This window comes from Pseudopodoces humilis, chromosome 16, assembly GCF_049639895.1.
Source record: "Pseudopodoces humilis isolate 2021_Gansu_Grassland_sample_001 chromosome 16, ASM4963989v1, whole genome shotgun sequence".
NCBI classification, from domain to species: Eukaryota; Metazoa; Chordata; class Aves; order Passeriformes; family Paridae; genus Pseudopodoces; species Pseudopodoces humilis.
The window spans coordinates 1,113,131-1,229,849 of record NC_142215.1 but is presented as its reverse complement, the minus strand read 5'-3'; the positions used below and the strand labels follow the sequence as shown (position 1 = coordinate 1,229,849).

The following is a 116,719-nucleotide window of genomic DNA, read 5'->3' as shown; positions in this document are numbered from 1 at the left end:
CAGGGAGAGCTGGGAATGTTCACCTGGAGAAGGGAAGGATCCAGGGAGAGCTGGGAATGTTCACCTGGAGAAGGGAAGGATCCAGGGAGAGCTGGGAATGTTCCCCTGGAGAAGGGAAGGATCCAGGGAGAGCTGGGAATGTTCCCCTGGAGAAGGGAAGGATCCAGGGAGAGCTCAGAGCCCTTCCCAGGGCCTAAAGGAGCTCCAGGAGAGCTGGAGAGGGATTTGGGATAAGGGATGGAGGGACAGGACACAGGGAATGGCTCCCAGTGCCAGAGGGATAAATGGGATTTTGGGAATAATCCTTCCCTGGGAGGGTGGGGAGGCCCTGGCACTGCTGGGTCAAGCACAGGCTCCAGGATTTTGCTGTTCCAGGAAAAAAGGAATGACTGCAATGTCTCTGCTGGGCATTTCCACAACAGACCCGACACAGATTGAATCAGTCCTTGGGTTAAAACGCTTATTGAAAGGAAAATAAAAACAAAAACACCACGGATGTGAGAGGCGGGTTTGGGGTGAGCGAGTCGGGTGGGAGGAGGTTGGGGTTTGTTTGCTTGTATTTGCATTAAAAATAAACTTTTGCTAAAAAAAAATAAAAATAAATAAATAAATGAAAGAACTCAGGTAGTTTATTTTCCACCCAATTCAGTGAAATATTCCTCCCGAACCACTGCAAATCCTAAACGTTAATTCTGGAAGCAGCCTGGAAAAGACTCGCTTTCCTTCCTTGGAGGGATCGTTTGTCTTCTTTTGAAGTGTAGAGGTTGCAGGCGTGAACTTAGAGACTAAAGTTTGTCTTAATTGCTCTGATGTCACAACCTCGCTGGCAGAAAACAGCGCAATGAATGAGCCAACAGCCCCCGTTCCTCCAGGTCCTTTTGCTAAAGTGAGACAAATTCCCTCCCTGTGAGCCAGCCGGGGCATCGCCAGCGCTGCCATTTATTTATCCCTAACAGTTTGCAGCAGCTTTCCCTGGATAAAAGGTCTCTCCCTCCCTCTTTTTCTCTATCTCGGATTTAGTTTAAAACTCAGCAGCCCCCGGGTTTTTCCTGCAGGAGGGGAAGGCTCACCCTGCAAATCCGTGTGGGATGGAGCTGGGGAAAACCTCCTGGCTGAAGTGGTGGCAGCTTTAGAATTCCATCGGTGACATCAATCCATGGATTGATTGATTGATCTGCATTGGAATTTTGGATGGGATTTTGGGGCTCTGTCGCCTTTCCTCTCCCAAATCCTTGGGGTCAGCGCAGCCAGGGCGCGTCTGCCCCGCTCGCGGCGGAATTTGGGGGGAATGGGGCTGGATGAGAGAGCAGAGGAGGGAAATTTGGGATTACCCGGAGTCTCTCAGCCTTGTTGGCGTTCCCAGCTGAGCAGCAGAGGGGTTGGACCTTCCCCAGGCACCCCCTCCTGCTCGGTTCTGGGGTCTGGGGCTGCTCTGTCCCCACAGGGACCCCAATTCCTGCCACCACCCTCGGCACCGCGGACAAGGGGCAGGACAAGGCCGGGATTTATCTCCTCTGGCTGCCCCCTCCCACATCCAGAAGGTTCTAACCCAGCCCAGGCTCCTCTCCCTGCACCAGGAACCTCCCAGTCCGTGTCCGTGCCTTGTGGGACGCAGTGCAGGAACCCCCAAAGCCTCCCGGAGGGATCCCCCGGGATTCAGCACCCCCGGGCTGCTCTGGGGCTCAGCAAATCCTGCCCCAGTGCGCTCAAAAATGACTTTGGAAGCGGCCAGGACGTGAAACATGCCCCACAATAAGGGAACAATCCTCCTCCCAGAATTTCCAGGGATGGGAATGAAGCCCAGGGAGATTTTCCCGGGAGCGCTGGGTGCTGCTCTCCACGCAGGCAGGAGCTGACCCCGACCTGGGGCTGCCTGGGGATGGTTTTTACCCCCTTCTCTCCTCTTTTCCTGCTGCAATTTTTTTAATTTGAATTTGAATGGTGGCATTTCTGGTCGGGATAGGCTGCAGGACATGCAGCAGAGTCCCTGCTCAGGGGATGGCATCAGGGGTGTGCAATGAGCACGTTCGTGCAGCAGAGGATCCCAGGGGTGCGGAGTGACCCCCCCCAACCCCACTCCCCATCCCGGCAGCTCTTTTAGGGCTCCCCCAGCAGTCCCACGCCAGTGTCACCCCTCTGTGTCCCCTCCTGTAACCTCAGCGATGATGATTCCCATGGGAGTGTGGGAAAAACGGGATATGTCCCGTTCTGTGCCAAAACTTCCAGTATTTCCCTCATTTCCCTTTCCCATTGCCAGGCAAAGCTCCCACGAGAAGAGCCCGTGGAAGTTCGCCTTTAAATCAGCCCAGAATTAGAAAATATTTTGTTTCTCGCATCCCGTGGCCGAACCCAGCCCGCTGTCAGCGTTCCAAAGGCAAAGCGTCCGTCTTTGTTTTCCAAAGAGGAGCCTGGAAAGCCGGGAGGGGAGGCGGGGCTGCCGGGGCTCCTTTACCTGTGGCTGTCCCTCGGCTGAGCTCCGGCAATGCGATCGCGTTAATAACCGAGCAATCAGCAGAAACAGCTCCTGGCAGCTCCATCTGATCCCTCGGACACCCGAGAGCCGGAGCGAACCGGAGGATTGGAGCTGGGAGTGGCGGGTGTTGTTTCCCTGCCTCCCGGAGCCGCAGGGAAAGTTCACCTGGAGGCATCCCTAGGGAAAGGATGGACCGCGGGAGTGCGCGGGCAAAACTTGGGGATTTGGGGTTTTGCTGGGAAAAACCAAGCTCGTGCAGGGAGCCAAAGGCGCTGGTGGAGAGCGAGAGCTGCGGGAGGAGCGGCTCGGCGGGGGCAGAGGGGTGAGGAGGGGGCGATGCCACCGCAGCGGGCGCTGGTCCTGAGGCTCCCGCTGCTCCCAGCGCTGTCCCGGGCGGGACAAATCCCTCGGGAGCCGCTCCTGGGAACCCCCGGGAGCTGCTCCTGGGCTGGAGAGGGACACAAGGGAGCAGAGACCGTCCCAGGTGAAGCTCCGCTCTGCGGGGACCGCACACAAAACCCCTTCGGCCTCTTTGGGCGGACAAGGGGAGCAGCAAATCCCATCCCCGGGATGCTCGGACACATCTCCGTGCAGGGGAGCCAGACACAAACCCAGAGAGAAACTCGGGGACACCCCCGGGGACCCAACACCCTGCAGCTCCCCGAGAGCCGAGCAGGATCCAGCTGTGGCTCCTCAGCCCCCAGAACAGGGGGTTTATGGTGACTCTACCCCGGGGAGCCCGGTGAGGAGCAGCCCGAGGTGGGAGCGATGTCCCTGCGGTGACAGCCAGGCCTGGGGGACACAGGGGCTCTCCAGGGAGCGGCTGGAGCTCTCTGAGGGATGGGAAATCCTGAGCTGTACCCGGGATTTTAGGAGAACTCATCTTCAGCATCACCGGGGGGGGCTCACAGCCACCAGCAATCTGCAGGGATCAGGGAGCCCGTCCCCTAAACTTTCTGGCCTTCTCCTGCTCCCGCAGCTCACCAGCGCTGACCAGCCTGGACCGGGAAAAACCTAACGGGGAGAAAGGGAAATTTTAAAATCTCCAATTGTAGGATTTGGTCACACCGAATAAAAAAAAAAAAAAAAGGTTGTGCAAGCTGCTCTAGTGGAAGGTGTCCCTGCCCATGGAGGTGGGGTTGGAACGAGAGGAGCTTTAAGGTCTCTCCTAACTCAAAGCAGCCACAGCGAGCCTGTGATCCTGAGCCTTTCCCGTCGGGAGAGCGCTGCGGCGAGGCTGCCGAGGAGCTTCGCTGACCCGGGGCTGCGTTACCTTCAGCAGAGGCTCTGTCCATAAAGCACCCGTGTGCGCCCAGGACAGGATTTATGGATTGAGCCTTCCCGGTTCCTGGAGCGGTTGCTGCCTCCCGGTCGCCGCTGCGGCTGCTGCCGGCGCCGGGCCCGCGGTGCAAGTTCAAGGTTTGTCAGAGCCGGAGGAGGTGTTTAATGGCAAATGGATGTCTGGGGCTTTTATGGGCGGCAGGAGCAGGAAAACTTCCCCGCGGCCGAGGCAGAGCTGCCGGGTCCCCCCGCAGGTGAGTGCGGCTCCATCCCGGAGCGTGCCCGGCACGGCGCGGGCGGAGGGGATGGAATCGCTGCCCGAGCCTCGTCCCGCTCCGTCCCTGCCGAGGTGTTCGCTCTCACCCCATCAATAAAATCGTGTCCATCCATCCCGCACGCCGCGTTCCTCCTCAGCCGCTCCGGCCCGGGGAGATCGGCAAGATTTAGAGGCGCGGGGAGGGTTTGGGTGGCCGGAGGGGACAAGGGACAGCAGCTGCGGGGCTGGGACGCGAGGCTCTCTGGGGAGAGCCGGGGGTTGTGTTGGGATGGAGGGCAGGGGGGGAGGAAAGGGGGCTCCAGGGGTGGGAACGGTGGGAGAGGGGGGGGACACAGAAAAGGGGGTGCAGGGGATGCACAAAGAAGATGCGCCCAGCCCTGGGCTCCCCGGAGCGGCTCCCGCTGCTCCCCCCGGCCCGCGGGGTCAGCAGGAGGGTGCCCGGCCTGCAGAGAGCCGCCGCCCGCTCCCTTTGTCAATGTCCAGTAATTAAAATGTCACCGTTTAATTTTCAGGCCTCTCGGAGCAATCTTTTCCTAATAAAGAGCCTAATCGAAACGCTCCTTCCCCCGCCTCGGCGGGAAGGGCCGCGGAAGAGGCTGCGGAGGTTCAGAGCCGCCGCGGATCGATGGAGAGAAGCCCGGATTGATCGGCCTCTAAAATTAAATTTATTGGGGTCATGGTTTTATATGGTGCTGATACAACTGTTAAATGGGGAACATTCATTTCCAATAGGAGGCGTTTATTAAACTTCCACTGAATTAGACCGCCGTGATTTATGTGGCAATCTCGGCTCAGCCCTCCAGGAGCGCGGGGCCTTCCGCGCCCGCCACGCGTGATTATTTATTTATACACCCGTGACACGGCTCCCTAAGTTTTAACCTAAATTATCCACCGGCTTCGTCTGCCAGCGGCACCGGCCCCGCTAACGGGGAAGGATGGGGGGTCCCGTCGGGGCGCAGCGCCCTCCCCGCCGGCCGCGGCCCCTCCGCGCCCCCCGGCCCCGGGGGGGTCCCCGGGGGGGTCCCCGGTTTGGGGGGCGGCGGCGCCCGCAAACGGCCCGGCTCTCGGTGCGGCGATCGTTGAGCGTTAATTAGAAATTCATTACAATTAAAAGCCGCGCGCACACGCCTTAATTACATCTGATTTTTAATTCCGAATCCGTGTTTACACAGTAAGCGAGACGTACCTCCTGATTATCCCCAATACTCTTTATACTGTACTAATTATGTAAATTAAACCTAATTAACTGACAAAAACTGCAGTCAATTCAACTGTTAAAAGATCCGGCGGTTGCGAGGAGCGGGGAGCGCGGCCGGGCCGGGGTCGGGCCCGGAGCCGCTCCCCAGCCCGGGGCTCCGCGCCGCCGTCGGGGCGAGCCGGGGGTCGCCTCCGCCTCTCCGGGCTCCGGCCCGGAGCTCTGCGGGCACCGGGCAGGGGCACGGCGGAGGGAACCGGGGCAGAGCCGCGTCCTCCCGGAGCGCCCCCTCTCCTCCCGGGCCCCGCGGTACCGGCCTGGTCCCGGTGCCTCGCAGCCCGGCGTGGCCTCGGTGCCTGAAGCCGCGGTATCAACCGGAACGCGGGGCTGGAACCGGCTCGGGAGCGGCTCACCGCGCTCCTGCCTCCGTATGGCTCGAGGAGGGGGGGCTGGGGAGGATAAATAATTAAAAGGCGAGGAATAATTACCGGCTCGGGTTGCGATCATTGCGGGAAGGCCGCTCCGCAAGGCCCGGCCGGCAGCACCGGCTCCGCGTCCCCCCCGACGGGGCGTCCCGGGGGGAGCGGCGGCCGCTGTCCCGCGTGGGAGCGCGGCCCGGAGCTCGGCCCGGCCGCCGAGGGCAAGGGCGGCTCCGCACCTGCGTTTCGCTCCGCGGCGGTTCCGCCGCATCCTCCGGTGCCGCCGGTGATGGCGGGGAAGGAAGGCGCGGGGGCACACACAAAAGTGATAGCTGGGGGCGATCCGCGCCGTTATTAACTTCTGTTTGATCGGCCTAATTGCGCCGATCGCGGCCGGACGCGATGATTAATTACAGTTTAATTAACGTGGCCGTGACGAGCGCCGCATGCGGGAGCCCAACCCGGGCAGGGATGCGGCGGGAGGCCCCCGCCACGCCGGTACGACCGGCGGACACCGGAGCGCCGGCTCTCCTAAGCCGCTCCGCCGGTGCTGCCGGCCGGTGCTGCCGGTGTGGCGTCAGCCCCCGTGGGGAACGAAAACCACGAGCTCGCCCCCCCTCTGCCCTCTCCTCCCGGCGATTTCGTTGCCGCTCGATGTTCCCCCGCTCGGCTCCGGTCCCGCTGCCGCCCCCGCGCTCCGCACCGGAGCGCGCATCCCGGCTGCGAGAGGGACGCGCGGTAGCGGCGCATCCCCGATTTCGATGGGGTCCCTCCGCCGCTCCCCCCGGGCTCCTCTTTTCGTTACCGCCCGCTCCCCACGCAAACTTTCAACGAGCATCGCTCCCCCCGGGCCGGCGGCCCCGCGGGAGGCGGGCGCGGGGGGGGACACGGGGGTGCGGGGCTGATCCCCGCTCTTACCTCGGGCAGCCCGGGCGGGTCCCCGCTCGGTGGCGGCCCCCCACGCCCTCCTCCCCCCCCCCCGCCTCCCCGCTCCCTCCCCGTTCCGCCGTGCCTTAAAGCCGCGCCGTGATTGACTGGAGCGCATCGGTGATTGACGGCGGCGGGGTCCCGGAGGCCGTTAATGTAAATATGCTGGTGCTAAGTGGGTGTGTCTTCCCGTTATTTTAGCTGTCACCGGATCAATGTGCAGCGTCTCCAAGTACGGATCCGGATCCTCCCTCGGTGGCGCGGCTGGTCACTCGCTCTTGTTGCATCTCGCCCGGGCGGACGCGGCGGCGGCGGGGCGGGCGGCGGCCCCGAGGCGTCGGTGAAGGGCGCGCCCGCTGCCCGCCCGCCCCGCAGCTTCGGCTGCCCCGGGAACCGGCTCGCTGCGGACCGGGCCCCCCCGGCCGATGGCGGCCCCGGCTCCGGGCTGCGGCCCCTAGTCCCGAGCAGAGCCTGCACGTCCAGCCGGGCTCCGCGGCGCGGTGAGTGCGAGCGGGCGGCGGATGGAGGGGTGGGCACGGGGATGGGGAGGGGTGAGGAAAGCGGGGCGCGTTTTCGGGAGTCTCTCCCCGTTATTTTGTGTAATTACCACGGAAGCGGCTTAAGCACCGGGAGCCCTCCCCGCTAAGCCAATTTGCCTGGCTCGCTGCTGCCCTTCTGCTACGTGCGGCGGGTGCTGCCCGCCCCGGCCCCTAATCCGCCCGCGCCTAATCGCCTGCCGGGGACGCCACAAAGGGGCCCCGGGCCACCGCGCCCGCCGCCCCGCTCCGCCCGCGGCCACCGAGAGCCAAGTTTGGGCCCGCCCGCTCCAGCCCGGGGCTCGGGTCCCCGGGACGCGCCGGCCGCATCCTCCGGAGCGTTTGGTTGGAGCCGCAAACCGGCGCGGCACGGCCCGGCGAGCCGGCACAAAGGGAAGGGACGCGGCACCTCCCGGGGACTCGGCGAGGGAGGAAGCGGAGGTGGTGACCCCCCCATCCCCGGGATGTCCTTGTCCCGGGCTCCCGGGGCCGCTCAGCCGCGGGGCCGCGCCCGGCGGGCGGATGCGGCGGCGCTCGGTACCGGCGGCCGCGGAGCGAGGGATGCGCTCGGGCCCCGCCGGACCCCGCGGGTCGGGGAGGGTCCTGCGGCAGCGTCCGAGGGGCTCCGGGTCGGGGCCGGTAGCGCCGAGCGAGGAGCGGCCGGGCCGCCCAGCGGGGATCGGCCGGGCCGCGCAGCGGGGCCCCGGGAGCGGCGGGGCCGGGAGCGGCGGCGGAGCACCGGGAGCGCCTCTAACCCAGCGCCTTTCCCCGATTTTGTTTTGCAGGGGCGTTTTGGGGGGGAATGGAGGCGATCGCCAGTCAGATGGGAAATGGGAGAGATGCAAGCTCCTCCCCAAATTCAAAGCAAGAGCTGCAGCCGTACCAGGGCTCCAATACCCTCAAGCCCAACCAAGTGGGTGAGACCTCCCTGTACGGCGTGCCCATCGTGTCCCTGGTCATCGACGGGCAGGAGCGGCTGTGCCTGGCGCAGATCTCCAACACGCTGCTCAAGAACTACAGCTACAATGAGATCCACAACCGCCGCGTGGCCCTGGGCATCACCTGCGTGCAGTGCACGCCGGTGCAGCTGGAGATCCTGCGGCGGGCCGGGGCCATGCCCATCTCCTCCCGCCGCTGCGGCATGATCACCAAGAGGGAGGCGGAGCGGCTCTGCAAGTCCTTCCTGGGCGAGCACAAGCCGCCCAAGCTGCCCGAGAACTTCGCCTTCGACGTGGTGCACGAGTGCGCCTGGGGCTCCCGGGGCAGCTTCATCCCGGCGCGCTACAACAGCTCCCGCGCCAAGTGCATCAAGTGCAGCTACTGCAGCATGTACTTCTCGCCCAACAAGTTCATCTTCCACTCCCACCGCACCCCGGACTCCAAGTACACCCAGCCCGACGCCGCCAACTTCAACTCCTGGCGCCGCCACCTCAAGCTCAGCGACAAGACGGCCACGGAGGAGCTGTCGCACGCCTGGGAGGATGTCAAGGCCATGTTCAACGGCGGCACCCGCAAGCGGACCTTCTCCCTGCAAGGGGCGGCCGCCGGCGGGCCCGGGGCCGCCCCCCCCCCCGCCAAGGCCGCCCTGCACCCGCCGCCGGCCGCCGGCCCCGAGCTGGCCCCGGCGCACAAGAGCCTCCGGTGCAGCGGGCAGGAGGCTGCGGGCGAGCGCGGAGCGCTGGGGCTGGCGGCGGCGCACGGCGGGGCCGCGGGAGCGCACGGCGGGGCGGGAGCGGTGCGCAGCTACCCGGTGATCCCGGTGCCCAGCAAGGGCTTCGGGATGCTGCAGAAGCTGCCGCCGCCGCTCTTCCCGCACCCCTACGGCTTCCCGGCCGCCGCCTTCGGACTGTGCCCCAAGAAGCAGGAGGAGGCGCTGGGCGGCGCGGGGGGCGGCGAGGCGGGCAAGGGCGGCGCGCTGCCCCCCGGCATGTTCTGGGGACCCCCGCACCCCCACCCCCACCAGCCGGCCCAGCCGCCGCACCAGCCCGGCGCCGCCAAGGACAGCGGCGTGTACCCCTCGTTCCCCGTGTTCTGGCCGGCCGCCGGCAGCCTGCCCGTGCCGCCCTACCCCGCGCAGAGCCCGGCCAAGGCGGCCGCTACCGCCGTGGTGGTGGCGGCGGCGGCAGCGGCGGCGGCAGCGGCGGCCGAGCCGGCGGGGCTGGCGGGGCGGCACGGGGAGCTGGAGGGCTCGGAGCCCTCGGGCAGCGGCCGGAGCAGCGCCACGCCCCAGGAGGGAGCGGGGGCCGAGGGCGAGCGCTGCCCCAGCGCCCTGTCGCGGGCGGCGGGCGAGGAGGAACGCTCCGGGGACGAGGCGCTGCTCGCCCCGCTGCCGCTGCCCAGGAAGGGCAGCTACCTGTCCGCCTTCCGCCCGGTGGTGAAGGACGCCGAGAGCATCGCCAAGCTCTACGGCACCCGCGAGGCGTTCGGCGGCGCGGGGCCCCGCGGGCCCGGCTACCTCTCGCCGGACTTCCTCAGCGAGGGCAGCTCCAGCTACCGCTCGCTGTCCCCGGGCGGGGACACGGCCGAGGAGCCCGAGGTGGACGTGGAGTCCAACCGATTCCCGGAGGACGAGGAGGAGGAAGCCGCCGCCGTGCCCGCCGTGGCCCCCGCCGAGGGCCGGGAGCCGCCGCCACCGCGGCTGCTGGCCGGGCCCGAGGAGCCTCCGCCGCCCGCCGGCACCGAGGGGACCGAGGAGAAGCCGGGAGAGGCGGGAGCGCAGGAGGGCGGCCCGGGCCCCGAGGGCAGCCCCGAGCGCAGCGGCAGCAGCGGCGCCTACGAGGTGCGGGGCCGGGGGAGCGAGGATCTGCCCTCGGGGGTCCCCGCGGAACCGGGGGGTTCTTCCCTCGGGGGTCCCCGTGGGGCCGGGGTGGGGGGTTCTGCCCTCGGGGGTCCCAGCGGGGCTGGGATCTGCCCTCAGGGGTCCCAGCGGGGCTCCTGACTCGCTCTTTTGTAGGTGTTCGCGCCGGAGAGGGGCGAGCACCTGCAGCCGCTGAAGCCCGCAGCCTCCCTGGGAGCCCCCGCCGCCTTCCTCTGCACCCCCGAGGCGAAGGGTAACGCGGGCCGGGGGGACCCCCAAGGGCCGCTTTCGTTTTGGGGGGGATTTTCGGGAGAAAAGCAGAACAAACGGGATCTGCGGGAGGGAACGGGGGCCCCCCCCGGGCCCGGGGATGCCGCCGGGGCCGCGGCCGGTGCGGCGGGGATGGGCCAAGCTCCTGCCCGCAAGCTACTTTCCAACGGCAAAGCGATTAGGATGTCCGCTAAGAAGGTTTTAACGAGGGCTTTGTCCGTAATTATGTAATTAAGGATATATCAGGACCATACTTTCATTGCTTATGGTTGAAAATCCGTTTATTAACTTTTAAGAGCAAGATAAAGAAGACAATCACTCCGCGGCAGAGGATTTAGAGAGCAGAAAATCCTATCAGGACCAAAGGAATGTCTCTCATGCCAGCCCTGTAAATACCGACAGAGGTAAGCACCGCTCCGCGGGGCGATGCGCTGCCCCTCCGCGGGTCCCCCGGGGGGGCTGACGGAGCTTTGCCCCCTCCCGCAGGCGAGGAAGGGCTCGCCATGGATGTCACCGGGACGCAGCTGCTGGAAAAGGACATCGAGAACTTGGCCCGAGGTGAGGCAGGAGCGATGCTCGGGGTGCGGGGCGGGGGTCGCGGCACCCCCCGGCCTCTCCCCGCCGCTCGAGGTATTTGTGTTTTGTGCAGGAGTGATTAACTCCTGTGATTAATGTAACCTAATGCGATTAGCGCCGCGCCGAGCCGCCTCCAGATGGAAAAGTGCGGGCTCCCCTCAACCCCGCCTTGTATTTTTAAACAGATGAGTTACAAAAACTGGTCCTGGAGCAAATGGAGCTGAGGAAAAAGCTGGAGAGGGACTTCCAGAGCCTGAAAGGTAGCGGTGCCCCATCCCCTGCGCCCGGCCGGGGGCGGCTCCCGCAGCGGGCGCGGTGCTGACCCCCGGCCCCACAGATAACTTCCAGGACCAGATGAAACGGGAGCTGGCGTACCGGGAAGAGATGGTGCAGCAGTTACAGATCGTCCGAGGTAAGGCCGAGCCCATTGGTACTTTTAGTTGTTTTTTATTTTATTTGTTTCTTTTTTGAAAATTTAAATTTTATTTATTTCTGAGGGTTTTTTTTTTGTTTGGTTGTTCTAGTCAGGGGTTTTTCTGTTTATTTTTTGGTTTTTAAGGGTGTTTTTTGTTTGCTTGCTTTGGGGTTCTTTGTTTGGTTGGTAGGGTTTTTTTTTGTTTTGGTGGTTTTGGTTTGTTTGGTTTGTTGGAGTTTTTTGGGGGTTTTTTGTATTTTTTGGGGTTTTTTTTTTTGTTTCATTCTGTACCTTTTCTCGCCCTCCAATTCCTCTCTCGATTTCGAGCTGCCCCTCAAAAAGCTGCTAGGCGCCGTTCCCTCGGCTGCCAACTCACCTTCCCTCTCGCTAAATTAAAACCTCCCGGCCGTAAAACGCCTTCCGTGGGCAGCCGGGAGAGCCGTGCCCGTGTCCCCCCCGTCCCCGTCCCCCGCGGGTGCCCTCGGGGCGGGCTCGGCCCCTCGGGGGGAGCCTGAGCCCCGCTCCCCATCCCAGACACGCTGTGCAACGAGCTGGACCAGGAGAGGAAAGCGCGCTACGCCATCCAGCAGAAATTAAAAGGTACCGGGGGAGGGGGGCACGGAGGTGTCACAGGGGCCCTCCCCGGCCCGGGGGGGCTCCGGGGGAGGTGACAGCTCGGTCCCTTGCAGAGGCTCACGACGCGCTGCACCACTTCTCCTGCAAGATGCTGACCCCGCGGCACTGCACCGGGAACTGCTCCTTCAAGCCGCCGCTGCTGCCCCAGTGAGCGCCCCCCGGGCCCCGCACCCCCGAAGCCATGCGGGCAGAGCCCACACAAGCCATTCCCACGAGGAGACACTTGTACATAGAGGATTCGGAGCCCGGCTTTGCTCGGACTGGCGATAGGGCGGGGGGCGGCCCCGGGTGGGGGGAGCCGGGCCCTCGCCGGTCCCCCCCGTTCCGCCTCCCCCCTCCCTCCCCGTGTGTCCGCTTCTTCCACCCTCGTCCAGACTGGAAACAAAAGTGGCTATGTGCAATGGATATAAATGTACTGTGATTCTCTTGGTACAGTATTTGTCGGATTTTTATTTATTTATGATGTATATTTATCATCTCCCCCTCCCCTCCTCTCCCTCCTTCCTTCCTTCCTTTTCCCGGTATCCCGGTAAATTCTGGATGTAACGGCACTTTAACGGGCGGCCCGCGGCTCCCGAGGCACAACAACGCTCGCCCGCTCTGGGGACAGCCCCCTCTGTACGTGATTTTGGTTCTTTAATAAAAACACACTGGAAGAAGCCGCCTGGTGCGTGGGGCTGGCTCGGGGGTCCCCGGCCGGGCAGGCGGCGGGAGGGGCTCGCACGGTACCGGGGATGGGCCGGGGGTGCCGCCCGCTCCTCCCCGCCGCCGGCGGAGCTCATTAATGCCCATTTATATGCTCGTTTCACACATGAAGGTTTGGCGTTAATGAGCTCGGAGCGCGCACCCATTAACCCGAAATACCCGGGTTTAGCCCAGAATTAACCCGGCATGGCAGCGGGGGGGGTCAGGCGGCACCGGGGGAGCTCCGGGACCGGCACGGAGGATGCACCGAGCCCCGCGGCACCAGAACCGGGACCGGCACCGGGGGAAGGGCAGCGGGGCCCGGGAGCAGCCCGGGGAGGGGTGCGAGGCTCGGGGTGGCAGCGGAGGCGCCCCGGGGGCTGCGCGCTGCCCACGGCGGGGTCGCTGCGGGGAGAGCCGGCCCCGGGAGCTGCGGGGAGAAAGAGATGCTGTTAATTAGCTCCTGAGCTCATTAGGCCGTTCCGCGGCCTAGGCCGCCACCGCGTGGGCGCAGCCGGAGGTGCAGCTTCCCTAATCCCGAGCTCGGGATCAGCTGAGCGGGAGCGGAATCCCCCACGCACCCCCCGAGGGCGAGGAGGTTCCCCCCGGACAGGGCACCGCTGGGATGGAGGCTCAAAACCCTTCGGGGAGGAAGCTCAGATGAGCTTTCTGGGGTTTTTTTGTTTGTTTGGGTCTCAGAGAAAGTTCTCAAGGCTTCTTTTCCCCATCCCTGGGATGCCCAAGGCCAGCTCGGACCGGGTTTGGAGCAAGCCGGGACAGCGGGAGGTTCCCTGCTCATGGCAGGGGCGGAACGAGATGAGCTTTAAGGTGTGTCCCAAACCATTCTGGGATCCTGGGCTCCTTCTTTAGCCACAGCGGGACATCCAGGACACGAGCGGGGTGCGGGCACCTCCCGGCGGGCGAGCGCGGGGCAGGGGGGACACGGAGCGGCTCCGAGACCCCGCCGGGTGACTTAAGGCTCAGAGCCAGGCTGAGGGAACAAAACACTTGGACAATTTTGGAGTTTGTGGGGCGGCAGCTGAACCTTTCCCTTTGCGTTTTGCGCCTCTCCGGGTTTTGGAAGCGGAGCTGGGTGACCCCCCCAGAGGAGGAACCCGGGGGAGTCTCTCCAGCCCACAATTTCACGCTGTGCCCACCTGCCCCAGCGGTGCCTCCCAACACGGGCACAGAAATGAGCCATTAGGTTGTATTAATATTTCCCCACTACTTAGCGCTCATTAAAATGTGCTTTGCAGAATTTAATATGCGACTTGAAATGACACAACGTATTAAGTGCTTAATATACTAGAAATTATGAAACTATTACAGTCTAAGTAATATGAAATAATTAAGAGTGAATTAAACTTCACCCGCAGAATGAGGGAAAAGCTTCAAATTCTTTATTCTTTTGTTGTTCTTGTTGCTGTTGTTTAGTCTCAAAATAGTTGAATGCGGTAATAACTCCCGAAAATAAACAACCGGAGTCAGGATTTTTAAATAATTAAAGCGGGAAGGAGCCTGGAGCGCCCGCGTTTGTGCTGAATTTGGAATTGGGGGAAGCAGAAGGTCTGCTGGCTGCAGCTGATGGAGTTGTTCTTTCAGGCCAGTGGCACCAGACCCGCAGCTTTGTCCCCATATGCTGCTCCCCCCTCGCTCCGCTGCCGGCTCCCGGGGACGGAGCGGCCGCTGCCGCCGCCCGGCCCGGGCTGGAGCCCCCCCTGCGCAGCATCTCCCACCTCGGGCTCTGCACAGACCTCCCACCGAAAACCCCAGCAGAGGATTTCCCCCCTTGGGAAGCGCTCGGAGCCGTCAGGAGGAAGCTGGGGGTGAATTCCAGGGTTTTTTCCTGGCTGGAGGGATTCCCTGGGCTGTGGGAGGTTTTGGGGCGGGGGTGCCCTAGGGAGGGCCTCCGGCAGCGGTGCCAGCTTTAGGCAGGGGGTGGGAATGGATGGGGATTGGAATTGGAGCTGGAATTGGAACTGGAAATGGAATTGGAACTGGAATTGGAACTGGAATTGGAACTGGAATTGGAACTGGAATTGGAATTGGAACTGGAATTGGAATTGGAACTGGAATTGGAATGTGCCACGGGGCAGCGAGCGTGTCCCAAAGCTCTGCTGTTCCCCGCCTGGATGAGTTTTAGGCGGGACCCTGGGAAGGAATTGTTCCCTGGGAGGGAATTCCCAGAGAAGCCGTGGCTGCCCCTGGAACCCTGGGGATCCTGGAGCGCCCTGGGCCGGCCGCAGGTGTCCCTGCCGTGGCAGGGGTGGCACTGAGGGCATTTCAGGCCCTTCCCAGCGCAATCCTCGATTCCAGCGAGGCGCCGGGAGGTGGCGGCCGCAGCTCCGCTGTGCCCAGCGCTGCTCTCCGGAGTGTCCGCGTTCCAGCGGAGAATTGCGCTCCTTCCTTGGGAAGTGCCCGGAGCGCCCCTCGGGAATGCCAGGCTGAGCCGGGCTGGGAGCAGCGGCAGCTCCCGGGGCAGGACGCGATGTTTGCCCTCCCCGAGGTCCCTGTCCCTTCTCGGGGCTCTCGGAACGCTGCCAGCAGGGCCAGGTGCCATCAGCAGCGCAGGGAAGGACGAGCTCCATCGGAGCTCCATCGGAGCTCCATCGGAACTCCATCGGAGCTCCGTCCGAGCTCCATCCCAGCTCCATCCCAGCTCCATCGGAGCTCTGTCCGAGCTCCATCCCAGCTCCATCCCAGCTCCATCCGAGCTCCATCCCAGCTCCATCGGAGCTCCCTCTGCGCTCCATCTGAGCTCCCTCCAAGCTCCATCCGCGCTCCATCCCAGCTCCATCCCAGCTCCATCCTCTGCCCCCAGCTGCGCTTTGTGCCTGGTCACTTTTCCTGCTCCTTCCCTTCTCCAGCCCCAGTTCTGGCCACGAGGATCCTGCGGGAGCCCGCCTGAAGCCAAGGGAAATAAAGGTGAATAAAGCCCGTCTGTCCCCTTTCCTCCGGAGCTGTGCCCGGGGGAGCCGCTCCGGCCCTTCCCAGCCACCATCATTCCATGATTCCTTGGGAATAATTCCAGCAGGATTTGCTCCATCCCCTTCCCGGGGTGTCCCGGGGATCCTCCTGCTCTCCCAGCTCTGCTCTGACCCTTTGGAGATGATCCCAGAGGGATGCTGGCGGATTCCTGGGATTCTGCCCACCATGGATGTGTTTGTCCAGGAGTGCCTGGAATGTTCACTCGTGACCAAAATGAGCCGTGAGCTGTTGGCCGCCTGCAAATCCCCAAAAAAGGATCTTTTTGGGGGAAAATCCCAGCAGTTCCAGGACCAGGTGATGTTTAGTCCTTGCCTGGCTGGAGGTTAATCCTGGGTTTAAATGGGTGTCCCAAATTCCTGCCTTATCTCCATTTTTTTGGGAAACTCGTTTAATTTGTCTGGCTGGTGTCCTTTGGGTTGAAATCCGGAATTTTAGGGGCAAGTGTGAACACAAACAGGGGCGTCCACGTGGGAGGAGATGTGGGTTGGGTTAAACTGATGGAATTTTGGGTGCTAACACCACTTTTTGTGTGGTGCTGTGAGGAGGGAGTGCGCGGGGCAGCTCTGCCTTGCTTGCATAGCCACTTTTATTTTATATAGATTTTAATATTATGTATTATATTAATATTATTATATTATAATTAATGTAATTATATTAATTATATATTACTGTATTTAATTATTATCTATAATATAATATAATATAATATAATATAATATAATAATATAATATAATATAATATAATATAATATATTATAATATAATATAATATATTATAATTTAATATAATATTTATGTAAAGGATATATATAATATATATATTATATTATATAATATATAATATATATAATGTATATATATTATATATATAATATATATATTATATTATATATATATATATATATTATATTATATTATATTATATTATTTTATATTATATTATGTAATGTTATGTTATGTTATATTAGATTATGTTATATCATATATCATATCATATCATATCATATCATATCTATTATTACAAATTATTATATATTAGTATATTATATTTATTATATTTATTTTATTTAAAGTAATGCCCCAGCTCCACCTCCCCGGGAATCGCTGCAAAACCCTTTGGAAAAGGACAGGAGCACTTTTTGGGAATGTTTTGGCTCCGGAACGGAGCGCAGCCTTCATCTGGAAGGGCCGTAAACGCCACCTTCCCCTCGCCCTGCCAAGTCTAACACCTCTTAATTTGCTCCTTTCCCAGGCATTCCCGGATTTACGGCTCGGCTGGGCGCGGATCCGGCGCGGATGGAAAGCTCCCTGCAGAGGGTCGCTCCGCACCCTCACCCCCGTGGGCTCCCCGGAGGAAGCCGATGTCCCAATCCCTGGAAGATTTCTGCCCGAACAGGGGATTTGAGGTGGATTTTGTGGGAATCGAGGCTTTGGAAGCTGGCGGGAGACACGAGGATTGTATCTCAATTTAGCGTTTGTGCTCCGTTGCCTGCTTTAAACGCTTCCTTGGTTCCAGGTAGGATTTGGGAATGTTCTGGTTGTGTAAAAACAGAGGGAGAAACGGGAGGGGGGAAAAAGGAGAAACTGGGTGAGAAGGGATTTTGGGCGATGCCTGCAGCACGTTGAGGAGGACGTCTGGAGCTGGTTCCCTCCTGCAGTGCTCGTCCAAAGCCAACACCGTCCAGCCTGGGCTGAGTAGGTGCCATAAACCACGGCAAGGGCATCCAGACCAGCCCTGGAACCACTTCCAGGATTAGGTCCTACTCCCTCCAAAAATAAACCTTGGCAAGAGCTCCGTTCTCCCCAGTAAAAATTCCATTTTCGCGGCCCTAATCGAGTTTTTCCAGAGCTGCGGTCCAAATTAGAAACGGCACGCGGAATATCTGACCCGGGAGAACGGGAGGGAGCCGCTCCTTTAAAGCGGTGCCGGGCTGGAAATTTCTGGGGTTCTCACCCGTGGCGCAGCTGGGGGGTGTCCCAGGAAATCTGGGACACCCAAGAGCTCTGCCACAGCCAAACTCCTGCTCGTACCTGCTCCCGGCGGGATGAGGCTCCTCTCCAGGCTGGGAGAGCTGGGATTGTCCAGCCTGGAGAAGGGAAGGTTCTGGGAATGCCTTACAGCCCCCTCCAGGGCCTAAAGGGGCTTCAGGAGAGGGATTTGGGGTAAGGGATGGAGGGACGGCACGCAGGGAACGGCTTCAGAGCGGAAAAGCGGAGATTTGGGTAGGATATTGGGAAGGGATGGAATTCCCAGAGCAGCTGCGGCTGCCCCTGGATCCCTGGGAGTTCCCAAGGCTGGGTTGGACGGGGCTTGGAGCACCCTGGGACGGTGGAACTGGACAATTCCAGGGTTCCATGGGTTCATCCATTGGGTCCGTGAGAGGAAACCACGCCTGACCCTCGCGTCTGGCTGGGGTAAAGGATGCTCAGAAACAAAAACCCCGGCTGAGATCGAGGCCGAGGTGCTCCCGCGGGCTCCCGAGCGCGGAATCCCGAGCCGGATTCCGCGCGGCCGCGGGCTCACAGAACACCTTCTGTGCGAGTCTTGTCAGGAAAACAACGCGTAAAAATAACAGACGTGGCAAAATCACAACCACGTTTGGAGATCTCGGTTTAGTGAGAACAGTAGGCTGGGTTTAAATCAGTTTTTGTTGGGTTTTTTTGGGTGTTTTTTTTCTCTTTTTTTCCCTCAAATAAAACGTCCACGGGCAAAGAAATGGTTGGAAGGATGGGAAAAAGGCTCCAAGTGCAGATGGGGGTGGGAGGAGCTGGAGGTGGGATGGAGGTTGGGCCTTGGGGTGCTCCTCGTTACCCTCAGCGCGACTTTCCTTCGAGCCAGGCGCTGTTCCTGGGATGGATCCCAAGGGAATGACGCAAATCCAGCGTCCCCGTGAGCGATTGTCCTTCTGGGACATCCCTGAGCACTTGGGGACAGGGCTGGGTTCAGGACTGGACTTGATCTTGGAGGGCTTTTCCCTGATCCTAACGCTCCTTCCACGATCCTTCCTGCGAAAGGTGAAGGTTTGGGATGAGCAGGACGTGGCAAGGGAGCAGCTGTGGCTGGATCCGCTCTTTTCCCGGGGTTTTCCTGGATGGGCTGGCTCTGGAGCTCCTCAGAGAGGCGCTGGAATCAGGGATGGGGGTTTTCCCGAGCCTCGGTGGAGCTGCAGGGCGGAACGAACGGGCTGTGCTGATAAAGAGGAACAAACTCCAATCATCCACCACCCATCCCTCTGTTTCTTGTGGAACACGGCGTCCCCAGCTCCTCAAACCAGACCCAGCACTTGAAACCACCAGGAAAAACTGGATATTGCTGCTTTTTTGCGTTTTTTTTTGCTTTAAACCCCTTTCCTGGCCATCATTTTATAGCTGATTTTTATTTTGGCGTGTGGGAACGTCCCTGGTACAGCAGGTATGTCACAACGCTGCTTTCCAGGCAGGAATTTGGCCTCCAATCTGCTCCAGGATGTGCCATCAATCCATGATTTATTGTTTGGGAGAGGCCAGATGCGAACGCAGGACCGGCCGCTCCGCAGCCATGTTGGCCAAGAGGTGCCAGTTATTTCTTGGTGTCATTTGAAAGAATTTTGGGTGTCACAAGATGTGTTTTGGGTGTCACAAGAGGTTTTTGGGTGTTACAAGAGGTGTTTTGGGTGTCACAAGAGCTTTTTGGGTATCACAAGAGGATTTTGGGCGCCACAAGAGGCATTTTAGGCGCCACAAGGGGTGTTTTGGGTGTCACAAGAGGATTTTAGGCGCCACAAGAGGTGTTTTGGGTGTCACAAGAGGTTTCTTCGTGGCACAAGAGGTTTTTGGGTACCACAAGAGGTTTTTGGGTGCCACAAGAGGTTTTTGGACGTCACAAGAGGCATTTTTGGGTGCCACAAGAGGCGTTTTGGGCGTCACAAGAGGTTTCTTTGTGGCACAAGATGTGTTTTGGGTGTCACAAGAGGATTTTGGGTGCCACAAGAGGCATTTTAGGCACCACAAGAGGATTTTGGGTGCCACAAGAGGCATTTTAGGCGCCACAAGAGGCGTTTTGGGTGTCACAAGAGGATTTTGGGTGCCACAAGAGGCGTTTTGGGCGCAGAAGCCCCTTTCTCCCGCACAGCTTTATTTCTCCTCAGGAGATGTCGTTTGTCCTGCCCCCATCCTGTCCCTCCAGCCGTCCCGACGTCACCCAGCTGCCAGGCTCAGATAAGGCCTCCAGGGACCGATAAGCAGCTCTTCCCCTTCTCCTCCCTCCTCTGGAGCAGCAGGGAAGGATGAGGCTCCGCTTCCACAACCCCGTTAAACGCACGGGAACGCGGAGCCGCTCCCACCCCCCTGCCAGGCTCCGGGAAAAACATTCATCAACGCAAATCTTTGGTGAAAAAAAAAAGTGAAGAAATCTTTGGTGAAATAACAACAAAAACAACAAAAAAAAAGTTGTTTCCCCTCCTCCTCAGCTGAGGTTCCAGGGTGCAAAATGCGATTCTGTGATGTGGCAAAGTCACGGCCTGCAAGGACAGGTAGGAATTTGGCTGCGGAGCTGTTTTCATTGGAAAACAAAAGGGTTTCTGTGACAGCGCGGAGCCAGCCCCAGCTCCGGGCTCGGAACTCTTTTCAGCCCGTGGGAGCCGCAGGATGTTCCTCACAAGGTCCCTCCAAGCCAGCCACAGCTTTTCCCACCCTTCCCAATCAGGCAGCTCGTGGTGCCAAACCCCAGAAAATTGGGAGGACAGGACAAATCAATGACTTGTCCTCGTCTGGTGGCTTCTCCCTCGTCCAGGCGTTCCCAGAGGATGCAGAGCAGCAGGAAGAGGCGGCAGGAATCCCACAGGAGCTCTGGAAACTTCTCCACGCTGATAACGAAGTAGAAAGGGAGGGGAAGAGGCAGCTCCTGCCTGGCTCAGGTTCTCCCTGCCCTGAGCTCAGGTGTCGGCAGCTGCCGGCGATTCCAGCGCCGTATCCGTGGCAGGAGCTTCGGAGCGGATCAGGTTCAGGGATTTTTTGCTAGCTGGGGAGAAATGATGATGTCAAAACAGGAGAGATGTTGTCACACCAGTGTGTCCCCTGGTGGGGTCAAGGTCCGTCAGTCCGTCGGAAAGCCGAGAACAGGCAAAAAAAACCCCAACAAAACTCTTGTGTTTGGGGTCAGAGCTGCAGACAAAAGGCTCTTTGTGCCGAGAGCTGACAATGACAAATAAAGAGGAACCTGTTGATCTAGGAGAGGAGAGGAGGATTATGGAAAGATCACGTGGTGAGGGAGGAAAAGGCCTTGGCTGCTTGACTGGCCGTCGGAATGTTCCGGAACGTTTGTTCCCAGAGACGCCGGCTCCTGCTCGTGGCCTTCCTTGTCGGCCTGCAGAACGCTCCCGGTGGAGCTGCCCCGGAGCCCAGACGCTCTCAGCTGCTTTTCCTCGCTGGAAATCACCGTTTTTCACAGGAATTCCCATTTGCAAACCTCTCCAAAACTCTGGAACGCGGCCGGCCCCAAATGCAGGACACAAAGACAAGCCAGCGACGAAACGCCCGTAATTCATCAAAGTTCCTGGAAGGAGCCCAAAAGCCGTGTCTAATGCTAATAATAAACACATTTCCCAAAGGTTACGTTTGATTTCTCTCCAAAACAAAACGTTATTTTGAAGTTCTGCCTGGCCGTGGATTAACAGGGGAGGTTTAATGTGTGACTGAGTTTGTAAAACCTTCAGCCAGCTCTGGAGAAACAACCCCGCTCTCCACAAAGCTCCAAAACGCTTCCCAGAAAACCTGGAAAAATAATTAAAAAAAAGAATTTAAAAAAATAGGGAATGGTTCTGGGTTTGTGGCCAGGGCAGGGCCCGGATGGGTGAGCACAGAAAATGCTGGAATTCTTATACCGAGCATTGATGGGCTGCCTAAAATGACCTCAGAGCTGGTGCAGGGAAGGATTTTAAAACAAAAAAATCTATTAGAGCCCATTGTGTGCTGGAATGCAGCCAGGGAATCTCTGCTCAGGGAGACCTGTGGAAAAGGAGGGGAGTTGGAATAAATCAGGGTTGTTGTGGGCGGGGAAATCACAATGTTTCCCCCCTGGTTTTATTTATCTTTATTTAATTTATTTACCTTTATTTTCCTTTATTTACCTTTCTTTATTTACCTTTATTTATTTATTTTTACCTTTATTTACCTTCATTTCTTTACCTTTATTTACCTTCATTTCTTTACCTTTCTTTACCTTTATTTCTTTACCTTCATTTATGAATTCATTTATTTATTTCCCTTTATTTCTTTCCCTTTATTTCTATAACATATAATATATATAATATTTATATATTTTATTTTATAATATATTTAATATATTTTATTTTATTTATAACCATTTTACAGAACCCCAGACCAAAGCAAACTCCGTGATTCCTTTCCCTCCATTCCTTTCTCTCCTTTTATTTATTTCCATTTATTCCTTTCCCTCCATTCCTTTCTCTCCCTTTATTTATTTCCATTTATTCCTTTCCCTCCATTCCTTTCTCTCCCTTTATTTATTTCCATTTATTCCTTTCCCTCCATTCCTTTCTCTCCCTTTATTTCTTTCCCTTTCCAGCTGCAGAGTCAGAGGATCAGGAACTGAATCCCAAAGGGAGAGGCCCCGTGGCTGTTCCGCCGATAACGCACTGGGAAAGGCTCTTCCCTTTTCCCGCTTTTCCGTAAATTCCCGAATTTCCAGCGGATAACGGGGCAGTTGTGGCAGCAAGGAGACCCCTCAGGATCCCGAAAGGAGAGCGCAATTCCTTGGAGCAGCACTCCAATAAATAATAATAATAATAATAATAATAATAATAATAATAATAATAATAATAATAATAATAATAGTAGTAGTAGTAGTAATAGTAATAGTAATAATGGTAATAATAGTAGTAGTAATAATAATAATAATAATAGTAGTAGTAATAATAATAATATAATATAATGTAATGTAATGTAATGTAATATAATATGATATAATATAATATGATATAATATAATATGATATAATATAATATGATATAATATAATGTGATATGATATAATGTGATATGATATAATATAATATAATATAATATAATATAATATAATATAATACAATACAATACAATACAATACAATACAATACAATACAATACAATACAATACAATACAATACAATACAATACAATACAATACAATACAATACAATACAATACAATACAATACAATACAATACAATACAATACAATACAATACAATACAATACAATATAATATAATATAATATAATATAATACAATATAATATAATCTGGGAACTGCCCCGCGTTCCGCCTTTTTCCCGTGGAACGGAGATTCCTCCTTTTCTGGAGTTTATCCCAAAAACACCCAAATGTCCTCCTGGGAATGCCGGCGGTGAGGTCTGGAGCCTCCTGCCCTGGAGGTGTCCAGGGAATTCCTGGATGTGGCACCCAGGTGGGGACTGGGAACAGCTTGGACTCGCTGACCTTGGAGGGCTTTTCCGACCTCAGGGATTCCGGAATTCCATTTTCCAAGCGCTGCTCTCCCTTCTCCGGATTTTTCACCCTGGTACAGGTGGATTAGGCCTAAGGTCCAGTTAGCCTCACTAAAAGGATAAATAATTAAAAATATTTCTATTTATAGATATAAATATAAAAATATATATAATAAATATATTAATAATATATAAAACAATAATAGTTAAAAAATATAAATATATAGTTATTTATATATAATAAATATATTAATATATAGTTATTTATATATAATAAATATATTAATATTATTTATTATATTTATGTATTAAATTATATACATAGTTATTTATATAGATGATAAATGTTTTAATATATATTTATGTATTAAATTATATATTATTTTAAAGTTATGTATTTAATTATTATATAAAATTATATATTATAATTAAATATCTATACATAAACATTATATATATTATAAAAATAAAATATATTTAAATATAAATATATTTAAATATAAATATATAAATATATAAATATATAAATATATACATATATACATATATACATATATTAATATATACATATATAAATGTATAAATATATTTATATATAAATATATAAATATATAGATATATAAATATAATTATATAAATATATAAATATATAAATATATAAACATATAGGTATATTATAAAAATATATCAAAATATCAAAATATAAATATATTATATAAATACAAATATATTTAAACATATAAACATATATAAAATAAAAATATAAAGAGTTAAAATATAATGATATATAGAGATAAAATAATATTTTTAATAAAATACGTAATAATATAAATATTATGATAACATAATAATAGAAACACCATAACAAAATATACAGAAATATAAACAAATAATCTAAAATAAAAACAATACATTATAGATATTATATAACAATTCCTCATTCCAAGTATAAACCAATAATTCCTCATTCCAAGTTGCTTTTCCAGGGACAGCCCCGCCAGGGATTTAGGGATTTGATCCTGGAATAAATAAGTTGGGGCTGAACTTATTTTTAAATTCAATTTTTGTTTAACTGGAGGCAGCTCTATTTATTTATTTGTGCTCTGGGAGGGGAATTTTATGGGTAAACAGAATCTTTATTAATATTTTCTTTGTTAACTCATTGATGTTGCTAAAGAGCTTTGAAGATGAAAGCGCCGCGCGCAATAAATATTAACGTTATCCCAACGTTGCCAGCATTCCAGCTCCAACGTTTCTCATCCAAGAATCTCCCAGCGCTTTTCCAAATGTGAATTCATTTCCTCTCGGTCCGGGGAGGCACCTTTTATCATCAGCATCCTCATTTCCCCGGGGAGGCGTCCTCGGAGCGTTTCACCCCGCCGATTCGGGAAAAAACTGGAGCTGTTTTTGGGATTGATCCAACAATTCCCGCCTCCCGTTTTCCCAGCTTTGCTGCCCGACCACATTCCCGGCCTGGGAGTGGGGTGTGACACTCGGCTCCTTTATTGGTGGCGCTTAAAAAAATCCAGACAACCTTCATGAACCCCACCCAGGGCAGGGGAGGAAAGGAAACTTCCAAATCAGGATGGTCCCGGCCGGGAATCCAGGAATTTTCAGGATTTTGGATGTGCAGGATGAAATCTGGACCAGATGTTGAGTCAGAATCTTGGAATTTTTATATAAAATATGATTAAAAGGGAAATATTTCCTGGAACGCAGCAGAGGTGAAGGTCTGAGCTGAAGGAAAGGAAACTCTTCCAAATCAGGATGATCCCAGCCAGGAATCCATGAATTTTCAGGATTTTGGATATGCAGGATGAAATTTTGATGTGATGTTGAGTCAGAATCTCATAATTCTTATTTAAAATACGATTAAAATGGAAATATTTTCTCAAATATTCTTCTTCCTTCTCGTGCTGCATCCGCAGGTGAAGATCTGAGCTGAAGGAAATGAAACTCTTCCAAATCAGGATGATCCCAACCGGGAATCCACCGATTTTCAGGATTTTGGATGTGCAGGAGGAAATTCTGACAGGATGTTGAGTCAGAATCTTGGAATTCTTATTTAAAGTATGATTAAAATGGAAATATTTTTCTTCCTTCTCGTGCTGCATCCACAGGTGAAGATCTGAGCTGAAGGAAATGAAACTCTTCCAAATCAGCACGATCCCAGCCAGAAATCCACCGATTCTTGGGGTTTTTGATGTGCAGGCAGAAATCTTGACAGGATGTTGAGTCAGAATCTTGGAATTTTTATTTAAAACACGATTAAAATGGAAATATTTCCTGGAATGCAGCAGAGGTGAAGTTCACAACTTCTCCCAAAAGTCCCCTCCCCAATCCAGAGGGGAGTGAGCGTCGAGCCGAAACGAAAAGAGGATTTGGAGCCAGCGTGACGTGACGGCAGCTTGGAACAACGAGGAGTTCCAAAATAGCGCTATTGACTGCTGGAAAAACAACATCCATATAATTTGCAGGTAATTATTGCGGTGTAATTAGCTGGGTTGTTTCCACATGAGCCATCTGAAATGAACCCTGGATTTGCAGCGTTCCTGTGACTCAGGGGATGATGGAAAAAGAGGAATTGGGAGAAATTTGGGGTTTTTTCCCTAGCTGAGCCCGTCTCGGGGCTTTATCCGGGGTTTATCCTGGTTTTTAGGCAAAAAAACTGGGAATTTGGAGCAAAATCTACTCCATGGGAATTCCATGTGTGGGCTGTAATGGGAATTATAGAACAGGGAAGAGGTTCAGATTGGAGCAGATTTTTCTAGATCATTCTCTGTGAAAAATTATTATATATATCATATTTAATATACTCTAATCTAATATATACTATTATATACTATAATATACTCTAATATACTATACTATAATGTAATATGATAATATAATATGATAATACAAAATATAATATAATGCAATGTAATGTAATACAATATAATACAATATAATACAATACAATACAATACAATACAATATAATATAATACAATATAATATAAAATAAAATAAAATAATATAATAAAATATAATATAAAATAAAATAATAAATATAATATAATATGATAATATAATATGATAATACAAAATATAATGTAATGTAATGTAATGTAATGTAATGTAATGTAATACAATATAATATAATATAATATAATATAATATAATATAATATAATATAATATATATATGAAACTCTGGGTTTGTTGAGGCTGGAAGTCTGGGGAGTGCAATTAAAATACAAAATTAATCATCACCTCTGTGATGATGTTTTGGGAAAAAATATCCAAAATAATTCATTTTATTTATTTCATAAAATAATTTTATAACATATTATTTATTTATTTATAAATTTATTTATTTATTTATTTATAACTATTATTTATTTATTTATTATTTAATATATAACATTAGCATTATTATTTATTCATTATTATAATATATTATATATTATTATAATAAATAAAAAGAATAAATAATATTTATTATTTGTAGTAATAAATAATAAACAATTATTCATTATTATTTATTAATCTTTATTATTTCTTTATTACTTTTATTTATTATTCTTTATTTTTTCTTTATATTTATTATTTGTTTTATAATTTATTTTATTTATTTTATTATAATGTTATATATTATATTATTTCTATTTCTATTTCTACTTATATTCCTATTTCTATTTCTACTTCTATTTCTATTTCTATTTCTATTTCTATTTCTATTTCTATTTCTATTATTTCTATTTCTATTTCTACTTATATTTATATTTTAGTTATATTTATATTAGTATTTATTTTTATATTTATATTTATATAATTTATAATATTTATAATATTTACAATATTTATATTATTTATAATATTTATAATATTTATTATATTTATAATATTTATATTATTTATAATATTTATAATATTTATTATAGTTATAATATTTATTATATTTATTATAGTTATTATATTTATTATATTTATATTTATATTTATATTATAATATTATAATATTTATTTAATTTAACCACACCTTTCTATCATTTTTCTGCTCCATGTTTGAAGCTTTTTGGCCAATCTGAAGCTTCTGGAGGAGCTGATATTTTATCTTTTGCCTGGCTTTGAATTCCTCAGCTCCTCAGGACCTGCCCTGGTTGTTTTTTACTCTTCCTCCTTGTGCTGCGTCCACAAATGATGAAAATTGGTGCTAATGACCAAAAAAAACCCCCAAAAAAATCCCAATGGTGATTCATGGAAATGGAATTTTGTTGACAAAAAGAAAAGTGGATTTAACTCAGCCAAAGGAAATGCTTTTCCAACTGGGGAGGAATATCTGAGGAACGACCATTTCTTCTCCGAGACAGAACTGTCCCAGCTTGAATTCACAAAATAAACGGAATAATTCAAATGAGAGCCTGGAGAAAAGCGACCAGATCCACCCAAAACGGGCGCTTTTGCCAGGGAAAAGACCCAAAAGTGGATTTTGGGTGGGTGAAATGAAGGTGAGGAGGGCAGGACACGCTGTCCCTTCCCGAGGGGACACAGCTCGGCCCAGGGATTCCAGAATCCTGGAATGGGTGGGCTTGGAAAGCCCCTCAAAGCTCCTCCCGTCCCCCACGTCACCCCAGGTGTCCCCAAACCCCGTCCAGGTGTCCCTCACCCTGTCCCTGATGTCCCCAGGTGTTCCCAAACCCTGTCCAGGTGTCCCTCACCCTGTCCCTGATGTCCCCAGGTGTCCCCAAACCCTGTCCAGGTGTCCCTCACCCTGTCCCTGATGTCCCCAGGTGTTCCCAAACCCTGTCCAGGTGTCCCCAAACCTGTCCCTGATGTCCCTAGGTGTCCCCAAAAACCCTGTCAAGGTGTCCCTTAGAACCCCCCCAAGCCCATTCCCAATGGCCCCAGGTGTCCCCAAACCCCGTCCAGGTGTCCCCAAACCCTGTCCAGGTGTCCCTCACCCTGTCCCTGATGTCCCCAGGTGTCCCCAAACCCTGTCCAGGTGTCCCTCACCCTGTCCCTGATGTGCCCAGGTGTCCCCAAACCCTGTCCAGGTGTCCCCAAACCTGTCCCTGATGTCCCCAGGTGTCCCCAGGGCTGGTTTTGATAGTCCCAGATGTCCCCAGCTGTCCCCAGTCTTGGTCTTGGTGTCCCTTAGACCCCCTCAATCCCGTCCCCAATGTCCCCAGGTGTCCCCAGCTCTGCTCCCGGTGTCCCTAAGCCTGGCCCCGATGTCTCTCAGTGTCCGCAGCCCTGCTCTTGACACCACGTGTCCACAATCCTGCTCCTGGTGTCTCTTGGTGTCTCCAACCCTGTCCCAAACATCCTCAGGTGTCCCCAAACCCTGTCCAGGTGTCCCTTACATGGTCCATGATGTCCCCAGGTGTCCCCAAACCCCATCCAGGTGTCCCCAACCCTGTCCAGGTGTCCCCAAACCCCGTCCAGGTGTCCCCAAACCCTGTCCAGGTGTCCCCAAACCCTGTCCAGGTGTCCCTCACCCTGTCCAGGTGTCCCCAAACCCTGTCCCTGATGTCCCCAGGTGTCCCCCCACTCACTCGCATGCAGGTGGCCCAGACCAGTACAGCCATGGAAGGGGACTGGGGCATACTGGGGACACTGGGGGACACTGGGGGACACTGGGGGACACTGGTGGACACTGGGGGACACTGGGGGACACTGGGGGATACTGGGAGCCCCTCCCAGCCCCATCTCATCCCGGGAATGCAAATCCTGGGAAAGAAAGGGCTGATTGTTGGGGCCACGGCCATTGTCCTGCAGCTGCAGGGCTCTGGGGAGCGACAGGGCTGGGAATTCTGACATTCCAGGATGGAATTCTGACATTCCAGGATGGAATTCTGACATTCCAGGCTGGGAATTCTGACATTCCAGGATGGGAATTCTGACATTCCAGGCTGGGAATTCTGACATTCCAGGATGGGAATTCTGACATTCCAGGATGGAATTCTGACATTCCAGGCTGGGAATTCTGACATTCCAGGCTGGGAATTCTGACATTCCAGGATGGAATTCTGACATTCCAGGATGGGAATTCTGACATTCCAGGCTGGGAATTCTGACATTCCAGGATGGGAATTCTGACATTCCAGGATGGAATTCTGACATTCCAGGCTGGAATTCTGACATTCCAGGATGGAATTCTGACATTCCAGGATGGGAATTCTGACATTCCAGGATGGAATTCTGACATTCCAGGATGGAATTCTGACATTCCAGGATGGGAATTCTGACATTCCAGGATGGAATTCTGACATTCCAGGATGGAATTCTGTCATTCCAGGATGGGAATCTGGGCTTGGAATTTTGTCATTTCCACAGCACAGGCAGGAAAGTTTATTTTCTAAGCAGCAGCCCTCATTTGGGCTCGGTTTGGGAGAGAATGGGAACTTTAATATCAGTAATCTAATTAATAATAATAATAATAATAATAATAATAATAATAATAATAATATCAACAACAATAATAATATCTGATATGATAATATGATATAATAATATGATATAATAATATGATATAATAATCTGATATTATAATAAAGATATGATATAATTATAATAATATATTATATAATAATCTTATATAATAATCTGATATTATAATAATGATATGATATAATTATAATAATATATTATATAATAATCTTATATAATAATCTGATATTATAATAATAATCTGATATAATAATAAAAATATGATATAATAATAAAAATCTGATGTAGCAATAATAATATGATACAATAATAAAAATCTCATATAACAATAAATCTGATACAACAATAAAACTGATATAACAATAAATCTGATATAATAATAAAACTGATAACAATAAAACGGATACAATAACAAAACTGATACAATAATAAATCTGATACAGTTTGATCTGATATTGCTCTTGGATGTGGATTTCAGGGGAGATGTTTGTGCCAGCCACTCCACATCAACTTCCTGCTCAGCACACGTTGTTATAAACTCAAAATAAATAAGATTTATTTTATTAGTTCCTGGCTCTTCCATCGTCTTCTCGTGCAGCCAAGTAATTTTGACTGAAATATTCCTCTTTTTGTCCCGCAGCAAAGGGTGTTTCACACATTTCAAACCCACAACAACCTCAGCAATAAAGGGATTTTAACAGCTGGGACGTGTTTTCTATCAAGAAAAGTCCATCATTAAATTCAGGCTCAGAAATTCCCTCACGTTACTTTTAAGCAAAGAGTAAATTCGGATTATTTGACAAAGAGGGGAAATTCTTGGATACTCAGATTAATGAAAACAACATGTTCACAGAAAAAGAACCACATATCTGCTTTAAAAATATTATTGTGTCTGAACACGGCTTTGAGCATGCGAGTTATGTGACAGGATGCATTTTTTGGGGAAGTTACAGAGGAGGAAAATAAAAGAGATGGGGGTAGGAGGCAGATTTTCACCTTCAGATCCTCAGATTCTTTTACTGCGATACGGCCAAAAGGGGGAAACGTGACTCTGGAAAATGGGGAATTGAAAAATATTGGGATTTTGGAGAGTTGAGCTTTCATTTTTTCCTCCCCACAGAGGTTAAAAATCCCCCCAAAAAATAAATATTGTAACTCAGATGCAGCAGAGCTGGAGGATGGGATTGGGGCTGTTCTCCCCAGCTCCAGTTGCATCCCAATCTTTTCTTTTTGGGAAGGGAGAGAGAATCCTGACAGATCTGAGAGTCACTGCCACAGCTGGAGGCACTGAGAGCACCTCTGTGTGTCGACAGAAGATTTTTTTTGGCAAGGAATCATCATCTGAGCCTCGGGAGCAGAGAGGAACGAGATTTCACTACATGTAAATAATAGCCTAAAAATAGAAAGGCAGATTGTTTTTCTCATTAAGTTCCTTCTCCATCCTCTGGAGCGCTGGGAAGGGAGGGACTATCAAAAAAGGCCCGAAGTGAAAAAAAAATATGAAGAGCCTGGGTGAGGTTTGTCTGTAAAATAAAAACAACAAAAGCAACACTGGCAGGACCATTTTAAACCTGATTTTCTGGATCCTGTTCCTTTAGTTTGCTTCTTTATTTTAATGCAGCCGAAGGCATTCTCGGGCTGCTTTATTTAAAGCGAGTTTGGAGAGGGGACGCTGTGGTTTGTGGCCACGTGTCAAGTTTGATAGTGCTATGCCATGATTTAGCAAAAACACTCGAAGCACATGTCCACATCCCACTGAATTTGGGAGGAAGTGAAGAAGCAGAGGAAAAGCTGTTTTTGCTGTGCAGCAGTCTCATTCAGGAGGGGAGGAAAAAAAAAAAAAAACCATAAAATAATTGAAATAAATCAAGGGTTTATCTTTTAATCGAGGATTTATCAATTATAGATCTTCCTGGCCAAATTCCTTCGGCTTGACGTGAACTCATGGATCGTGTCGGATCAAGATTCCACGGATTTAATAATTCCAAACGGTTTTCCACTGGGCTGGCTCAGACCACTGAAATAGAAGGGCTAATTATGGGAGCTGTGGGCGTGCTGGAGTCATCTGACTTTGATTTTTTTTAGCCATCCCAGCAGCCTGCCCCCTCCCCAAAGCGGAGAGAAGCCTTCATCACACGCAGGATTATGGGGGCGTTGCTCATCATCCTCCTGGAACCGCTGCTCGTTTTCCTGAGCGCTCGGGGTGACGCTCCGGGTGCGCCACAACTCCGGGAGAACCGCTGGGAGAAAGAACCTCTGGGAAACGGGACGGAGGGATGGCCCCGAGATGGAATTGGGGCGTCAGCGAGGAGTTCCCTGGATTTTCTGGCTGTTTGGGGGATATTTCTGGGTGAAATGGTTGGAAATGCAGTGTTTGGGAAGAGAGATGAGTTGTTTGATTTGCTCAGCATAGCAGGACTTCAGATATCTCCTTCCCATAAACAAGGTGCCATCCAAAATCCGTTTATTTATGTATGTTCCTTTTCTAGGTGAAGGATTTGTGACCTGTCCACCTTGGTCAAAATCCACTCAAATCAAAATCCACACAAATCAAAATCCATACAATTTTTGTCCTGGACTGATGGAATGCGACACATCCTGATCCAATTCCACTGCCATCCCTACTTACTAGGACTTGTTTTCTTCAGGACTTCCCATAAATATTCTTAACAATAACCACATTTAACACCTCTTTCCCATTCTTCCCTTAACACAAACTAGTGAATTTTAAATCCTGGGTAACCCTCTTGGTCAAACTTTATAAAATTTAATTCTGTAATTACCACTCATGGTTATCTTACCACAGGTCCCCTGCGTGGAACCGAGCACGACTTGTTTTAATCTGCAGACTTGAGACATTAAAGCTTTATTTTGTCTTTCAATGACCATAACCTAAGAGCTTTCTGAATGTAGGATGATGGATTTTATGGCAGCTATGGAAATTGTAGGAAATTTTGTCTTCTTTGTTCAGTTCTGTGCATTAAGGTGAAGGCCAAGGAGAGGAATTGTCATTGTGATCCGTATTTATAGAATAACACACAGGTAGAAAGAAGCCGAATCGAGTTATAGTGACTTAAATACTAACATTCAACCCACCCAAATTCACAATTGATGCCATCATCTTGCCAGGCAGAATTTTGGTAGATGTTTTCCCCTCTGCGCTGTCTGGCTTGCTGTTGGAAGAACACAAATTTTACTCAAAATTCACATGGAATGGGCATATTTGGATCTCAGCTCTCTGCTCTTTGGGACTCCTACAACACCTGTATTGCTGTTCCTAGGGAAAAGGAAAACCCGGGCAAGCTCACGATGATTCCCAAACTTCTCCTCAGTAGCCTAGGGAAATAAAACTTGTAATTCCCCGAAATAAAACTCATCGCTGCCCGAAATGAAACTCATCATCTCCCGCTTGCTGCAGACCAGGAGCCGGAGGTTATGCCAGCGCCCGCTGAGGGACCCCGGCCCCATCCCGTTCCACCCCTAAAGGTCTCAAACCCGTGGATTAAGCAGCAGGAAGCGGAGCTACAAAATCCGACTTTAATCAACTCATTTATTACTGCAGCTTCGCGCAACCACCGCTTCCCTCGCGATGCGGAGGCTGCCCGCACGGCTGAGGGGAGCCGGGGCGCCCGGAGGGACCCGCACCCCTCACGGGGCCGGCGGCGCCGCGGGGGCCGCGCCGCGCAGGGCCGAACTTCCCGAGCGGTTCGGCGGCCACACGGCGTTCCCGGGGCGGCGGGGGAAGCGCAGCGAGAGCTCGGCTCCCCTCAGACCAGGGCTGGGAGCGGCGGGGACCCCCCGCCCGAGGAGGCACAAAATGGCGCCGCGATTCAAACGCTGCGCGCTGCGGGCGGGCGGGGCGGCGGGGGGGGCGGTGTCCCGGCGGGGTTCACTGCGCCTGCGCGCAGAGTCGCAAGATGGCGGACAGTGCGGAACTAAAGGTAAAGCGCAGCTCCGGGCCCCCCGGCGGCCCCGCCGGGGCCGCGGCCGAGAGCGGCCCGCGGCGAGACGAGCCCCGCTGGAGCGGCCCGCGGCGGAGCGCCGCCGGCAGCGGGGGCTGAGGGGCGGGGTGGGTGGGGAGCGGAGCGCAGAGCTGCCTCCCCTCTGGCCGCCCCCCCTCGCCGGCCCCGCCCCGCCGGGCGGCCCCGCCGGCGGGCGGGGCAGCGCGGGCGGCTCCGCTCCGCGGCCGCCGGCGGGGGCGGAGCCTCCGGCGGGCTGGGGGCGGGGGCCGGGGGCAGCCCCCGCGGGGGGCGGCGCGGGAGCTGCCGGGGCGGGGGACGGAGCCGCGGCGCCCCGCGAAGTTTGCAGGGGAGTCCGGCGGGAGCGACCCCCGGCAGCGGCGGTGGCCGCGGTGACAGCGGGGGGAGCGCGGCGGGGAGGCCGGCTCGCCGCCCCTCCGGTAAATAAAAGAACGTCACAGGCAGATGTGGAGGAGTTCCGCGGTGTTGAGCTGGCGGCGGTCCCTGTCATCCTGCGAAACACATGGAAAAGGGGCGCTCCGAGCCACCCCGCAGCCCGGCCGGCGCTCCCCGGGCCGGGGTCGCTGCGTTTGGGGCGTTTTGGGGGGGATTTTGGGGCGGGGGAGGGAATTTTTTTGGGGCGTTTTGGGCTCTCAGCCGAGATGGTGGAGGGGGGGGCAGGAGCAGCTCTGCCGAACGCGGAACTTTGGGTTTCCTAAGGCGTAAAAGAAACAGCAATTTTGAGGAACAGCAGTCGTGGGATAGAGGGTGGGAGGCATCCGCCCAAAAATACAAGGAAAAGACCCCTCCCCGAAACTTGGTGTGGGTGCAGGCTGTGCCCTGCACACCCTGCGAGGTGTTCAGAGTTTCAGAGTTTGCTCGCAGTTGTCACAGGGTCGGTGTTCACCAGGAGGGCTCCTGCCTCCTCCTTTAAAGCGAGCGGCACAAATCAGGTGGATATTAAATGTGTAACATAAACTGCGGAATACGTCGAGTATGACTAAGGAGATATTTTGTCTTTCCCTTGAGGTTTGGTAGAACGGAGTTTTTTCCTGTGTTGCAAAGGTATGGTGAGCTTTCATTTTAGGTGCGTAAGGAGCTGTCAGCAGGTAAAGAAATATCAAATCGTGAGTGTGTTCTGAGTTGTGTGGGTCAGGAGCCTTCAGATCCTCCTTTAAATCCTTCTCTGGCCTTGGTTTTTTTCTGGGAATCTTCAGTCCATATTGTATTGCTTGAGCTGTGGAATCCTTAAGCTTTTATTTTTTCCTTTTCAAACTCTTGCTTCCCACATAATGAGATCAAAGGGTTAAGATGCGATTGCAGTGCTGAAGTTTTTGTTAATTTTAGCCTGGCAAATGGAACAGTGTGTTTTGGTACACAGAGAGTTTCGTGGTGCACAGCAGCCAGCTTGGCTTTATGTGATGCCTTCATTAGCAGGGCTGACTCAAAAGGAGTTAAAAGAGATGGGAAATAGGGAATAAAGTCATTCCAAACCCCTTCATTGATCACTCACAGAAGTCTCCTTCTGGAGAAGAAATCGCAGTTTTTAAAATTTACGTTTCCTAAAGTGCAGTTGCTGCCTCGGGGGTGTGGAGGGTGAATGGCAAAGTTATTGTTTCATTCCAAATTGCAATTTTCTGCTCAAAAATTCCATCCCAAATTTCAATTTTCTGCTCAAAAATTCCATCCCCAATTTCAGTTTTCTGCCCAGGTTCTGTTCAGAGCGGTACTTGCAGGCAGGGACTGCGGGGAACTCTGAAAAGTTGTTTTTTTCTGTATCCATATCAGTTTGCTTAACAAAAAAAAAAAGTAATTACTTCCTCCATTCATACTTTGAAGACCTCAGGACATTCTGATTTTATTTTGGTTTTATTTTTTTGTGTCTTTGGACTGTACAGAATTAAAAAAATGCACGTGGGTGGGTCCTGCTGTGTCAGGGAGGAGGGGGGACATGAAATCTGCTTGGGGTTGGAGCTGTGGCCCTGCAGCTCTCCAGGTACTGCAGGAGGTGGGTGCTCCTCAGAAAAATGGGATTTATGGAAAGTTTTCACACCATGGTTGGGTATTTTTTTTAAGCAGGAGTAAATCCCCAGAAAATGTGCTTTTAAGTTCATTTTTTTGGAGTTGAAAGGTACCTAAGGGAGGGTTTGTGATAAAGACTCTGCTGTTTGAATAATGACCGGTGAACTCCTTTAATTATTTTCATTTTCTTAGGTAAAACCTTTAAGGGTTCTCCTCTGATTAATTAGCAAACGGGATTAATTTCAGATTTAACAACCTTTAAAAACTAAAATCAACTGTAATACTTGGGCAGGGACTCTTTGGCTTGGCCAGAAAAAGTTTGCCAGAAAAACTTCACTCAAGTTTCTAAAACTTTTGTTTCCTTCCTGTGCAAAGAAGCCCGGGGTTATGTGTGGGGAGTGTCACATGTGGAAATTGGGGAATGCGATACGATGGGTGCTGTTGCCAAAGGAAAATTAAAGTTCTTGCTCCCTCCAGAAAAACAGTGGTCAGCCTTACTTGCCACAATTTTTCATGGAGTTTTAATCATGAAATTGCCTTTCCCGTAATGGATTTTCTTACCACAAGCCCAGAGCGTTTTCAGCCTTTTTTGCACCGTTTGGGATTGTTTGTTCTGTTGGGGGGGGGGGGGGGACAGAAAAAAACCTAAAATAAAATCATCAGATAAGATCAAACATAATTCTGCATAATTCTTGTGAGGTTACTGAATTCCTGGGTACTGGGGAAGGTTTGGGTAAATTAAAGCAGTGTGTTTGCCCAAAATAAGGTAACTGGAAAGTTTGTTCTTCTGCAGAGCTCTCCCTCACTCCATAGGCTGAGGCATACGTGAATTTTCCTGATCTTAATTACTATTCCTGTCTAATTGCACCCAGACTCTAATTTATCTCAAGGTAAGCTATTTAAAGCTCCTTCTAATTGGAAGGAGTATACTTGAGTGATTAAATCTTTCCTTCAATATTTCTTACATCTCTTTAAATTGGTTATTAGATTGTTGTGATCTTCGCCTTCCACTCCAGCATTTTGGAAATCATTACGCAGTTTGCAATAATCAATTCAATTAACCACGGATCAAAGAAAGGGAAAAGAAAAGCTTATGTTTGAGTATTGTCATTCTTGATACTGTCCTAAGAAGCTGGCTTGGAAAGCACATGCTGGGAGGTTTTCTCCTTTGTTCTCTCTCCTTTTAAGAAAGTGCCTTTGGGGATTGGAGAGATCCCTGGTGTGTTTCTTGTTAGACATAATTTATACTTTAAAAATAAAATTAAAATTTAAAAAAAAAAAAAAAAGAAAAAAAAAAGTGAGCCAAGAGTTTGAATGAAAATTCATCACAGCATTTCCACACAATGGTGAGGAAAACAAACCACTTAGAAATATTCCTCAATTGGGAAATATCCCTCCCTGAAAGGCAGGGAAGCAGTTTTGGGATAACAGTGAGAAATGGACCTGTGTAACTGCACCCCTAATTTTAATAAACATAATCTACCTATTTGTCGTGGTTCAATTGGAATTTTACACTTCTGCATTACGAGCTCTTTCTGTTTAATCCTGTTATAAATTGCTGAGGTTGGGTGTTGCTGAGATTAAAGTAAATATAATCTACTTTTCATTGTTATCCGAGCCCGTGGATTACATTTGTCCGTGCTGTAATTTGCCCTGTGTCAGCAGAATTGTATTTTTAACTGATTTTTTTGGGGCTGGATATCTTATTTTTTTGTTGTTGTTTTTGAGCTTTTGGTCATCCACACTGAGCTTGCAGATATCAGAGGGATAAAATTGGCAGCTGAACCATCAAAGCCTCCATCCAGAACCCTTTTTTATCACCAGTAAATCCCAGATTGTTGCCTGCACATAAATGCAGTGCTCGTGGGTAAACCCTCCCCATCCTGGGAGGATCTGTGGGTCTGTGCAAGTGAAATTCATTTCAGGGGGAAGCTGTCAGCATTTCCAAGTGGTCGTTTTTAGTGGATTTCCAGGTGATTTTCCTTTGGGTTGTAAAGGTTTTTAGAAATTCCAGTTAGCAGCAGGTAGGAGATGGCACCTTAATTCAGCTTTTATTGCATGAGAAGAACGTTCCTGCAGGGAGAAGTGCTCAGGACTGCCTGGAAATCGGGAGGAATATCCATGGATCAGGCACACGGGACAAAGGGTTAAAAACATCCCACGGAGCCGGGTGTGGAGAGCTCAGCTCCCCCTGATATTGGAGTTATTTATAGGGCTGCAGCCTCTGGGTGCTGTGCTTTGTGCATCCAGGGCAGGCTTGCCGCTGATAATGCCTTTGGCACGGTGGGATGGAGTTCCTGGAATCTCTTCCCGGGGAAATCAGCATCTCATCGGTTCTCTCTTAGTGCCATTAGAGCAAAAACCAAAACAGAACTCGAGGCACTTGAGGCTCTCCCTGTAATTGTTCTGAGATACCCCCAGGCCTCTCCTTTCTCTGGAGCATCTCCTGGAATCCTTGTTGGTCCTAAAGCTTGGAGTGAGGTTGGATCTGACCCTCTGGAGCATCTGGAATTCTTATTTACCCTAAAGCTTGGAGTGAGGTGAGGTCTGACCCTCTGGAGCATCTCTTGGAATTCTTGTTGGTCCTAAAACTTGGATTGGGGTGAGGTCTGATCCTCTGGAACATCTCTTGGAATTCTTTTTGTTCCTATAGCTTAGGGTGAGATGGGGTCTGACCCTCTGGATGATCTCTTGGAATTCCTGTTTGTCCTAAAGCTTGGAGTGAGGTTGGATCTGACCCTCTGGATCATCTCTTGGAATCCCTGTTTGTCCTGAAGCTTGGATTGGGGTGAGGTCTGACCCTCTGGAGCATCTCCTGGAATTCTTGTTGGTCCTAAAGCTTGGAGTGAGGTGGGGTCTGACCCTCTGGAGCATCTCTTGGAATTCCTGTTTGTCCTAAAGCTTGGATTGGGGTGGGCTGGTGCTCTCCATCCCTGTGCCATTGGGCCCTGATGAAACCATGGAATTTGAAGCAATAGTCCCTTGATTGCTTGGGAATCAACATTTGGAGAGGGTTAATTTTTGTGTCTCTCAGTGTCCCAGGGGATTTGTGACTGGAGGATGGATTTTCTCTCCTGGGGCTTTTCTCTTTCGCGGGGTGTTGGTGTTTGGCTCTTGGCTCCACGAGGAAAGAATTTCATCTCCAGACCTGAAGTTGTGTCAGAAATGTCTGTGTGCTTTTGCTGCTCTGCTTCCAGTGTGGAAACTTTTGCTTTACAGGTGCCCTTCTAATGGAAAACTCAGTTTTATCACCCTCCATAAAAAGAAGTAAAAGCCTTTTGAAAACCCCAGATTTCAGGGAAGAACGCAAACACGGTTTTTACGTGAAAAACTTCACTGTAAATCCTTTGTCTCAGCCTGTGCTGCTCCCCCTTCGCCTCTGATGAACAGAAGAATCCCAAATAATTGTTTGTCCTGTTCCTGTGCGGGGAGGAGAGGGGAAATGCCCGTTTGGAGGGACTGCAGGGATTTTGGAATCCTCTTGGTGAAGCTCAGGTACTGATTGTGCTCTGTCACTGGTGCTGTGCAGAGCAGGGAGTGCTGAGAGCCTTGCTTTGGGCTTTTTAAAGTGGACATGATTGGATTTTATCATGCAGAAATTGCATGTAGCACCTTCAAGAGCAGTCTGTTCTTTGGAAACAAATGATTTTCTTAAAAGCAGAATCTTTTGCTTGAGAGGGGGGGGATGAGGAGGAGAAAGGAGCTTCCAAAAAACTCCTTCTTTCTGTACTCAGCGCTATCAAAGCCATTTCAGACGTAGTCACTGCCATAAAACGTGGCTGTTTCAAAGTAAATTAAAAGCTTGGGGGCTACAGGAGAAAGCAGAAGGTATTAAACCTTTGAGGATATATGGAGCTGAGGAGATGGCTGTGTTCTGGTCAGAACCCCTCGGAACCAGGTGAGCAGGATATTTATTGTCCTCCCTGGGCTGTGCTTCAAACCTTTCCCTCTCTGGCTGGAGCAGCTCTATCGATCCAGGGCGGCAATTTGCTCCATCTCCTTTTCCTTCTGGGATTGTGGATGGCTCTGCTGGTCTGTGGTGTCCCTTTGAGAGCTCTGGAGATGGGATTCCAAGGCTGGGGAGGAGTGGGAGGGTGTTCTGGGCTTGTCTGGAATATGGGAAACAAAGAATTGAAAAGCCAGGGTATGATTAGACCAGAGGTCAGCCTGAGCTTGACCTTCATGTCTGTAGGAGATGATATCCAAGAGATTTATATGGGAAGTGGCATGATAATTAAGGGGAAGGAAAAGGAGGAGAGAGAAGGGAGAAGGGAGCCCTGGGCTCTGCAGCAGAGCAAAGACTCCGTGGCCACGTGGAAGTTTATTCAGGAGATGAGCGCTGGTCACCTCGTGGGCAGCTCCGCAGCGAGCTCCCCGTGTTTGGGTTAGGAAATGGGAATGGACACGTGGGAATAAACCTGGATGGGCTGCAGGAAATGCTCCAGTGGCCGCTTTCCATCCGGGAAGGACGCCTGACAGCAGGACAGGGGGCAAGGGGCAGTTCCAGTCCCTGCCCTGCTCCAGGCTGACACAGGCAGCAGCTCCTCCTTCGTGAGAGGTGAAGCATCCCTTGGTAGGCGCTTTCTGCCCTGTGCCTGTGTGTTCATGGTGCTTTTTCCTGGTTTCCAGCCCTGATCTTAATTGTCGTGCCGAATTCTTTAATCCAGAGTTCAGCAGGGCTCTCCCCTTGGTTTTTCATGGCGTTTCTTTGGGTTTGACACCTTCTTGCTCCTTCGATCCTGACCGTGGATGGCTTTGTGATTTGTGGGAAATCTGCAGCCCGAGCAGTGGGGTCAGAGCAGCTCGCTCAGGGCTCGGTGTGTGGAACCTCGGAGGATGGAGGTGGCACCGCCTCCTCCTTGGCTGAACTGTTTTCATGGTGAAAACAGGGCTGGTTTGGCTTTTTTAAACCTCCATCCTGAACCTCTTCCTTCAGCTTGGGCTGTGTTCCAGTGGGAAGATGGTGGCTGTTTCCTTGGTGACCTCCTGGACACGTTGGAAGGTTGCCAGGAGGTTGCTCCAAAGCCTTCTCTCCAGCAGGCTGAAGGAGCTCTGTTCCCAAACCTCCTGCCAGCTCATCCTGCTGCACCTCACAGCTTCCACAAAGAATTTTTGGGAATGGGGCTTGGACAGGTTTTTCCGTGCTGTGATGTTGTTCCTGAGGAGTTTTTACTCCTGAGGATTTCTGTGCGTGGAGATCCCCAGCAGTGTGCAAAAGCAGTTCCTGAAACTGATACCAGCAGAAAAGGCAGAAATAGCTTCCAAAAACTGAAATTTCACGAGCAGAAATAATCCTCCCCTTCAGAGGGGAGAAGGTGACACACAGCTCTTCACCAGGAGGCTCCATGAAATGATTGTGAAACTCAGGATACCCAGCTCTCCCGCTCTTTCCCCTTCTCCCATTAAAATCCACGGCTCCAAAGCATGTGGAAAACCGAGCTCCATCTCCTCCTTGCTTGGCTCCAACACCTGCACCTTTTGTTGCCGTGGTCAGTGGAGCGTGCAGACACGTGATAAATGTTCTCAGAAATTTGTGCTGGGCAGAAGTCAGAGGCCTGGCTTTTCTAAGCTGGGTTTAGGCAAGATATTCAGCTGGAAAAATGGGATATATGGGATGGTTTATGCAAGATATTCAGCTGAAAAAAAGTGGATATATGAGATGGTATATGCAAGATATTCAACTGAAAAATATGGGATATATGAGATGGTTTATACAAGATATTCAACTCAAAAATATGGGATATATGAGATGGTTTATACAAAAGTTTCAACTGAAAAAATGGGATGTATGAGCTGGTTTATGCAAGATATTCAACTGAAAAAAAGTGGATATATGAGCTGGTTTATGCAAGATATTAAACAGAAAAAAGTGGGATAAATGAGATGGTTTATACCATTTATAAGATATTCAACCGAAAAATGAAAATGATTTTTTATATATATATATATATACACACATATATATGTATTTTATATTCTATAGATATAAAATAGAATATAGGAAGAAATAGAATATAGGATGAAAACAGCAGCAAAATGGAGTTTTCCTTGGCAATTTAGCTTAGGTGCAGCTCCCTATTCTGTATTTTTTGGTAAAAAGCAGAAAGCCAAATGCAATAATTTGGTGCAGGTAAAAATCTGTCATTTGAACTGCAGGAGAGTCCTGTAAAAAGTTGTGTGGATGAGAATGGTTTTGATACATTCATTCCTCATTTTTTTTTTCTCCAGACTCCCTTGATAAAATGATCTCACTTTTGTACAGATGTTGTATCTCCTTTCCCTGCTGCAAAATCAGAGGGTTTGAAGCTGCCCAAATATCGTGGTTTCACTTATTCTTTTATTTTCCCCCAAGTATCAGAGCTGTTGTTGCTTTAAATCACAAGGATTTTAAATAATATTTTTCTAAAGGGTGTCCACCCGGGTTTTCATTCAGTTAATTCCTACTTTTACCTCTTTGCTGTTCAAATTTGACTCTTTCTGTTCTGCAGTCGGGTTTTTATTCGAGGCGTCGTCGCTTGGGTTTCGGAGGAAACGGCTAAAAGGAAATGTGTGAGGGGTGATAGGAGTGGAAAAGTGGCTGTGGTGGTTCACACCAAGGCCTGCTGGTGTCTCCTGCAGCTTCCAGAGATGAGTGAGAGGGGAAAAGATGTGGAAAATAAAAAACAAAAATAAAGAGATCCCCTCGCTGCATTGCTCCATCTCCAGCCCCTCCCAGCTCAGCCCTCTGCATCCAGATTTATTATGAGCCGTAATAAATCGATTTTCAGGTGCCTCTCCAGGCTTCTCTTGAGCCTCAATAACCTGATTTGGATGCTGGTGTTTTCTGGAGGGATTTCTGACCCCGCTCGTGTTGTTTTGAGCCTGGATTTTGGGATGGAGGAGGACAAACAGCTCCTCCCTGTCCATCTCCCTGTGCTGCTTGTTGGATCACAGCTGTCCCCAGCTCCTCTGTTTTTAGGTTGAAAACTCTCGGCTTTCATTATTTCTTCATTAAGGAAATCTCGTTGGACTTCTGCCGTCCTCTGAGCATTTCCACTTCTCCCGTGTGTGTATATCAAATTATTTAATATCATTTGATGTGCCGAGCCCACCAAACCCACCCACACTCGGAGCTTTTGGGCAAAGCAGGAATTTCTATCGTTTGGAACGATTTTTTTATTTGCTCTCTGCTGCCTTCCCAATCATTTATTTCTGTTTCTCCCAGAGATTCGTGTGCTTGCAGCCCAGCTGACGTTTTCATACCTGTGTTTATCAGCAGTGGCAAAGGTCACAGCAGAGCTCTGGAAAGCTCTGGGCTGGCTGCTCTGCTTTTCCCACAAATTCTGGGCATTAAACCAGGCTCTCCCATCCTCCAAACCCCTCTGAGTTTTCTTGGATGAAAAATCCCGGGGTTTTCTTGGATGTTCAGGAACAGGTTAAGCCGAGTGTGCCATCCACGCATGACCTTCTCTATTGTTTGCTCTTGGAACAGCTCAGCCCCGATGGTAACACAAGAACTTTGAATAGCAGCTGAGGATCCAGGGCCTGCCTTTATTTTATTTTATTTTATTTTCAAGGAGTTATTGATGCTGGAGGAACGCTCAGCACTGGATTTTCATCCTTTCCTTCGACCTGTGCTGTTGTGTTGTATTTTTGGAGGGCTCTGAGGTGGTGCCAAGCTGCCATGAAGGGGAAGCAAAGATGTGTTGGATCTCATTTCCTACCTTCAGTTCACTCAAAAAGTTTGGTAAAATGTGGTTTTGTTTTTTCCAGGGCATTCACACAGTGTGGTAAAAGGCTTGAGTTAATTAATAATTGATGACCTGCACGGGCTCCCTTCCTTGGGCCCACACGATGATGATGATGTCTTGATGCATTTATTTTTATTTTTCATTTTGCTGTAGAGGCTGAGCAGTTTGTTGTGGAGCAATTAAAACATCTTTACCTGCAAGCAGGAGCTGTAGGTTGTTACCCCGTGAGGGGATCAGGAGGAAAAAAGGTGAATTTAATTGATATAAAAATTCTGTTCTGAAACCCAGAAAAGGCCTTGTTTTGTCAGGAGACCCTAAATAATCCCAGTAAAAGGCACAGGCAGGGTATAAATTGGTGTGAGAGTTATTCAGAGGCCATTAATGAGCTACAAAAGCCTCGTGGAGATGGAAATTCCTCTTCAGGGTGGGATTTGGGTGGCTTTGGTCAGCCAGGATGGAAAGGAGCAGTGATGGAGCATCCTCCTCCCCCAGGGGCTGGGAATGGGGGGAGCAACTTCTCCCTGCCAGGATTTTCCCCTGGCCTTGCATTCACATCCCACTTTATTTCCTGATTTCTCTAATTATAAAATACATTTTATAATTTAATCAGTGTCAATATGGGATGTAAATACAAATTCTACACCATATAATAAATAAATTTGGGACAGGAAGTTTTCAGTGGCAGTTTTCAGTGGGAGCTGAACTTTTCCCTGCCAGGATTTTCCCCTGGCCTTGCATTCACATCCCACTTTATTTCCTGATTTCTCTAATTATAAAATCTATTTTATAATTTAATCAGTGTCAATATGGGATGTAAATACAGATTCTATACCATATAATAAATAAACTGGGGAAAGGTTTTCAGTTGGAGCTGAACTTTTCCCTTCCAGGATTTTCCCCTGGCCTTGTATTCATATCCCAGCTTATTTCCTGATTTTTCTAATTATATATTTTAGCCTTTAATCAGTGTCAATATGGGATGTAAATACAAATTCTACACCATATAATAAATAAATATGGGACAGGAAGTTTTCAGTGGCAGTTTTCAGTGGGAGCTGAACTTTTCCCTGCCAGGATTTTCCCCTGGCCTTGCATTCACATCCCACTTTATTTCTTGATTTCTCTAATTATAAAATACATTTTATAATTTAATCAGTGTCAATATGGGATGTAAATACAGATTCTATACCATATAATAAATAAACTGGGGAAAGGTTTTCAGTTGGAGCTGAACTTTTCCCTTCCAGGATTTTCCCCTGGCCTTGTATTCATATCCCAGCTTATTTCCTGATTTTTCTAATTATATATTTTAGCCTTTAATCAGTGTCAATATGGGATGTAAATACAAATTCTACACCATATAATAAATAAATATGGGACAGGAAGTTTTCAGTGGCAGTTTTCAGTGGGAGCTGAACTTCTCCCTGCCAGGATTTTCCCCTGGCCTTGCATTCACATCCCACTTTATTTCTTGATTTCTCTAATTATAAAATACATTTTATAATTTAATCAGTGTCAATATGGGATGTAAATACAGATTCTATACCATATAATAAATAAACTGCGGAAAGGTATTCAGTGGGAGCTGAACTTCTCCCTGCCAGGATTTTCACCTGACTTTGCATTCACATCCCACTTTATTTCCTAATTTTTCTAATTATAAAATATATCTTAACCTTTAATCAGTGTCAATATGGGATGTAAATACAATTTCTATACTATATAGTAAATAAATTACAAGTGGGGACAGGAGGTTTTCAGTGTGAGCTGAACTTTTCCCTGTCAGGATTTTCACTTGGAAAAGTCAGGGAATGCTTGAATTCGAAATTCTCATTTGGTTGGGATTTGGATTTTTTCCTATCACAATTTTCTTGGGCAGCTTTTTGGATTTTTTATTCCTGTGGCTGGAGCCCAGCAAATGCAGGATCCTGCTTGGAGTTTCTCACATATTTGAAATCTTATTTGTGGCTGAAATTTGCCTTCTAAAAAACCCCTCATTCCATCAAGGGGGATTTTTCCGTTCAGGGTAGAGGTTATTGTGGGAATAAATTGATTAAATTCAATCTGATTGGAAGAAAAAAAAGTGTCTGGAGGATGAGGTGGTGGTTTGGGGGAATGAAATCTCCCTCTTCCCACCAAGCAAGTGTCCTTAGCATGTGCCAGAGTGCTGGGAAAATGTTCCTCAAGGCCCTGCTGTGCTCTGTGTGGGCCAGGAAAATATTGCAAACACAATATATTGAATTTCCTAGCTCACTGCATGCTTGAGCCTATAGGTAACCCGCTGGTAATGCACATAAAAATGCACTTTGCTGGCATGGCTGGAAGCTGGAAGGATAAAATATCCCAGATTTTTGAGGGGTGAAATTGGAATTGTGGGGTTGGGATCGGCTTTGAGGAGTTCAGGCCTTGCTTGAGACGCATCTCCGGCCACAGGTTCATACAAAAGCATTTTGTTTCTGCTCATTGAAAGCTGAAGAAAAGCAGGAAGATTTGTTTCCTCTGCCATTCTTCTGTCACCTCCCTGCATTTTTCCTGGCTGGGAAGAAGCCCTGCCTTGTGGCTGATATGAAAATCTGAATTTCCTGCTCTCCCTTTCCCTTTCTTTGTGCCCGAGGCTCTTGGAGCTCCAGCCCCAGGATCTGCGTTCAGGCCTTGGCGTGTGCTGCTGCTTGGGATGAGATCCTGGGGTTCCTCACAGCCTCCCTCATTCTTAAATCCTGGCAGCAGCTGGAGAAATCAGGCAGGAATCAGGCAGGAATCAGTCAGCCAGGAATCAGCCAGAAATCACCTGGAAATCAGCCAGGAATCACTCAGAGATCACCCAGAACTCACCCTAAAATCACCCAGAAATCACCCCCAGAGATCAGCCAGAGATCAGCCAGAGATCAGTCAGAACTCACCCAGAACTCACCCTAAAATCACCCAGAAATCACCCCCAGAGATCAGCCAGAGATCAGCCAGAGATCAGTCAGAACTCACCCGGAGATCACCCAGAACTCACCCAGAACTCACCCTAAAATCACCCAGAAATCAGCCAGGAATCCCCCAGAACTCACCCAGAAATCACCCCCAGACATCAGCCAGGAATCACCCAGAACTCACCCGGAGATCACCCAGAACTCACCCTAAAATCACCCAGAAATCAGCCAGGAATCCCCCAGAACTCACCCAGAACTCACCCATGTCCCACTGAGTGTCCCCAGCATTCCCAGTCCTCGCTGGGAACTGCCGTGGGACAGGAGGAGTTCAGTGGGAGCTGAACTTTTCCCTTCCAGGATTTTCCCCTGGCCTTGCATTCACATCCCAGTTTATTTCCTGATTTCTCTAATTATAAAATCTATTTTAGCCTTTAATCAGTATCTTAATGGGATGAAAATACAAATTCTATAACATATAGTAAATAAATATGGGACAGGAAGTTTTCAGTGGCAGTTTTCAGTTGGAGCTGAACTTTTCCCTGCCAGGATTTTCCCCTGGCCTTGCATTCACATCCCATTTTATTTCCTGATTTTTGAATTTATAAAATCTATTTTAGCCTTTAATCAGTGTCATTATGGGATGTAAATACAAATTCTATACCCTATAGTAAATAAATCATTCCACGAGTTTCTTGGTGCTGAACCTGTGGATTCACAGGCAGATACTTCTATGAAATAGAAAGGGGCAGCAATACTTTGAATATAACAATATAATTCCTAATTAATACGGTAGGAAAACACATCAGAGGTGCAAATCCTTTATTTAAATATCATAAAAACAATGTAAAAAGACAATTTCTCGAGCTTTTAATTAATCTTGATGACTTACTACCATATGACAGCTTTAAAAAAAAATAAATAAAGCGTACTTTGGCTGCCTGAAATAATTAGGAAATACAGAAATGTGGAATTTTAGCTCTTTGCTTTTCAATTTGGCTTTTCCCATGCAGATGCCAGGGGTGATTGCTTGGTGGAATCCTCGTTCTCAGCTGATTTTCACAGTGGGAACTTGTGGCTGGCTCATTTCTATGATCACAATTCAGCCTAATTGGTGCTGTTAATGAATTATTGTTCTGCTAGAGGGGAGCGGGGGCTTGGCCAGAGGCTTTCAGAGGGGTTTGCTGGCAGCAGATTTATTTCCTTTGGGAAGGGGAATCTTTTGGTGATAAAATATCATTTCCCATTCCTAATGTTTCAGCTTTTCTCCTTTTTTCTCCTTCTTTGCTTTTCTCCTTCTTTTCTCCTTCTTTTCTCCTTCTTTTCTCCTTCTTTTCTCCTTCTTTTCTCCTTCTTTTCTCCTTCTTTTCTCCTTCTTTTCTCCTTCTTTTCTCCTTCTTTTCTCCTTCTTTTCTCCTTCTTTTCTCCTTCTTTTCTCCTTCTTTTCTCCTTCTTTTCTCCTTCTTTTCTCCTTCTTTTCTCCTTCTTTTCTCCTTCTTTTCTCCTTCTTTTCTCCTTCTTTGCTCCTTCTTTTCTCCTTCTTTTCTCCCCCTTTTCTTTTCTCCCCCTTTTCTCCTTCTTTCCTCCTTCTTTTCTCCTTCTTTTCTCCTTCTTTTCTCCTTCTTTTCTCCTTCTTTTCTCCTTCTTTGCTCCTTCTTTTCTCCTTCTTTGCTCCTTCTTTGCTCCTTCTTTGCTCCTTCTTTGCTCCTTCTTTGCTCCTTCTTTGCTCCTTCTTTGCTCCTTCTTTGCTCCTTCTTTGCTCCTTCTTTTCTCCTTCTTTTCTCCTTCTTTTCTCCTTCTTTTCTCCTTCTTTGCTCCTTCTTTGCTCCTTCTTTGCTCCTTCTTTGCTCCTTCTTTGCTCCGCTCCCCCTTTTCTTTCCCCCCCCTCTTTTCCCCCCTCTTTTCCCCCCCTCTTTTCCCCCCCTCTTTTCCCCCCCTCTTTTCCCCCCCTCTTTTCCCCCCCTCTTTTCCCCCCCTCTTTTCCCCCCCCTCTTTTCCCCCCCTCTTTTCCCCCCTCTTTTCCCCCCTCTTTTCCCCCCTCTTTTCCCCCCTCTTTTCCCCCCTCTTTTCCCCCCTCTTTTCCCCCCTTCTTTCCCCCCTCTTTTCTCCCCCTTTTTTCTTTTCTCCCCCTTTTCCCCCCTCTTTTCCCCCTCTTTTCCTTTATTAAAGCTGTTTTGGAGCTGTTAGTGGAGGCTTTTCTGTATTCCAGATAAAATCCCAACCAAACATCCTGTGGGATGGATGTTCCCGGGGTGACCTCATTCCCACTGACAAACCCTGAGCTCCAACCGCTTCACAAACCTTGGGAAATCCATTTTTAGGGAATTTTGCCCGAAATTCTGAAAGAAAAGGTGAAATTTTATCACATTCCTCCTTGGCTTTGATGATTTTTTCCCCTTTTCCAGTGTGAATTGTGAGCTGATGACTCCGGTTTTGCAGTTTTCCCTCTCTTGGGGCGTGAGCAGAGCCATTGGTTACTTTTCAGGGAAATGAGATTCAATTATGTCCTGCCTTCACCCTGCTGTTCAGCACTTTGCAAATCACTATCCAAATTTAATATAATTCTTAATTAAACCTTCTTGAGATGCCACAATAATAGTCAGGGATGATGTCGTCTGTCTCCTGTGCTGCATCCTGGAAAAATGGGACAAACGAGGAGGAAAAAAAATGGGATATTTTGGATGGATTTGGTGGCAGAATCTCATTCCTTGAAGCGTTACCTCATTTGGAGCTAATTAATAGCAAAGTTCTAGTGGATAACTCATTTTTCACTTGGGGCACGTGGGGAATAAATCACTTTGCAAGGTACAGAAATAAGATTTTCTTTTCAAATCTTGGAGGAAAAATCCACGTCTCTTTGGAGTAATTTGTTTTAATCCGGTTGGAGTTGACAAACACGAGGCAGGGAAGGATGGATTTACAAAGTTTTCCAAGCAAACATCAAGGCCTGGATGTGGGAATTGTTGCTCTTGGTGTGTGTCCTGCTCCTGGAGTACATTCATGGAATTCCAGATGCATTCTTCTCCAGCTTTCCCTCAAAATTGATTTACAAAAGCTCCCCGTGCTTCATGCAGGTATTTGAGATATTTAGGAAGTAAAAAAAGGGTTTTTATCTGGTTGGGAAAGGGGAGTCTGACAGGAAAATCCTGTCTGGAAATCCCAAATCTCACTCCAGGAGTTGCTGTGATTGTTTAATTCGTGTTAATCGTGGATTCTAAAGCGGATATTTCATTTTTTTTTAAATCAGGGAGGGGAAATCGATGCGAATTTGTGACTTCTTGGTCCTTTTTTTAATTCAAGGAGCTGAAAACTTCTGTCACAGAGATCCTGAGAGGATCCTGGGTTTAAGAACACATTTTTTTTATTCCTAAAGATGATTTTTTCACATCTGTCTGCATCTGGCTGGGCCTTCCCTGCACCTCATCCCGTGGGAGCTGGCTCTTCCCTCAGCCAGCACGGCTTTAGGGAAGAATATTCTTAATAAAAAGTCAATTTGTCTGGCAGTGACCCTCTCCCAAATAATTGTCTTTGCTCATAGCCTTGGGTGTGTTTGCAGAGAGGCGATCCAGGATTTCCTAAAGCGGAATTTCTGCCTTTTCTCGCCGTGGAAATCATTCCAGCACGGAATTCCCAGCTCTTTTCAAAGAGACAAAATCCACCAGGGACAATTAAATGTGGCTGAAAAAAACCCCAAAAAAAACCCCCAAACCTGGAGTTTCCAAGAAAATGGAGATTACCACTGTGTCAGCAACCTTATTTAATAGCAAAAGTAATAATATCCTTCACCTAGCAGGGAAATCCTCCTGGGACCGGTAAAACTTTCGTTACGGATTAAGATAAAGCGGGACTTGCTTTAAATCAAACCTGATTTAGGCGTGACTTAAATCTTGGCAGGCTTTTCCTAACAAATCTCTCTGGCAGCTGGAGCAAATCCCTGCCCCAGCACCAAAAACAAATCAAACCACCCCTCAGTTTGGGGGTGAAATGCTGAATTTGGGGGTTCTGCTCGCCCACTTTGGGATCTCCTTCCCAGAGGGGAAAAAATGTAGGAAAAGGGTTGGAATGGGGGTCTGGAAGGGCTCTGATGTGCCAGGATTGGGAATTTCCCATCTCCCAGAGTGCAGCAAAATCCATCCTTCTTTTCTCCCTCTTTTCCCCCTCTTTTCCCCCTCTTTTCCCTCTTTTCCCCCTCTTTTTTCTCTCTTTTTCCCCTCTTTTTTCCCCTCTTTTCTCCCTCTTTTCTCCCTCTTTTCCCCCTCTTTTCTCCCTCTTTTCCCCCTCTTTTCCCCCTCTTTTCCCTCTCTTTTCCCTCTTTTTTCCCTCTCTTTTCCCCCTCTTTTTCTCTCTTTTTCCCCCTCTTTTCCCCCTCTTTTTTCCCCTCTTTTCCCCCTCTTTTCCCCCTCTTTTCCCCCTCTTTTCCCCCTCTTTTCCCCCTCTTTTCCCCCTCTTTTCTCTCTTTCCTCTTTCTTTTCCCCCTCTTTTCCCCCTCTTTTCTCTCTTTTCTCTCTTTTCCCTCTTTTCTCTTTTTTCTCTTTTTTCCCTCTTTTCTCTTTTTTCTCTCTTTTCCCCCTCTTTTTTCTCTTTTCCCTCTTTTCCCCTCTTTTCCCCCTTTTTTCCCCCTTTTTTCCCTCTTTTTTTCCTCTTTTTTCCCTCTTTTTTTCCTCTCTTTTCCCTCTTTTTTCCCTCTCTTTTTCCTCTCTTTTCTCTCTCTTTTCCCTCTCTTTTCTCCCTCTTTTCTCTCTCTTTTCTCTCTCTTTCCTGTCTCTTTTCTCTCTTTTTTCTCTTTTTTCTCTCTTTTTTCTCTTTTTTCTCTTTTTTTTCTCTTTTTTTTCTTTTTTTTCTTTTTATTCTCTTTTTTCTTTTTTTTCTCTTTTTTCTGTTTTTTCTGTTTTTTTTCTCTTTTTTCTCTTTTTTCTCTTTTTTTTCTCTTTTTTTTCTCTTTTTTCTCTCCCCCTTTTCTCCCCCTTTTCTCCCCCTTTTCTCCCCCTTTTCTCCCCCTTTTCTTCCCCCTTTCTCCCCCTTTGCTCCCCCTTTGCTCCCCCTTTGCTCCCCCTTTGCTCCCCCTTTTCTCCCCCTTTTCTCCCTCTATTATTATTATTATTATTATTATTATTATTATTATTATTATTGTTCAGGTTCAAAACAGTATCACTGAGCTTCCTAAAATTCACAGAATTTGGGGATATTCAGGTTTTACCTAAAAACATAAATAGGTATAAAGTAGAAGAAGTGCTTGCCAGGAGAAAAATCTGCCAATAATACATATATATATATATATATATATAAAATAATATTTTTTATTTATCTATTTAAATAAATAATCTGTGGAATTTTCAAATTGTAGAATCTGAATTTAAAACTGGACAATCCCGGAATTGTAAAGGCTGGAAAAGCTTCATCATTCCCAGGTTGGTTCAAAATAATTAAAAAATAATTAAGGAATAATTCTGCAGCCATTTAATTCACAAAGAAATCTCCTTTTTTTTGCAAAGGTAAATTTTACCTGTAGCTTTTTATGGCAGGGAAAATCGTCAGTGCATTTATTTATTTAAATTTTAATTATTTAAATGAAATGATTTAATTATTTAAATTTTAATTCTTTTCATATCAAGAAGCCCAGATCTCTTTAGGTGCCATCAGGAGCTCCTGTCCAAGCTGTTTTGGCATTTCCAGCCAAATAATTAAAAAGATGATAATAAAAAAAATATTTCATTTAAAAATATTTAAAAAAAAAATTTAAAAATTTAAAATTTTTTAAAATTTAAATTTTAAATTAAAAAATATTGTATATTTTATATTATTTATATTTTTATATGTTTAGATTTCTATAGATTTATGTATTTATTATATATTTGATATATCAAATATAGATTTTTCTCCTGTGCCTTTGCCTCCCCTCTGGTTTGAATTCCAGGGATTTCACCCTTTGGCTTTTTTGCTTCCCAGGATTTGTTCCATTCCCTCCTGCAGTTTTTTGGGATAAGGAATTCATTTTTTTTCTCCTTCAGCCTTGACATTTTCCTTGGCTCCACTCACAGGTGGAATTTAGGGATAGAGAATTTGTATTAATTTATTAATTTTTTAAAAATTTTTTAAATTTTTTTTTTAAATTTAAATAAAATTTAATTTATTAAAAATTGGGATTATTTTTTTTTTTCTTTTTTACCTTCAGGATTGTTGAGTTTCACTGATCTGAAATATCCAGGAGTTTATTGTGAGTGGAGAAAGAGCTGAGTTTTTCCAGAAGATTCCACTCAGGGGTTAAAGAGGCTGCTCAGAGCAGGCAGGAGCTGTATTTTTACAGCTGGGGGTTGGAGTTTATTGAGATTAATTCAGAACCATTTCCATCCTCATCTAACGCTTCCTCCTTGCTTTTATTAGAGAAAAAATAATCTTTACTAATACAATTAAGAATTATTTCTTTGAAAATAATTTAATATTTTAAAAATAATTTAAAAATATTATTAATATGATTTAATTTTTAAAATTTTAAATTTAATTTAAAATTTTAATAGTAATTCCTAAATTGATATTATTAATGTTTAATTTTTAAATTTTAAAATGAATTTAAAATTTTAATAGTAATTCCTAAATTAATGTTATTACTATTTATTTTTTAAAATTTAAAATTTAATTTAAAATTTTAATAATAATTCCTAAATTAATTTTTAATAATTTTAATCACTGTTTTTTAGGAGTGATTATGGAATTCTTTTTCCAATAAGAGGGAAATTTCCATTTCTGTTGTCCTCCACCTTTGAAGGAATTTGCTGCAGCTCTTCCTGTCTTCTGTCATAATGACTCTTAATTACTAAAAGATCGCTAATTAGTGTGTTTTTAATAACAAACAATTTGCTGTCACTGCCTGAAATTGCTGTTTATAAATCGATGTGGGGCTTCTTCCCTGCCTCTGCTCACCAGAAACATCCAGGAATAATTCCTTGGATTCTCCAGGCAGATCCCAGGGCTGATAAACCGGAGAAGTTCAAAAAACTTGGATTGGAATATTTTGATTTGAAGGCGGTTTTGGATGAAAAATGGATGAAAAAAGACATTTTTTGTGCTGGTGGATGGATGAGGAATGCTCAGTCTCGTCCATCACTCTCAGTTGATTAAAAATAGAAATTAATGTTGATTTCTGCCTGCTTTTTACCCCTCAGACAAATCCCACCCTTCTAAAAATGGGGAAAAAAATTCAGGTTCACCTGAATAATTAAATAATTCATAATTGAATCATGTCAACAATAAATAACTGAATAATCAGTGCCAGGCACGGTTTTTCCAGGGAATTTCTTATCCAGAGGCACCAACACTTAGATTGGATTAATTTTTAAGCTTAATTCCCAGTTTTCCTAGGGCATGGAGACAAGATTCAACTGCTGAGAGCGCTCTGACCTGTTGTGCTGAGGGTTGGAATTCCTCCAGCTGGGAATCTGAAGTTTGGGAATCTCTCCTGGGTTTGGGAAAGCCAAGATTTCATCTCTGATAGCTTTTTTATTTAAAAATGTGATGATTATTTTGGGAAAGAGCCACAGAGGAAGATCCCTTTCCTATGGATAATCACCGGAGAGTGTGAGCAGCAGTCTCATATATTTCAATTTTTAATTTTTTTTATTTTTTGGTGGGAATACTCCTCGTTTCCAGGTGTTTCAGCCTTCCCTCAACACACAGAAATTTGGGATTTTCCTTCAGCAGCTGGAACGGCGTCAAATCCTGGGATTGACCCAGCCGGGAAAACAACCCAGGTTTGGGAACACCGAAAAGAGGGGAGGTGGGAAAACAACCTGGCCTCTTTCCCAGCTCCCAGGGGGAACCGTGGGACTGCTGGGATGGCAGCAAATCCCCGAGGGATTCGGGAAGGGAGTGGGGATGGGAATGTCGGAGGGAGCCGGGATGAGGAATCCCCGAGCGGCGCCGTTGGTGGAAATGCCGGCTGTGTGCTCACATCTCCCTTCCTCACTCCTCCATCCCAAATCTGCCACAAACCCGAGCTGAGCTGCATTTCTGGAGAGATTTTTTTTTTTCTGGAGAGCTTCTCCCAACTTTTAAAAATATTCCTCACCATCCTCATCCTCTTTGGGAATTTTGAGCATTCCCTCAGTACCAAAGCGCAGAAAACCAGCGCCTGTTTGATGCTGGGAATTGTTGGAAATCCCAGTGCCAAAACCTCAACCTTTTCAGAGCTAAATAACGTCAATTTCTTGTGCACTGCTATGATGTTTGTGGGAATGAATATTCCCAGGACTGAACGCTTGGAATTGCGGGATTTCTCTGCAGTCAGTCCTTGGGAATTGGGCATATCCTTTTATAGAAATAAAAGGGTTTTTTTTTTCATTTCTATTTGATAGAAACAAAGCCGCAGTTCAGCTTTTTGTTGTTGTTCTGTTCCTTTATTTCCTGTCAGGACAGAGAAATCCCAATTTTTTGGGGCAATTCTGCTCAGCAGCCAGAGGTGGGGGCAGTTCTTTGCTCTTCAAGGTGGGCTTTGGACCTGGCGGGTTCCAGTGATCTTTTCTGCTCGACTGCTGCAGGCAACAGGAAAGAAAATCAACATTTCCAACATCTCCTGGAGCAAAACTCTCTGTGTCTTTGCCCTCCAGCTTTGCTGCTGCAGCTGAGCCAGCGAGGGGTTGGAATTGTGATGAGATGTGACAGGGAAATTGAGGTTTTTTCACACGTTTGGGTTGTTTCCCTGCCCGTTCCAGGGTCAGGAGACCACGGATCAGAGAGTGGAGAGGGTTTGGATTTCTGCTGGCGGAGCTGGGTTGGATCCTCTGAAACGCTCCTGGGTTGGAGGAGGGGACGGGAATTTTGGTGTCGGTGTCGTAGGAGACTTTTCCCGTGGACAGCATCCCCTGGCAAAGCCCTGCGCGAGGTGGGGATGCTTCAAGGCTCTCTTTGTTGCGGATAAAAGGTTTATCTATAAATTATGGAAGGCTAATAAAAGCCACATGGCTTTATTGCTGTTTTTAAGGAGGGTTCTGTCGGTGCCCTGAGCACTGCAAACAAAATTGTTCCTGTCCTCCTGCGCGAGGAATGCGCCGGGGCGGGGAAGATGTGGGAATTTTGTTTGTTTTGGTCTCCGAGTCTGGCTCCAGCGCGGACCCTGCTTTGTGTGCGCTCATTCCAGCTCGCCTTCACCTTAAAAATGGAAATTCTCCAGCGTGGAGCAGGAGATTCTCACTGCCTCAGTTATTTCTCAGTCCTCTGCTGCTCGTTCCTTACAAAACAAGAAGAGAGTGAAGCTCTGAGAGGTTCTGGCTGTTGAGGAAGTGACTTTTAATGGTGATGGCACGAAACCCTTCAGCTGTAGCTCCTCATTCTGTTGAAGAACTGTTTGGAAAGCATTATAAATAGTGTTTTTCCGTGTTTCGAATCTATTTGTTTCACTTTCCTTTCAGCTGTCAACACTTCAGATTGGAACTGAAATGCCTTATTCTTTTAAGACATCTTCATTTCTTACCAAGCAGCTCGTCTGTTCTCATTAGTGGATCTGTGACAGTCTCAGAGTTAAATGTGAGGAAGGTTCTTGGGGTATTCAGAGATGAAAAAAAAAACAACTTCATGTCTTTCCAAAGGGTTTGTGGAAGGCTCAGCCAGGTTCCTGAGCTGTGGTTCGGCAGAGCAGAAACCTTGTGGCAAATTTGACTTCGATGTGGCTGCTGCAAACCTCATTAAAGACATGAATCACCTCATTTAGGGCTTTTAAATATCTTGTAATTAGTGATCTTGCAGGTGCTGGAGCTCTGAGGAGATGATGGGAGTTTGGGGCTGGTTTTACTAAAGCCAGGGGTAGGGCCTTTCTAATCTGGGCACTTGAGGTTTGAGAATTAACGTGGAATAAAATCAGAGCGGTGTTTGAGACCAAATGCTTTGCAGGGTTGGAAGGAGCAGAGAGGACGGGGAGGGTTTGTGGTCAAATTCAGAGATTCCAGATTCAGTGGCTGGGAAATTGCAGAACCCTCCCTCGTGTGCTGAATGAGCTGCTTTGCTCCCAGATAAATCCATCGAGTGTTGTGTGGAGTCGGATCTTCTGGGGTTGACTACAAAATATTGAATTGTTTCACGCAGAGGATGCAGCCTGTCTCATCAGTGGGCTTTAGGTGTTGTATTTCTTCATGATTCCTTGGGAATCCAGAATTCCAGAGGGAATCACCATTCCAGCTGGTGTCTCAGGCCTTCTGATGATGGACAAGCACTGAAATAATTTTTTCCATAAAAACCAGGCCCTGAAGTTGATTTTCTGGCTCCTGCCCGCCCAGTCGATGCCGACTGGTGGTTACTGGTTTCACTGGCTGGGGAGGCGTTGTTCTCCGTTCTGGAGAAGTCAAACAGGTGACAAGTTGTACCAGTCTGATTCATTAGATCCCATTGGGAGACACTAAACATCTGCGTTAATGAGGATGCTAATTAACAGGAGGCAGAGCCCAGAGCAGGATCCGCAGCTCTGACGGGAGGAGCGTGGAGATGGAACGGGAAGAAGTTTCCTTTAACCCAGGAGTGGTGCCACGGGGTCAGCTGGGATCATATTCCCTCTCCTTTTAATGCCATTGATCTCCTGGCTCTGAGCCTTTTATTTCTGCTGCAAACTGGGGGAGGCACTTGGAAGCGCTGTTTGGAGTTCAGGGCTGGCACAGCTTGGATTTGTCAATGTACAACTGCTTTTACATCCAGCCAGAGCAGTAACAAATTATTGACATCAGAGATTTTAGTGAGTGATTAAAAAAAAACCACAAGTACAGTCACAACTTTTATTTTGCACCGAGTCCTTTCCTCAGGTTTTTGCCCACAGAATGGAAATGCCTTTAAAAAAATCTCTGAGTGCAGAGTGGAAAATAAACCCTGAGCATTTAAAAAAATACGTGAGCGTTGCAAAAGGGGGCGCAGAGCCTTTAAAATCCTCCTCCTTAACGGCCTTCAAGCCCTTCCTAGCTCGGGTGAGGGTGCTGGAAGTGCCCCTATTAATTCCTTGTTTCGTTTCTTTGAAGCAAATGGTTATGAGCCTTCGAGTTTCGGAGCTGCAGGTGCTGCTGGGCTACGCGGGGAGGAACAAGCACGGCCGCAAACACGAACTGCTGACCAAAGCCCTGCACTTGCTGAAGGCTGGCTGCAGCCCCGCCGTCCAGATGAAAATCAAAGAACTCTATAGGAGAAGGTTCCCCCAGAAAATCATGACCCCAGCAGACCTGTCCATCCCCAGCGTGCACTCCAGCTCCATGCCGGCCACGCTGTCGCCATCCACCATTCCACAGCTCGGCTACGACGGCCACCCCGCCACGTCCCCCTTGCTCCCCGTGTCGCTGCTGGGACCCAAACACGAACTGGAACTGCCCCACCTCACCTCGGCCCTGCACCCCGTGCACCCCGACATCAAACTGCAGAAACTCCCTTTCTACGACTTGTTGGATGAGCTGATCAAACCCACCAGCCTCGGTAAGAAAAACTGCTCGCGGTGTTCGGGGGATTCGCGGTCAAATTGAAATGGTGCAGCAAGTGGTCAATGTCACAGCAGTGTTTAGAGAACTGCAATTTTTGGTAAATTTTGGGACAGAAACTCCCTTTCTATGACTTGTTGGATCAGTTAATCAAACCCACCAGCCTGGGTAAGAAAAACTCGCGGTTTTTTGGGGGGATTTGTGGTGAAATTTGAGTTGGTTCAAACTCAGATGGTCAAATTGAGCTGCTGCAGCAGCAGCAAGTGGTTAAATATTGCATCACAGCAGTGTTTAGAGAATTGCAGTTTTTGGTAAATTTTGGGACAGAAACTCCCTTTCTATGACTTGTTGGATCAGTTAATCAAACCCACCAGCCTGGGTAAGAAAAACTCGCGGTGCTTTGGGGAATTCATGGTGAAATTCAAGTGGTCAAATTGAGCTGCTGCTGCTGCTGCAGTGTTTAGAGAACTGCAATTTGGTAAATTTTGGGACAGAAACTCCATTTCTATGACTTGTTGGATGAGCTGATCAAACCCACCAGCCTCAGTAAGAAAATCTCGCGGTGTTTTGGGGGATTTGTGGTGAAACTTGAGTTGGTTCAAACTCAGATGGTCAAATTGAGCTGCTGCAGCAGCAGCAAGTGGTTAAATATTGCATCACAGCAGTGTTTAGAGAATTACTATTTTTGGTAACTTTTGGAACAGATTGTTCTGCATGGAGAGACGTCTTACCTAACACTCATTAGTTGCTTTAGCTGAGCCTCTAAATATGATTTAAACATCCATTATTTTTAAAGGAGGGGGGGGGGCTTTGACAAGAAACAAATCCTAGAAAAGAAGGAAAAACAACCCCCAAACCATTCTGCTTTCAGGAGTTCTTATAAACCACAGAGCTTCATTATGATAAAAAAAACAACCCCAAACTAAACAAAACTACCCCCAGATCCATCAAGCTTCTAAAATGTTCTGATCTGTGCTGGGAAGGGGTGCCAGGCTGGAAATTCGCTGGCTCCTTTGCAGTCTGAACGTCTGAATTTAGGGAATTTGTGGGTTTTTTGCTGTTGTTGGTGTTTTTCTGGCAGCTGATTTTGGTATGAAGGTCTAAATCACTGCTGGAGCTGCTGAGAGGAATCTGCTGCTCCCAGAGTATTATTATATATATTGATATATTTATATGTTAATATATAGTATATATATTATTATATTATATATTATTATACTATACATTATTATTATTATTATATCACGGTATGTTATACTATATTATTATAATATAACTATAATAGACTATAATATAATGTAATATAATAGACTATAATGTAATATAATATAATATAATATAATATAATATAATATAATATAATAATAGATATAATAGATATTATAATAGATATTATAATAGATATTATAATAGAATATAGAATAGAATAGAATAGAATTATATATTATTATAATAATACATGTAACATATATTATTACATATTATATAGTATATTATATTACAGTATATTACATTACAGTATATTATAGTATTATATATAATATAATAAATTATACAATATAATATAATTTATGCAATTTAATATATTGTAGTATATATTATATAAATATATAATATATCTGTTATATATTATATATACATCATTATATTTTATTATTTTATAATATATAATACATATATATTATATGATGTATTATATATACTATTTAATATAATATATTAATGTGGTATAATATATATTATATCTATTATATGATATATATACTATATCTGTATATATGTATTATATATAATATTCTGGTGGTATATATTTTATATATATACATATATATAAATATATACATATATATACACACACATATATATATACACATATATACATATATATATACACATATGCACATATATACACATATATATATGCATATATACACACATATATATATATCTATAATATTATATATCATTTTATGGGATTGTTTTTTCTTGCCCGGAGCACTTCACATCACCCTTCACTTCTCATACCCCTCAATATTCCCTAAAAAAAGCCCCATTCCTGGTGATTTCTGTGGCTTGGAACCTTGAAACCAGCAAAGATTCCTGGCTGGTGGGAGGAGCGGATTTGTGAGAGGAGATTTGGGGAGAGAAGGGTGGGTGAGTGAGAAAAGAAACAAAACCCCAAAGCTTTGCAGAAGAAATCCCGAGTAAACAAAGCTGAGCAGCGACAGCCTGGGGGGCTGGGGCTGTCTGTGCCCTTCTGCCACCCTTATTGGTGTTTGTTTTGCTTTAGTTGATGTGAAAAGCAGAGATTTTGGTCATTTAATCTTCTTTTTAGGTGCTTTCCCACCTGATGTGGGAGTGCTCAGGTTGTCTGTGAGTTCTGAAGGCTCTACCACATTTTGTATTTTTTTTTGCGTTAGCTGCCGCAATTTAGGAAAAAAACAGAGATTTTGGTCATTTAATCTTCTGTTTCAGGTGTTTTCCCACCTGATGTGGGAGTGCTCAGGTTGTCTGTGCATTCTGAAGGATCTGCCACACTTATTTATATATTTTTTTTTGCTTTAGCTGCTATAATTTAGGAAAAACCAGAGAGATTTTGGTCATGTAATCCTCTTTTTCAAGTGTTTTCCCACCTGATGTGTGAGTGCTGAGGTTGTGCATTCTGAAGGATCTACCACACTTACTTGTATATTTTTTTGCTTTAGCTGCTCTAATTTAGGAAAAACCAGAGAGTTTTTTGTCATTTAATCTTCTTTTTAGGTATTTTTCCACCTGATACGTGAGTGCTGAGGTTGTCTGTGCATTCTGAAGGCCCTACCACACTTATTTGCATTTTCTTTCTGGTTTATCTGCTGTAATTGAGGGAAAAGCCGAGACATTTTGGTAATTTAATCTTGTGGTTCAGGTATTCTTCGCCCTGTATCTATTTAGCTTTAATCTCAACCCTAATTGATTAATAACCATTCCAGGCAGTGCTGGTGGTGGGAGCTAATGAGGTGCTCAGTATGTGTCTCATCACTTTTCCATTAGAAACCCTTCCAAATCAGGGTGTAATTTCCAGGAGACAGCTTAGGAATGATGCTGGGCATTTATTTATCGATTCCTGGATGTGGGGAGAGCTCACAGACCGGCCCCAAACGCGGGATTTTTCCCCTTTGTGGTGTTTCAGGGTAAGGAAATGTCAGTGAAATTCCAAGCAGATACCTTTGGAAGCAATCCCTGTCCTTTCTGTTAACTTCAGGAATGTTCCAGGCTTTTGTTTAATGTGGGAATTCTGTTGGTTTGAAGCAATCCTATTAAAAAAAAACAACCTTTGAGTTGAGCGTTTGGGGGAGCAGATCATAAAATTCTGGAATGGTTTGGCTTGGAAAGGACCTTAAAGCCCATCCCTGCACCTTCCACCATCCCAGGCTGCTCCTTGGACACTTCCAGGGATGCAGCAGCAGCCACAGCTTTTCTGGGAATTCCATCCCAGCCCCTCCCTGCCTTGTTCAGGCTCGGATTCATTTTCTCCATTTATTCACTTCCCCAGAACTTGGACTACAAAAGCTGAAAGGATTTGAAGAAGATTTACCCCAGATGGTTTTGGGCACCAGTGTGGGTTTCCTCCAGTGTCCCCTGTGTGGGTTCCCTGGTTTGTTTTCTGCTGGCAGATATTCCTGCAGACACTCAGAATTTGGAATTCAGCCAGTGTTTCAGCATCTCCTGCTTTGCTTTTTTCCCATCAGATTACTCATGGGATAGGGATAAAGAACTTCTGAATTGACTCTGTTTCCCTCCCCCTCAAGGATGAACTGATGACCCCATGTGGGGTTTGGAATAATTACAGAACCTACTGGAAGATGAAAAAAAAAAATCAAAATATGTGAGAGAAAATTTGTATAATTCCCATTTCAGATCCTCCTGAAATGCCATAAAACTGGGCAAACCACATCCTGGAGTGGTGGGATCAGCCCTGCTTGCTCCCAGGTGCAGGTGGCACAAGCTGGGAAGGTTTGCTAGAATTTTCTGTCCCTTTCAGAAGAGTTGGTTGATTGAAGAAGCAATAATTTGAGAAAAGCCTCAGGGCAGGGAGTTGCCCAGCAGGGCATTCTGTACCCAAATATTTCGTGTGGGTGGGTGAAACACAGCTAATGTGAGGAACAGATAAGGAAATTAAATCTGCTCACTCTTATTTGTAAAGGAACAAAAGGAGGAAATAGAAAATCTTGTATTTTAAAGGAGGAAAGAGAAAATCTTGTCTTCAAAAGGAGGAAAGAGAAAATCTTGTCTTTACAAGGAGGAAGGAGAAAATCTTGTATTTAAAAGGAGGAAATAGAAAATCTTGTATTTTAAAAGGAGGAAGGAGAAAATCTTGTATTTAAAAGGAGGAAATAGAAAATCTTGTATTTAAGCACAGCCTGGGATTCAGAGGGATGGGCTGGATTCATGGAATGCAGGGATTTCTCCATCTCTCCCCTTCTCACCAGCACCTTTTGGTGGCCAAATCCCAGAATCCCTGAGGCTGGAAAAGTCCTCCAAGATGATGGAATCCAACCTTTGATGAGCACCTTGTCACCAAGCCCAGGCCCTCCTCGGACACTGCTGATGTGAGACAAAGAGCTTTTTGTTCCTCTGCAGCCGAGCTCTTGAATTTGATCCACGTTTTTATTAGCGACCCTCGCTGCCAAGAGCGGAAAACATTGGGATGGGATGGGTTTGTGTGTCCCAGGCAGCCAGGAAAGCTCCTCCTTCTGGGAATGCGTCTCTTTTACACCATTTAAAGTCATTTTTATTTATTTATTTTAATTTTTTTTTTTAAAAAAAAGGCCTTTTTTTGTGTTTCTGTCCACTCCAGCTTCGATGGAATGCGTGCAAGTCTCTTTATTCCCCTGCTTCTCTGTTGTTTCTCTCATAGGATCCAAAGAGGAGAATTGAGGTTGTTTATCAAGTGAAGCTGCAGCTCTCACTTAATTCCCCCATTTCCAGCCCCCAGAGCTTAGACTTTGCTAATTGGTTGGTTTTTAAGCACATTTTTCCAAAAGTAACTCCTAACACAAAAGATAAGATCTCTTTTGTGTGCTGAAATGTGTTTACTGTGAGTAAGGAGGCCCGGAATTTGCCAGATGATTATGGAAGGGACATCAGACAGTTAAGCAACATCTTAAAAAAAATGCCTTTTGTTACAGCAAATATTCCTAATTGCTTGAGTTGTGTGGTTGTTCCAAAATACGTTTTAACTGGCTTAGGGGTCATTACTTACCTGGAAGGGAAATTAAGCTTTTTAAATTTTGATTTTTTCCCCAAAATTGAAAGGATTAAAGAAGCTGGGAGCTCTCCTCCTTCTCCTGTTTCAAATCAGTCCAAATGGCACAAGGATCATCCTCCCGCAGTTTATTTGCTGTGCTTCAGCTCGAACACAGCAGTGAAAAGTTGGATCTGAGCCAGAGAAATTAGAATTTTTTTTACCTGCAGCCTCCTGGAAGGAAGAGGCACCGATCAGTCATTATCCCTCAGAGCCAGCAGAATTCCATCACAGCTTCCAAAGCCTCTGGTGAGGAGCTCTGGATAGAGGTCGCAGTTTAATTCCTTCATTTCTGCACTCCAGGATTTCTCCAAGCAGCAGAGTTTCCTCCTCAGGGGTTGAGTCCTTACTTCCCACCCAGAATTTGTGCCGTTCACGAGCTTCCCATGAATTTTCCATGAATTTCCCTTTGGCCGTGAGCGATCCCGGTGCCGCGGACGTGGAGCCAGACCTTAAAACAACCCTAAAATCTGCAACCCTAAAATCTGCAGCTCCAAAATCTGCAACCCTAAAATCTGCAGCTCCAAAATCTGCAACCCTAAAATCCGCAGCCCTAAAATTCACAGCCCTAAAATCGGCAGCCCTAAAATCTGCAGCTCTAAAATCTGCAACATTAAAATCTGCAGCCCTAAGATCTGCAGCCCTAAAATCTTGAGGGTTCCTGTAGTTCAAGGCCATTAAAGAACGAATTCAGAGCAGGACAAAGCTGGGTTGGAAAGCACAAAAGTTTTGTTTGGCAGGAATTTCTCCTTTTTCCTCTCTCGCTATCCGATCTCGCGCTCCGTGCAATCGCCGGCACGGTTTATACGAAAGTCACGCTTTTTCTGTCTTCTGTGTTTGTTGTTTTTCTTTTCCAAATGTGCTTTGTGAGAGGAAGTTCAACAAAACACGAAATTCTCAACTCAGCTTGGAGTTCTCTCGATTTCCGGCCCTGCAGCTTTTAATTGTGTGAGGATGGGGTGAAATGTTAGCTCTGAGCTGGAATTCCAGCGCTCTTGGGGTGCTTTTCTCGGGATTTCAGGGTGCTGGGCCTCAAGTTGAGCTTGCCATAGTCAAGAGTGGGGTTTTTTTGGGAGAGTTTTAACTGGGAAACTCCTAAAAAACCAGATTTAGTCAGGTTTTCTTCAGCTGATTGCTCGATCTGCTCATGCATAAAGCTGAGGTCACCGAGATTCCAGGACATGGATATCCCAGGATTCCAGGACATGGATGAACTGAGATTCCAGGACATGGATATCCCAGGATTCCAGGACATGGATGAACTGAGATTCCAGGACGTGGATGAACTGAGATTCCAGGCCCTGACAAAGATTCCAGGCCTTGATAGGACATGGATGAACAAGATTCCAGGACATGGATGATCCAAAGATTCCAGGCCTTGATAGGACATGGATGAACAAGATTCCAGGACATGGATGATCCATCACCCATCCATCCATCCATCCATCATCCATCCATCCATCATCCATCCATCATCCATCATCCATCCATCCATCCATCATCCATCCATCATCCATCCATCCATCCATCCATCCATCATCCATCCATCATCCATCATCCATCCATCCATCATCCATCCATCATCCATCCATCATCCATCCATCCATCCATCCATCATCCATCCATCCATCCATCATCCATCATCCATCCATCCATCCATCCATCATCCATCCATCATCCATCATCCATCCATCCATCATCCATCCATCCATCATCCATCCATCATCCATCCATCATCCATCATCCATCCATCATCCATCCATCCATCATCCATCATCCATCCATCATCCATCCATCATCCATCCATCCATCCATCATCCATCCATCCATCCATCATCCATCCATCCATCATCCATCCATCCATCATCCATCCATCCATCATCCATCCATCCATCCATCATCCATCCATCCATCATCCATCCATCCATCATCCATCCATCCATCATCCATCATCCATCCATCCATCCATCATCCATCCATCCATCCATCCATCATCCATCATCCATCCATCATCCATCCATCATCCATCACCCATCCATCCATCATCCATCCATCCATCCATCATCCATCCATCCATCCATCCATCCATCATCCATCCATCATCCATCCATCATCCATCCATCATCCATCCATCATCCATCCATCCATCCATCATCCATCCATCATCCATCATCCATCCATCCATCCATCATCCATCCATCATCCATCCATCCATCCATCCATCCATCCATCCATCATCCATCACCCATCCATCCATCCATCATCCATCCATCCATCCATCCATCCATTCATGAATTCCATCCATCCATCCTCCATCCATCCATCATCCATCATCCATCATCCATCCATCCATCCATCATCCATGGCTTTGGGAGAGTGAATTTGGTCATGGAACGTTGGCATGGAAGTGTCTCCTGATCTTCCTGCAGGCTTTCAGAAATGCTAATTCTGATTTAAGGAGTAATCAAACATAAATGTCTGTCCAATTGCACAGAATTTCCAGCTGATCTCTTCTGTTTATACAACATATCAGAAGGAGTTCTAAAATCCATAATATTTATGGATTAATTGTAGCCCTTGGAGTGTTTCCAGGCTATTTTCATATATATATTTAGGCACAATTTCAAATAAGCTCCTTCACGTCTCTTTACTCCCTTCCTTTCCCACCCCCAGGGTGGCTCTGCCTGTTCCTCCTGAGGATTAACCGGGACTTGAACGGAATGTAAAAATGATTCCAAGGAATAAATGGAGCAGATTTTCACCGTGCTTCCCCTTCCTCAGGCTGCTTGTGTGACCTGTGGAGCTCATCAAGGATTGGGGTGTTCCCTAAAATGTTTCTCCTCAAATAGATTTGGAGTGTTTGGAAAGGTCCAAGGTTATGATAAATAAATAATATTTAAATATGTGATGTGAAACTAAAGCAGAATGGCCGAGGTGGGACAAAAAACAGCGGAAATTTGGGATTTCTCTCGGAATTTCAGATCTCCTGAATCCTTGTGTTGAGGGGTGGCAGATACTGGATTTTGGGGTGCAGAGCTCTGCTTTGCGGTGGGCTGGCATGGATTTAGGGATATCTGAAGTCACCCCTCTGAATTTTAACATTTTCAAAGCTCAGGTGGTTTTTGTTCCTTCATCTGAGCCCGGTTTTGGTCCAGCTGGGGTGGGATTTTCAGCAGGACGTTGGGTTGAACATGAATCCGGTGTTTAAAGGAGAAGCCAAGTGAGGCGTCTCACCTGTCCAGGGAGGAAGAACGAGAACTGGGGAATGTCCTCAGCTGGGAAGGGTTATCCAATCCAACTCCTGGCCCAGCACACACACCCCAAAATCCCACCCTGAGAGCGGTGCCCAAATATTCCCGGAGTTCCGGCAGCCTTGGGAATGTGCGCGTTCCTTGGGGAGCTGTCCCCCTACCCCACCACCCTCTGGGGGAAAATCCTTCTCCTGATTTCCATCCCAAACACCCAGGGACAGCTTCCCTCCATCCCTGGTCCCTCCTGGGGAATTCCCAGATGGATATTCCACATTCCTGGTGAAGAGTTTGGCAAATGGAGCTCATCCAGACCATGAGGTTAATGAACAACCTCTCGTTTTTCGTACTGCACGCAGCAAAAATTCCCTCTGCTCCTCATCCTTACAACTGTTCTTGTCTTTGGAAATAAAACACAATTATTGGGATTTGAAATAAATCTGTTTATTGGGAATGATTTGATGATAGCTGAGGTCATTCTCGTGTAATGTGCAGGTTGGGTTTTACTCCAAGCCTCTCTTTAATAAATTATATATATGTGTATGCATATATATAAATAAAAATATTTTATATTATGATATATTATCATATACAGTATTATATAATAAATTATATGTATTTAATAAATCAAATATATATTTAATATATAATGTATTTATATACTATATATACTAAATATACTATATATACTATATAGTGTTTATACATATAGTATATATAGTATATATACTATATGTAGTACAGACTATATTATTTTATATATAAATTATGTATATATTTATATATATAATTATATATATATTTATATTTTTATATAATTATAAATTTTATTTTTTATTTATATATATTTATATATAAATATATAATATAATTAATATATTTAGCTACAAATATAAATCTATATAATTTACACATATAAACCATAAATATATATATTTATAAATATAGAATCCATTTACTAAATATATAAATATATACAATTTACACATATAAAATATAAATATATATATTTATAAATATATAACACATTTACTTGATATATAAATATATATAATTTACATATATGAAATATATATATTTATAAATATATAATAAATTTAATAGATATGTAAATATTTATAATTTACACGTATAAAATATAAATATCTATATTTATAAATATATAATGAATTTAATAGATATATAAATATATATAATTTACACATATAAACCATAAATGTATATATATTTATAAATATACAATCCATTTAATATATGAATCCATTCCCTTGGATATTTAATAAATTGTGATGAGAAGACACACCTCAGTTTATTTGTGCTTTAGGAAGCATCACCACCTCAACTCCACGATACCAAAAAATACATAAAAGATTTGAGTTTGAATGGAAATTCAGTTTATTTCTCAGACAGGAGGAGGTATTTTGCTGCAGAAAGATCGTGTGGTTATTTTTAGCCCCGGGTACTGCTGAGGTGGAACAGAATATTTTTAGAGCTGTAGAAAATGCAGCCACTCAAGCTGGGTTCTTCTTTCTCACTTGGGTGCTGGAGGGGCTTTCCAAAATAAAGAGCAGAATTAGTAGAAAATGGCTTTTCTGGATAATTTTTAATTATTAAATAGGTGATCTGTTAATTGTGTGGAGATATATATTTATATATACATATATATATATACACACATTGTGTGTATATATTTTTATTATTATTTTTTATATTTATATCTATATAGTTATATTTAGTTATATATTTCTATTTATTTATATTTTTTCTATAGTTATATTTATATTTTATTTATATTTATATTTTATTTATATTTATCATATTTACATTTTATTTATATATATTATATTCGTATAATGTGGAAATTATGTAAAGTAATAATTAATAATCAATTAAATAAATAAATAAAAATAATGTAGCAAATGTGGAAGCAGACTTTCATTGTTAATTGTCTAAAAATTGTTAGTTTTTCATTGTTAATTGTCTAAAAATTGTTAGTTTTTCATTGTTAATTGTCTAAAAATTGTTAATTTTTCATTGTTAATTGTCTAGGAATTGTTAATTTTTCATTGTTAATTGTCTAAAAATTGTTAGTTTTTCATTGTTAATTGTCTAAAAATTGTTAATTTTTCATTGTTAATTGTCTAAAAATTGTTAGTTTTTCATTGTTAATTGTCTAAGAATTGTTAATTTTTCATTGTTAATTGTCTACGTCGCGTTTCCTGCGGTTGGCGCTGGCGGGGAGGAAACGGATTTGAAACGCGTTTCAAAATTGAAAGTTATTTATAAAATTTTATCTTTTCTCAAAGATTCCCAACAGCAGCTTCGTGCTCCTCGTTCCCGCTCACCCCCAGCAGCAAAAAAACCGGGATAAACGGGAGGATTTTGGAGCGGGAATGATAAAAAAGTGGGATTTTTATTGTGATTATTGTTTTTATCGTTATTGCTGTATTTTTACGCTCCATGGGTGCCTTTGCTGTTGTTGGTTCCAACCCAGCACCCAAAATTCCCGTTCTCAGCCAGAAATCCTCGCTCAGCCCGGGGAGGAGTCAAAAAGTGCATTTGTAATAAAGCAAAAAATGGGGAAATTTACCCGGGGATGTTGGTTGGGAACGTGGGAGATTATGAAGAATAATGAGATTGAAATGGAATTTATGAGCAGCTTGTCATTCATTATTTATATATTTATATTTCTATTATTATTTATTTATATTTATATTTATAATATATGTAATTCTAGATATAGCCGTATATATAATTATATCTATAATTATAAATATATTTACAAATATAATTGTAGATATAATTTATTTATTTATTATTTCATATATACTTTTTCTATATAATTATTAACCATATGATTAGTTATATATAATTATTAATAATTATTTTAGTAATTAAAATTTTTATTATTTTTATTATATTATATATTATAAATTATATTTTATATATATTATATAATAGATAACTATATGTATAATAGATTTTATATCTATAAATAATTACATAATATATATTATATAATATATATTAATATATTATATATATTATATAATTAATTAAATTAATAATTATTATAATATGTATATTATATACATATATAATATGATATATAATGCACAATAATACGTATTATATATTATAATGTATACAATATTATATATAATATATAGAATAATGTATATATCTATGATAATATTATATAATATAAATATATTATATAATATATAATAATATATATAATAGCTATAATATATAATATAGAATAAATTATTATTAATAATTATTTGAAATTTAAATATTAAATGTATATGATATACAATATAATATATTCTATTTTTATGGTTATTTTAATTAATATATCTTTTTAACAATTATTAAAACCCGGATTGATTTCTCTCGCTGTGTTTTTTGGTGCTCTCTTTCAGCCTCGGATAACAGCCAGAGATTTCGGGAAACCTGCTTCGCCTTCGCGCTGACGCCGCAGCAAGTGCAGCAGATCAGCAGCTCCATGTGAGTGAAATCCCAATTATTCACCCCAAAATCTGCTCCAGTCCCCGCCCTCACCTGGGGAACTCCTCTGGGTGGCTGCAGAGGGTGGGACCCCGGCTCTGAGTTTTTTGGGGGGTTTATTTGGGGTGAAATCCGGGGTTTTTTGCGTCGTTCGGCGCCGGTTTGTTTGGGAATTTATTGGGAAGGTGGGATTTTGTGGTGAGCCATTGCGGGGTTTTTTATGGTGTAAAATAAATTGAGCAAAGACTGAAAAACCTACCGAAAACACCTCCAAGGAAAACACCCCAAAAAGACATAAAAAACCAAAGAATAAAACCTAAAAAATAAATGACAAAAAAGCCAAAAAACTAAAGAAAAAACTCCAAAACCCATAAAAAAAACCAAGGAAAAAAATCCTAAAAAACCCAATCGAAAATGCACAAAAAAGCAAAAAAACCAAAGAAAAAATCCCTAAACCCCCCCCACAAAAACCCTAAAAACAACCAAAAAAATCCCCAAGAAAATCAAAATAACAAAATAAAGAAAAAAACCCAAAAAAACCCCCAAATCCCTAGAAATCAAACAAAAAACCACCAAAACAAAAAGCAAAGTCTGGTGTACATTACCTATTCCCAAAAGTCCAAATTTTACTGCTTTTTTTGTATAAAAAAGTTTTCCATAAATTGAAATTCCATAAATTGGACTTCCAGCAAACTTTTGAAGAATCTGTATCACAATATCAATTAAATATTACTGTTAAATAATGTTAAATATTCAAATTATTATAGCGAAGATGGAAAAAAAAATATTAAATTTATTTATGAAATAAACATTAAAGAATCCTGTAATAACCAGGATATTTAAATTAATTTTCTCTTTTTTTCCAGGGATATTTCTGGGACCAAATGTGACTTCACAGTACAGGTCCAGCTAAGGTAAGGATTTTATTGCCTGGTGGATTTTGGGATTTATCAGCCAGATCCTGCCCAGCAGGATGGGAATTCCTGGATTTTCTTACCAGTGAATCCTCCTTCCTGTAACTCCACCTTGGTCATTCCATGTGCCTGCAGTTGGGAAATCCATGGGCAGGGAGGGTTGGTTTTCCTAGCAGGGATTCCTTGAGCATTCCAGGATTCCTCAGGCGCTTTGGGAATCACCAAATCTGGTTAATTTGTGGGTTTTTAATCATAAATTGTGAGTTTTTAATCATAAGTTGATTAAATTCTCTGTCTCAGCCAGGGTGGACCAGGAAAAATGGGGATTTTGATTATCCAGCCCCTGCTGGATCATGGACAGGGATGGGAGATTTTATTGCCTGGTGGATTTTGGGATTTATCAGCCAGATCCTGCCCAGCAGGATGGGAATTCCTGGATTTTCTTGTGAATGAATCCTGTAACTCCACCTTGGTCATTCCATGTGCCTGCAGTTGGGAAATCCATGGGCAGGGAGGGTTGGTTTTCCTAGCAGGGATTCCTTGAGCATTCCAGGATTCCTCAGGCGCTTTGGGAATCACCAAATCTGGTTAATTTGTGGGTTTTTAATCATAAATTGTGAGTTTTTAATCATAAGTTGATTAAATTCTCTGTCTCAGCCAGGGTGGACCAGGAAAAATGGGGATTTTGATTATCCAGCCCCTGCTGGATCATGGACAGGGATGGGAGATTTTATTGCCTGGTGGATTTTGGGATTTATCAGCCAGATCCTGCCCAGCAGGATGGGAATTCCTGGATTTTCTTGTGAATGAATCCTGTAACTCCACCTTGGTCATTCTATCTGCCTGGAGTTGGGAAATCCATGGGCAGGGAGGGTTGGTTTTCCTAGCAGGGATTCCTTGAGCATTCCAGGATTCCTCAGGCGCTTTGGGAATCGCCAAATCTGGTTAATTTGTGGGTTTTTAATCATAAATTACGAATTTTTCATCATAAGTTGATTAAAATCTGGGTTTTAGCCAGGGTGGATCAAGGAAGAGGAGGGAAAATGTGGATTTTGATTATCCAGCTCCTGCTGGAACACGGACAGGGACGATCCTGGAAGGAATCCAGGGGAGCTGAGAGCTTTTCCCGCTCCTTGGAACGCTCTTTGTCCACGGGCTGGGTTTGTCCTGCAGCAAATAAAAAAAAACTCCTCTTTGAACTTGAAATAAATAAATCCCACATCAGAGGCCTGAGGATTCCCGAAACCACGGCTGGGACGGCGGAAAACGAGAGGCTGGAGGGAAGAAACCGGGATTGGGATGAGTCAGGCTGAGGAATTCCGGGAATCTGAGGAGGAACCTCCATCCTGCTTGAGCCCCTGTGATTTTGGGGGAGTTTTCCTGTTTTAGTGACCTCATCAGAGGGGTGTGTTGAGCAGGATCAGTCACCGTGGAAATGGGAAAAACAGTGGGAAAAACCCCAATTCCTTCTGGGAATTTAGGAGATGGGGATAGGAAGAGATTGAAACAGCTGGAAAAGTGAAAGTTGATGGCAGCTCTTTGTTTTTAGGTTTTGTTTATCAGAAACCAGTTGTCCCCAAGAAGATCACTTCCCACCCAATCTGTGTGTGAAAGTCAACGGGAAACCGTGCAGCCTCCCGGTAAATCTTTTTTAATAAGATTTAATTAACTTTTTTTTAAATTTTTTATACTTTTAATTAACTCATCTTTTAATAACACCTTTTGGGGTGCTTTATTAGGAGTTTTCTGCCCAAAAAAACATCTCAATCTTTGTTTTTATCTTCTGGAATGCAAAGATCAAGTGGTTTGTTTTAGCTGGTAGATCCAGAAGTTAACATGGAAGTTAAAGTTAAATATGTAAATTTTTCTAAAGTTAAATATGTGAAATTTTCAAGTTCACTTTCTATTCTATTCTATTCTATTCTATTCTATTCTATTCTATTCTATTCTATTCTATTCTATTCTATTCTATTCTATTCTATTCTATTCTATTCTATTCTATTCTATTCTATTCTATTCTATTCTATTCTATTCTATTCTATTCTGTTCTATTCTATTCTATTCTATTCTATTCTATTCTATTCTATTCTATTCTATTCTTTTCAAGTTCACATATTTAGTGATGCCAGCACAAAAAAAGGATGGAATTTTAGAGACTCTGGTCCGAAGTTTGGGGTTTTTTGTTCAGTTTTGCTGAGACAGGAGAAAAGTTCCTTGGAATATTCCGTGGGCAGGGTTGGGATTTTGGATTTCCACGGGGAGGAAGAGCTGATAAAACACCTGAGATTTTATCATATATTTTGAATTAAACACAGAATTAAACACAGAATTAAACACAGAATTAAACACAGAGCCTGCTCCAGCTGTATGGGAAGGGCCAGGAGGCAAAACCACCTTTGAATTCCTTTTGTCTGAGATCCAAAATCCTTTGTTTTTTCAGGGCTACCTGCCACCAACCAAAAACGGTGTGGAACCAAAGCGCCCCAGCCGACCCATCAACATTACCTCACTGGTCCGACTGTCCACCACGGTGCCCAACACCATCGTGGTGTCCTGGACTGCAGAGATTGGCAGGGTGAGTCCCTCCAGGCTCTCCTGGGAGCTCATTCCAGCTGGGAATCCCCAGGGATGGGCTCCGAGCCGGAGCTGCGCGGAGCTCCTGCGGATCCCGCCCGGGATCATCGCTCCCTCCTCGTCCCTGCGCCTCAGGGAGGGACCAGGGGGAGAGATCCAGGCAGCTTCTCCTGGAGAGGATGGAGCAGGGAAAGCTGATGGATGGTTCAGCAAAAGATTGGGAAAATATGGAAATAATATATATAATATATAATATAAATAGATACATACTTGTATAATTATAATATATAAAAATACAATAATATTATTCTTCATTCTATTCTATTCTATTCTATTCTATTCTATTCTATTCTATTCTATTCTATTCTATTCTATTCTTCTATTCTGTTCTGTTCTATTCTATTATTCTATTCTATTCTATTATTCTATTCTATTCTTCTATTCTATTCTGTTCTGTTCTATTCTATTATTCTATTCTATTCTATTATTCTATTCTATTCTATTATTCTATTTTATTCTATTCTATTCTTCTATTCTATTCTGTTCTGTTCTATTCTATTATTCTATTCTATTCTATTATTCTATTCTATTCTTCTATTCTATTCTGTTCTGTTCTATTCTATTATTCTATTATTCTATTCTATTCTTCTATTCTATTCTATTATTCTGTTCTATTCTATTATTCTATTCTATTATTCTATTCTATTCTATTATTCTATTTTATTCTATTCTATTCTTCTATTCTATTCTGTTCTGTTCTATTCTATTATTCTATTCTATTCTATTATTCTATTCTATTCTATTATTCTATTCTATTCTATTCTATTCTTCTATTTTATTCTATTCTATTATTCTATTCTATTTCTATTTCTATTCTATTCTGTTCTATTCTGTTATTCTATTCTAGTCTATTCTTCTATTTTATTATTCTATTCTATTATATTATTATATTCTATTATTCTAGTCTATTCTTCTATTCTATTTCTATTCTTCGATTCTTCTATATTATTATTTATATATTTATATTACTATATATCAATATAATATTAATTCCCAACTTCAGGGGTTTCCAAAGCTCGGCTTGGGCTTTGGACCCTTGGGAGCTCTGGACACAAAACTGCCCAGCCCAACCCATTCCTTTGACTTTTTATAAAATCTCTCCTTATCCCCCACGTTTAAAACCTCACCTTTTTTATCCCTTCTCGGTCGAAACTGGGATAAATCAGAATTCCGGGGATTCCTGAGCCGCTTCCAGCGCTGGCAGCAAAGCTGCTGGATGGGCACTGCTGCCTCTGCCCTCATCCTGTTTATACAAGTGCCCAGAATTGTCCTGAGGTGAAACTTTGGCCAAGAATTTGTCAGCGTGGAAAAACGCTTCCGCTCCGATCGGGCACAATGGAAAACATTGGGATTTCGGGATGGATTTGTGATAGGCAGATGGAAAACATTGGGATTTCGGGATGGATTTGTGATAGGCGGATGGAAAACATTGGGATTTCAGGATGGATTTGTGATAGGCGGATGGAAAACATTGGGATTTCGGGATTTGTGATAGGCAGATGGAAAACATCGGGATTTCGGGATGGATTTGTGATAGGCAGATGGAAAACATTGGGATTTCGGGATGGATTTGTGATAGGCAGATGGAAAACATCGGGATTTCGGGATGGATTTGTGATAGGCAGATGGAAAACATCGGGATTTCGGGATGGATTTGTGATAGGCAGATGGAAAACATCGGGATTTCGGGATGGATTTGTGATAGGCAGATGGAAAACATTGGGATTTCGGGATTTGTCACAGGCAGATGGAAAACATCGGGATTTCGGGATGGATTTGTGATAGGCAGATGGAAAACATCGGGATTTCGGGATGGATTTGTGATAGGCAGATGGAAAACATCGGGATTTCGGGATGGATTTGTGATAGGCAGATGGAAAACATCGGGATTTCGGGATGGATTTGTGATAGGCAGATGGAAAACATCGGGATTTCGGGATGGATTTGTGATAGGCAGATGGAAAACATTGGGATTTCGGGATGGATTTGTCACAGGCAAATGGAAAACATTGGGATTTTGGGATGGATTTGTGATAGGCAGATGGAAAACATCGGGATTTCGGGATGGATTTGTGATAGGCAGATGGAAAACATCGGGATTTCGGGATGGATTTGTGATAGGCAGATGGAAAACATCGGGATTTCGGGATGGATTTGTGATAGGCAGATGGAAAACATCGGGATTTCGGGATGGATTTGTCATAGGCAGATGGAAAACATTGGGATTTCGGGATTTGTCACAGGCAGATGGAAAACATTGGGATTTCGGGATGGATTTGTGATAGGCAGACAGAAAACATCGGGATTTCAGGATTTGTCATAGGCAGATAGAAAACGTTGGGATTTCGGGATGGATTTGTCATGGAGTGGAAAACAATCTGTGGGTGATGGGATAAAGGCTGGCTGAGCGATTTTGGTAAAAAAGAAATGAAATCAAATCCTTTTTTTACCTAATGAGAGCTGCAGGTGTCAGAAGGAAGTTTAAAACCGGGGCTGAAGTGGATCCAGTGGATCCTGGATGTTGCTCTGAGGGATTCAGGATTCAGGGATTTAGGGACAAGAAGCATCCCAGGTTTGAGTCAGTCCCTTGGGAAGCGGCTCCCACGGATGAATCGGTTCTGAAGAGAATTTTGGGTGATTTCTGGCAGAAATAATTGGCCAAAGTTGAGTAGGAGAGGCTTGGAGCACCCTGGGGCTGTGGAAGGTGTCCATGGCAGGGCTGGAATGGGATGAGTTTCAGGATCTTTTCAACCCAAAACATCCTGAAATTCCATAAAAAAACAATCCTTCCTCATTTTTATTCTTTAGGACAAAATCCTTCCTCATTTTTATTCTTTAGGACAAAATCCTTCCTCATTTTTATTCTTTAGGACAAAATCCTTCCTCATTTTTATTCTTTAGGACAAAATCCTTCCTCATTTTTATTCTTTAGGACAAAATCCTTCCTCATTTTTATTCTTTAGGACAAATTTCTTCCTTATTTTTATTATTTAGGATAAATTCCTCCCTTAATTTTATTCTTTAGGACACAATCCTTCCTAAACTGATTTTTTAGGACACAGTCCTTCCCAATTTTATTCTTTAAGACAATCCTTCCTGAACTGATTCTCTAGGACACAATCCTTCCTCATTTTATTGATTCTTTGGGACACAATTCTTCCCAATTTTATTTTTCAGGACACAATCCTTCCTAATTTTTTTGATTTTTTTAGGGCACAATCCTTCCTAATTTTATTCTTTAGGACAATCCTTCCTAATTTTTTTTTATTTTTTTAGGACACAATCCTTTCTAAACTGATTCTTAATGAGAAAATCCTTCCTAATTTGATTTTTTCAGGACACAATCCTTCCTAGTTTAATTTTTAGGGCACAATCCATCCTAATTTTTTAAAATTTTTTTTAGAACAAAATCCTTCCTAAACTGATTCAAACCCATTCAGGGTTTCTCTGATCTTCTTGGTGTTTTCCCTGATATTTTTGGTGTTTTCCCTGCTGTTTTTGGTGGTTTTTCTGACTTTCTTGGGTGTTTTTGGTGTTGTTTCCCAGAACTATTCCATGGCAGTGTACCTGGTGAAGCAGCTCTCCATCCTACCCTGCAATCCCATAGCTGTTCTGTGCTGCAGACAGGGTTTCCCTGATGGTTTTGGTATTTTCCCTGATGGTTTTGGTGTTTTCTGTGATGATTTTGGTGGTTTTTCTGACTTTTTTGGGTGTTTTTGGTGTTGTTTTCCAGAACTATTCCATGGCAGTGTACCTGGTGAAGCAGCTCTCCATCCTACCCTGCAATCCCATAGCTGTTCTGTGCTGCAGACAGGGTTTCTCTCATGGTTTTGGTGTTTTCTGTGATGATTTTGGTGGTTTTTCTGACTTTTTTGGGTGTTTTTGGTGTTGTTTCCCAGAACTATTCCATGGCAGTGTACCTGGTGAAGCAGCTCTCCTCCACGGTGCTCCTGCAGCGGTTGCGGGCCAAGGGAATCCGGAACCCGGATCACTCCAGAGCTCTCAGTGAGTGTCTGCTGGGCTTTCCAGAAAGGGAAAAAATCACTTTTGGGGAAGGGAAATGAAGATTTGGGACTGTGCTAACCAAGCTTTGCACTTCCTACAGCCCTCTGGGAATCCCATAGGGGAGTTCTTTGTGTTCAGCTCCAATTCAAGGGCTCGGAGATCTTTGTTTGCTCCAGGAACTCTGGATCTGGGAGGGAAAAATTCAAGGGAAATCCTCCCAGCTCAGCCATCCTGGCTTTGTTTGGATGGCCCAGCTGTGGCTCTGCAGCCAGGTGGGAATTGGGCACTGGAATATCCCCCTGGATCTGGGCAGGAGCAGCTCCAGCTCCTTTCCTGTCCCTGGCACAGAGCTGTGAGCTCCTCTGATGAGCTGGTGGAAGTTTGTGGTATAAAAACACCAACAAAACCAGCTGTGGGTTTGGAATTTGGGGAGAGGGAGAAGATCCCAGCACCTGATCCATGGAAGATGACACCTGCTCCCAGCCAGGTGGGAACTGGGCACTGGAATCTCCCCCTGGATCTGGGCAGGAGCAGCTCCAGGAGCCTTTTCTGTCCCTGGCACAGAGCTCTGAGCTCCTCTGATGAGTTGGTGGAAGTTTGTGGCATAAAAACTCCACCAAAACCAGCTGTGGGTTTGGATTTTGGGGAGAGCAGGAAAATCCCAGCACCTGATCCGTTAAAGAAATGAGTCCAGCATCCAGAGATTCTCTGGAATCTCCCCCTGGATCTGGGCAGGAGCAGCTCCAGGAGCCTTTTCTGTCCCAGGCACAGAGCTCTGAGCTCCTCTGGGAATTTGTTTCCTCTGATGAGTTGGTGGAATCCGTTTGTGGCATAAAAACACCAACAAAACCAGCTGTGGGTTTGGAATCTGGGGAGAGCAGGAAAATCCCAGGTTTGTTTTGATCCATTTTTTGATCCATTTCTAAGAAATGAGTCCAGCAGTAAAAAAAAATCATTTTGTGCTGGTGCAGTTTTGATGATTTAAGTGCACAAAAATCTTCATTTTTGCTGCCCCTGCCAGGGTGAGGATGAAGGTGCAGGAATGAAAATTGCATGTAAAGGAATTAAGATAAACACATTTTTTAGGGGTCTCGAATTCAATGTTTTCCAAACCATTTCTGACTGGATTTTATTTCTTTTCTCATCCAATTCACATTGGAATTAACCTAAAATGAACTTTTTTCTTCTTTCAAATCCCAGTTAAAGAGAAACTAACTGCTGATCCAGACAGCGAAATTGCCACAACCAGCTTGAGAGTGTCTCTTCTTTGTCCAGTAAGTTCATTAATAATAATAATAATAATTAAATCAATTATTTATAATAAATATATTTGTATTTGTTTTTAGATTTTATTTATTTTTATTTTATTTTTTATATTAATTTTATATTACTTTATAGTATTTATAATATTTTTATTTATTTTTATATTATTTTGTATATTTTTTATATTATTTTAATATATTTTATACTATTTAATATTATTTTATATTATTTTTATTTTATATTATTTATTTATTATTTATTTTATTACCTATTTATTTATTAATTTAATTCAAATACATTAAAATAAAATTTATTTTTATATCAAATACATATTTAAATATATATTTATATGTTGTACATCATTATGTATTATATATTATATATTTTTATAGAAATATGTTTATATGCTTTTTGATATTTATATATTTTAGATATACATATATATAAATACATACATACATATATATAAATATATATAAATAAATATAAATATATAAATAAATTAATATGAATGCATATATCTATAAAAAATAAATAGAAATACATATATAAAAATAAATAAAAATAAATAGAAATACATATCTGTATATAAATAAATAGAAATGCATATTTATATAGAAATAAATATAAATACATATCTATAAATAAATATAAATAAATATAAATATATATATAAAATAAATATAAAAACACATACATATGTATAAAATAAATATAAATACATATATATATATATATAAAATAAATATAAATACATATATATATATATGTATTATATATAAGGAAAAAGTGATTTTTGGGGGGATTTCAGCTCAGAGGGAATGAAATCTTCCTGCTGCTCACCCCGGAGGAGGTGCTGGCTCTGAGCAGAGCCTTTGTTGTGGCTTTGGGATAATTTTGGTGCCATCCTGTGGCCTCCTCCTGGCACTGCTCAGGCCACGGGGCTGGATCCCACTGGATTCCCAAAATTCCTGATTCCCAAAATTCCTGATTCCCAAAATCTCCTCTCCCACCACTGCCATCAGCCAGGGGCACTCAGAAAATCCAAATATTTACCCAAACAAACATTTTGGACTCCTCCATTCCCCAGGAATGATTCTTCCCTTGCCTTTTCCTGGGGTGAAATTCCTGGTTTGGGGATTTTCCCCACCCTCTGTGGCCAGTTCCTGCCTTTGGTGCCGCGGTTTTAATTTTGGATTGAGATCCCGTTCCTTTCCCTGCCTGCTCTCCTTTCCCTGCCATGGCACTTGGACCAGAACGAAGAATAATTCCATTTTTAGTTCCAGTTTTGGTACAGGAACCAATTCTTCAGCTTCCTCCATCAAACAGAACTCAAAAAAAAAGAGATTTTTATTCACTTTCACACCATTTCAAACCTACAGGAACCCAAACTTCAGATTTCTCCCAATTCTTTCCGCAGAAAACCCAACCTAACTCTTGCCAGAAAAAAACCCCTGGTGGTGAATTTAACCCCAAAACCATAAAATCCTGATTTTTTTTTTTTTAACTTTCCCAGCTGGGCAAGATGCGTCTGACCATCCCGTGCCGGGCGCTGACGTGCTCGCACCTGCAGTGCTTCGATGCCACGCTCTACATCCAGATGAACGAGAAGAAACCCACCTGGGTGTGCCCCGTGTGTGACAAGAAAGCTCCCTACGAGCACCTCATCATCGATGGGTGAGCACAGGGCCACCAGAACCTGCCCTGGGCCTGGCCCTCCTTGCCTTGGGCTCCTCCTGCTTTGCTTTCTTTTGTTTTAATCTATTCTATTCTTTTCTTCTATTCTATTCTGTTGTTCTATTCTATTGTTTTATTCTATTATTATATTCTGTTTTATTCTATTATTCTACTCTATTTTATTCTATTCTGTTCTATTTTATTATTCTATTCTATTTAATTCAATTCTATTCTATTCTATTTAATTCAGTTATATTCTATTCTATTTTATTCTATTCTATTCTATTTTATTCTATTATTCTACTCAATTCTATTTTATTCTATTCTGTTCTATTCTATTTTATTATTCTATTTAATTCAATTCTATTCTATTTTATTCTATTATTCTATTCTATTTTATTGTATTATTCTATTCTATTTCATTCTATTATTCTATTCTATTATTCTATTTTATTCTATTCTATTCTGTTCTATTATTCTGTTCTATTAAATTCTATTTAATTCTATTCCATTATATTCCATTATATTCTATTTAATTCTATACTATTGAATTCTATTCTATTTTTCTATTCTATTCTATTATTCTATTCTATTTAATTCTATTCTATTCTATTTCATTCTATTCTGTTCTATTCTATTCTAGTCTATGATTCTATTCTATTTTATTATTCTATTCTGTTCTATTATTCTATTTTATTCTATTCTATTATATTCTATTTTATTATTCTATTCTATTCTATTCTATTCTATTCTACTTTATTATTCTATTCTATTTTATTCTGTTTTACTCTATTAGTCTATTTTATTTTATTATTCTATTCTATGATTCTATTCTATTTTATTCTATTCAATTCTATACTATTCTATTCTACTCTATTTTATTTTTTGATTTTTAAATTTTTAAAAAATTTATCTTCGTTTTTCTCTTACATTTTATTTTATTTTTGGGTTTCCATTTTAATTTCTTTAAGAGAGGAATATTCTGTTTTGTTTTTCAAAGGGTGATAAAAGGAGAGAGCAAGTGGAGGTTTCTGAGAATGTTCTCATATTTAAATAATAGTTCTAATTTATTATATAATTATAATAATTGTATATAATTATATATAATATATAATATAGGCTGTATATTATGTGTGATATATATAATATATATTTTTTATATTTTATATATAATGTATTATATATGTGGAGATTTCTGAGCTCTGCAGGATTCCACTCTCAGGGCTTTTAAATCAAAACTTCCAACTTTGCAGATTTTTATTTAATTTCTTGTAGATTTTGATTTCATTTTTGCAGATTTTTATTTTATTTTTTTGCATTATTTTATTTTATTTATGCCGATTTTTATTCTGTTTCCTCAGATTTTTATTGCAGGGAACACTCGAATTTTTTTTTCAGCGAATTCCTTATCAAAGACAAGAGAGAAAAGAGCAGAACAACAAAAACCTCGCCACAAATTCCAATTTACTCCGATATACATAAATTAAATATAAATATAAATATATAAATTTATCAATATATCAAGATATCAATATATAAATATATAAATATATAAATGTATAAATACATAAATGTATAAATATATCAATATATCAATATATAAATGTATAAATATATCAATATATCAATATATCAATATATCAATATATCAATATATCAATATATAAATGTATAAATATATAAATGTATAAATATATCAATATATAAATATATAAATGTATAAATATATCAGTATATCAATATATCAATATATAAATGTATAAATATATCAATATATCAATATATAAATGTATAAATATATAAATATATCAATGTATCAATATATCAATACATAAACATATAAATAAATATATTTTTATATAAAAATATAAATATAAATAAAAATAATATAGAAATAAATATAAAATATAAATATAAATATATAAATATAAAAATATTTTTTAAAAAAATCTCTTTTTTTTGAAACCCTTCTTCTGGGCAGGTTGTTCATGGAGATCCTGAAATTCTGCACGGATTGTGACGAGATCCAGTTCAAGGAGGACGGATCCTGGGCTCCCATGAGGAGCAAGAAGGAAGTGCAGGAAGTGACGGCGTCCTACAACGGCGTTGACGGTGAGCGGCGGTTCCTTCACCTCCCCAAACGCTCATTTCCATCTCCTTTATCCCTTCCCACCATCCCAACCTCTTCATTGTGTAATGCTGAAATTCCCGACATCCCAAGGTTGTTTTTTACCTGGGAATGGGATTTTCCAGGCTCTGAACCAATCCCAAACGCTCATTTCCATCCCCCTGTATCCCTTCCCTCCATCCCAACCTCGTTCTTTGTGTAACAGTCAAATTCCCGACATTCCAAGGGTTTTGTTTTACCTGGGATTGGGATTTTCCAAGCTCTGAACCAATCCCAAAACGCTCATTTCCATTTCCTTTATCCCTTCCCACCATCCCAACCTCTTCATTGTGTAATGCTGAAATTCCCGACATCCCAAGGTTGTTTTTTACCTGGGAATGGGATTTTCCAGGCTCTGAACCAATCCCAAACGCTCATTTCCATGTCCTTTATCCCTTCCCTCCATCCCAACCATGTTAATTGTTTAATGTTCAAATTCCCGACATTCCAAGGGTTTTGTTTTACCTGGGATTGGGATTTTCCAAGCTCTGAACCAATCCCAAAACGCTCATTTCCATTTCCTTTATCCCTTCCCACCATCCCAACCTCTTCATTGTGTAATGCTCAAATTCCTGACATCCCAAAGTTGTTTTTTACCTGGGAATGGGATCTGCCCAGGCTCTGAACCAATCCCAAACGCTCACTTCCATGTCCTTTATCCCTTCCCTCCATCCCAACGATGTTAATTGTTTAATGTTCAAATTCCCGACATTCCAAGGATTTTTTTTTACCTGGGAATGGGATTTTCTGGACTCTGGGCGAATCCCAAACGCTCATTTCCATTTCCTTTATCCCTTCCATCCATCCTGAGCTCAACGTTCAAATTCCTGACATCCCGAGGTTTTGTTTTACCTGGGAATGGGATTTTTCCAGGCACTGAGCCAATCCCAAACGCTCATTTCCATCCCTTTTTATCCCTTCCCGACATTCCAAGGGTTTTGTTTTACCTGGGAATGGGATTTTCCAGGCTCTGAGCCAATCCCAAAACGCTCATTTCCATTTCCTTTATCCCTTCCCACCATCCCAACCTCTTCATTGTGTAATGCTCAAATTCCTGACATCCCAAAGTTGTTTTTTACCTGGGAATGGGATCTGCCCAGGCTCTGAACCAATCCCAAACGCTCACTTCCATGTCCTTTATCCCTTCCCTCCATCCCAACCATGTTAATTGTTTAATGTTCAAATTCCCGACATTCCAAGGATTTTTTTTTACCTGGGAATGGGATTTTCTGGACTCTGGGCGAATCCCAAATGCTCATTTCCATTTCCTTTATCCCTTCCATCCATCCTGAGCTCAACGTTCAAATTCCTGACATCCCGAGGTTTTGTTTTACCTGGGAATGGGATTTTTCCAGGCACTGAGCCAATCCCAAACGCTCATTTCCATCCCTTTTTATCCCTTCCCGACATTCCAAGGGTTTTGTTTTACCTGGGAATGGGATTTTCCAGGCTCTGAGCCAATCCCAAACGCTCATTTCCATGTCCTTTATCCCTTCCCACCATCCCAACCTCTTCATTGTGTAATGCTCAAATTCCTGACATCCCAAAGTTGTTTTTTACCTGGGAATGGGATCTGCCCAGGCTCTGAACCAATCCCAAACGCTCATTTCCATGTCCTTTATCCCTTCCCTCCATCCCAACCATGTTAATTGTTTAATGTTCAAATTCCCGACATTCCAAGGGTTTTGTTTTACCTGGGAATGGGATTTTCCAGGCTCTGAGCCAATCCCAAACGCTCATTTCCATCCCCTTTATCCCTTCCCTCCATCCCGAGTTCTTCCATTGCGTAACGCTCCAATTCCCGCCGAATTCCCGCGGTTTGTTTTCCGTGGGAATGGGGTGATTTCCCGGGCTCTGAGGGCTGTTGGTGTGTGCAGGGTGCCTCGGCTCCTCGCTGGAGCACCAGGTGTCGTCGCAGCAGCAGTCCCACCGGAACAAGAAGGTGGAGGTGATCGACCTGACCATCGACAGCTCCTCGGACGAGGAGGAGGAGGAGCCCTCGGCCAAGAGGAGCTGTCCCTCCATATCCCCGGCGTCTCCCATCAACAGCAAGGGGTGAGAGCGGAGCCCAAATCCCAAATCCTAAATCCCAAATCCCAAACCCCAGACTGAGCCGCCTCCAGCAGGTTCCCTAAATCCCAAATCCCAGACTGAGCCGGCTCTCCCTAAATCCCAAATCCCAAATCCCAGACTGAGCCAGCTCTCCCTAAATCCCAAATTCCAGACTGAGCTGGCTCTTCCTAAATCCCAAATCCCAAATTCCAGACTGAGACCTGGCTCCAGCAGGTTCCCTAAATCCCAAATCCCAGACTGAGCCGGCTCCCCATAAATCCCAAATTCCAGACTGAGCCAGTTCTCTCTAAATCCCAAATTCCAGACTGGGCCGGCTCTCCCTAAATCCCAAATCCCAGACAAAGCCAGCTCTGGGAGGTTCCCTAAATCCCAAATCCCAGACACAGCCAGCTCTCCCTAAATCCCAAATCCCAGACAGAACTGACTCTGGGCAGTTCCCTAAATCCCAAATCCCAGATTCCAGACTGGGCCAGCTCTGGGAGATTCCCTAAATCCCAAATCCCAGACTGAGCCGGTTCTGGGAGGTTCCCCAAATCCCAAATCCCAGACTGACGCTGCTCCGGGAGGTTCCCCAAATCCCAGACTGATCCCTGTGGTGTCACCCAGATCCTGTAGGATCACCCAATTCCCATGGGATTTTGGGTTCATTATTCCTTCAGGATTATCTCATCCCTGTTGGCAAGAGCTGTCCCACATCCCTATTTCCTGGCAGCTCCCGTGAATTCCCTAAATCCCTAAATCCCGGCTCTCTGGGGCTGCCTTTCCTGCTGGAATATCATGAGGAGAAACCCCGGGGATTCCCCCAAGAATTTCGGGATTTTGAGCTGAAATTCCATTTACAAAGAAGCATCCCCCGATGGGACAGCAATAAAACAAATAAATACAATAAATAAATAAAATAAAATAAAATCCATGGATTTTGTGGATTTTACGCATTTTATGTATTTTGCATATTTTACATATTTTGTGGATTTTACGTATTTTGCGTATTGTACGTATTTTGCGTATTTCATGTACTTGACGTGTTTTACGTACTTGGCGTATTTTACGTACTTCACGTATTTTACGCATTTTACGCATTTTACGTATTTTACATATTTTACATATTTTACATATTTTATTAATATGAATTGTGTAAAATATTTTATTAATTTTTATACATATCTAACGAGTTTGGTTTTTTTTTTTTTCTCCCTCCCCCTTTTCCCAGCATTTTAAATTTACCCCACCAAGCTTCTCCCGTGTCGAGAACCCCGAGCCTTCCCGCCGTGGACACCAGCTACATCAACTCCTCGCTGATCCAGGACTACAGGCACCCATTCCACATGACACCCATGCCTTACGACCTGCAGGGTGAGTTCTGAACAGCTCCCCCAGCACGAAAAATAATTTAAAAAATTAAAGAGAATGAGCTTAAAATCTCTGCTGAACAGAATTGGAAGTTTCAGCAGCGTTTGGTTGGTTTTGTTTTGAAAGAAGTGGAAAAAAAAACGGAGAAACAGAAATTCTCTTCTGTTTGGAAAAGCTGAATTTTTGGGTTTTTTTTGTCTCTCAGCAGGTTTGGATTTCTTCCCTTTCCTGTCAGGTGACAATCAGGTAAGTCAGGGAGAATGAAATCCTGTGGGAAACGCTTTTCCGAGTGGGATTTGGGATTTGAACGCGAGAGTGGGATCAGGCGCAGCAAAAAGAAACTTTTTGGGGAGCCAGGGATTAAACTCGGTGCAGTTTGATCCCTTTTCCTCAAAAAAAAGTGGAGCTGGGATGTCTCCCTGGCCTTTCTGCTTTCCCAAAGTGGGAATTTGCACCAAAATTGCACCAAAATGGCACCAAAATTGCACAAAAATTGCACCAAAATGGTACCAAAATGGCACCAAAATTGCACGGAAAGTCGAGGGATGCTTTGATGTCTCCATGGAGAGCAGAGCCCGCCCTGTGGAATTTGGGTCCAGGCCTGGGACAGCCTGGATGTTCGGTCCTGCTGGGAGGAAAGGCTGAGAGCAAAGTTCCTCCCCAGGGAGGTGCTGCTGAAATGGATTTGGGATTGCTCCGGCCCTAAATGCGTTTTCCCAGGATTCTGCAGGGATCAGCACAGTCCCACCTGCCAGCTCGGACTCACCCTCATCTCTGGGGGTGGCAACATGGATTTGGGGCAATTTTTCCCCCTTTTCCTGGTTTGGGGCTCTCTGATCCCATTCCTGCTTGTCCTTTCCCTGGTCTGGGCGCTCTGATCCCATTCCTGCTTGCCCTTTTCCTGGTTTGGGCCCTCTGATCCCATTCCTATTTGCCTTTTCCTGATTTGATTTCTCTGATTCCATTCCTGCTTGTCCTTTCCCTGGTCTGGGCTCCGATCCCATTCCTATTTGCCCTTTTCCTGGTTTGATTTCTCTGATCCCATTCCTATTTGCCTTCTCCTGATCTGGGACTCTGACCCCATTCCCACCCTTCTATTTCTAGCCCCAGCGTTCCCAATTCCTCCCATCTTCAAACCCAAAACCTAAAACCCCATTTCCCCTCCCATAAAACCCAGAACTCCCCCCCTGAAAACCTCCACCTCAACAAAACCCCCTTCATTTCCATCTCCTCCAACCCTGAATTCCCGGCCGTTCTTCCCCGCCAGCATTACAACACCTCCCTCCTCGCCGCCGCCGCCGCCGCCGTCTCTGCCTCCGACGACCAGGAACTTTTACACTCCCGCTTTTTTCCCTACACCTCATCCCAAATGTTCCTGGATCAGCTGAACGCGGGGGGAAGCGGCTCCCTGCCGGCCACCAACGGCAGCAGCAGCGGCAGCAACAGCAGCCTGGTGTCCTCCAACAGCCTCCGGGAGAACCACGGCCACGCCGTGGCCGGCAGGAGCGCCACGGACACGGCCTCCATCTTCGGTATCATACCAGATATTATCTCCTTGGACTGATCCTTATTCTTATTTTTATTTTTATTTTTATTTTTTTTTTTTGGGGGTGGGGAGGGTTTTAGGGACAGAGGAAATCTTCGTGCTCCGGTTTTCCTTTCTGTTCAGAGAAAAGAAAAAAAAGAAAAAAAAAATTAAGATAAGGTGGTTTTTGGTTTTGTTTTTTGGTTGGTTTTTTTTTCCTTTTTTTTTTTTTTAAAAGGGGAAAAAAAATAATTTACGTGTACAGAGAACGACGGAGAAAAAAAAAAAGTCTATTTTCAGTTTTACTTTTGTATATAAACCTAAGATGGCCTCGCTGGTAAAAATAAGAAAAAAAAAAAAAGACAAAAGAGAAAAAAAAAAAAATGTAAGAAAAACAAGGAGCTTCAGTTCATTTTTATGGATGCTGAAGATTTTACACCTGTGCATTTGTCACGTGAGTTTCTTTCCTTTCCTTTATTTTTTTTCCCCCTTCACTTCGGACACCGATGGCATTATTTTCAGTTAAAGAAACGGGAGAGGAGCTGAACTTGGAAAGTTCAAGCTTGGGGAGAGGGGTTTTTTTTTTAAATCTCCTCTCAGAGACATTGCCCTCTGCTGCTGGAATCCAATCCCCCCCAAATCCCATATTTCACGCAGATTTTCTTAATTCTGGCAGCGGAGCAGCCCCTGCTCCGTCTGCAGCCCAGAGCCTTTCAGGAGCGGGGTTGGATTTTTGGGAATTGATTTTATTTTATTTTTTTTTTGGCATTTCTGGTTCCGTGTGCCACTCTATCCAGGCAAATTCTCCTTTTGAATTCCATGCTTCAGTCAGGAATGCTGCAGATTCATCCAGGGAATGACGCACGAAGCTCAGCGGGAGGTTTAGGTTGGATTTTAGGGAAAATTCTTCCTCCGGAGGCTGTGGGGCCCTGCCCAGGCTTCCCGGGGAATTCCGGCATTCCCAAGGCTGCCGGAGCTCCAGGAATGTTTGGACAACGCTCCCAGGGATGCCCAGGCTGGGATTTTGAGATGCTTTTTGCAAGGACTTTGATCCTCGTGGGTCCCTCCCAACTCAGAATATTCCACACTGCTGGGATTCCGTCATTCCTGAGGGCCCAAATCCATCAGATCCCAGCTGAGGAATGAGCTTTGGGACACGAATTTCCATTTTTGTGGAGCCCCAAATCAACATCAGATCCCAGTGAGGAACGGCTTGTTGGACAAAAATGCCATTTTTGTGGGGTGGAGCCCCAAACCCCAGCTGAGGAATGAGTTTTGGAACAAGAATTTCCATTTTTGTGGAGCCCCAAATCAACATCAAATCCCAGTGAGGAATGAGTTTTGGGATGAGATGTTCCATTTTTCTGGAGCCCCAAATCAACATCAAATCCCAGTGAGGAATGAGTTTTGGGACAAGAATTTCCATTTTTTATGGGGTGGAGCCCCAAATCCCAGCTGAGGAATGACTTGTGGCACAAAACGTTCTGTTTTTGTGAAGGGAAGCCCCAAATCAACATCAAATCCCAGTCGGGAATGGTTCTGTGGGACAAGAAATTCCATTTTTGTGGAGCCCCAAATCAACATCAGATCCCAGCTGAGGAATGAGTTTTGGGACGAGAATTCCCATTTTTCTGGAGTCCAAATCAACATCAGATACCGGCTGAGGAACGACTTGTGGCACAAAATGTTCCGTTTTTGTGAAGGGAAGCCCCAAATCAACATCAAATCCCAGTGAGGAATGAGTTTTGGGATGAGAATTTCCATTTTTTGTGGGGTGAAGCCCCAAATCCCAGCTGAGGAATGACTTGAGGGACAAGAAGTTCCATATTTCTGGAGCTCCAAATCAACATCAAATCCCAGTTAGGAGCAGCTTGTGGGACAAGAAATTCCATTTTTGTGGGGTGGAGCCCCAAATGCCATCTGAGGAATGAGTTTTGGGATGAGAAGTTCCATTTTTCTGGAGCTCCAAATCAACATCAAAACCCAGCTGAGGAATGACTTGTGGCACAAAATGTTCCGTTTTTGTGAAGGGAAGCCCCAAATCAACATCAGATCCCAGTGAGGAACGGCTTGTGGCACAAAAGATTCCATTTTTTATGGGGTGGAGCCCCAAATCCCAGCTGAGGAATGAGTTTTGGGACGAGAATTCCCATTTTTCTGGAGCCCAAATCAACATCAAATCCCAGTGAGGAACAGCTTGTCACACAAAATATTCCATTTTTCTGGAGCCCCAGCTGGAAGCACGGCTTGGCTTGGAAAGTTTTATCCCTCCAAACTCGGATCCCGCTCCGCCAACCTCCGCTCTTCCCGGAAAACTCCGGAGCATGCCTCAGTGTTTCCTCGTGGAGCCGCTCGTGTTTTTTGCCTCCAAACCACCTTGGCCTGGCTGGAAAAAGCCGATTTTAGTGCCGTAGCCGCAGTTTGTGCTTGCAGGTGAAGCTCACCCCGCCGATATTCCCGAATTCCCGGATTATTCCTCCCTATCCAGCTCTTTTAAGGCTGGCGGCTTTCAAAATTCGCTTTTTCTTTCGGAATTTTTTGGAATTTTTTGGAATTTCAGCCGTTATTTTAATTCCTTTCTCGGGGGTTTTTTTTTTTTTTTCGTTATTTTTTAAGTCGTGCATGACATAGGAAAATCGTTATTTTTAATTTTTTTGGTGGGGTTCTTTGGGCTGATCCATCTTAAGGAGTGGAATGTGTAAATAGCTGGAATGCAGAATTTTTATTTTTATTTTTATTTTCTTTTTTCTTTTATTTTTCAGGAAATTCTTTTAAAATTCAGAGAAAAAAGGAGAGGGAAGGAATCGATTCTCTCGTGTCCCAAAGTCAGAGAGAGAGAGAGAAAATAAATATTTCCTCTGGTGTAAAAAATATTTTTATAACAGGTTGAAAGTGCAGGTAAACGAGTTTATCAGGAAAAAAAAGAGAGTTAAGGAATACTAAAATTAGCAGATTTCTTGTCTGATTTTTTTTCTTTTTTCTTTTTCTTTTTCACATCCCAAAAATAAAAAAAAACCTATCAATTGCAAATAGTCGCTTCAAGCATCGACAAAGGGCCACCTTTTTTTTTTTGCCTACGAAGTCAAAAAATTCATAATAAATTGATTTTAAAAAAAACAACAAAAAAAGAAAAAAAACCAAAAAAAAGGAAAAAATTAAAAAAAAAAAAGACAAAAAAAAGCAAAATTATAAACCTTTAATCCAAGTAGCATTAGGTAATTGCTGTCTGATCAGTCGTATTTGAAAAGGTTTCACACCATAACGTGGCATCAAAAAATGGTTTTTAAGTGTTTTTACAGCATCCCTTCCTCCGCCACTTAAATAGCTGAATTTTGGGCAAAAAAAAAAAAAAAAAGACAAAAAAAGGACAAAAAATACAAAACAACAAAAAAAAAAACAACAAAAAAAAGGAAAACTGTTGGTGTTTATATGTATATGTGTGTGTATATATGTATTTATAGATCCGTGTGCGTGAGTTCCAGGTGAGTTTCCATAGGTTTTTTGGGTTTTTTGGGTTTTTTTTTCGTTTGTTTGTTTGTTTTTTTTCCTCCCCCTATGCATGTTGTATTTCATACATATCTGGCTGATATATATTCTATTTCACCCCTTACACCGATTTTATAATTTATTAAATGTCAGTTGGAAAAAAAGAAAAAAAAAACATAAAAAAGGAAGGAAACGAGAAAAAAAAACAAAAAACAAAAAAAAAAACCAACAAAACCGACCCAAAAAAAAAAAGGAAAAAAAAAAAAGAAATAAAAGGATAGAAAATGGGAAAGAGTTATTTTTGAAACGGTCTCATTTGGAAGTGATTCCAGCTCCTCATCCCCGCTCCAGGGGGAGATTTTTATTCTTTTTCATGGATAAAGGTGGATTTTTCTGGAATTGGGGGTGTGGTTTTTCCCGGAGCCAGCAGGAATTTGGGATCGCTTTTCCCGTTTTTCCGTGGGTTCTGTTAAGGGTGGCCTCAAGAGCAGCGGGGTCAAATCCCCGTTAATCCCGTGGAAAATGGAATTGTGGGAATCCTGGGATGTGGCACTCTGGGAATGGCAGCTGGGCCTGATGTTCCCATTCCCTGGGATCCCGCTGGGATCAAATCCCCGTTAATCCCTTGGAAAATCGAGGTGTTGGAATCCCGGGATTTGGCGCTCTGGGAATGGCAGCTGGGTTTGGTGTTCCCATTCCCTGCGATCCCACTGGGATCAAAACCCCGTTAATCCCATGGAAAATGGAATGTGGAGGTGTTGGAATCCTGGGATTTGGCACTCCTAAACTCTGAGTTCCCAAACTGTCAATTCCCAAACTCTCAGTTCCCAAATTCCCAAACTCAATTCCCAAACTCTCAAACTCCCAAACTCCCAATTCCCAAATTCCCAAACTCCCAAACTGCCAAACTCCCAATTCCCAAACTCCCAATTCCCAAACTCCCAATTCCCAAACTCCCAATTCCCAAACTCCCAAATTGCCAAACTCCCAATTCCCAAACTCCCAATTCCCAAACTCCCAAATTGCCAAACTCCCAAATTGCCAAACTCCCAATTCCCAAACTCCCAATTCCCAAACTCCCAATTCCCAAACTCCCAATTCCCAAACTCCCAATTCCCAAACTCCCAATTCCCAAACTCCCAAATTCCCAAACTCCCAATTCCCAAACTCCCAATTCCCAAACTCCCAATTCCCAAACTCCCAAATTCCCAAACACCCAAATTGCCAAACTCCCAAATTGCCAAACTCCCAATTCCCAAACTCCCAATTCCCAAACTCCCAATTGCCAAACTCCCAATTCCCAAACTCCCAAATTCCCAAACTCCCAAATTCCCAAACTCCCAATTCCCAAACTCCCAATTCCCAAACACCCAAATTGCCAAACTCCCAAATTGCCAAACTCCCAATTCCCAAACTCCCAATTCCCAAACTCCCAATTCCCAAACTCCTGAATTCCCAAACTCCGGCTCTGGGCGTCTCCGGCTCTCCAGGGATGGGATCCTTGGGATTGCGGCCGGGATTGGCCCTGGAGGGGGGCGGGGCACAGAGGGGCGGGGTCATCCTCCCATCCCACATTCCATGGGGACAATCCCTGTTTTCCCCTCCCTCGCAGGCACTCCGGTTTGGGTTTGGAAGGTTGGGATTTGCTTGGATTTGGGGGTGGGTTTTTATTCCCGGTTTTTTCCCGGGTGGAGACCTCGGAGCTGCTCCGCAGGGACGGGAGAACGGCGGAATCCTGGGATAATCCGGCTCGGAAAGGCCCTGAAATCCCATCTCATTCCATGGGCAGCGACACCTCCCACCATCCCAGGCTGCTCCAAACCCAATCCAAGCTGGCCTCGGACATTCCAGGATCCAGGGGCAGCCACAGGGAATTCTCTGGGAATTCCATCCCAGCCCCTCCCAGCTGGGAATTCCTTCCCAATCCCTCGGATCTGCTGTGGCTTTCGGAGCCAAGGGGAGATTCCGGATTTAAGGGTGGAGGGAGAGGCTCCTGGAGCAGAATTTATGGGAATACGGGATTTTCCCAGTCGCCATCCCTGTGGAATTCCCGAGCTGAATCCAGGGAGAAGCTGCCCGAAATTCCAGCCACGCTTTTGTGGGCCTGGCCTACGGCTGTGAGATCCAGGCGGGAAAAAACCAGGATCAGGCTGGAGCTGGGAATTTCCTCCTGGTGTGGAAAATGGGAATTTCGTGGTGTGGAAAATGGGAATTTTCCTGCCATGGAAAATGGGGATTTCGTGCTGTGGAAAAGGGGAATTTTCCTGGTGTGGAAAATGGGGAATTTCCCCAGGGAAGTTTTTCCCGCTGTGGAAAAGGGGAATTTTCCTGCCATGGAAAACGGGAATTTCCTGGTGTAGAAAAGGGGGAATTTCCCCAGGGAAGTTTTTCCCGGTGTGGAAAATGGGAATTTTCCTGGCCCTGTTTTCCCTGCTGTGAAAAATGGGAATTTTCCTGTTTTTTTCCCGTTTTCCCTTTTTGGAGACCCCAAAGAGCTCCTGGGCCACGCCGACTTCTCAACCCCGACTCTGAAACCCTTCCAGAAATTCCAGAAATCATTCTTTTTTAAGGAATTTAGAAGAAGAAATCATCTTGGAAAGATTTTAGGAACCACTCGGAATTTCAGGAATCCTTTCAGAAACGGTTTCCCGGAGCCGCGCTCGCGTCGTCGCGCTCCGTTCGTTTCCGTCCCGCCGCGTTTTCCCGGGAATCGCGGCCGATCCCACGGGATGCGAAGGCAAAATCAGGTTCTGGAAGGCAGCCGGTGGAGGGGGAAATAAAACGGAAATGAAATCATTTTTAAGGAATCTCCCGGGATTTCAGTAGTCGGCCGGAGGGAGGCAGAGGAGACGCGCGAATTCCTCGTATCTGATGGTTCCGTTCGGGCCGGCCGGGGCGTCCTTCAGCAGATCATCCACTGGGAAAAAACGGGAAAAATGGGAAAACAAGGGGAAAAAAATGGGAAAAAAACAGGGAAAAAATGGGGGAAAAAATGGGGGAAAACAGGAAAAAAGGGGGAAAAACAAATGGAGAGGGGAGGGGAGGGGAGGGGAGGGGAGGGGAGGGGAGGGGAGAGGAGAGGAGAGGAGAGGAGAGGAGAGGAGAGGAGAGGAGAGGAGAGGAGAGGAGAGGAGAGGAGAGGAGAGGAGAGGAGAGGAGAGGAGAGGAGAGGAGAGGAGAGGAGAGGAGAGGAGAGGAGAGGAGAGGAGAGGAGAGGAGAGGAGAGGAGAGGAGAGGAGAGGAGAGGAGAGGAGAGGAGAGGAGAGGAGAGGAGAGGAGAGAAGAGAGAAGAGAAGAGAAGAGAAGAGAAGAGAAGAGAAGAGAAGAGAAGAGAAGAGAAGAGAAGAGAAGAGAAGAGAAGAGAAGAGAAGAGAAGAGAAGAGAAGAGAAGAGAAGAGAAGAGAAGAGAAGAGAAGAGAAGAGAAGAGAAGAGAAGAGAAGAGAAGAGAAAAGAGGAGGGGAATGGAATGGAACGGAATGGGATCCAGGGGATGGGATGGGATGGGATCCAGGGGATGGGATCCAGGGGATGGTATGGGATCCAGGGGATGGGATTGATGGGATGGGATGGGATGGGAAGGGACAGGATGGGATGGAATGGAAAGGAATCCCTGTGGAATTTGGGATACCTTCCTCCTCGGAGAGCTTCTCTCCCAGCCGGGTGAGCTTGGCACGCAGCTCGGGCGCGGCGATCACTCCCCTCCTCTGCCGGTCCAGCATGGCCAGCGCCCGCAGGATCTCCTGCTCGGGCTCCTCCTGCTTCATCTGCCGGTACATGATGGTCAGGAAGGTGGAGAAGTCCAGCTCAGCGTTCCTGTCTGGAAAAGGAAGGGCAGATCCTTAGGGAATGGCTGGGGGCTGGATCTGGGACGGAGCTTCCCCTCCTCCTCCCCGGTTCCCTTTCCTGGGGTTCCTTTTCCCTTTCCTGGGGTTATTTTACCTTTCCTGAGGTTCTTTCCCCTTTTCTGAGGTTTCTTTTCCCTTTCCTGAGGTTTCTTCTTCCTTTCCTGGGATTTTTCTCCCTTTCCTGGAGTTCTTTTCCTCTTCATGTTTTTTTTCCTCCCTTTCCTGGGGTTCTTTTATCATTCCTGGGATTCTTCTCTCTTTCCTGGGATTATTTTCCCTTTTTTGGGGTTTCTTCTCCCTTCTCTGAGGTTTCTTTTCCTTTTCCTGGGGTTATTTTACCTTTTCTGGGATTCTTTTCCCTTCTCTGGGGTTTCTTTTCCCTTTCCTGTTCTTTTTTTTTTCTCCCTTTCCTGGAATTCTCCCTCCCTTGGATTTTTTCCCCCTTTCCTGGGGTTTCTTCTCCTTTTCCTGGGATTTCCCTGTCCCTGATCTGGATCAGGACACATCACCACTGGCCTTTTTCCCCTAAAACCCCGTTTACAACTCCCTCAAATCCGTGTTCCCAACCTGGATCTTGAATTTTTAATCCTCCCTGCAGCCGATCTCACAATTCCTCGGTTTTGTGCTTTATTTTTCCTACAGATCCGGGGCTGAACGTCCCCCTGCGCTCTTCCCCCTCTGCTGCTCGGCCTGGACACTCTCCCACCCTCCAAATCCACGTTCACATCTTTAATCCTGCTTTTTTCCTTGTATTTCTGGGGATTTTAACAGCACTTTTTAATCCTCGGGCTGGATTTAACACATCCCAACAGCTCCTTCCCTCCTGGCACAGAAAAATCGGGATTTTTTCCAGGAATTTCCCGTTTTTTGGTGTCTCACCGATCCTGTGCAGCTGCAGGTGTCTCTGCACCTCTCCTGGAGTGGGGCTGGCTCCCAGGCACCGCATCACCGCCAGCAGCTCCGAGCCCCTGATCTTCCCTTTTTGCTTCTTGTCGTACAGGGAAAAACATTCCTTGAACTCTAATTAAAAACCAGACCTGGCTGAGGCCTCCAGGGATCCCTGGAAGAATTCCAGCCGGGATCTCGTGTCGCCTTTCCAGGAGGGGGATGGGCGCGGGGGGGGGGGAGCAGCGGGGGAATTGAGGGTAATTAAAACCCCGAGCGGCGCTAATTGGGGCCCTCCAGCCCGAAAAGGGCTCGGATCCCGGGGATTTGGGATTTGGGATAAAAGAACTTGTCCTGCCCTGTTGGGGGTGGGACAGGGACAGAGGGGGATGAGGGAAGGGCTGAGGGATGGAGGGGGAGGGCGCCGGGAGGTGCTGGGGGTGCAGATTTTGGGGGTGGAGGAATTTGGAGGTGGGGGATTTTGGAGATGGGAGATTTTGGGGTGGAGATTTTGGGGGTGGAAGATTTTGGAGGTGGATTTTGGGGTGGAAGATTTTGGAGGTGGATTTTGGAGGTGGATGATTTTGGAGATGTGGGATTTTTGGGGTGGAGGATTTTGGGGTGGGAGATGCTGCAGGTGGAGATTGTGGAGGTGGGAGAGTTTGGGGTGGAAGATTTTGGGGCGGAGGATTTTGGAGATTGGGACATCTTGGGGTGGAGGATTTTGGGGCTGGGAGATGCTGGAGGTGGAGATTTTGGGGATGGAAGATTTTTGGAGACGGAACATTTTGGGGTGGGAGATTTTGGAGTTGGGAGATTTTGAGGTGGAGGATTTTAGGGTGGAAGATTCTGGGAGTGGAGGATTTTGAACGTGGGCGATGCTGGAAATGTGAGATTTTGGAGTGGAAGATCTTGGAGTGGGACATTTTGGAATGGGACATTCTGGAGGAGGAGGACCCCGAGTTCTCCCCACCCCGCTCCCTCTCCCACTCCGCCATCCCGCCGCATTCCCGCTTTTCCAGCAGCAAATCCCGGCTCGCTGCTGGCCCGGATCCGACCCGGAGCTCTCACCGCCCCTTCCCAGCCCGTTCCCGATCCCGGAACGGGGGTCCCGGGGGTGTCCGGGGCTGTCCCGGGGGATCCCGGGGGTGTCCGGAGCTGTGCCGGGGGTGTCCCGGGGGTGTCCGGGGGGTCCGGGAATGTCCGGGAATGTCCCGAGGATGTCCGGGAGTGTCCCGGGAGTGTCCCAGGGCTGTCCCGGGAGTGTCCCGGGAGTGTCCCGGGGGTGTCCCGGGGGTGTCCGGGGCTGTCCCGGGGGATCCCGGGGGTATCCGTGGCCCCTCCTGTCCCGGCCGCCTCCTCCTCCTCCCCTCTCCAATCCGCGCTGATCAGATTTGCAATAATACCCTTATTAATACTCTTATTAATACTCTTATTAATAACTCTTATTCCTGCTTCCTTCGGCCGTTCCCGGAGCGATCCCAGCGCCGGGATTGGCTCGCGATGGGAATTTGGATCCCCTGCCCCGCCTCCTTCCTCCTCCTCCTCCTCCTCCGGGACCGGGACCGGACCCCGGGAATTTCTGCTGTTCCCGGCGGGATTTGGGTTTTTGGATCAGGGAATTTGCGGAGATTTTTTCCCCGTTTTCCCAGATCCCGGCAGAGCCACAACAAACCCAGACCGCGACTTGGCGGAGGGAAAATAATCATTTTTCTCGAAAGGTCAATTTAATCCCGCTAATTAACCCCGAGCGGAACGAAGCCGAACCTACCGTGAATTTGATCCTGCGACAGAAACTTCGCCTGGAGCAGGGAGGGAGACAGAAAAAAAGAGAGAAAAAAGGGGGGAAAAAAACTCAAAAAATAGCTTTACAATGAGGTTTGGGAGGCGCGCAGAGCGCGAGCAGCCGCACTCACCATGGTTTTGGGGAGGATTTTTGGGATTTGAGGTTCCCGGCAGGAGCGGAGGCCGCTCGGGGTTTGCTCAGGGCTGAAGTCCCCGGGTGAGGCTGTAATAAAATCCCGCTGCTATGGATACGGCTCAGCCCGGCCCCGCCTGCTCCCGGGGAAAAAAAAAGGGATTTTCCAAAGCTCGGGAGTGGGAAAGATCGAGCTGTGACCTCCTTAGAGCTGGCAGAGCTCGGGATCCGGGCGCGAGTTTTGGAATTCCAAAAAAATCTGTTTGTCATTGGGAAAAAATCGAGGTTTTTTTTAATTGTTTCATTGTTTAATTTGAATTTTTTTTAATTTTGTAGAGATTTTTCTGAATATAGATATATTTATTAGTATATTAATAAATTTATAATAAATATATTATTTATATGAACGTAATTAACGTTATATAATTAATAGAATATTTAATATTTACTGTATTGTATTCATTATTTTGTTTTATATATTCTATTCTATTCTATTCTATTCTATTCGTCTTGTTTTATATTATTTTCATTTATATGTATTTTATTTATATGTATTTATTTTATATTAATTTGTATGTATTTTATTTTGTATTATATTAATTTTATGACATTATTTTATATTTATTTTATATTATTTTATATGTATTTTATATTATTTTATATGTATTTTATTTTATATAATACTAATCTATATGACATTGTTTTATATTTATTTTACATTATTTTATCTTAATTTTATTTTATATAACACTAATTTATATATTATTTTATATTTATTTTATATTTTATCTTCATTTTATTTTATATAATACTCATTTATATGACATTATTTTATATTTATTTTATATTATTTTACCTTCATTTTATTTTATATAATACCAATTTATATGATATTATTTTATATTTATTTTATATTATTTTATCTTCATTTTATTTTATATAATACCAATTTATATGACATTATTTTATATTTATTTTATATTATTTTACCTTCATTTTATTTTATATAATACCAATTTATATATTATTTTATATTTATTTTATATTTTATCTTCAATTTATTTTATATAATACCAATTTATATATTATTTTATATTTATTTTATATTTTATCTTCATTTTATTTTATATAATACTCATTTATATATTATTTTATATTTATTTTATATTTTATCTTCATTTTATTTTGCATCATATTAATTATAATCTCATCACACAGCCACCTCCTCTCGGGGATTTATTGGAAACTCATGGATCTACATTAAAAAAAACCCTAAATCTCTTTTTTCCCCTTTCCCAGCCCCCAGGAACGGCGAGCCCGGCTCAGGAGGCGCCCTGGTGCAGGTTGTTCATGTGCAGGGTGTAGAAGGCCCAGGGCTCGGGGATGTAAATCACCCCGGGGTATTTTTTCCGCAGGATTTTGTCGTTCCAGAGCCAGCCCACCCAGGCGGCGATGAGGAGCAGGGTGATGATGAAGGAGAGGAAGAGGAAGAGCCCGTTGCTGTCCAGCACCAGCCCCTTCCGCCGCTGGTGCATCACCAGCGCCATCATGGCGAAGAAGGTGAAGATGTAGAGGATGAAGATCTGCCCCTCCGTCACCAGGTACCTGCAAGGGAAATTCCTGCGGGAATTCCTGATCCTGGGAAGGCTGGAGAGCGTTCCCAGCTTCTCCTGGGAGCAGTGGTGATCCTGGGATGTCCTGGGTGGCCCTGGGGCTGTTCTGAGTGACCTTGGAGATGTCCTGGGTGGCCCTGGAGCTGTCCTGAGTCACCCTGGGATTGTCGTGGGTGACCTTGGAGATGTCCTGGATGGCTCAGGGTGGCCCTGGGGATGTCCTGGGTGGCCCTGGGATTGTCCTGGGTGGCCCTGGGGATGTCCTGGGTGCCCCTGGAATTGTCCTGGGTGGCCCTGGGGATGTCCTGGGTGCCCCTGGAATTGTCCTGGGTGGCCCTGGGGATGTCCTGGGTGACCCTGAGATTGTCCTGGATGACCCTGGGGATGTCCTGAGTGACCTTAGAGATGTCCTGGGTGCCCCTGGGTGGTCCTGGATGGCCTGGGATTGTCCTGGATGGCCTGGAATTGTCCTGGGTGCCCCTAGGATTGTCCTGGGTGCCCCTGGGATTGTCCTGGATGACCCTGGGTGGTCCTGGATGGCCTGGAATTGGCTTGGGTGGCCCTGGGATTGTCCTGGGTGCCCCTGGGATTGTCCTGGATGACCCTGGGTGGTCCTGGATGGCCTGGAATTGGCTTGGGTGGCCCTGGGATTGTCCTGGGTGGTCCTGGGGCTGTCCTGGGTGGCCTGGGATTGTCCTGGGTGGTCCTGGGGCTGTCCTGGGTGGCCTGGGATTGTCCTGGGTGGTCCTGGATGACTCTGGGATTGTCCTGGATGACTCTGGGTGGTCCTGGATGGCCTGGAATTGGCTTGGGTGGCCCTGGGATTGTCCTGGGTGGTCCTGGGTGGCCCTGGAGCTGTCTTGAGTCACCCTGGGATTGTCCTGGGTGGTCCTGGGGCTGTCCTGGGTGGCCTGGGATTGTCCTGGGTGGTCCTGGATGACTCTGGGATTGTCCTGGATGACCCTGGGTGGTCCTGGATGGCCTGGAATTGGCTTGGGTGGCCCTGGGATTGTCCTGGGTGGTCCTGGACGGCCTGGAATTGTCCTGGGTGCCCCTGGAATTGTCCTGGGTGCCCCTGGGATTGTCCCAGCTTCCAGGGATTCAAGTGACTCCAAACTTCCAGGAGGTTTAATTTGATTTCCCAGCCCCGCCGAGCAAAAGCTGCCCTGGGGATCCCTGGGGAACCGGAGCAGCTCTTCCCGGAGCATTCCCAGGGAATTCCCAGGGAATTCCCGGCTCAGCCCCAGGCACGGGGGGCACTCACCAGTAGTAGAGGCTGCTGGGCCCCACCAGGAGCAGGGCAGCCAGGGGCATCCGGCCCCGCCGCGCCGCCGGCGTGAAGCAGCCGGTGAAGTAAATGAACAGGATCAGGAAAAACGGGATGTACCTGCGGAAAACAGCAATTCCCAAAGCTGGGAAAGGCTGGGAGCTGCCCCAAAGCCCCTGAGCTGGTCCTGCCCTCAACCCGGGGCTTCAGCAGAATTCCCTGCTCCCAGATTCCTGCTGCATCCACAGGGAACAGGGGCTGGTGGGGGCAGGAGAATTCCCAACCTCCAGCAGGAGAATTCCCAACCTTGGGAATTTCCAGCCTCCAGCAGGAGAATTCCCAACCTTGGGAATTTCCAACCTCCAGCAGGAGAATTCCCAACCTTGGGAATTTCCAACCTCCAGCAGGAGAATTCCCAGCCTTGAGCAGGACAATTCCAAACCTTGGGGAATTCCCAATCTCAGGCAGGACAATTCCAAACCTTGGGGAATTCCCAATCTCAGGCAGGACAATTCCAAACCTTGGGGAATTCCCAGTCTCAGGCAGGACAATTCCCACTCCAGAACCTTCTGGAAGGCCGAGCTGTCCCTCCAAGAGCTGCCACATCCCCGAGCCATCCCAGAGCAGAGGAGATCCCCGGATCCACCCTGACCTGGATCCCAATCCAACCCCGGGCAGCAGAACCCGATCCTGGGGCAGCTCTGGCTCCAGAGCTCTCCCGCCCTTCCCTCTCCTCGCAGGGAACATCCCGGGAACATCCCGGGAACATCCCGGGAATCACTCACCACATGGAGTGCCCCAGGTACTCGTCGTAGTAGTAGAGCAGCTCGAAGGAGTCGATCTGCGCCAGCGGCGGGACGGAAACAAACCCGAGTTACCATCGGTCCTAAATCCTGGTTTTAACCATCCCTGAGTCTGGCTCAACCTGGGGTTTATCATTCATAAATCCTGGTTTTAACCATCCCTGAGTCTGGCTCAACCTGGGGTTTATCATTCATAAATCCTGGTTTTAACCATCCCTGAGTCTGGCTCAACCTGGGGTTTATCACTCATAAATCCTGGTTTTAACCATCCCTGAGCCCGGCTCAGCCCGTACCAGTGTCTGTGGCCACAGGCTCCTTTCCCATTTCCCATTTCCTATTTCCCATTCCCCATTCCCCATTTTCCAATCCCACATTTCCCATTCCCAATCCCAGATTTCCCATCCCGTACCAGGGTCTGCGGGCGCAGGTTGCGGATGACGGGGTTCTCGCGCACGGACAGGTGGTGCTGGTACCAGATTTACCCATTCCTGTACCAGCATCTGTAGGTTCCTGTCCCATTCCCCATTTCCCATTCCCCATTTCCCATTCCCCATTTCCCATTTCCCAATCCCAGTTTTCCCGGATTTCCCATCCCGTACCAGGGTCTGCGGGCGCAGGTTGCGGATGACGGGGTTCTCGCGCACGGACAGGTGGTGCTGGTACCCGCTGAAGATCAGCCGGTGGTTGACAGAGTCCCCCACCAGGTGGATGCTGGCGCCCATCACGAAGGTGATGATGCTGACGTGGACCATGGAGCGAGGGAGAGTCCGGGGGGAGCGCTCGATCAGCTGGGGAGGGGAGGAGGAGGAAGAGGAAGGGGAGGAGGAAGAAAAGAAGAGGTGGGGGATGAGTAAGAGGAGGAGGAGGAGGAATAGGAAGAGGAAGGGGGGAAGGAGGAGGAAGAGGAGAAGGGAAGGAAGAGGAAGAGGAGGGAAGGAGGAGGAGGAGGAAAAGGGGGAGGAAGAGGGGGGAAGGAGGAGGAAGAGAAGGAGGAGGAAGAGGAGGAGGGGAGGAGGAGGAAGAAGAGGAGGAGGAGGAGAAGGAAGAGGAGAAGGAGAGGAGGAGGGGAGGAAGAGGAGGAGGAGGGGGAGGAAGAAGAGGAGGAGGAGGAGAATAAGAGGAGGAGAGTGGGAGGAGGAGGAGGAAGAGGAGGAGGGGGGCAGGAGGAGGAGGAAGAAGAGGAAGAGGAGGAGGAGGAAAAGGAGGGGGAGGGGGAGGAAGAAGAGGAAGAGGAGGGGGAGGGGGAGGAAGAAGAGGAGGAGAAGGAGAGGAGGAGGGGGTCAGGAGGAGGAGGAAGAGGAGGGGGAGGAAGAGCAGGATCAGCAGCCGTGTCCCCAAAGCCGCTTTTTCCGAGCAGAGCAAATCTCCTTACGGAGCTTTAATTTGGGCTTTGCTTGTGTTCATTTTTAACCCCACTGGGGTTTATTTTTTACTCCATTTCTGCCTCATCTCGACCTCATTTGTGCTTCATTTTGAATTCTTTTATTTTATCATTTGTGCTTCATTTTGAATTCTTTTATTTTATCATTTGTGCTTCATTTTGAATTCTTTTATTTTATTATTTGTGCTTCATTTTTACTTTATTTCATTATTTGTTCTTCATTTTTATTTCTTTTATTTTATGATTTGTGCTTCATTTTTATTTCTTTTATTTTATTATTTGTGCTTCATTTTGAATCATTTTATTTTATCATTTGTGCTTCATTTTTATTTCTTTTATTTTATGATTTGTGCTTCATTTTTACTTCATTTATTTTATCATTTGTGCTTCATTTTTAATTATTTTATTTTATTATTTGTGCTTCATTTTTAATTATTTTATTTTATTTTTGGTGCTTCATTTTTACTTTATTTTATAATTTGTGCTTCATTTTTACTTCATTTATTTTATCATTTGTGTTTCATTTTTACTTCATTTATTTTATTATTTGTGCTTCATTTTTACTTCATTTTTTTTATTTTTGGTGCTTCATTTTGACCTTTTTGGGGTTTAATTTTTCCTCTGTGCTTGATTTTTACTTTATTTGTGCTTAATTTTGACCTTATTGAGGTTTATTTCTTGTTTTATTTATACTTAATTTTGACCTTATTTTGGTTTAATTTTTACTCTATTTGTGCTTAATTTGCCCTTAATTTGACCTCATTTGTGCTTAATTTTGACTTTATTTGGGTTTAATTCCGACCTTATTTGGGTTTAATTTTGATTTTATTTATACTTAATATTGACCTTGTTTGGGTTTAATTCTGACCTTATTTGGGTTTAATTCTGACCTTATTGGGGTTTAATTTTGATTTTATTTATACTTAATTTTGACCGTATTGGGGTTTAATTCTGACCTTATTTGGGTTTAATTTTGATTTTATTTATACTTAATTTTCACCTTGTTTGGGTTTAATTTTGACCTTATTTGGGTTTAATTTTGACCTTATTGGGGTTTAATTCCAACCTTACTCAGGTTTAATTTTGATTGTCCTAAAAATATCATTTGGGAAAAGGGCTCTGATTCCCCCTGGAGCCAGAATTCCAGAGGGAATGCTTTTGGGATTTGTTGGGAATTCAGTTGGGATTTGGGAATAACCAACACCCTAAAAACCTCGGAAAAAAAATCTGGGAATGGGAAAAGCCCTGGAGATTCCCAGATTTCCCAGGAGCTGTGATTCCTCCTGGAGCCAGAATTCCAGAGGGAAACGGGAAATTGAGGTGGCATCAGAAATCCTCTTAACTTCTCCTGGCTGGCAGGGATTTGGGAACCCTAAAAACCTTGGAAAAAAACTGGGAATGGGAAAAACCCTGAAGATTGCCAGGTTTCCTGGGAGCTCTGACTCCTCCTGGAGCCAGAATTCCAGAGGGAAACGGGAAATTGAGGTGCCCTTTAAAAGGCGGCATCACAAATCCCCTTAACTGCCCCTGGCTGGGATTTGGGAATAACCAACACCCGAAAAACCTTGGAAAATTAAAAAAAAAACTGGGAAAAGCCCTGGAGATTCCCAGATTTACCTTCAGCAGCAGGAAGGGGGTGATAACGTTGTAAGCCATGTGGAAATAATCTCCAGCGCTGGGTTTGTTCAGAGGAAACCATTCCAGAGGGAAGACGATCTGAGGAGAGAGGGAAAATGTTTGGGATCGCTTGGGAATGCTCAGCTGGACTTGACGGTGTTGGGAGGGATGGAGCTGGGCAGATTTCTTGGAGCAAAATTCCCAAAAGTCGCCCTCTGGAAGATTTTCCTCCCGGCCCTGCCCGGTCAAGGAAGGCATTTTTGGGATCCTGCAGCTTCCTGAACCTCCTGCCAACTTCCAGCTCAAAAATCCCATGGGAACGGAACGTTCCTGTATCCCAGAGCTTCTGGGAACCCCGAGCTCTGGGACACAGGAACGGGGAAAAGCAGGAGGAACCTTCTGGAGTGAAAAGAAAGGTGAGGGAGGGAATTCGGGGAAGGGATTTCCTGGGAAAGATCCTCTCGGTCCGTGGTGCTGGGGTCAAGGAAGGCATTTTTGGGATCCTGCAGCTTCTGCCAACTTCCAGCTCAAAAATCCCATGGGAACGTTACGGACGCTCCTGGAAACCCCGAGCTCTGGGACACAGGAACGGGGAAAAGCAGGAGGAACCTTCTGGAGTGAAAAGAAAGGTGAGGGAGGGAATTCGGGGAAGGGATTTCCCGGGAAAGCTCGGTCCCGGTGCCGGCTCCTCGGGGAGCCCAAAGCCCGGCTCACCATGGCGATGGGGCGCCCGAAATCCAGCACCCAGTTCTGCAGGGTGAAGTAGAACCACAGGTCCAGGTGGAACGGGGACGTCTTGGAGGTGTCCTCGGCCTTGGTCCCGCCGTGCCTGGAGGGGACAGAGGGACACGGAGCCTGGAGCGGCTCCGGCAGGAGGCAGAGCTGCGATTCCCCGGCTCGGGAATCCGGGATAACCGAGGGGAAGAGCAGGAGGCTCTGAAGGAAGCGCTGAATTGAGCGCGGCTGTTTTTAACTTTGGTACCGAGAGGCAGAATCCCAACTGCCAGGAGCTGAGCTGAGGGCTGGAACCGCTGGAATTCCAGCCCCGGGATGCTCTGGATGCGGCACCACCCTCAGCCCTGCTCCCAACACCCGCTGGAATTCCAGCCCCGGGATGCTCTGGATGCGGCACCACCCTCAGCCCTGCTCCCAACACCCTCACCCAACACTGAGGATCCAACCCCGACGGAGCCTTTCCATGGAATGCCCCTCCAGCACCTCTGGAGCTTCACCTCCCTGCGGGACAAGCGGCTCAATCCCTCTCCCGGTGCCGGGAACGGGATCGGCTGGATCAGCCTCGAGATTCCCGGCCCATGGAAGTGTCCCTGCCCACGGACCGAGAGGATCTCTCAGGTCCCTTCCACCCCGAAGCACTCGGGGATGATTCGGGGAACGCCGAGAGCTGGAGGGTGAGGATGGGATATCCTGGATGAGCTGGGAATGCTGCGGCTCCCTGGGAGAGTCTGGCAAAGCCTGGATGGGCTGGGATAACCCAGGGAAGGCCGGGATGCCCGGGACAGAGGCGAGAGGGGGAACCTTGGGGGACCCCAACTCCGGGGATGTCCTGGACCCCAAACCTGGGGATGTCCCGGTCCCCAAACCTGGGGATGTCCTGGTCCCTGATCCTGGGGGTGTCCTGAACGTTCCTGAACGTGGGGATGTCCCGGTCCCCAACCCTGAGGATGCCCCGGTCCCTGAACGTGGGGATGCCCTGGTCCCCGACTCTCAGGATGTCCCTGTCCCTGACTCCGGGGGTGTCCTTGTCCCCGGTCCCGGTGGTGTCCGGGTCCCTGACTCTGGGAGTGTCCCGGTCCCCGGTCCCGATGGTGTCCCGGTCCCCGCACAGCCGGGGGTGGTACCCGGGAAGGGGCCGCGCTGTCCGGGGAGGGGCGCAGAGCGGGCTGAACCGGAGCGATTGGATGGAGAGAGGATCCCCATGGAACGAGGGTTGGATTTCCCCTTCCCCACCCTCCCCGAGCCCCCGGCCGCGCTCACCTGCCCGGGAAGAGCGGCCCTGCGGGCGGCGGCGAGCCCGGAGCCGCGGCCGGGAACGGCCGGCGCCGCACCGAGCCCTGCATGAGCCCGGCCCGGGGCCCCCGGACCCGCTCCCGGAGCCTGTCCCGCTGCCGGGGCCGATCCCCGCTCCCGGCCCGGCCCGGGGAGCAGCGGCGGCTGCGCGGGGGCCGCCCCGGGACCGCCCCGGCGGGGCGGGGGCAGCGCCGGTCCCGCCGCCCGCAGCGCCCCGAGCGCATCCCGGCCGCTCCCGACACCGGGAGAGCGGCCCCGGGACCGCCCCGAGCTCATCCCGGCCGCTCCCGGCACCGGGAGCGCGGCCCCGGGACCGCCCCGAGCTCATCCCGGCCGCTCCCGGCACCGGGAGAGCGGCCCCGGGACCGCCCCGAGCGCATCCCGGCCGCTCCCGGCACCGGGAGAGCGGCCCCGGGCCCGCCCCGAGCTCATCCCGGCCGCTCCCGGCACCGGGAGAGCGGCGGGACCGCCCCGAACCCCCGCGATCCCGGAGCATCCCGGCTGGGATGGCAGCCGGGAACAGCGCGGGTGTTCCATCAATCCATGGCGCAGAGCCCGAGGTTTGTTGGGAATAAGGAGCTCTCCGTGGATGTGCAGACGCCGCTTTTCCCGAGTTCCCGTTTCCCGGGGGATGCGGCGCCCGCTGATCCCGGTTTTGGCCGGATGAATCCATCGGGATGGGATCGCTCCCGGCCAGGGGCAGCGGGAGGGACTCGCAGCCCCCGGGGATGGATCTGCTCTCGCTGGGGTTTGGTGGCTAAATCAGGAGGTGCATCCCTGGTGTCCTCAGTGTCCCCTGGTGTGTCCCTTGATGTCCCTTGGTGTCCCCTGGTGTCCCCCGGCCTCCCCTTACTGCTGGTGGCACCCACAGCAGGAGGGAGGTGACAGCTGGGGGCAGGTGACAGATTGTGACACATATGTGAGACATGTGTGACAGATGTGTGACAGATGTGTGACGTGTGTGACACGTGTGTGACAGATGTGTGACAGATGTGTGACACGTGTGTGACACGTGTGTGACATGTGTGTGACACGTGTGTGACAGATGTGTGACAGATGTGTGACACGTGTGTGACACGTGTGTGACAGATGTGTGACACGTGTGTGACAGATGTGTGACAGATGTGTGACACGTGTGTGACACGTGTGTGACAGGGCCAGTGACGGTCCCCAGAGCCAGGGTGAAGGTGCTGCCGGTGCTGGGGCAGGGTTGAGGGGATGGAGCTGCTGGTTTTGGTTTAAACAACCCAAAGTGAGCCGAGCCCAGCCCAGCTGAATCTGGCTGAGCTCAGCCCAGTCTGACCCAGCCCAGTTAAACCCAGCCCAGCCAGCTCGGCCCAATCCAGTCCAACCAGTCCCACCGAACCCAGCCAACCCAACCCAAACCAGTCCCACCCAATCCAACCAATCCAGTCCAACCAGTCCCACCGAACCCAGCCAATCCAATCCAATCCAATCCAACCCAAACCAACCCAACCCAAACCAGTCCCACCCAATCCAACCAATCCAGTCCAACCAGTCCCACCGAACCCAGCCAATCCAATCCAACCCAAACCAACCCCACCCAACTCAAGCCAATCCAACCCAAACTAACCCCACCCAACCCAACCCAACACAACCCAACCCAAACCAGTCCCACACAATCCAACCAATCCAGTCCAACCAGTCCCACCCAATCCAACCCAGCCCAGCCTAATCCAGTCCAGTCCCACCAAACCCAGCCAATCCAACCCAACCAAATCCAACCCAACCCCACCCAATCCAGTCCAACCCAACCCAATCCAACCCAAACCTATCCAGTCCAACCCAGTCCAGTCCAAACCAACCCAATCCATTCCAACCAAACCAACCCAACCCAATCCAACCCAACCCAATCCAACCCAACCCAATCCATTCCAACCAAACCAACCCCACCCAATCCAACCCATCCAACCCAATCCAGTCCAACTGACCCCCACCCAGTCCAACCAACCCAAGCCAACCCAACCCAATCCATTCAAACCAATCTAACCCAACCCAATCCTGCCCAAATCAACCCAACCCAATCCAACCCAACCCAACCCAATCCATTCCAACCAATCTAACCCAACCCAATCCTGCCCAAATCAACCCAACCCAATCCAACCCAACCCAATCCATTCCAACCAACCCAACCCAATCCAACAGCGAAATGATGGAGCAATCTGGGAGGACGGGACTTCATAACCCGAGGCTGTAATTGGACAATTAACTCCAATGTGGAAATGGACCAAAACTTGTCCATTTAAAATAAAACATTAAAAATATTTAAATTATATTTAACATAAAAGTGTGAAAACTCATCTCGGGTGGAGCCACAGCCAGGCTCTTGTACTGCCCAAGGTGCATCCTTTGAAGGCCTTTAATAAATACCAACTTTATTCCTTATTTATTAACTCTGTTCCAGGCAGCCTCTCAAGACATCACTGTCTTGGCCTCCACGCTTCCAGAAAAGATCTGTTCGGGATCGGCTGAGCTCGGCCTCCACACTCTGAGGAGCTTTTCCAGAAAAGATCCCTTCAGGATCTTGGAATGGCCGAGCTCAGCCTCCACACTCTGAGGGGCTTTTCCAGCAGCGATCTGTTCAGGATCAGCTGAGCTCGGCCTCCACACTCTGGAGCACTTTTCCAGAAAAGATCCATTGAGGATCCTGGAATGGCTGAGCTCGGCCTCCCCGCTCTGGAGCGCTTTTCCAGAAAAGATCCATTGAAGTTTGGCTGAGCTCGGCCTCCCCGCTCGGAGGCGCTTTTAGAGCAAAGACCCCTTCAGGACCCCGGAACGGCCGAGCTCGGCCTCCCCGCTCTGAAGCGCTTTTCCAGCCGAGATCCGTTCGGGATCAGCCGAGCTCGGCCTCCCCGCTCGGAGACGCTTTTAGAGCAAAGACCCGCTGGTGATCCCGGGATGGCGGAGCTCGGTCCCCCCGCTCTGCAGCGCTTTCCCGCCCGCCGCCCGTGCTCCCGGAACGGGCTGGCTCGGCCGCTGTTGCCGGGCGGCCCCGCTGAGCGGGCGGGCGGGCGCGGCGGGTCCGGGGCGGAGCGCGGCGGTGGCCGGCGGGCCCCCGCTCCCGGGGGGGGGGGCGCGCCTTGGCTGCGGGGCCGCGGCTGCGCTGCCGCCGAGGCCGGGGCCGGGGCCGGGGGTGGGGCCGGGGCTGGGGCCGGGGCCGGCGCGGCGCGGGGGGCGGCGAGCCCCGGGGCGGCCGCATGTGCGCCCCGCGGGGCTCCGCGGCAGGACGGAGCGGGCCGGGGCAGAGCCGGGCCGGCCCGAGCGGGGCCGTTGCGGGCGGCGGGGCCGCGCGGGGGCGGAGGCGGCCATGGAGGGGCTGGCGGGGTACGTGTACAAGGCGGCCAGCGAGGGCCGCGTGCTCACCTTGGCCGCGCTGCTGCTGAACCGCTCCGAGAGCGACATCAAATACCTGCTGGGCTACGTGAGCCAGCACGGAGGGCAGCGCTCCACGCCGCTCATCATCGCCGCCCGCAACGGGCACGCCAAGGTGGTGCGGCTGCTGCTGGAGCATTACCGCGTCCACACGCAGCAAACCGGCACCGTCCGCTTCGACGGGTACGTGGGGCCCGGCCTGGGCTGAGGGACAGCGCGGCCGGGAGGGCCTGGTGGGCCCCGGCAGCTCGCACGGTTCTGGGCCTTGCTGGGGCTGGCTCCGGAGCTGAGTGTTCCCGGAGCTGGTGGTGCTCGTGGGGTCCTTGTAGCTCTGGGTTCTGTGGCTCGGTGGTGTTTGTGGGTTCTTGTCAATTGGGACTGTTCTTGGTGGGCCTTGTGGGCCTGTCCAGCTCGGGATGATGTCACTTGATGGCCTTGTGGGCCCTTCCACCTCAGGCTGTTCTGTGACCTGCTGGCTCTTGTGGTCCCACCTCAGGCTGTTCCATGACCTGGTGGTCCTTGTGGTCCCACCTCAGGCTGTTCCATGACCTGGTGGTCCTTGTGGTCCCACCTCAAGCTGTTCCATGACCTGGTGGCCCTCGCAGGATCCTTGTAGCTCAGGGTTTTGTGACCTGATGGTGCTTGTGGCTCTCTTCAACTCAGGCTGTTCCGTGTCCTGGTGCGCCTTGTGGATAACTTCAGGATTCTGTGATTGGTGGTCCTTGCGGTCCCAGCTCTGATTATTCTGTGTCTTGGTGGTTCTCAGCTCAGTTTTCTGTCACTCGATGTCCTCGTGGTCCCACCTCAGGCTGTTCCATGACCTGGTGGCCCTGGTAGGCCCCATCCAGCTCAGCGTTCTGGGATTTGATGGCCCTCGTGGGTCCCTTCCAAGGCTGTCCTGCCATCTGTGATCACTTCCCTGCCCTCTGCAGAGCTTCCAGGATTTGTTTGAAAACATTTCCAGGATTTTTTTGGGAAGTCAGATCTGCTCTCCCGTTTTCCCGGGCCCACAGGGGAGGCTGCCAGGCTTGGGAATGAATTCAAGACATCCCCACCTAAACACCACGTGGGTTTTGGGTCCCACCTGATGCTTTCAGAGCCATAAATTTTCCATTTAGGAATTCCCTGTGTGGACAGGACAATATTCAGAGCCCAGGGAGCTTCTGCTGGGCCAGAATGCCCTTTCCTGGGACGTTTTTGCCGCTGCAGGTGACTCGGTTTTCACAAACCACTTCCCTGGTTGGATTTTAATTCCTTCCTTTTCCCTTCCTGACCTTTGGCTTTTGGGGTTTTTTCCTCCCATTTGAGAGCAGGTTGAGAATTCCTGGGGTGAGAATTCCTGGAGGAAGGGCCCCCTGACCGGCAGCACATGCTGGATTTGTGCCTGGCTGGGGTGGGGATGTGTTTTCCAGAGGCTGTGCCTGGCACGGATGGAAGGAGGAGCTGTCGGAGGCACAGTGGATGCAGAGAGAGGAGCAGAGCCCACGTGATTCCCGAGGATTGTTGGATAAGGTGGCTCAGCAGCTCCTCTCCTCTGGGCTTTCCACTTGGAACCCCGAAACGCCAGAAAAATCCCCTCGAGTGGGTAAAAAATCCCCCCTCCCGCCTCTCCTCCTGCTTCGAGACAGAAATATTTTCGTGGGATTGCATCCAAAATCAGGAACTTCCCACTGGGAATTCTCTCCGGGATCTTAAAGAGCCTCTGGAGGTGCTGGATTTACAAACAGTTCCTGTGGAGCTACGAGGGCTTCACCAAATGATTAAAAATTAAAAACAAAAGTGAAATTCTGATCTTAAGGAGATTTTAACTTTGGGGCTGTTTGGAAATATTTCTCCTTCCTGTGTGTTTGGGACGTGCCTTGGGGGATGTGTGTGAATCCTGCCCGTTTGTTTCTTCATTTAAATCCTTCAAAAACCTGGGAACGGCAAAGACAAATTCTTTATTTTACCTGCGGGGTTAAGGGAATGAAAACAGCTTAAAGAAAAGGGGATGTGTCCCCTCATTTCCCCGTTATCTGCAGGGCCACGCGGATCTGTGGAACAGCCCAGCTCAGAACTTCTGCTTTTTCAGCTTTTTATTTTCTTCCCGAGGTTCCTTCTGTTGTTGCCTGGATGGTTCAGGGCGCGGGACCTCGATCCGCAGCTTGGGGAGAGGGGAAAGGGGAAGTGAGGAGAAATCCTGAAGCCAGGGCTGTTGCTGGTGATTAAATCTGGGAGTTTTTTTTGTGTCAAAATGTCCATTTGAAGGTTTCTCTTGGTCTGGAACGTGTCACTCGGTGGCACCGAAGGGATCCTTTTAGAGCTCTTCTTCCCAGACCTCTCTAAACCGAGGCCGGAGTTTTGTAAGTGGGATCTTGGAGGTGGCCAAACCCCTTTGGTCCCTTCGGAGCTCCGACTTCCAACTCTCCGTGCGCTCCCTCGGCCTCGTCCCGGCGAGTTCCTGGAAATCCCGGGCTGGCTGTGAAATCCCCGTCGATGGCTGGGTGCGGGAAGCTTTCGGAAGAGCGTCAACCTAATTCCCTGTCCCCGTCTTCCCCTTCTCAGCTTCGTCATCGACGGGGCCACCGCGCTGTGGTGCGCGGCCGGGGCCGGCCACTTCGAGGTGGTCAAGCTGCTGGTGAGCCACGGCGCCAACGTCAACCACACCACGGTGACCAACTCGACGCCGCTGCGGGCGGCCTGCTTCGATGGCCGGCTGGACATCGTCAAGTACCTGGTGGAGAACAACGCCAACATCAGCATCGCCAACAAGTACGACAACACCTGCCTGATGATCGCGGCCTACAAGGGCCACACGGACGTGGTGCGCTACCTCCTGGAGCAGCACGCCGACCCCAACGCCAAGGCCCACTGCGGGGCCACCGCGCTGCACTTCGCCGCCGAGGCCGGCCACCTGGAGATCGTCAGGGAGCTGGTCAAGTGGAAGGCGGCCATGATGGTCAACGGGCACGGCATGACGCCGCTCAAAGTGGCTGCCGAGAGCTGCAAGGCCGACGTGGTGGAGCTGCTGCTGGCTCACGCCGACTGCGACAGGAGGAGCAGGATCGAAGCTCTGGAGCTGCTGGGGGCCTCGTTTGCCAACGACAGGGAGAACTACGACATTTTGAAGACTTACCACTATTTATATTTGGCCATGCTGGAGAGGTACCGCGACAGCGAGAACGTCATCGAGAAGGAGGTGCTCCCCCAGATCGAGGCGTACGGAAACAGGTCGGAATGCAGGACCCCTCAGGAATTAGAGTCCATTAGGCAGGACAGAGACGCCCTTCACATGGAAGGCCTGATAGTGCGGGAGAGAATCCTGGGCTCGGACAATATCGACGTCTCCCACCCCATCATTTACCGGGGCGCAGTCTACGCCGACAACATGGAGTTCGAGCAGTGCATCAAGCTGTGGCTCCACGCGCTGCACCTGCGGCAGAAAGGCAACAGGAACACCCACAAGGACCTGCTGAGGTTCGCTCAGGTCTTCTCGCAGATGATCCACCTGAACGAGCCCGTGAAGGCCAAGGACATCGAGAGCGTCCTGCGCTGCAGCGTGCTGGAGATCGAGCAGGGCATGGCGCGCATCAAAACCACCCCGGACGCCGACATCCACACGGCCACGGACAACTACGAGTGCAACATCTTCACCTTCCTCTACCTGGTGTGCATCTCCACCAAGACGCAGTGCAGCGAGGAGGACCAGTCCCGCATCAACAAGCAGATCTACAACCTGATCCACCTGGACCCGCGGACGCGCGACGGCTCCAGCCTGCTGCACCACGCCGTCAACTCCGGCACGCCCGTGGACGACTTCCACACCAACGACGTCTGCAGCTTCCCCAACGCCCTGGTCACCAAGCTCCTGCTGGACTGCGGCGCCGACGTCAACGCCGTGGACAATGAGGGGAACAGCCCTCTGCACATCATCGTGCAGTACCACCGGCCCATCAGCGACTTCTTGACGTTGCACTCCATCATCATCAGCCTGGTGGAGGCCGGCGCCCACACGGACATGACCAACAAGCAGAAGAAAACCCCTCTGGATAAAAGCACCACCGGGGTGTCGGAAATCCTCCTTAAAACTCAAATGAAGCTGAGTCTCAAGTGCCTGGCTGCCCGCGCCGTGCGGATCTACAACATCAGCTACCAAAACCAGATCCCCAGAACTCTGGAGGAGTTTGTCCAGTTCCACTAGGCCGCCTCCGACCTTTCGTGGTGGTGCTATCCCGGGACGACAGCAGACAGCAGAACACACCCGTGTCCATGAAACCCTTTTTCTCCATCCCTTTGGTTTTGGGTTCCTCTGGATTCCGTCTGCGGCCTCGGTTCTCGGGTGGAGGTGGTGGAGGGGCGGGGGCAGGAAAAGCCACGTCGTTGTCCTCTGGCTGAACCCGATGGTTGAGATTTTGGTCCCTTTCTTTTTTATTTTATTTTAATTAAAGGAATCCCTTCGTTAGCTCTTTTGTTTTCTAAACAACACGAGAAGAATCCCCCAGGTGAATCCCGCCGGACGTTTTCGCGCCCGGCGCGATTGGCGAGATGGGATTTCCGACTCCTGGCCGTGAGGCGGGAGAAGAAAACCCGGGAATTGTGCGTCGGTCGGGTTAGGGTTCTCTCGTACCTCGCCGCGCTTTCACGCCCTTCAGCCGGCGCTGAGGATGGCGGTAACGTTTTAAAATCCCCGTTTCCATCCAAAATTCCCTTTTGAGCAGCGATTCCCAACAGCTGCAGACGCGAGGGATGCTCCGTTAGGAAATCCAGGTGGAAATTCAGCTGCCAGGGGTTGAATTCCGTTAGCGAGCTCTTGATTCCCGCTGCTCCAGTAAGTTTTGAATCACCTACGGACAAAAAAAAAAAAAATAAACCCCAAAAACCAAAAAATAAAAACGCAAAAAACTTCGGTGCCGACCGCGAATAACCGGAATCATCGTTTCTTTTTCCGCTCTTCCGTCGCTCCTATCCAAACATCATGCATGGATCCCTAGAAACTGGGTAGGGAATTTGTGTTTGTGTGTGTCCCAACATTTCAAAACCGCTTTTAACTCGGGTTTTTCTCCGTCGTTTCGACGCTCAACACGCACCTTTTTTGTTGTTTTTGTTGGGTTTTTTTTTGTTTGTTTGTTTGGCTCAAAGTCTGTCCGGCTGCACTCGTGGATTCCGAATCTTCCCAACGGAGCCGTCTGCCGCCAAAGAGAGTCTTCCTTGAACCCGGATTTTCCAAGAAGCGTTGGAATCTGTGCCTCCCCCGAATCGGACTCGAGGATTTTTTTTCATGGGTTTTTACTCCTTTGGGTATTGGGGGGGGGGGGAATAAAATAAAAAAAGAAATTAACGAATCTCTTGTTAAAAACTTGATTTTTACAATGAAATCAATAATTCTCCTCTTCATCCAGCTCTTGATGAGCGAGCGATTGTACGGGAACGTCGTGGCCGGAGAACTTTGGGAGAAGCGGCGGATGCTCCGACGGGGAAATGTTGGGACAAGGCTCCCGGAGCCTCCGTTCCTTTGGAACCGTCAGGATGAACGAATGTTCCGTGGGGGGTTTTTTTTGGGGTTTTTTTTTTTTTGGTTTTTGTTTGGTTTTGTTTTTACAGAAAAAAAAAAAACCAAGGATCCGCGTGGAACTTTTGAGGCGAGGTTTGGGGGGCACGCGTTTCTATTTGTACGGCAAAGAAATAAACATTGAATGTGGAATTGGTTTGGGGTTCCTGGGTTTTTGTTTTCGTCACAGGGTTTGTGTCGCTCGGAGGGAAAAGTTTTGGGGTCTGGGTTTGGATTTCTGGGATCTCTGGAATCCCTGGGGTTGTCCAAGGAAAGGCTGGAGCAGCCGGGGATGGTGGAAGGTGGCATTTTGCTGAGGAGTCCAAAGGAGCAAGGAAATTCCTGGCAGTTGAAATGTATATTTTATATTTATATATATTTCATATTTATATAAAATATGTATTTTATATTTTTATATATTTTATATTTATATATAAATATGTATTTTGTATTTATATAAAATATATATTTTCTATTTATAGATATTTTGTATTTATATAAAATAATATATTTTCTATATATATTTTCTATTTATATATAATATATATTTTCTATTTATATATATTTTATATTTTCTATTTATATATATTTTCTATTTATATATAAATATATATTTTATATTTATAAAATAGATCTATCATATATCTGTTTTATTTCTATCTATATCTAGATCTAGATCTATATACCTATATATCTATATATCTATATATCTACATATGTCTATATATATCTATATCTATAGATATATATAGATATATAGATTATAGATTTATAGATATATATGGATATATAGATATATATGGATATATAGATATATATAGATAAATAGATAATAAATTTATATATATAAAAATATAGATAATAAATTTGTATAATGTATATATAATAAATAGATAAATATATATATAATATATTTTTATACATATATCGATATGAGTAATAGAAAATACACATTTATATTTATTATAAATATATGAATATATGTATATACATACATATATATAAAATATAAGTTATAGATATATTTTATAATACACATCAGATATATATTATATATTATATATTATATATTATATATTATATATTATATTGTATATACTATATATACTTTATATAATGTATACATATATGCACATTATAATAATATATAAATATATTAAAATATATATGTGCATATATAAAATATAAACAAAAAATATAAATATATGTGAATATATTTATGTATTACATATTAGGTAAAATATTTCTATATATTCTATATTTACATAAATAAAATTATATATCATTATAATGTATATATGAATATATATTTATAGGTATAAAAATACATAAATTTATATTTAAATATATATAAAATTATAATTATACCATACATATAATATAATATATATAATGATATATATAATATATATAATATATATAATATATAATTGTATTTGAAAAAAATTTATATTTATATTTATATTTATATTTATATTTATATTTATATTTATATTTATATTTATATCCATATTTATATTTATATTTATATCCATATTTATATTCATATTTATATTTATATCCATATTTATATTCATATTTATATCCATATTTATATTCATATTTATATCCATATTTATATTCATATTTATATTTATATTTATTTAAGAAATCCTGAAGGATGCCGCCCGTTCCCGGCTGGTCTCCGCCTGTTTCCCTCCGTGTGCCGGGATCCAAATCCCGGGAATGTGGGAGGGAATGAGGGCAGGATCCCGTGGGCTGAGCTCAGGGATGCCCGGCTCCTCCTTGGGTAGGAATCCCGGGATTTGGGCTCTCCGGGGAATCCTTGCACCCCAGCCGGACCCCGGAGCTCCCAA

The 116,719-nt window shown here is 46.3% G+C and overlaps 5 protein-coding genes and 1 long non-coding RNA gene across 9 annotated transcripts; 4 read left to right on the top strand and 2 right to left on the bottom strand.

Annotated features, from left to right (window-relative positions):
- Positions 1-7,910: 7,910 nt before the first annotated feature.
- SKOR1 (SKI family transcriptional corepressor 1) lies at positions 7,911-12,234 on the top strand. Its single transcript, XM_088063225.1, has 8 exons — positions 7,911-9,887; positions 10,062-10,158; positions 10,472-10,579; positions 10,662-10,733; positions 10,937-11,011; positions 11,089-11,163; positions 11,701-11,766; positions 11,856-12,234. Exons 1-8 carry the CDS (start codon positions 7,911-7,913, stop codon positions 11,951-11,953), a joined length of 2,568 nt encoding a protein of 855 aa, XP_087919351.1. The 3' UTR covers positions 11,954-12,234.
- Positions 12,235-24,110: 11,876 nt separating this feature from the next.
- On the top strand, positions 24,111-27,357 carry LOC106628123 (uncharacterized). Its single transcript, XR_001331403.2, has 2 exons — positions 24,111-25,432; positions 27,010-27,357. It is a non-coding gene; the product is annotated as an uncharacterized LOC106628123 (long non-coding RNA).
- Positions 27,358-33,273: 5,916 nt separating this feature from the next.
- PIAS1 (protein inhibitor of activated STAT 1) lies at positions 33,274-87,274 on the top strand. Of its 4 annotated transcripts, none has more exons than XM_088063082.1 (14): positions 33,274-33,329; positions 57,003-57,447; positions 69,407-69,491; positions 70,358-70,405; positions 71,955-72,045; positions 72,846-72,980; positions 76,939-77,044; positions 78,245-78,318; positions 79,824-79,984; positions 81,966-82,096; positions 84,029-84,206; positions 85,435-85,577; positions 85,783-85,820; positions 86,842-87,274. In XM_088063082.1, the coding sequence occupies exons 1-14, from the start codon at positions 33,306-33,308 to the stop codon at positions 87,136-87,138; spliced, it is 1,956 nt and encodes a 651-aa protein (XP_087919208.1). In that variant the 5' UTR covers positions 33,274-33,305; the 3' UTR covers positions 87,139-87,274. The 4 variants fall into 4 exon arrangements, with proteins under 4 accessions (XP_087919208.1, XP_087919209.1, XP_014106782.1 ...); XM_088063083.1 differs by lacking the exon at positions 33,274-33,329 and adding an exon at positions 34,280-34,300 and having other exon boundaries at positions 85,780-85,820; XM_014251307.2 differs by lacking the exon at positions 33,274-33,329 and adding an exon at positions 42,926-43,095 and having other exon boundaries at positions 85,780-85,820.
- Positions 87,275-93,127: 5,853 nt separating this feature from the next.
- Positions 93,128-97,360, bottom strand: CALML4 (calmodulin like 4). Its single transcript, XM_014251082.2, has 5 exons — positions 97,233-97,360; positions 97,088-97,118; positions 95,311-95,451; positions 94,215-94,403; positions 93,128-93,502 (listed from the first exon to the last, which is right to left on the bottom strand). Exons 1-5 carry the CDS (start codon positions 97,233-97,235, stop codon positions 93,405-93,407), a joined length of 462 nt encoding a protein of 153 aa, XP_014106557.1. The 5' UTR covers positions 97,236-97,360; the 3' UTR covers positions 93,128-93,404.
- Positions 97,361-98,457: 1,097 nt separating this feature from the next.
- CLN6 (CLN6 transmembrane ER protein) lies at positions 98,458-106,059 on the bottom strand. Its single transcript, XM_005521655.3, has 7 exons — positions 105,911-106,059; positions 104,630-104,744; positions 103,916-104,014; positions 101,517-101,705; positions 100,900-100,955; positions 100,112-100,234; positions 98,458-98,839 (listed from the first exon to the last, which is right to left on the bottom strand). Exons 1-7 carry the CDS (start codon positions 105,991-105,993, stop codon positions 98,557-98,559), a joined length of 948 nt encoding a protein of 315 aa, XP_005521712.2. The 5' UTR covers positions 105,994-106,059; the 3' UTR covers positions 98,458-98,556.
- A 3,174-nt stretch (positions 106,060-109,233) lies between these two features.
- Positions 109,234-115,020, top strand: FEM1B (fem-1 homolog B). Its single transcript, XM_005521656.3, has 2 exons — positions 109,234-109,519; positions 111,881-115,020. The coding sequence occupies exons 1-2, from the start codon at positions 109,272-109,274 to the stop codon at positions 113,514-113,516; spliced, it is 1,884 nt and encodes a 627-aa protein (XP_005521713.1). The 5' UTR covers positions 109,234-109,271; the 3' UTR covers positions 113,517-115,020.
- Positions 115,021-116,719: the final 1,699 nt, after the last annotated feature.

Bases quoted from the DNA above. Each gene is read 5' to 3' on its own strand.
- SKOR1 (XM_088063225.1), top strand. From the start codon at position 7,911: ATGGAGGCGATCGCCAGTCAGATGGGAAATGGGAGAGATGCAAGCTCC. The intron at 10,580-10,661 runs GTAAGCACCGCT...CCCCTCCCGCAG, and splicing joins CCCTGTAAATACCGACAGAG to GCGAGGAAGGGCTCGCCATG. The intron at 11,164-11,700 runs GTAAGGCCGAGC...TCCCCATCCCAG, and splicing joins GCAGTTACAGATCGTCCGAG to ACACGCTGTGCAACGAGCTG.
- PIAS1 (XM_014251307.2), top strand. From the start codon at position 43,033: ATGAAGGGGAAGCAAAGATGTGTTGGATCTCATTTCCTACCTTCAGTT. The intron at 43,096-57,002 runs GTAAAATGTGGT...GTTTCTTTGAAG, and splicing joins CAGTTCACTCAAAAAGTTTG to CAAATGGTTATGAGCCTTCG. The intron at 82,097-84,028 runs GTGAGCGGCGGT...TGGTGTGTGCAG, and splicing joins GTCCTACAACGGCGTTGACG to GGTGCCTCGGCTCCTCGCTG.
- CALML4 (XM_014251082.2), bottom strand. The intron at 94,404-95,310 runs GTGAGACACCAA...TTCCTTTTCCAG, and splicing joins CCTGCAGCTGCACAGGATCG to ACAGGAACGCTGAGCTGGAC. The intron at 93,503-94,214 runs GTATCCCAAATT...GTTTTTTCCCAG, and splicing joins GAAGCTCTCCGAGGAGGAAG to TGGATGATCTGCTGAAGGAC.
- CLN6 (XM_005521655.3), bottom strand. From the start codon at position 105,993: ATGCAGGGCTCGGTGCGGCGCCGGCCGTTCCCGGCCGCGGCTCCGGGC. The intron at 104,745-105,910 runs GTGAGCGCGGCC...TGTCCCCTCCAG, and splicing joins GGGCCGCTCTTCCCGGGCAG to GCACGGCGGGACCAAGGCCG. The intron at 98,840-100,111 runs GTGAGTGCCCCC...TTTCCCTTGCAG, and splicing joins CCCAGCAGCCTCTACTACTG to GTACCTGGTGACGGAGGGGC.
- FEM1B (XM_005521656.3), top strand. From the start codon at position 109,272: ATGGAGGGGCTGGCGGGGTACGTGTACAAGGCGGCCAGCGAGGGCCGC. The intron at 109,520-111,880 runs GTACGTGGGGCC...TCCCCTTCTCAG, and splicing joins GGCACCGTCCGCTTCGACGG to CTTCGTCATCGACGGGGCCA.